Source organism: Miniopterus schreibersii (assembly GCF_964146895.1).
Source record: "Miniopterus schreibersii genome assembly, chromosome: 13".
NCBI lineage: Eukaryota > Metazoa > Chordata > Mammalia > Chiroptera > Miniopteridae > Miniopterus > Miniopterus schreibersii.
This window is the reverse complement of record NC_138113.1, coordinates 24741613-24885791: the sequence shown is the minus strand read 5'-3', so window position 1 is coordinate 24885791 and position 144179 is coordinate 24741613. Positions and strand designations below refer to the sequence as shown.

Genomic DNA, 144179 nt, shown 5'->3' with positions numbered 1-144179 from the left:
CACAACCGGAAAACAGGCACAATACTGTCTAGTGTACACCCTTCAAAAACATACCTTTGTTTTATGCCTTCTTTCTTCTTCCAACAAGATAAGTGATTTTTTTCTCAGTAAGGATAAAGTTGGAGTAAGGATTAAAAAACGTATTTTGGAAAGGGAAAGACTAGGGAAGAAACAGTTGGCAGGGAGGTGTAGCCTGGCAAGGGACACACACAGGGTCCCTCGAGTCTGAGAAGCCCTCTTGGACCGCCTCTGCAGAGAGCCAAAGGCTCCCAAAGGCAGTGTTAAGGCCCCACCCTGACCCAGCCGCTCAGCTGTTCAGCTCTTCCTGGGCCCTGTCAACTCTTTGTCTTCCAATCGAGGCAAAGGCACGACCCATACCACTTCCACCCCTGTGAAAGGAGTTTTCATACATCTCTGACTGCCTCTCATCTTCTATGAAACAATTGATCTGCTATAATTCTTATTTCTTTCCTGGAAAACCAATACTACAAGAATATTTATAAACAAGGATAAAGGTGTTTCGTTAATCATATCTTAAATAAGAGGAAAATACATTTGATTTTCTCCTGAAATCAAATAAATATTAACTAAGAAACATTTCAAGGTTCTGTTTTTGAAACACTGAAGTCATAATTTTTTAAAAGCTGAATTATGGACACAAAGTCAGTACAGCTTTGTATGCAGGTTTAAGAACTCTTTGAGCCCATATAAAATATCAGGGTGAACACAATGTTTTGTGCATAGTAGGTATTCAGTCAGCATCGATCAATTAATTACATTTATCGACTCCACTCCCTCTTACCCTGCTGCATGTTTCCGAAGTAAAGTGAGACTATTCCCAAGAGCTGGGCTACCCTCTCAGCTTTCTCAGAGACACAAATTCCAACAAGAGTCAAATCCAACTAAAGAAGAAGAAAAAGGAACACGTGACCTCTTGTGTTTGGGGTTTGACCTCTATTATTTTGTGACCACTGCCTGATTTCCTCTGGGCTCAGCCTGATTTATGTGAGGGCTTGGAATTATGTCCACTCTTTAAAGAAATGGGGCTGCAATTAATTAACTTTTTTTCAAAATACTAGGATGCCTAAAGCACTTATTAGTTCTAAAGAAGTAAAATCAAAACTAAGGCTCAAATAATTTTTTGAAAGACCCAAGGGCTGTGAATAGTAAATCTGACCCAGAGCCCCAATCAAGTGGGCAAAGAAAACATCTTCTCCCTCCACCTTCCTTGGAAACACTGCTCTGTCCCCTGCTCAATCCAGCATTGCAAGGTAAGGGCTGACACAAGGATAGACTACTAGAGAGCAAGGGAAGAGCAGAAAGTGGACACACTAGTGCACCTCACCGTATACCTGAATGTCACAGCTCAGTATGTGGTTTTTCATTTCTGGAAATTGGATTTCAGAATTCATTGGGGACCCTCATCCTCAACGCCCTCATCTTGAGATTGGGAGAGAAGTTCCTTCGCTCCAAGTGGATCCCTAGCAACTTGTCCTGAGACGATTGGCAAAGCACAACTCCTTTCTTAATGATAGGAAACTACTTGAAAATGTGAATATCTTGGTACAATCAGAGCTGTTTAGACCACATTTCAATAAAGCTGAAGTAGGGTTCTATCTCCATGAAGGCCAGGAGTTACCAAACTTCTCCTAACAAGGGCGAGTCCGTCTCCACTAATGAATTCTGCCTTTGTAGTGTGAAAACAACCATAGTAGACAACATATAAATGAATGGGCATGGTTGCGTTCCAGCAAAAATTTATTTACAAAGATCATAAAGATGGTGGGACCTAGGTTTGGTCAGCAGACCATAGTTTGCTGACCCTAAATTTAGACAAAATAACATCGATAATTATAATAACAATAAATATAATAATTAACAACTGATATGGCTAAACAATCAGAACAGACAAAGCATAGGTGTATACTGGTTAAAAACAACTGGCACTCACCCTTACATTACAGATTTGGGAACTGGCTTAAGATAGGGTAGTAAGTTGTCCTAGATTATATAAACAGTTCACATAGTAGGGCTGTGGTTTTCATACCTGTGATCTGACCCCAGAGTCCACACTTGATGTATGCTTCTGCAGGCCAGAGGGACTTTGTTTCCATCACAAGCTTGAACCCCTAGCAATTGCTTAGTCACAAGATGTTTGGGCAAGAGTAAGGCCCACTTTCAAAAATATTCAAAACACAGGTGAGCCATATTTACTTAGAAATATTTCAATATGTTGATAGTTAAATTGAAAATAACTTAAATTGGCTTCCCTCTAACTTGGAATTCTTTCTCCTTTCCTAGCTCTGTGGCTTATTCCCACACTTCCTTCTCTGTGTTCAAGTGTTGCCTTACTGTGGGGCCTTCCTGACCACAAACAAATTAATAAAATAGCAGCTCCTGCCCTGCATTTTCTCTCTCTCTTGCCTTGCTTTATTTTCTCCGTAACACTGAACACCACCTGACATACTATGTTTTGAATTTATTTATTTTTTCTCTCCCAGTTAGACTGTGAGATCCACAAAGTTAGGGGCTTTTTCTTCTTGGCTGTATCCTCAGCACCTAGAAGAGCACATCTTGAATGAATGAATGAACACTGTGTACAGTAGAGAGGCCACATGGTACAATAAGTGAAAGCGTTGTATTTAGAACAAGAGGTGAGTTGGAATCCCAGTTCTGCCCACTTGTTGTGTGACCTTGGACAAGCTAACCACTCAAAGCCTCAGAGGCTTCAGGAAGAGCAAAAGCCCTGAGATAGGAGCATGCTAGTCAGGGCAGGGTGGCCAGAGGACCCGTAGCACAGAGAGCAGGCTGAATATGGTAAGAGATGAGAAAGATTGAGGGGCAGGTTTTAAGGACTTTGGGTTTTGCTCTGAGTGAGAAGAGAAGGAAAGTAAAGGATGTGACACAGAAGAATAATGTTCTGTTCTAAGTTTTACAAAGACTGTTTAAGGGTGAAGACAGAGGCAGAGAGACCAATTAGGAAGCTACTGCAGGAATCCAGGTGGGAGATGATGGTGGCCTGGGCCAGGTTAGTAGTGGAGAGGGGAAAGATTGTCATATTCTGGATATATTTTGAAGACATAACCAACAAGATTTGTTGATGGTTTCGGTGTGAAATGTGAGAGGAAGAGAAGAGTCAATGATGATTCCAAGGATTTGGGGGAGGACTATGGGAGAAGCAGGTGTGGGATGGGGGAATCAGAAATTTGTTTTATGTCCATCTAAGTTTGAGAAGCTTGTTAGACATCCAAGTAGAGATATCAGGCTGTCCATTGGATAGATGATTCTTGCATTCATGGGAGAGGTATAAGGATATAAATTTGAATAATGTCAACAGATAAGTCAAAAGTTTCTATCTTGGCTACTACTAAAAATCACCTAAGGAACTTAAAAAAACCTTTTTTTTTTAAATTGTGGTAAAATGCACATAACAAAATTTATCATCTTAACCATCTTTTAAATATATATGTATCTGAGCTCCAACCAAATGGAATGAGAATTTTGGGGGCTGGGGACTAGGCACCAGTACTTTTAACAAATATACCAAGTGTCTAGACTTGGGAAGGTGAGGAGAAACCATAAAGGAAATAGAAAAGGAACAGACTATACCCTAAGAGGAAACCAGACAAGTGGAATATCCCCAAAGTTGAGTACAAAAAGTATTTCAAGAAGATGGTAATAATAAACTGTGTCAGGTCAAGTAAGATGAGCACTGCAGAAAAATCATCAAACTTAGCAAAATGTGGATCATCATTTTCCTTGACAACTCTTCTTGTGGTGGATTAAAGAGATTTTATATCAATAGGCACTATCATGCTTATTTATATTAAAAATAATGTCTAGTAGTTTAAAATAACACCTTTCGACATCAGAGCCCATCTGAAGTTTTCAGTCCTGCCGAATCTTACTCATGCATTACCCATGACTCAATAGTCAGCACAAGGTCCGTTGGTGATTTGGGCCCAGCCTTAGTCTCCAGCAGATGATATGCACCTGCATATTCTTCTCTGAGCTAGAATGAAAATGGAATCTTTCAACCTAATTACCAAGGAGATGAGACAATAAACACGTCCAGCCACTCCTAGGAGCCACGCCAAAGTAAGGCAGAAGAGGACAACATATAAATAGGACAAACCAATGCAGTCACTAAGAAAACAGAGCTCTTCCTCTTTTTTGTTGAGAAAATGCCTTCATCTCTTCCCTGTAACAACACAAAAGAAATGCTTAACTTATGCTTTAAAGGTTAAGAAATTTGAGCTTTGCCAGACCCCCAAACAGAGGGAATTCAAAGACTTCAGCTGTCCATTGAGAAAGATCTGCTGCTCAAGTTCAAGTCCATGCTTTCCAGATGTTTCCTCTTGTCCTCCAAAGTCATTTCCTACTTGCTGACCCTGAATCTGTGCTCAATTTATTCATGAATCTTGTTGGAGGCACCCACTGTTTAGTAAGAGCCTTTCTCCAACCCACAATAAGGAACTAATACTTTCCCCCACTTCACTCCACTCCCAAAGGACAGAAACTATGGAGAGGAGCAAGGATGAAATTGAGGATAAATGTAGAAAATAATGTGGGGAACATATCAGAGGGTGATGTCAAAACTCTCATCTTTCTTGTTATTTACTCACTTCTTCCTCTTTACACCATCTGGATGGTGTATCTCAAACATGCACCAAGGGGTGCCTCCTGCTCCTAGAGCAGGATTCAGAGGACATATAGGCTTCTCTAGAGAGTCAAGAGGTCTTTAAAGGCTATGTTGTCCCACCCAGTTCATCAGAACAGGCAACAAGATAGGACACTGAGGCTGAAACCCTAGTGGGTAATAAGGGGAATTTTCCACGTAGATGCTCAATGTGGAGGCTATCTCTGTGGTGTGAACTAAATGCTTATATCCCTCCAAAATTCATACGTTGTAGCCTTAATCCTTAGTGTGATGATATTTGGAGGTGAAGCCTTTGGTAGGTAATTAGAATTAGATTAGAGTGGAGCCCTCATGATGGGATTAGTGCCCTTATAAGAAGAAATGCAAAAGAGCTCTCTTCCCCCAATGTAAGGACACAGAAATATGGTGGCCATCTTCAAAATAGGAAGAAAGTTCTCACCAAGCACCAAATACATTGGCACCTTGATCTTCGACTTTCCAGCCTCCATCCAGACCTGTGAAAATTAAATATGCTCTTTGTTTAAGCCACCCAGTCTATGTTCTTTTGTGATAGCAGCCCAAGCTAAGACAGTGTGGATACCTTGGATGGTTCAAGGGATTTAGATACCCTTAGAAGTTATAACTAACATTTTTTCAGAAGAATCCATAGTTCTCATCAGAGATTTAAAGGACTAAATATGTGACACCCCCCCCCCAAAAAAAAATTAAGGACTACTGACTTGGAGTGACCCTTGTATACTTATGCTGTAGGAATACAGTAAACTTCAGGATTGGAGATCTCAGTCTTGGCATTTATTCTTACTTAGAGACATGACCAATATCTAGGGGTACTAACAAATATGATGAAGTAAGAAAGACTCACGAGGATACACACATTAACTTTAACCAATATTATTCATGTCCACCTGAGAAAGTTTATTATCCCCAATAAAATATAGAGTCAAATCTGTTTACAATTAGCGTGTACTGGGGCTACTTTCCCCATAAGCTTTTAATAATATCAACTTTAGATTCCAAGGAAACTAAATCATTAGGCCTAACCTTATCCCTGCTTTTTCTCCCACTTTACTCCCATATTATAATGTATTCCAAAGCCAAATATAATTTGTTGGTGGTTAATTATGATTAACTTTATATTCTCCCAAGCCTATAGAACAGGTAATGCACCTTTGGAGCAAAAGGTAGTCTGACTTTTTTGCATTGTATGGACTGTACAGCAAATTGAGGGACCAGTATAAGCTTTATTACAGCAGTGAGGAAAAAGCTTTCAGAGAGAAAATAGAGAAAAATATGACTCATTATGAATGAACCTTGAAAACCTGAAAGTGGACAAAACCAAACACAAAAGGTCACATTTTGTATGATTCTATTTACATGAACATGAAGAATAGGCAGATCTATTGCAACAGAAAGTAGGTTAATGGTCGCCAGTGGCTGAGGGAAGGGGATGGGGAGTGACTGCAGGTGGGGACGGGGTGATGGAAATGTTTTGGAATTAGACAGTGGTGATAGTTGTACAACTTTGTAAATATACTAAAAACCACTGAGTTGCACACTTTAAAAGGCTGGATTTATGATATATGAATTAGATCTCAATCAACAAAAGAAGAAAAAAGAAAAAATGTGACTCAGAAAGTATTCACCACAATTATGGGTAAATAACTTATTTGGCAATTAATTTGAGGGCATAGTCTTGAGACATTTTTTTATATGTAAGTTCTATGCTGTTTAAACTGTCCCCCACTCCAACAGAAATCTTTTTATTGTCTTTTCCAATTACAAAAATAATACATATGCTTTTTAAAAAAATTCTGAAAATACAAGACTACATAAAGAATAGAATAACTTGAAAAACCACCACCCAAAGTGGGTCACTATTAACATTTTGGTGTGTATTTTTCCAGATTATTTTTCTATGTATCTACCGCAGGAAAAAATACTTTAAAATGATATCAATGTGTTTTCCTCTTTTGCACTTCTTGTATGTCACCTCCCTCCCTCTGTGTGAAGCATCCTTTTTTCCTAAACCATTAGCATTCTTACAGCAGTTCTACAAAGAGCGAAAAGAGCCAATATTCAGTTTTTACTTCTAAAATAAGGTTTTCGATCAGACATTAAGAGTTTAGAAAGCCCAACTTTGAGAACAGAGAGAAATATTTTTCAGTGATTTTATTTCTCATTAATACAAGAAGAGAGAGGGCCAGTCAACTAAATCTCAGAGTTTTTCTAAAAGCCAGGAGTAGAGAAATCAAAGGATAAGGAGAGCCCTGGCCTGGGGCAGGAGAGGAACTTCCACTCAGAGGGTTATGGGGAAAAAGAAAAAAATAGGGGGGAGGGATGCAGACAGCCAGACAGGTGTATTCTGAACCACTGCTCTCTGGACTGAATTCCCCAGGGGCAAAGCATGTTGAACAGTTGGAGGGGTAAGCTGAAGGCAAGGGAGACGTTGACCTGCCTCCCAAAAGAAACCTCGGAGGAGACTGCTGCTCAGGGAGATCCCACACTAGGGTGTGTTGGACATTGAGCAATAGCAGAATAACAGTGGGTTGTGACTAGATAAACAAGGCAGGACAGCAATCCCAAACTGGTCTTGGCTGCCCTGTGACACAGAAGGAACCCCTCCAGGGTAAATCCAAAAATTAGATGAGCATTAGTTGGGGAGCAACTAGTATACATCGATCAGACCAGCTGCCTCGCAGTGGAAACCGGCCCCCACCCAAGGCCATGAGGACAGGTGAGTACCACCACGCATAAGATGCCACCTTGGGAAGGAGGAGGGAGAGGGGAGAAACAGCCTTGGTAGGGAATTGAACCTTGAATTGATTGATATTTACCTGTGAGAGACCATTTTAAATCAAAATAGACTGTTAAACCAATAGAGAGTATTTGTTCTGAAGGAGACTGAGATAACTTTAGTTGGAAGGGTGGGAATGTGTGAAAAGATTAGATCAGTTAAGAAAGTAAAGAATCCACATGCTCTTGCTTCTCAGTAGAGCAGTGTCCTTATTATCCTATGCTGTTAACAAAATAAAATAAATAAAAATGTATAGATATATTCAGCATACACTTTTGTAACCTGATGTTTTTCACTTTACAGTGTTGCTTATTTTTTAGTTTGTTTACATTTTCTTCTCCCCAACTAGGCTATAAAGTTCTCAAGGACAAGACAGTATTTTCTATTTCTTTGTATCTACTTCAGTGCTGAGCACAAAGCAGGCATTCCATGTCACTGCCACCTAAAACATTTTAGTTCTCTCCTTATACATTTGCAATTTTTTAAAAAAATCTTGAACCAAGGAGATAGTTAGGAAGAAAGGGCCAGTGGGAAGGTTCCTGAGTTCTTGTCCTGATCAGTCACTGACTTTACGCAAGTCACTTCTCCTTACTCTCACTTTCTCCACCTGTAAATTGTAAATCAGAGATAATGCCCTCACTATCTTACATGCATAGGTGAGACTCAAAAGGAAATTGACAAGAAAAAAGTTCTGAGATGTTCTCAATTAAATTACAACGGCAGGAGAGTAAGAGAGAGACTGGACAGTTAGCCTGTTAGTAGCTGTGGACCAGCTCTGACAAAAGACTGCTCACATTCTTATATATCTGTTGGAATTTAGGATTAACTTCCAGATGGATATTTTCAAAAGAAAGACTAGCCTTGAACCCCAGGGGCCACCGACATCCTGACACCAGGAGCCTCCACTTCTTATTTACACATTAATTTTCCAACCTGCTGCCCACAGTTAATCCACAGAAGTGGACACTTTCTTTCAGACTCTGCACCTATCCCAGAGCTGGCCCCACGGCAGCTTGTCCCACCTCCTTTGTCCATGGCTAATGTTAAATTCTTTCAGAATCGCTTACATCTCTCCCCTGCTCCCTGCCTCTACTTGATGCATAAAAATGCTCAACAAATCCAGGATGTGAATACGTTGTCTTTCTATCTAGCCATGCTGCTGGTGGTTCAGACTTCATGCCCCAGGACCTGGTCTTTTCATACTACCAATGGCTTCATAAACCCTTTCTTTTAAAAAAGAGCCAGTGTGGCTCAGCGGTTGCACATCAACCTATGATCCAAGAGATTCTGGTTCGATTTCCAATCAGGGGACATGCCCCGGGTTGGGGGCTCTATCCCTCAGTGTGGGGGGCGTGCAGGAGGCAGCCAGTCAATGACTCTCTCATCATTGATGTTTCTATCTCTCTCTCTTCCTCTTGCCCTTCCTCTCTGAAATCAATAAAGACATGTGTGTGTTTTTTAAAAAAAGGGACTTTCAGCCCTGGTTGGTGTGCCTCAGTTCGCTGGGCATCATTCAACCAATGGGACATTCACCAAAAGGTTGCCAGTTCGATTCCGGTCCTCGCACACGCCTGGGTTGTGGCTCAGTCTCCAGTGGGGGGCGAGCAGGAGGCAGCCGATGGATGTTTCTCTCTCCCTCCCTCTTCCTTCCTCTTTCTCTAAAGAACCAATAAAAAATGTTTTTTAAAAAAGAGACTTTCAGCAGTGGAAGTTGAAAATTTTTTTTAATAAAATGTACATGAAGTCACTAGGAAGAGAATGCAAAATGATCACTGTTTAATCCCAATCTAATTTAACAAGTGATTCAGACCAGAAATCTCAGGATGAGGTCAGGCTTTCTGTGCAGCCTTCCCTACTTACACAACCATCTTCCAAATCCACTGGTACAGCATCACCCCCATCCTCACCCAAACCCCACCATCAGTTCCTTCTGCAGCAGCCAAACTGAAGTCAATGATCTCCCAGTAAATACTTGTTTTTAAAGAACAGCTGAAAGATTTGTACTTAGCTGACTTGTGGCTGTTCCCTGGACACAGATGGGAAAAGGTTATTTAGAGGCAGGAAAACAATTAGGGCATTTTTCATCCTAACAGTAATTAAAGATCATTAATCCTTTCTACTTCACCAATTAGTAGGTCTTACAGGTCTTGATTGAAACAAACAAAAGTAAGGATTTTCTCCGCACACCAATAGTCTTACTTTCGCATAAGCAAGCTGTGTAGCCAGGACATCATCAGGCACACACTGCACCTTGATTTCTCACCAGGAGGCTTAGGTAACATGCTCTGTGGTATGTGTAATATGGCTAGAGCCTCAATAAAACGCACAGCTTGCCTCTAGTGGTTCAGAATCTAAAGCAAGAATGATCTTAAATAATTCTGTAATTTTTTAATCCAATTTAAGTATCATTCACTATTTAAACAGATCTCTGAGAAATATCTTCTTTAAAAGTAAAGAATATTTTTTAATGTTGAACAAGTGTTCATTCACTTAAGAAACATTAAATGAGTATTTGTTATGTGCCAGGAGCTGGGCTAGGCACTGGGATACAAAAATGAATCCACTTCAGTTTAGTAGAGAAAATATATATGTCAAACAAGTCCTTGTTCCACACCATAGTAAGTGCAATCATAGATGCTCACAGGCTTAGAGGAAGGAGGACCCAGAGAACCCAGGTGAAGTGCTGCAGGAAAGGTTTCGTGGAAGAGGCCCCCGAGCTGAATGTTTTCATTCAAACACTCATGCCACAAGAACTTACTGCATTGTCTAGGCGTTGTTCTAGGTACTGGGAATACAGCAGTGAACAAAACAGATGAAAATCCCTCTCCTCATTACCTTATATTCTGGTATCGACAATAACAAAGATAAGTAAATACATGGCTTATTTCTCTAACTAGTGAAAACTGCTGTGCAGATTTGAAATTGTAGAGGAGAAGGCCATGGAAAGCCTCACAGAGAAGGTGACTATTATTTATTTATTTGTTTATTTATTTATTTTTAACCCCCACCCGAGGATATTTTTTCTACTGCTTTTTCAGAGAGAGTGGAAGGGAGAGAGAAAAAGAGAGAGAGAAACATCCATGTGAGAGAGACACATCGATTGTGCCCTGACTGCATGTGCCTCCCGCATGTGCCCTGACCGGGGCCAGGGATGGAGCCTGCAACTGAGGTACGTGCACTTGGCTGGAATCGAACCTGAGACCCTTCAGGGGCTGACGCTCTAACCACTGAGAAACCAGCTAGAGCAAAGGTGACTTTTAATATCTACAGAAAGTGTGAGAACAGTGCCTGGGGATAGGACAGGGCAATAAGGCAGAGGGAACAGCAAGCACAAAGGCCCTGACGTAGACATGGAAACCAGAAAAAAGTATTTTTGTCTTTGTATAACTATTATTATATTATAAATTTCCAAACTTTTTACTGCCACAAAATTTCAACTCTCAGCCTGCCATAAAAATAACCTGAAAACACTAGAATACATTAATATTACGTAACAGAAATTCTTCTTCACTACACAAGACGAAACTTCATAGTCCACCAACAATATATGATTAAGACTCCTGAGGATGTGCTTCAGGACTGTTTGCTGAATACTTAAAAATAAAAATCTACGTTCCATTTTTAAAGAACAGCTGGCTGTGACTCCTCTGCAGTTTTGGATTTATGGCCCCTTCTGATTCTTAGCTGTAATTAACTTACTGGAAAGATTTTATGAGACTGAATTAACAATGCAAACACACAGTTGTATGATAAAAGTCTGTTTTATTATTCTTCATGTCTCTATATTTTTAAAAATTGTAACTATTTTTCAAAGAGACTGTTAGATACAGATCAAATTATATTACATGGCAACTATAAAGCTCCTTTTAAGCCATAATAAAAACATTCTCAAGAATCATCTTACAGCCTACAAATGAACTTTAAGGAATATTTGACATGATAAAAATTCCAGTCTAACAAGGAATTGTCCCTTAAAAATTGTTTAGAAAGGAACTCGAGCGATGATAATAAATTAACACATGGCCATGGAGCACTTCCTGGCTGTTGCTTCAGTTCTCATGTTTCTGTCTTGCCCTTCACAATATTGTTGTTGTGGTGGGGGAAAGGCACGGGCTGTTAATGATTTCTGCGCCTGTTGTTTTGCCCACACCCTCCAGAAAGCTCTTTCAAGACGGTTCTCTGGACTCAGGCTTTGTCTGCCGCTCCAAGCGAAAGCTGGGCGTCTGCCAGTGAACTCAGCGCCGGTGTCAGCCGTCAGGTCCAGGGACCATTCTGTGGAAGGCGGTTTGGTACAGCAGAGAGAGCACTGGACTGCGGTCCCAGTTCTGCCCCTATCCCTCAGCAGTTCCGTGTGCCTCGGCCTTTCACTTAGGCCACATGAGCTTCCATTCTCCTGTCTGTAAATGAGGAATAAGTGCCCTGCCTGTCTCTCAGGGTGATTGTGAGGAACAAAGAAAATACTGCAAGTGGAAGTGCTTTTTAAAACGTACTAAATAAATGTTGATTTTTTTAAAAATTTATGGTAAAATATGCATATAGAATTTACCTTTTAACCATTTTAGGTGTGCAGTGCAGTGGCATTAGGTACATTTACAGTGTTGTGCAACCATCTTCACCATCCACCTCCAGATCTTTTCATCTTCCCAAACTGAAACTCTCACCATTAAACAATCCCCATGCCTCCCTCTCCCCAAACTTGGCAACCACCATTCCCTTTTCTGTCTTCACGAATTTGACTATTCTAAGTACCTCATATAAGTGAATCATACAATATTTGTAACCTTTTGTGTCTGGCTTATTTCACTTAACATAACATTTTCAAGGATCACCCATATTGTAGCATGTATCAGGAACTCCTTTCTCTTTAAGACTGAAGAATATTCCATTGTATATATAAACCATATTTTGTTATACCATATCTGTTAGAGGACATTGGGATTATTTCCCCTTTTTGGTTCTTGTGAATAATACTGGCATGAAACTTTGGTGTACAAATATCTGTTTGAGTCCCTGCCTTCAACTCTTTTAGATAGACACCAAGTAGTGGAACTCCTGGATCATATGATAATTTTATGTTTAATTTTTTTAGGAACTTCCAAACTATTTTCCACAAAGTCTGCATCATTTTATATTCCTATCAAAAGTACACAAGGGTTCTAATTTCTCCCACATCCTCACCAATACTTGTTACTTTATGTGTGTGTGTATGTGTGTGTGCGCGCACGAGTGCTCTCCTAATGGTTGTGACGTGGTATCTCCTTGTAGTTCTGATTTGCATTTTCCTGACAATTAGTGATGCTGAGCATCTTTCATGTGCCTATTGGACTTCTGTTTTCTTCTTTGGAGAAATGTTTATTCAAGTCCTTTGCCCATTTTTTATTTGGGTTGTGTGGGTTTTGTTGTTGAGTTGTAGGTGTTCTTTATATATTGTGGATATTAATCCCTTGTCAGCTATGCAAATACTTCCGCCTGCTCCCAGAGTTGCCAAATATTTTTATTTTTATTCATGTACCAGATCCTATAAAAAATATGCTCAATTTTTCATCATGGTGCTTTAGGAACTGAGAACACTCTCCCAAAAAAGTCTTCCTCTATATTAACATGGTACCATAAAGACCAGATTTTAATGGGCAGTTTTTTCTTTCCAATTTAAGTACTAAAAAAAAAGTATTTAAAACTTCCCCTACTCACAGCCTGTCTCAGTAATATACTTAATTTAGTAGCAAGTTGAGAAATTATTTTCTTTACCTACTTACACAGTACTTCGGTAGATTAACAGATTTGACAACAGAAAGCCTAAAGCTCTATATGCCTATGGGGAGAATATAGAGACATTTTTGAAAAATAGCACTTCCTACTTGTGTCTTGTCATTCACCATCCACAAAGAAAGGACGAACAAGCCATATCCTAGCAGAAAATAACTACCCTCTCCAGAGGCAAACTGTTAAACGGCATAGGTGGAAATAACATTCAAAAAAATATTGAACAGTCATTTACTTTACAAACTTGATGGACTCCGCTCCGTGTTGGGTGCTGGAGACACAAAATGAATGGGCACACTTCTTGCCCTCAAGGAGCTCTCCCACTGATGGAAAAAAATAACCAAGTAAACAGACAATTACAAAACAATACGGTGAGTACCAGGGAGCTCTAGGAGTGTTTCCATTATGGATAATTCACGAGCAACCGCTGTGAGGAACATCTCAGAAGTACCAGGCCTATTGCTAGCATACAGGGGCTTATGAAATACATTAGGAATGTAAAACCTTATGAAATGTTAATTATTATTACATTCTTGGTATTTTTTAGTACTAAAAAATAAAGTGTATAACCACATAAGATTTTGTATCTAAAAAATTTTACACTTGCCCTAGCTGGCTTGCTCAGTGGTTAGAGCCTCAGCCTGCGGACTGAAGAGTCCTGGGTTCCATTTGGGCCGAGGGCACATAGCTCGGTGGCAGCTCGAGCCCATGTGTCTCTCCCACATCGATGTTTCTCTCTCTCTCTCTCTCTCTCTCTCTCTCTCTCTCTCTCTCCCTTCCGCTCTCTCTGAAAAGCAGTGGAAAAGATATCCTCAGGTGAGGATTGAAAAACAATGTTTTTAAACTTGTTTTCATTATAAAAATAATTCATTATTATTGTAGAGAGTGCAAGCAATACCAAACCCACTAACGTTTCACTATGTTCTGTTTCGTCTAAGATGCCGTTGACTGTAGGACGCAGCCTAAATACGAAGGCGCTGAAAAGTGGAGAGGAAAGGCTCTAGCAAGCAGGGGGCCCCTTGGTCTATAAAGCAGAGGGCAGGGGCACTGGAGCAGCCTGAGCGAACTGTCCAGGACAATCAGCAAGAGTCTGGCCTGCGTGATTGCAAAAGGATTATACTCATTTTGGTACTAATGTTTTGTACTTCCAGATGCTGTATATCGCACTAAGATGTGAGCATTCCAAAAATCGCTGGCTCTCGGAAGGCGCTCCCAAAGTTTATGTCCCCAGAGTTATACTGAGTACCTTTCGCATAGGTTAAGGAACATGGTCCTCACCCTTTGGAAGATTTATTCTGTTTTACTCAAGTGAAACTTTGCCTGGAAGAAGATAAATCTCCAGTTTCTGAAACATTGGTCAATAAATATATATTGGTCCCACATGGACTTAACAGATATGAAAGAGCATATGGCTTTTTAAAAAATTCATTGTCCCATATTTATTTCCTCTTCTAAAATCCAAAGCCTTTTAGCCCTGGCCTGTGTGGCTCAGGAGGTTGGGCATTGTCGCATGCACAGAAAGGTCGCCAGTTCAAGTCCCGGTCAGGGCATATGCCCAAACTGCAGGCTGGATCCCCAGTAGGGGGCATGCAGGAGGCGGCCAATCAAAGTTTTGCTCCCTCCCTCTCTTTTCCTCTTTCTCTAAGAATCAATTAAAAAAAAAAAAATCTTTAAAAAAATAAAATAAAATCGAAAGTATTTTAAGGAATGAAAAATGTTGGGATGCAATCTGTCCAACTGTCAGGTTTCCTTGTTCTAGAAACATTAAGGAGACAGCATGGTATGAGTACAAGAAGACCTGTGTGTGGAGACCTAGGTGCTACTCTTAGGTCTACCATTAATTAGACGTGTAATTTTAGATAAATCACTTAACCTCTCTAGACCTCTCTCATCTCTAATTGCTCTATCTAATCCATAGGTTATTGTGAAGATCAAAAGAAATCATAAATGTAGAAGCTCTTCAAAAAATGTAGCACATGCATGTTATAAGGTATTACTAATACATTCGTTTATTATTGGTCTGCAATGCCACTCTTAGATTCAGGCAAGAGGAGCCCTTGCCCTGAGTCCTATACTTCAGAGAGCCCTGCATATCATAAACATAAATGCACACAAATTTATTAAATAGCTACCAACATGTACCTAAAAAACATCCCCTCAATTCTGACAATAGCAATGACATTCTTTGGAGTGGTTCAAAGATTATACACAATATTTTCTGGATCTGACTCAGATTGAACACATCAAATTTGACCTCACAGACACTCTGGGTTAACAATGGAGATGCCATTTAAATAATGTTAGAGCAGTTAGATTTAAATTAGACATGAGAGTGAGATGTTCTAGGATAGTTAAATGAAAGAAGATTCTCAAATAAGGAATTGCGGTCTATGATAGAAAAAAAAAAATTTATTTGGTGCTACAAACCTTTTAGAGAAACATTGCATAATTTTGCTGGACATCACATATGGGCCTCAGACATAGCTGAACATTTTACCCAAGGCAGAAATCACGTGTATTCATGATAGTGTTGACTCTCTGCCCCTGCCCACAGACCAGTAACCAAAAAAGCCATCATCTCTTTAGCAAGAATAGATCAGATCAAGTTACAGTCCTTTCAAGGAAGACCTTAGGAGTGGTTTGAGATAACTGGTCATCCAGATCAACAATGTTCTGTAGAGAATTGTTAGCAACTGCAGCCTCTTATTCAATACAAATATTAGACTTTAAGACAGTTTGCGTAGAGAGAGAGTTTAAGCCCTGGCCAGCATGGCACAGCGCTGCTCAGTGGTTAGAGAGTCGGCCTGCGACTGGAAGGTCGCGGGTTTGATTCCCGGTCAAGGGCACATACCTGGGTTTCAGGTTCGATCCCCAGCCCCTGTCAGGGTGCATGCAGGAGGCAACCAATCTATGTGTCTCTCTCACATCGATGTTCCTCTCTCTCCTTGCTCTGTGTCTCCACCCCGCCCTTCCATTCTCTCTAAAAATCAATGGAAAAAATATGTTCCAGTGAGGATTAACAAAAAAACAAAGAAAAAAAAAGAGAGAAAGAGAGAAAGTTTAAGTTCCCCTATCTTCTATATGATGGAGACATATAGCTTCATATTTCCTTTGCATCCAATCCCCAAACTAGAAAATGTAAAGGGGTAAAGGGATTAAGATAAGTATCTAGACAACAATTAGTCCAGATAACCAACTAACAATCATTTTTTATTTACATTTTTTACTGCTCACACTATTGCAGATGTCCCCCATTTTCTCCCCCTTTGCCCACCTCCACCCAGCCCCTGCCCCCCAACAATTATTATGTTATGTCTACACTATTCATATAGTCCTACCCCAAAGTCCTCTGTCCGCTTGAATTAACTATGTGATAGCTCAGGTCTCCACATGCAGCAATATTTTCTGACTCATGAAAAAAACTTATCTCCAGGAAAGTATGTTCTTGCCACATTCTTCAGTTCTAAGACACTGTTGACTGTAGGATTCACTAAAAATGTAGTAACCACTTTTTGAGAAAAAAAATAATGACTTTAAAATTAATTCCAATATCAGAAAAATTGAAGTGTGTGTGGGGGGTGTATGCTTTAGAATTGAGAAAACACTAAAATAGCATTTTAAAAGTGTACTTCAGAATTAAGTTATTGTAATTCTTATGGGAGGCTGAGGGGATGAAGAAGTGGAAAAAAAAGTCGTACATGTGGGTAATTCCGTAGGAACAGCATGTGGCCCTCGGTTCTGGTCATGGAGACATAGCAGGAGAGATGAGGCCTAGCAGGGAGGACACCAAGAGTGGGGAGAGGGGGCCTTAAAAGCAGTCAGGGGCCATGCAGCAGTGGAGCATAAGGACACATTACACCAGGGAACTTGCCTATAGCTGGCTCCGCCTCCAAATAATCCTAAATAACCAGAAACCTAAGAAGTTATTAAGGTGAGCCCTCACTTCTACAACTGCTTCCCTTAGTTTATTGTCAAAACCTACCAACCAGGCAAAGCACAAGGCTTTCAGCTAGCCTTCCAGAAATAGGGCTGAGCGAGTGTTGTGCCTCCTGGAACAGTTAAAATTATATTTAACCGCATTTCAGTGTAATGTTAAAATATTTTTAATTTAATTGTGAAGAAGTGCAAAATGTTTTGAGACTAAATACCAGAGGGTAGAGTAATTAGGTGCTACTGTGTTTACCCAATAATTGGCTCCTTTCCTATAATGGATGAATGTCTGTTTCAGAATGGAAAAATAAATGAAACAGAAAACAAATTCCCTTCGTAAAGGTCATATGAGCTCTTTGTAACTAGGAATGAGGTATTACAGTAACTTTACTGAGCATCTGGTATTTAATGCAGGTGATTTGCCTCACTCTGTAAATGCCAATAACTAGTATCTGTAAGTCTGAACTATCATAATGGTCACTTGCAAGTAATAATCGCATCCTGATTCTCTGGCTGGAAAAAACAACATAAAAACTGTAAAAACTATGTGGCTCAATAGGGAAAATATAAATATCCTTTAACAGTCTGGGACTAGGAACAGTGTTTGAAGACAGAGAACAGAAAAGAAAAAGAGGCAGTCAGGGACTTCTGGGCAGTTTTTAGTATGTCTTCAGCACTCCCAGAGTCCACATGGGTACAGACTGCTGCAAAGCATCTTGGACGTGTCTCCAGTCTTCACTCCCAACCCCTGAGCTCCTATTATGTGCCAGCGCTGCACTGGGCATCTTGGAACCAAAGACGACTAAGGCGGAGCCCCTGTTCTTCAGAAGCTTTAATGAGGCGGTGCGGGTGGGGGGCACCAGGGGTGGGGACCAGACAAGTAAACAGAGCACTGGCTACTGCGTATGGATTTCGGGTAGGGAGCACCAAGCAGGATCACTTAAGTCAGCCTGCGGTGTGCGTCCAGGGCGGTGGTGTCCTGGAAGGCCTCCCTGGAGAGAAAACACAGGACTCGAAGTCTAAGCAATGAGTGGGAATGAGCCTGTTGAAGGGCAGCAAAGGAGTGCGGGGGCAGGGCGGGGGGGCTTTTTGGCAAAAGGGGCAGAAATCAAATTGGCATTAGATGGGCTGGGTCGAGAAGAGAAAGAGGAATGTCATAGATGAACAGGTAGAAGCTACGCAGCAGCGGGCAGAGCGCTCAGGATGAGGCGTTAATCAGACCTTTCTCTGTCAGCTCTGCTTTGGGGCAGGCCCCTCCTCTTGTTCATGGTCCCTCCATCCTGGCTTCTAACTTGGCCCAGTGAAGGACAGGCCAATAGCTAACCTCGCCCCTGGGTCTGGCGCTTTAGCAGCTCCCTCTCTTTCTAGCTGCCTCCCCACTCTCCATCCCTGACACTCATTCCCACGAAACCTCTTTGTTCCGTGCACTTGGCTGCTAGTTTGGCTGTTGTTCCAGATGCCTAACACGCAGTTAAATTAAACTTGCCTTTATACTTATTGATCTTCCTTTGCCAGAAAGAATACACTTACTCAAAATAAGAACTTGATTTTTTTTTTTTAAATGATTTCCAAAGAAATAGCTAAGAGCCAAGGGCTAAGAGCCAAGAAAGCCTATAATAATGATAATAGCTTCGAAAATAGACTTTGGTTGGTTGCCGCCCGATTGTCGTGGCCCTGCCTTCTTCCCTCCACGGTGCCTTCCTTTCCTTTGAGGAACCCACCGGCCAGCGCAGCCCGTGGCCCCAGAGCAGCTGCCCCCTGGGGAGCTCCAGCCCAGCTTCACTCCATCTTCCATGCACCGCCTGGCTTCCAGGGCAGGCGGGTGACTCAAGCAAATAAATACAAGGGCACTTGCTGGACTGCTGGGACCAAGCAAGTCATTCTCTCTCGGTGTGGATGAAGGAACATGTACTTTTTGGGGCTGTTGGCAGCCATTTCGTAATCATGAGATTTGCCAGCGCTTTACGATAAAGCTGGCATTGCAGGCGGCAAAGCAGGAAGAAACAGCCCTTAGTGACTAAAGATTTAGAGAAACAATCCTTAAATATGTAAACTAACCCAAAAGTCTGCCCTACCTTAGGCTTGGACTTGTAAATGTCATGAACCAATACATTCTCTTTTGTTACTTGCAACATAAAATATTTTATGGCATATAGCTACTATTTATTGAGAGCCTACTGTGTGCCAGGAATTATAATGGATGTCTTACAAAGACTGATTCTCACAACCATATTTTTTCTTTCTTAATTTTGGTAAAATATACATAACATAAAATTTCCCATTTTAACATATTAAGGGTACAATTCAGTGGCACAATGTTGTGCAACCATTACCACTATCTATTTCCAATCACAACCATATTTTGAGATGGGTATTAATATCTTCATTTTACCAAAAAGGATCTTCAGAGAGGTACATTACCTAAATCAGACCACCAATTAGTGGGATAGCCAGGATTAAACCCAAGTCTACCTGACTGCAAAGCCCATGTCTTTTTCTACTTCATTATAGTGCCAAATTAAATTATCAAGCAAGGAAACAGGAAATATTGGTTAAATCACCAGCCCAGGGTCCACAACATAGAGATTAGGATCTTGGGAGGTGCAGATCCAGCAAACAGGAAACCAGGCAAGGAACAAAAAGTGATCAGAATCCAAGTCATCAAAGGTAAGACACTAGAAGTGGGGGTCAAGAGGGATAGGGGAAACCATTTAGGTTCAAGAAGTAGGACTTGAAAAGGGCTCATCAGTGGAGATGGCAAGAATATCTGGCTGTATTTGTACACCCTACCCTGGATTGTAAGTGAACAGTCCTTGCCCTGCCCACTTACTTCTCCAAGGATTCTGGCCTGAAGACTAATAGCAAACTGTATTTTAAAACAAAAATACCCTTGAGATTCCAAGATGGCAGCGGATTAAGTGGATGCTACACTGACACTCTCCCAGGACCAAACTGTAATTACAACTAAAATATAGAAAAAACATCCCGAATAATCACCTGAAGACTAGCTGGAGAGCACCCTCATAACCAAGGAGGAACAGTGGAGGCCACACAGAGACTGGTAGGAAGTGCGGAGGCGCGAGAGAGCTGCCGGGGCAGCGGCTGGAGGCCCAGAGGGATAGCTCAGCTGTGGGGGTTCCCACTGAGAACGCTGGAGTCTAAACCCCAGGCTGGGCTTCCCAGCCCAGAGCACCAGACCTGAGAAAGGTGCCCATCTGGTTGTGAAAAACAGCAGGGTTTCTGTCTGCCAGGGAGAGAAGGCTGGAAATGCAGGCCCCTCTTACAGAGCCAACACACACAGTGTCCTGTGCAGCAGCTCACCTTCGGCTCTGGCAGAGGCAGGGCAGAGTGGACTAGAGCTGTAAGAAACCAGAAACAGCAATCAGAAAGAATATATGCACCCCCATGTTCATAACAACGCAGTTTACAAGAGCTAAGATCTGGATCAGCCCAAGAGCCCATCAGCAGACAAGTGGATAAAAAGCTGTGGGACATTCACACCATGGAATACTACGCAGCTGTAAAGAAGAAGGATCTCGTACCCTTCGAGACAGCATGGATGGACCTGGAGAGTATCATGCTAAGTGAAATAAGCCGGGCAGAGAAAGACAAGTACCACATGATATCATTCATATGTGGAATCTAAAGAACAAAATTAACTGATGAATAAAATAAATCCAGAGACAGAAGCATGGAACAGACTGACCATTCTCAGGGGAAAGGAGGGGGTGGGTGAGAAGGGATTAACCAAAGAACTTATATGCATGACCCATGGACACAGACAATAGTGTGGTGAAGGCTGGGGATGGGTGCAGGGTAGAAGAAATGGGGGGGGGAGAGGACATCTGAAATACTTTCAACAATAAAGATAATTTTTTTTTAATCATGAAAAATAATAATAACACAGGAATTTGTTGAAAAGAATACTTAAGTGAACCCACACAGTTTAAAGTCACCTGTCTATATATGTATGTATGTACATATAGTGGAATATTATTCAGCCTTAAAAAAGAAGGAAATCCTGTCATTTGCAACAACATGGATGAATCTGGAGGACATTGTGTTGTTAAGTGAAACAAGCCAGACACAGAAAGACAAATACTGCATGACTCCACTTATTTGTAGAATCTAAAAAAGAAAGCTGAATTCACTGTAACAGTAGAATATTGGTTACCAGAGGCTGAGGGCTGGGGGACTGATCAAATGGCACAAAGTTTCAATTACAAGATAAGTAAGTTCGGGAGACCTAATGTACAAAATGGTAACTTTGATTGATAATAACATATCCTATTTTTGAAATTTGCCAAGTAGATCTCAAATGTTGTCATCACACAAAAAACAGTAACTCAGTTGATGGATGTGTTAATTAGTTCCCTCTCGGTTCTCATTTCACATAATATACATTGTTCCAGTTGGAAAGATAAATCTAGACAGGGAAACTGGACGTGCTGGAAATGGCTGGACAGTGTTGCAGGTGGCAGCTGCTGTCTTGACGGGCAGCTACTATCCCGACAGGCAGCTACCTGACCGGGCATTATGGCGACAGGCACCCCACCATCGTGACATGCTCCCCCACTGTCATGACAGGGACCCACTATTGTGACAGGTCACCCACTATTTCAACAGGCAGCCAGTACTGAGAGAGGCAGACACACAAAAATGGGTCTCCCTAAACTCTGGAGGCGTTGGAAGCAGAGGCAGAGGCATCTAATCCAACTAGGGGAGGCCCAGGAGAACCCTGCCCAGCGCGTCCCTGACGGGTGTGCCCTGAGCCTGGATGGGAGCTGCTGCAGGGACGGGAGCCTGCTGCTCACCGGGGCCTCCCCTCACGGGCCCAGCACACTCCAGGTGTAGACAGCCCTGTTATTAGAAGGATCTTTATTTTATTGAGACCAAAACATCATTCCTTATCATTATGACTTTTGGTTCATGATTTGCCTTAACATACATGTATAGGAAATGGGAACATGGGCCCCTTCCCATGCTCCAACCCTCTCTCCCACCTGTGGGAAGACAATGAAGGCCACCAGTGAACAGACTGTGGGACCTGGGGAGCCCAGCCAGCTCCTCAGTCCAGAAAGCAGCTAGCAGTTTCCATCTCACACAGCTTACGTGAAAACACCCCTCCCACCCTCTACATGCTCTGGTTTTCTCTGAGGATATATTTATTGATTTTTAAAATTTTTTTTTAGAGAGAGAGAGAGAAATATTGATGTGAGAGAGAAACATCGACATCGGATCCAAAACCTAGGTATGTGCCCTGACAGGGAATCAAACCTGAAACCTTTTGGCGTAAAGGATGAAGCTCCAATCAGCTGAACCACCCGGCCAGTGTTAGTCCATTTATTTTTCATGCAATATTTTCCCATGTTAGGTTTAATTCTACCATCATTTTACAATTTGTTCTTACTGGTTCACTCATTTTCTTTTTTTTCTCACGTAGTTGCCTGTCGGATGGTGGCTGCCTCTTGAGATAGTGGCTGCCACTCGTGGTGGTGCCCAGCCATTTCTGGTACTTTTGGTTTCTTTGTCTAGATTTAACTGGAATAATTTTCATTCAGCCTGAATAAGTTTCTTTAGCATTATGCAGGGCAGACCTACTATGAAAAAAGTTCTCATTTTTGGCTTTTTTTTTTCTTCCTCTCTTTTCCTTCTGGGTTTTATAAATATATTAGACCTTTAGATAGATGGCTTTCTCATAAAGATTGCTTGGGGGGTGGAGACAGACTTTTTTTTTTTTTTTTAATCTCTGTGCCATAGTTTGGATAGTTACTATTTCCTTGTCTTCAAATTCAAAAATCTGTTTTTCCTACAATACTTCATTTACTGTTGAGCCTATCAGCAGACATTAGGCTTTAGATTTTTAATTTTTTATTTATATAGTATCCATGTGTGTATTTTTAAATAGATATATGTTCTTCTGTTTCTCTTATTTTTGTTTATTTTTATGTTTGTTATAAATATTTGAATATTTGAATATTTATAACATTCAACTATGTTATAAATAGTTGAATATACTTTTAAATTTTGGGGTAGTTTATCTTCAACCCTGTCATTTCTGTGCTGGTTTCTACTGACTATTTTCTCTGGATTATCAGTCACATAATTGTTTCTTTGCGTCCTGTATTTTGTTCAGGTACCAGACAGCATGGCTGTTCATTATTAGGCATCCAGGTTCTGATAGTTTTTTTTTTTATTATATTTTGTGTTTTGTTTGGCAACAATTTATTAAATTTCAGTATTGAAAAAAAATACCCTTAATATTATGTTAAGCATTCATTAAAATAAGTCACATACTAAAGTTGATCTACATCAAGAGGGAGACACATCCTGTGGTGGGGCCTGGTCCTTTAAATGAGGTCTTTTATGACTGGAAAGCTCTATTACCTTCTTGTTAGGACAAGATGGATTCCAAGTAGTGTTCCCTAAAAAAAATTACAAGCTTCTATGCTAAAAGCTATCCACCTTTGATGAGTATCTCTTGTTTACTTTTTAACTAAGGGTTTTTAACTAGGGCTATTAGAACTCTGGAGGGTGTTTAATCTGTTGATCTGTTTGTTTTAAAAAGTCTGAGTCCTTTCATTTGTGATCCTAGGTAAGTAGTAGCTTGGAGGGTTTTACTTACACAGAAAGATCGGTTCCCTAATTTTCAATTTCCGTAAGTGAATTTCCACAGTGTCAGAGGCTGTCTTGAAGTGCAGGATGGGAAGTTATGAGAATGAATGGGTAAGACTCCCCATTGTTTTCACACCCCAAATTCTGGACCTCCACACCAAGGCCCCTCTCCAGCTGTGTAGTGAACAAAAATACTAATATTTTCTCAACAATTTTTTAATACATAAATCTAAGTGCTGACCTTAATGATTCATTACACACTGAATAGAAATAAGTCAGGGCAGGAGCTCCATAAGAATCAATGCCATTTGACATGGTTGACACATGTATGAGGCTTATCACCCTTCTCTCTCTAGAGCAGCATTTGGGGAGTGAATGTCCATCAAATGTGTGGACAATCTGTTTGGCAATATAGTTTTTTGGAAAATAAAATATAGAAAATTAAAAAAATTTTCTTCCTTTTAAAAATAAAATGTTTGCTTCGTATGTGTGTGTTTCAATAGACTTTATTTCTTTAGAGCAGTTTTAGGTTCACAGCAGAACTGAGCACAAAGTACAGATATTCCGCATGTACCCCCTGCCTCCACATGCCTAGCCTTCCCCATTATCAACATCCCCCACCAGAGTGGTCCATTTGTTACAACCGATCACCCTACATTGACACATCTTCTCTACCCAAAGTCCACATTTTACATCTGAGTTCACTCTTGGGGTTGTGCCTTCTGTGGGTTTGGACAAACGTATAATGACATGAATCCACCACTGCGTTATCCTACAGAGTAGTTTCACTCCCCTAAATTCCTCAGTACTCTGCCACTGATCCTTTTACTGGTGTCACAGTTCTGCTCTTTCCAGAATGTCACATAGTTGGATTCATACACTACTGCAGCCTTTTCAGATTGGCTTCCACTTAGTAATATGCATTTAAAGTCCCTCTGTATCTTTTTGTGGCTTGATAGCTCAATCCTTTTTACTGCTGAATGATATTCCATTGTTATTTATTTTACCACACTTTATTTATTCATTCACCTTAGGACATCTTGGTTGCTTCCAGATTTTGGCAATTATGAATAAAGCTGTTGTAAACATCTGTGTGCCGTCTTCTGCATGAACGTAAGTTTTCAACTCTTGGTAAATACCAAGTTTTGTGATTGCTGGATTATACCGTAAGAGTATACTTAGTTTTGTAAGAAATCTTCAAGCTGTCTTCCAGAATGGCTGTACGATTTTACAGGCCCATCAGCCATGAATGGGAGTTCCTGTCGCTCCACATCCTCGCCAGCATCTGGTGTTGTCGGTGGTCTGGATTTGGGCCATTCTGATGGATGTTAGTGGGGCGCCTTGTCTTTTCAGATTTTACTCTTGCCCTCCTCTCTACCCCACCAGTTCTTGCAATAGCTTATCTTTTCAGACAGAGCCATGGAATTTGAGGGCTGTGCGGTAAGTGGCACAAATAAAGCAACATTAGATAAATAATAGAGTGAAAGACTGAGAAAGGATTGGCTGAAGCCATGTGGGAGCCCTGGGAAAAGTAGTAATCTGGCATCCCTTCAAACCAATATTCTTTAAGTAGCTGAGAGCAGAGAGAAATTCATTTTCTATTAATATAAAATGTATAGCTCTTTACAGTTAAAATAAAGAATTTATTACATGCATTGAATATAACAATATTTACACTTATTTGGAACTGTCTTTCATCTCACATTTTTCACATCACTTATAACTTGAACAGCAATCGTTAGTCACCAAACATAAGAGAGGTGAATTAACAGCTACGAAATCATACTCAAAATATATTTACAAGATGTGTGTGTTTTTAAAATATATCTTTATTGTTTTCAGAGAGAGGAAGGGAGAGGGAGAGAGAGAGAAACAGCAAGGATGAGAGGGTCATCCTTGATCGGCTGCCTCCTGCCCTGACCAGGAATCCAGCTGTGACCTCCAGTGATCCTAGGTCGATGCTCAGCTGCTGAGCCACACCCGGCCGGGCCATGGTGTGGGGTTTTTTTCTAGTTTATATGGGACAAAAAACAGCTCTAACTTTTTTCTCAAGTTCTTGTTCTTCATTTTTCTTTTGGGAATATCTGAGCTAGACAACCTCTTTTATGACATGTTCATGGGTTTAAAATGTAGAAAGTAAGCATATGTCCCTGAAAAACGGAGTTAGAAACTGGGAGTAAAATTCCAAATCAAATCCTACCCTCATGTCTTCTCTTGACTGGTTCATCTGGGGGAACAAGCACACCTGTGTCTGTGCCCCAGCGAAACCCCAGTACCATCTTATCAGTGAGCAAGCAAATGTCCAAACTTAAAGTGGCGCTTGTGCCAAGACTAGGTGGAGGCCAGGAGGTCTGAGTGAGGCCTCTTGCTTTCCAACCCCAAACCTGAATCCCGTGGCCCTCTCAAGTGTGCCAGAAGAGAGAAGGGTGGGAGTGAAGATAAGAGCAAGACTCATGTGGAGGGGGACTGGCAGCTGAGCATAAGCCCACCTACCCGACCAGGTGCCGGGGTGAGGCTGGCCTCCCAGATCCAGGGAGTTGGGAACGGAGTGGGGGAGAGGAGGAAGACTGAGCCTTCTCACCAGAGGTAGCCCTCCTCCATTCCCCCACCCCGCCTCCCATTTGCTTATCTCATGGGGAGAATGTGCTCCAAACAGCCTGCTGCCCCTAAGGCTAGGAAATGAAAAGGCGGGCATTAGGCAGGTAAGAAATGAAAACTGAGTGTCTTTCAATGTCATGATCTCTTTCCGGTGAAGTGTCCTGGAGTCTCTGACCAGACTAGTCACCTCTATGAAGAGGATATAACAAGAGGGTAAATACAGGCAGAAGCTTCGGAGGATGCTTCCTCCTTCATGGGCTCTGGCAGAAATGCAGGGAGAGAGGCTGAACCATCCCCCACATACCCCATTACTTAGTTTCTCTTCAACAATTGGGCTTGATCATCGAAGCTTTGCTCAGCCAAGGTTGTCCAACTAGGAGAGATTAGCAAGTCCCTCAGTTACTGTCTTCGCTCCTCACTGGGACCACTGGTAGGCAGTTAAGCTGGTCCTCTAAGGCTTTCTGTAATGGGTCAGAGCAGGTTGTTAATAAATTTAACTTCAAGGCCATAGTGAAACCTAGGCCAAATAGTCACTCCCTAGTTTAATTCCCATCTGAAATCATGCCTAGTCATATTGTCCAAAATTGGTCAACAGAGAAGATTACTTTTTAAAAAGTCCAAATAAAACAATAAAGAATGGCTGAAAATGGAACAATGTGAAACCCCTCCCATTGTTAAAGCCCTTCCCAAGTCCAAAATTAACTTCTCTTCCTTCTATAAATTGAACTCCGAAGACCTTAAAGTCCCATTACTACACTCCCCAGTTTCCTGATCTCGTCAGTGCCTGTCGGAGGGTTCTCCCTCAGACGCCTTGGGGTTTGGGCTCCGTCAGCAGCCACAGCACCCTGAGCCTTCGTCCATTACACTGGATGCAGCACTTCAGTGCCTTCAAAATTGAAGCAATCCACCCAAATCTCTCGTTCCATAAATGTAGAAGCAAATAGGACTCCTGCAATAACAGCATTTTGCAAACAAAATGATGTTCCTAGAGCCCAGTAGATAGACCCTTGTTGCTGTTGCCTGTCAGCGAATGCAGCAGACTTGGTGTTATCTGGGAAGGGGAATGATACACAGGGAACAAAAGGCGAAGAGAGAACATCTTCGTTTGCTTGTCTCAGCCTTGCCAGGATGCCTATTATGTTTTCCAACTATGAGTTTAAATTCAGTTGGGATAAATTCCCCTCAAGAGGTTAACCACGGCATAGGACCCAATTGCTTTTAATAAGGACATAGTTGACTTCCTACAAAACATTTTCCTCCTGTCCCTCACTCAAAAGCAATTTCTTCTAGTGACCCACATTTCCTCTATCCAGCTGACCACATCTGAAGCTGCAGAGGCAATTCTGGTTGGTCTAAAAGGGATCCCCTCACTTTTGCCAGAGATTAATTCAAGAATGGGCGTAAGGCCCAATTAGGTAAGAAGAGATGTGAGGGGGTTTTCAGTGGTAGTATCTCCAGTCTAAATTACACCCAAATCTTCCTTCTTTCTCTTGGTATCTTTCCCATGTTTTGAACACTTCTATTTCCATTTCCCTTTTGAGTCTGGTGTTTCTGGCCTGGAAGCCATCCCAGTGTTAAAATGAGCCTGGTCTCTGTCAAGTCATATAGTTTCCTTTTCCATGTGTGAACACAGCGCCCCACATTTATAATAGGCAGCTCTGCAGTCCATGCTTATATTCTTGCAGCTTATCTTCTCTGGGTATGTGTCCATCTCCAGCAGGATCCCAAACCTTTTTTTTACTATCACAATAAAGTTTAATTTAAAAATGACGTGACAGATGGCAATCAGAGAGACTTTGGACAAACCAGGGCAAATACATGATCAATCTGTAAGATGATAGAGAAAATAAAAAGAGCTAGAGCTAGGAAAAAAGATACTTTATTTTTTTAAATGTTTACTGAAAGTGCTTTTTTTAAACTTTATTTTTATTGTTGACACTACTACAGATGTCCCCATTCCCCACCACCTCCATGCAGCCCCAGCCACCCCCCCACCCCTAGCCACCACCACACTGTTGTCTGTGTCCATACATGTTCTTCGACTAATCCCTTCACCTTCTTTCTTCCAGTCCCGCCTCCTCCCTCCCCTCTGACCGCTGTCAGTCTGTTCCATGTATCCATGCCTCACTTTCTATTTTGTCAGTGTATTTTGTTCTTTAGATTCACACAGCTGCTCTCTTTCCTCTAAAACTCCTTAGGTCTATTAACCTTGCTTCCAAGATCCTCTTTCCTGAAATGTATCTTAGCTGAATTATCACTCTCAACAGATTCCTGAATCTGAAGCTTCTATTGAGGCTTCAAAAAGCCATAATCTCAGAATCATAGAGGGGTCTAATATGTCCTCCTCCCCTAAATCCCCACTTCCTTTAGCTTTCAGATTCTTCAGTCCTTGAGTTACTTGTGTTACTCTGTATATTACTTTCTGCCATTTCTTTCTCCGTTCTCGTTCTACTTTTATTCCTATTCCTTTCAAGGAGGCCCAAGTGAGTTTTTAAATTTTAACCTGCTACTTAAATGCATCTAATTCTTCCACTAACACAGATAAACCTCCAATGACTGTCTTTTTAATCTTTCCCTCCCTCCCTCCCTCCCCTCTCTTTCTTTTTCTTTCTCAGCTTGTGTATTTGTTTCCTGACCTAATCCTTAGACTCTCCCTTGAGAGGCTCCCATAGTGAAAAAATATCAGTGTATTCTGGATTGGCCACAAGATCCTCAGTTCAAATACAGGGGTGGGAAAAAGTAGGTTTTGTGTAAGTATCCACTTTAATTGGTTGTTGGTTAAATGACCAGCCATCATTACCTAAAAGATAAATTATAAGTAAGGATACGAAATAAAAATATAAGAAAAAATAATGCTAGTAAATAATACAATAATTAATAAATAATAATACAAGAATAAACCATGTTTTGTGTACTCACAACTGTAAGCCTACTTTTGCCCACCCCTGTATTGCTTAAGTGGAGAAATCCCACACAGGAGGCCTTCTTCCATCAGTTTCAGCCCATTCCTGATTTCTTCCTGTTGTTCTGCCTCTTTTCTTTGAGGTTGTCTTCCCTGCACCCTTTCAAAATTTTTCTATTACCTTTCATTTCCTAGGCATATTTCCTTACGACAAAAGCCATACCTGCTTCCATACATACAAAGCCTGTGTAATCTTTATAATCATCAAGTAAGGCCTGAAATAACACCCACAGCAATAACAACAATGGCTAACAGTTCACTGAGTGCCTACTATGCACCAAGCACTGTTCTAAGCATTTTATAGGTATTAATTTACTTAATCGTCACAAAATCCCATTAAATTAGAACTATTATTACTCTCATTTTATAGATGCAGGAACTGAGGCACAGAGAGATATATATAATTTGCCCAAAGTCAGACAGCCAGTAAGTGGCAGAGCTCCCTCTTGGTCTTCCGCTCTGACATCTGCCCATACTTCTGTTTACCTACCAGTTTTTCCACAATATAACACACTGTTTTTGGTCTGGCCTAGTCTCCTCGAAACGTTTGGAAATTGGGTTCTGCTTTTAGAAAGCAAAAATAAAGATTTACAGCTAACATATAGCCCATCCTATATCTTGAACATAATTAATTTAATAGTGCTATATCTCTATTATTCCACAGGAATGGTATTAAAGTTCGGTTCTATAATTCTTTAAAGATAACCTCAATTATGAGTATCACTGAATTGTGTGGCTACCAGGTTTTGCCACATATAAATTTAAATCCTTAGTTCGAAGTTAATTTTCACTGCCTAACTGATAAATTATTATCTGAGCATGTACTAAAGAATGAATTTTTGCAGCTTAGTGAGATAAGTCATTCATACTCTAACAAGGATATTTTAAACAGAGCTGGTTATTCCTTCAGGAAAACCATATTCAGATCAAACTAATTTCCTAAATGACATAAAAGGAGTGAGCAGCTTTGAGGTGTCTTATGTAACTGAGTGCTGACATCTTGGGACTAGGTGATGGAATGACAGAGGAAAGGGAAGCTGAATCTTTGAAACAGTAAAAATTATCATTTAAAAAATCACAGTAAATATCACTTGCCAGGTATTAAAATGATTAAAGGGCTTATTTTTTCCACACTCCTATTGTGATAGGTTTTATAAACAAATAATTTTAAGTACACTAACCTGTTAAGCACCAGTAATTAGTTGAGAAAAACAAACACAAATGTTCTTGAAGAGAGAGCAAACCCTAAGGGAATTTAGTCCTCTGAAATTATGCAAAGTGTATACTGAAATCATTCTGGGAGACTCCTACCCCAAAGAAAAACCCCCTTTGTTTTCTCCTGTTTTCTTTCACACATAAATTCTATGACAGCTAATTGACAGGAGTATTTGCTAACACAGGTGGACCTGGCAATGGATAAAACCATCTGGAATATTTTGGGTTTTCACTAGAAGAATTAAGAGTCTATAACACTTGTGCATAGAAGGGGCACTGGACTGGCAGGCAGTAACTTTGCTACTAAGTAGTTATGGGATTTGGCTTTGTCACCTCAGCTCTTTGAATTTTAGTTTCCCAGTCTGTCAAATACAGAAATGATCTACAAGGCCTGTTCTAAGAACTCCTAAGTTCCACAATTTTAAATTTAGATGGTTTTGAACACTTTTGCACAAAGAAGACTGTAACATTTAATTTCATGAGATAAACTAAGAATATGTAGAAACCAGTTATACAGAGATAGGATATTTTTTAATCTCTCTCAATAGATATTCCATTATTGATAACCCAGTCTCTCAAACAACCCATCAAGCCATCGTGGCTCCAAGAAAGGGAGCAGAGCATATGCCACCACAAGAATGAAGAGGAAATGGTACATAAGGAATGCTCCTTATATAGTACAGGAGGAAAATCCATCTCTTGTAGCCCTGAGCAATGATGGAAAGAAGAAAAGGTATGAGACCCAGTGTTTACCTTCCATCCTTTCGCGGGGTAAAAACTAAAATTGGTGTTACATAGTTGAAGTATTCACACAGATATAGGGAATTACAAGACCACTGGGGAGAGGGGTTTGCTTTTGAAGTATTCACACAGATATAGGGAATTACAAGACCACTGGGGAGAGGGGTTTGCTTCCCTGGGCATGCCTGCGAGGGGATGAGTCCTCTGTGACCTCTTTCAGCTTGGACAGCATGCTCAATATGATGTAGGGAGAATGACGCAACATTGGGGGAAGAAGGTGGCTCAATGGAAGAGTCCAAAGCAAGGCTGCTGGCTCCTCAAGGACTCCACGTGGTGTTCAGGGAATCCAGATATCTCATTGGAAGAGTGAGTGGTGCATGAGAATCAATGGACCTGCAGAGGCCTGTGGTCAGTACAGAGGTTGCAGTGTACAGGGCAAAAGGACTTCAGCAAAAGAACCAGTGAGACATCTGTAAAGGACAGAAATTCCTAGTTTTACATCTGGGGCTAGGAGTCCTGCTTTCAGACCGTACCAGCCACTCCATACCACTGGACAACACAGGGGCTGGCATGCATGGCTCAGGCCCTTCCCTGATGCCATGTAAGCTTTTCCCTCTCTCAGGGCTGCTACCAACCCACTAGTAATTGTGTGAATTAGAAAAAGCTCTCCCTTTCTCAAGACATTTTATTTCCATCAGGAAATTGTCTTAATATACATACTGGTTTTGTTGGAACAAGGCATCTTACTGCTGCATGCCAAAGAAGTGTCATAATAACTTAGAAATCTAAGGTGCCAAAGATGTGGAAGACACTCCATGTACACCTCAGATACAACCTTTGACCCCACACACATCTTGGAATGAGAGGGAGGTAGGAAAATACAATCTAAAAGATTCAACATTTATGTTAAAAAAAAAAAAAAGAGAGAGAGAGAGAGAAAGAGATAATGTGGGGACTCGAGGTTAAAAATTACAGAAAATAAACAGTGTTTTCTTTGTACATCTGAATTAATAAAAATCTCTCATACCAAAATACAAAATCTTTATGACAGATTTTTGCTTTTCATTTTTTTGGTATTTCCCGTTGCATCTTACATAATAATACAAAGAAGGAAATAATAAACGCTTGTTGAATAAAATAAATTTTATAAGTCCATTTCTATGTATAATGTTCCTTTTCTCCCCTATATTTATTTGAACCAAATCTAAAATCGTACCTATTTGCACCTAGCTAACAACCATAAAAATCCAGTTTTTCAGTTGTTTTCTAAAGCCCTCCTCCTCAAATATATTTTTTAAGAAGGAAACTTAGATCTAAGTGGTCTCTATCTTCAGGACCAAAGAGAGGTCATCTGAAAATTACAGAATTTTAAAACACTGGAAACAGGATTATACAGTCCCAAATATGTCCTTATTAAAGGTATTAAAGGTGGGGGCCCCCTGATATCCATAAAGATAAAGTAATTCAGAGTTACATATCCAATCAGGGACGCAAACATCCTACACAATACTGTTCACATATCCTTGCCCCTCTCCTTCCTCCGAAACTACACTTTCTCCCTCTCGGCCTTGTTTTACCATACTTCGTAACCGCTTAATTCTCTCAAACCTGGACAACAGTGGATCAAATTCAAATGAGAGCGAAATCACCCAAAGACCTGAAAACCACAGAGCCAGGTACACTGCCAGTTCGACACATCCATAAAATGATAAACAAGAGAGAGCAGATAATTGAGAAAGGGTACTTTTTCAGTCACCGCAACAGCAGCTAGGGAATAAAAATGCATTTTCCTTGGGGAGAGATTATCCTGAGGGGATGAGATAAAAAGTATAATTCCTCTTGCGTTTTTCATTTTCCTTTGAGTTTGTGGGCTCAAAAAATATTTTAAAATCACATGAACAATCGTAACCTAAACATATTTACTTCTCACCTTCTCTCACATATTCTCCCGAACACTACATAGACCACGTATCCACAACAAGTAAACTTACCAAAGGTCTACTGCCTATTAATCAAAACCTTCTCAGGACACACACGACTCCCCTTAAGGCTGCGATTCGGAGCCGCCCGCAAACTTCGGCCACCAGGCTCAGGCCGGGGCTCCGAGGTTTGCAAATCCCCTCAGCTCGGCCGCACGGAGGGCGCAGACTCTCTAGCGCTCCCTACAGCTCAGACTTTGAACCTACCTACCACAGAAAACCCAAGTTACCGAAGATCAGCTCCTTTGCTCCACTTTTTTTTTTTTTTCCGCTTAAAAAATCGGGTGGAGGGGGCTGGGGGGGAAAACTGAAACGGCGAACCCGAGGATTAATCACTTCTCCCCATTACATCAGCTGCCCCCGCCCTTTCCTCCGAGAACCTCCTCTCCTAGAATCGTAGCTACGCACTAGCGCTCCCTTCGCCCACCCCCTGCTCTATTATATGCCCCGATACCTCCCCATTATCGCCCGCCCCACCGCACTCCTCCTTCCCTCCTTCCCCCTCCTCGGCGGGGGAGGGAGGAAACCCAAGAGAGGAAACAGGGCGTTGAAGGAAGAGACTTCGCGATAAGAGCGGGGGCCCCATTGGCCCGGAGGTTGTATGGGCCTCTCCCATTGGCTCCTCGGCCAGAATCCCCACCCCCTCCCGTCCCCGCCCACCCGCCCCTCCCCCCGCCGCCCCGTGGCCCTCCCCCGCGGTCCTGGCCAGCCCCGCGACGGGGAGGGACCGACTGGGCGAGTGGAGGCTCCGGCGGTGTCAATGGCTCCTCCTGCCACGGAGCAGCAGCAGAAGCCGCGGCGACAGGGCTGAGGAGGAGGAGGAAAGGCTCCTTTAAGGAGGAGGAACGACGACGCCTCTTTTTCCCCCTATCTCCTCCTTTCACACTCATTTCCCCTTCGCAGAGGAGAGAAGGGGGGGAGGAGAAAGAAGAGGCCGAAGAAAGAGAGAAAAAATTCCTCTCAGAAATCTCTTTCAGGGGGTGTGGGGGGGAGGAAGAGAAAGGGAAAAAAAAAAACCGGGCGCCCCCTGCTCCCTCCCTCCCTCCCTCCTCTCCCTCTCCTTCTCCCTTCCTCACCCGCCCGCCCACTGCCCCCGCCGCCGGAGACGCCGCTCGGGAGTCGGCCGGCCCGGGGTCTGTCTCCTCAGCCGCCGACGCCGCGCTTCGCCTCGGGATCCCCAGGCGGGCGGACGCCCTTTCTTTCTTTCTCTCGCTCTGCTCGTCTTTCCGTCTCAGTCCCTCGCGGCCGCCCCGCCCGGCGGCCTCGGCCTTCCCCGTGCGTCAGGCCCGCCCGCCCGGCCTCGCCTGCTCTCGCCTGCCCTCCGTCTCCGCGGGCCTTTCTCTGGCGTCGGGGGCTCGCTCGGGCCCTCCGCCCTCACCGTCTCCCCTTCCCCTCGCTCCCTTTCCTTCCTCCCCTTCTCCCCACCCCCTTCTCCGGCCCGGGAGCTCGCTGTGCGTGTGCGTGTGTGTGTCCCTCCGCCAACGCCGCCACCTCAGCCCGGCAAATGAACTCCGTCCGAGCCGCCAACCGGAGACCCAGGCGAGTGTCGCGGCCGCGCCCGGTGCAGCAACAGCAGCAGCAGCCCCCGCAGCAGCCGCCGCCGCAGCCGCCCCAGCAGCAGCCGCCGCAGCAGCAGCAGCCTCCGCCGCCGCCGCAGCAGCAGCAGCCTCCGCCGCCGCCACCGCCGCCGCCACCGCCGCCCCAGGAGCGGAACAACGCCGGCGAGAGGGGTAAGGCCGCGCTCCCTCCCCGCCGCCCGCCGGCTCGGGCGCCCGGCCGTTGGGGACCCGCGGGAAGGGAGGCCGGGGCGAGCGGGGGCGGCCGGAGCGCCCCGGGGGTGGGCGACGGAGGCTGAGCGGAGGCGGGTCCCCCGGTGCCGCAGTGTCAGCCCGACCCAGGCCCCGGCCGGCAGGAAAAGCCGCGGCTTCCCCACTTGCCCTGGCTCTCGCTCAGGCCGCGCTTTGTTTGGTTTCGGGGCTCGGCACCCTCTACCCCCACCCATCCCTTTGGCTTCCTGACTAGCTCACGGACCCCCAGGAGTCTGTTGATGGCGGGGGGGAGGGGGACGGGGACGCGGGGGAGGCGAAGGTTGAGATCTCCCCCTTTTCAGCTACCTTCCTTGGTTTAGTCTCCCCCTTTCTTGAGGGTAGGTGGGGGAAACAACTGGGAGTGATCAGGCAGTGGGGCTGGCTGGGGAACTTGTTTTCCCCCTTTTCTCTGTTAGCCTCCCCCTTCCTGTGGAGGAGGGGAGAGGGGGAATCGGAGTGGTCCGTAGCGTTGGCCCGGGAACTTGTTTCCCCCGCCCCCCCTCCCTAGTCACGGGGTAGGGGGAGCAGCGACTCCTCTCCCAACCCCATAATGTTTGCTGCGCAGTTTGGCTTTAGTTACAGAACCCCTGGCAGGACCCGTTAAATGAAGACCTTTAAATAAATAAATATAGAATCCATCGGCCATTTCCAGCCCCCTCCCTCGCGTGCGGTGCAGTTACCCTTAACGTTCTATCAACAGCCCTCGCCCGCTCTCCCGGCGAGCCCCCGCGCCGCCGTGCCGCCCTCCGTCTGCTAGTGGGGTTTGAACGCCCGTTCCTTAGAACTGACCCGTTGGTGTGTGTGGTGTGTGTGTGTGTGTGTTGTGTCCAAGGCCTAGTGAAATGTGTCATTTGGACCCAACTGTGCTTCTCTGTCTGGTAACCACCATTGTCTAAGGGCTGAGGCTCCCGGGGGTTGGATTCTTGCTTTAGCAAAAATAATGTTCAGTCCTACTTTGACGATGTGGTTATTTTGGGAGGTTTATGAGGTTGGGTGTTGCACCTTGGTCTCCAAACGTAACTATTCTCTTTATTAATTAGCTGCTCTCAGTGGGGTGGAGGTCAGTACCGTATTTATGTGTGCGGTTGTTGTTTTTAGGAGGAGGGGAATTGTTAGGAGACATTTTGCGTGTTTTCGTTACCGGATTAAGGTTAATTTTACATGCGTTGGTTGTCATACCTCTTTTGATTAAGGGAATTGAGATTAGCTGCCTTTTAAAAATTATACATTCTTTCCTTAAAAACTGTTTCATTGTTGTACTTGATCAGAATACTTAACAAATGAAAGAGGGAGATGATAATCTGAAAAATAGTTTTTAAGGGTTTTCACTAGTCACTGTTGCAGATAGTCCTTGAGAAAGCAGTTTGCTATATGTTACTTGAAAGAATGTGATGTTTCAAGCCCGGTACAGGTCATGTGCAACATTATTGGTAAATGTGTTTTAATGATTCTTTGATACATTTACCAATTTTTTGTAAATTAAAAATATTTGTAGTTTCATCATTTCCTTTCACATTTGCATATTAGGATTCTCTCTTCCATTCAAATAATATTCAGGTCTCCTTCCAGAATTGGCACTATATGTCATAGAATTGCCTTTTTTTTTTTTTTTTTTTGAGAAAACAATGCCACTGGGTTGAAATCCTAGCATGATAATCTATTGCTAGATGTAAAGCTTTTTCACGATGTACTGATTTGTTAATACCATTAGCACTGAATCACATTCTTTCAGCCAAACTTAATTTAGTCCCATTGTGTGTTTTTAAATATTTGTTCTGAATCTCCTTTTCACAATTTGTAATTTCAAACTTTGTTGAGGTACTTTTGTCTTGGACACTTAATTTGTTTGAAATTATTAGCTACTAAAGAGTCTGTTTCCTTTTGAAGTAAGTTGACTTGGTTGTTGGTAGTCACATGCCAGAGTGTCAGTTTTCTTTTCATTGATGTCCATAAGCTGACTAAGTTATTCATGGATCAAAATTTTAGTATGTATGTAACCAAATGGTAAATCAAATTCACTGTAGAATTGTTGCTTTGCTTCAGCTGTAGAAGTTGTTCTGGAGATTCTATGTTGGCACAGAGGGAAAAGAACTTGCTGATTAGTCTTCAGGGAAAATGCTATGTATCTTTTAGAGGGCAAATAAATGGCCTCAAAATGAAGAAAATGAAGATGAATTAAAAGGCTAAAAATTATATTTTGCTAACTTTATGTAAAAATGTCATTCTTTGAAAATTGGCGTTTTGTTTACATTTTTAAAATGTACAGTTCAAATAATGATCAGAAGTTAGACAAGAAGAGTACTTTTTATTTTAAGAGTTTTATGGAGCATACAAAGTGTGACTATTTCTGGTTTGGATAGGAGGTTTTGTTTAAGAATATGCTGGGTTTCATAATTTTGGCAAGGCAATTAAGGAACTACGTGCATGTGCATGCATGTGTGTGTGGGGGGGGCTTTACTAAGTCTTAATGGATATGTAACTCTCGCATTAGGAGTCTTGGATAGAGTTACATAATTGTGGATCAGACAACTTTCCAGGTAGGGAATTGAAATAAGACACTGTTTTAAGACAAGTTAATTCAGTCTCTATTAAAATCACTTATTTATTTTACATAAAGGATGGGCTTTTGGCTTTTTACTGGAAATAAAATAGTTACAAGATACAGTATATTTTTCAAGCAAAAATTCTGTCAGAACTGGTTTTTAGTTGTTTCTTCGCCCACAGGTTAATTGGTCTGAAAACTTTCTTGACATATCCTCAAACACACAACACACACACACACACACACACACACACACACACACACACACACACACAATGGCCAATGTTTGAAGAAGAAAGAAACAGCTTCATAGAGTGAAAGCTTATGAGGACTTTTCAAAGCCTTCCATGGGAGAGAATGTCTTATACTAATAGTCCACGAATCATTAGTTTTTTTCTTTTAATTTAAATTCCTGAGTTTAGGATTTCATGTAACATTTTAAGGTAATAGAAAATAATTTGTGTTGCACATAGGGACACTTTGATAATATATTCCAGAGTCAATGAAACTGAAAGTAGTATGAGGTTGAATATTTTATATTTTTCTTTTTAAATGCTGAAAGTATTTTAGCTTTTGCAACTTGTCCTCCTGAATTTCTCTTGATGCCTATTTGGTTGGTAGTGATTTTCTAGAAGTATAAGGAAAGCTTACAAGTCTGCAGAAGTGCTATGTATTCTGAGCGCTTTCAGTTTTTAGTTGTTAGAATTGATTACTTTGAATAAGTAATAAATTCATATACCTCCCCTCTGCTACCAAATTCTCCTACCTGGAATCAATACTGTTAGTTTCTCATTTATTATGTTTTAATAAAAGATGAAATTTGATATCTGAAAATAATCTGATATGAAAGTTTCTGAAAACAGGTGTGATTTTTCTAATTATTGGAAAATTCATAAGATTATTTTGAAGTGCTGAAATTTTAACTGTGATCATTTATAGTTCAAGAAACAATGAATACATTGTATAAATGGATTTTGCTATTAATTTCTAGTATGAAATGTAGAGTAAAAACTTAGTCTCTCAACCCCATACGTATTTGTGAGATAAAAATATCACCTATGACTCTGAAATTAGTTTTTTTAAACTGAATTTTTGGCAATGATTCAGTAGTATAGTATTACATGAAATATTCCTCATGGAGCTGCGTATTTATAATATGCAGCAGTCAAGAAACTCCTTAGTGTTCTAGTCATGCATGCTAATTATACTTTCTGTGGTATTGTTCTGGCCCATGATAATTTACCTTCAGGTTTTCCTACTACTTGTAGAATAAGGAACTTCTGCAACCTTTCTAGATAGATTTCTGAACAAGGAACATGATTTTTCCTGTTTAGGAATTAAGTACTGTGGGTTACTGTTCTCCCATCTGATGGCTTAAACCTTGAAAACATTTACATCCCTTGAGAGAAAGGATGCTTCCCAACTGTGTGGTGTGGTGTGTGTGTGTGTATGTGTGATAGAGCCTGTTTTCTCAAAACTTAGAAGTTATTTCAGGAATAGAAATGGGATAATGACAATGCTGATGTCAAAAGTTATGCTGGTTAGTCCTAAGGGTTGTCCCTGTACTACTTTTCTCTTTCTTTACTGGAAATTCTGGCAAACCCAAGGAAAGGCCAGCAACCTTGGAGACACCAGGTAAGGCAAGCACCACCAATAGATCCTGACTTGTTAGTGAGGACCCTTGGACTTAGATTGGGCAGAATTCAAGGCTAGTGAGTATTTTCTTAGTTTTTTTTCCTATTTGTTTTAACTTTGAAAATAATCTAAACTAATGAGTTATTTCAACTTGAGTTCTCTTATTGTTCCCTATTTATCACTAAAAATTACTCTTTATGTTGTGTCTATCTTGTCCCACTGGTCTCTGAAGGATTATTCTGATTTAGACTTTTCATTTCACTAATTTATCAGCCCTTTGAATTGCATTCTTGTCTTCCAGAGAACTCTGGTTAATATCTGAGATTGCTAGCAAGTTACCCCCAAATTGCAGTTGTTACTTTCTGAAAATAAAATTATAAAGAAGTAAAATATAAGGGATGAGACTTTTGAATGATATAACGGAAAGAGCTTAGAGTTAGATCTATCTAGACCTGGGTTCTAATCCTGGCTGCACTGCTAAGGAGCTGTTTGACATAGAGCAAGCAATAACCTCTTGGATCCTTACTTCATTATCTTTTAAATGAGGGTGATAACACTTGCTTTATGGAAAACTTGTGAGGATAAGAGATAGTAAAGTACCCAGCACATGGTAGATGCTCAATAATCAGCAGTTCTTTTAAATATTAATAGTAAGGAATGGAGTTGGCTAAATCCAAGAGATAAAGTGTGCATGAGTCATTAAAGAGATTCTGGCATCCCCCAAAATGCAATCTAGGTGATTTGTAAATCACTGATCTTACTCTAATGAACTGAAATATTCTTGGAAGAAAGAATAAGGAAACAGAAGAGAGGGAGTAATGATAAACATTGTTTCTGCTTAGGTACTGGAGTCTGTGCCAGACACTTTCCTATGAACTACCTCATTTAACCCTTAACAGTTCCATAAGGTGGACATTACACAACAGTGAATATGCTTAGTAAGTAGCAGAGAAGAATTTCAAAACTAATTGATGTCACCTGGTTTTTCCATAAACAAGGGTAGATAAGGAAATACATTTGGCATAAAGTCTCCATTATTTTCAGGGAAGGGAATAACGTAGCCCTTGCAGCACATCTGTCCCCTATCCTATCCCATCTATCCTATTGGAGACTGATCTGTAGTCTGATGCCCTTGTTGTTAAATCATCTGGTTTCACATTTTCTAAGTTAACGTTCTGATCATAATTTCACCTCTCATGAAAATCTGTCTCCAGAGGAGATTGCACTGATTGGCCAGCATGTTTTTCCAGCTTGTTGATGAGATCACTAAGCACTCATTGTACAAAGAAGGGTGGATTTCCCTTCAATTACTCATAAGTTATGAATAAAGGGTGTTGGGTCATTTTAGCTCATAGTTATAGACGACTGTTTCAGAAAGGAAAAAATGTGAGTTAAATTAGACTTCAGCAGTAATTCTGACAGGTTTGTAGACTGATAATCCTTTTCTCACCACAGTTTGGTGCCTTTACATGCATAGGTTGGGGTTTTGTATATGTTTGTTTAATACAAGATATGTGCTTAAACATAATCCTTAGAAAATAGGGAAATGAAACCAGCTAACTTCCTTTACCTAATTTATTTTAGTTGAAGTCAAATATCAAAAATATTTACTTCACTTTGAAAAGTAATGCATTGTGTGTGTTTTTTATTTTAAAACACCTAAAATAAGGTAGCATGTTAAAGCAAATATAAGTTCTGTATGTATTTGCTTACTCTCCCAATTTCTAAAAATATAATTGTCAAATGTTCTGCCCTTCTAACAAATGGAAAATTGTGTGACTGTTTAAAAAAGGAAAAAAAATATGCTCTCTCAATTGGTGGCTAAACCTTAAAAAACATTAAGGAATACTTCCACATCTCATGAGAGAAGATGTGTCATTCATCTACTTTGTGAAGAGAGCCTACTTTCCTATTTCCTCAAAGCTCGGAAATTATTTAGTGATAAAAATGGAATTACAGTCCATATTTAAAAATTATTTTTCTGGTAACAGTGATAGTCTTAGTTTTACTGTTTTCCCCTAGTGTACCACAAAGTTCATTTTCCAGATGGTCGAATGGGTTGTGCCAAAATCTTTGACTGTTGAAACTTTTTTATTAGTGTGAAATGAACTGGCTACTAAATGAGTTCAACCTCTGTGGCATTGGTTTCTTTAGTACCATGTATTGATAACTGACTTGAATCAGCTTAGCCTTTGCTGGCTTGCCAACTCTGTTTGGGTTTAGATCAGAGAATTATTTTTTACTCTCAAGTATGACTGCACCCATGGTCTATAACATAGTATATAACATATGTAAGATGTGGCTTTATGAGAATCTAACACTTCAGAGGAAGAGAGTGGGGAAGAGGAAGAGCATATAACTTTTTTATTCACCTGTTATATTTTGAGATGGGCAGGGTTGGTATAGAGTATGGTATATAATAATGTCACTAGTAATTGTTTCTTAACACATTATTGATAGTATCTTTTTGAAAAAATAAGATAAACAGGCTTTAAGGAAAATTAGAAGTTAGTAAAATTTAACAAAGGAAAAGTAGGAGTCTTTCAGGTTTGTATCATGGTAGAGAAGAAAGATGAAATGGAGGATGGGTAAAGACAATATCTTTTGAAATCTAATATTTTTGGCATAGTGATCATATGGTAGAAGAAATTGTGGAATCATTCATTTTTCTTTACCTGGGAAGTTAAGTGTTAAAAATAGTCCAGAACTAATTCACTGTTGTGTACAAATGACTGATATCTTCATAATCCTTTTAAATTCATTTCCATTTTTAAGAAACTGATTACTTAGTCAAGTTTTGATATTTTTGGGCTCAGTAAAAGATAAGAGAGACTAGTGATTTGGACAAAGACTTTGGGAGGAGTACTTCCTCAGAGGCAAAATAAGCATGTCAGGGGAAGGGGAATGTAGAAGATTCTTGCAAGAATCACTTACCTTACACATTTATTGTTTTTCCTAATCTACTAATGAACCTAAAATTTTTCTTCAAGTTTCACTTTTTTCCCCAAAAGACTACTTTTGAGTAAGGGTTGGGATGGAGAGAAGAGAAAGAATTAGAGCAGGTAGGAGTGCCAGTATTATCGGTCATTTAAATTAGTACTGGTCATCTGAATTAGAAACAGTCTGTATATAATTATTTTTATATCTATATGTATATGTACTATATAAAAATAATTATTTAAATTGTGGAAATAAATGTGATCTTTTTTAACTAAGGTTGTAATGAAAGTATACAAGTACACAAATTATTGGTATACACAGCTTTATGACTTTTCCACAAAGTGAACACATCCTTGTGACCAGTAATACCTAGATCAAGAAATAAAACACTACGAGCATACCCTCCACCCTTCTCAGTCACTACCCCCAGCCCTGTCTTTCTAACAGCTTGGATTGGTTTTACCTGGTTTTGACCTTTATGTAAATGTAATCACCCAGCATGTATTCCTATGTGTCTGACTTCTTCAGTTGAATATTTGTGAGTTCCATCCATGTTGTTGCTTGTAGCAATAGTTTGTTCATTCTTGTTGCCCTATAATATTACATTGTATGAATGTACTACAATTTATCCATTCGACAATTGGCAGATGTAGAGTTGTTTTCCTGTTTGGCTGTCAGGAATAGTGCTACTATGAGCATTTTATACTTAGCTTTTGGCGAACACATGCACACATTCCCTACCATTGCTTATCTTTTCCCAAAGGTAAAACTTTCATTTATTTTACAAGAAATGGAAGATGCAACAGCTCTAAGACAGATAAAAATTGACTTGTCACGATTATGTTGCTAAAACAATTGATTTTTTTTCAAATATTAGTGTTTTCTTGAGTCTTTTGGTTGTTTCCACCCTTGCATCCTTTAACAGTTCAGTGTTTCTCAGGAAGTTTGCCCATCATCTTAACATACTTTAATTTTCCTCAAAGATCATAGGTTGGGTTATTTTGAGGAGGGGCAAAATCTCTTTTCTATTTTTAAAAAACACTGTGGCTTTTAATACATGATTCTGAGCCTTCATTTTAAAAAAAAAACAAAACAAAAAACAAAAAACCTGGTTGGGCTTTTTTTTGCCACTGCCATAAATATTTTCATTCCTTCATTTCAGTTCGGAACCGTTTCTTACTACTTTTTTTTTTTTTTAATATATCTTTATTGATTTCAGAGAGAGGAAGGGAGAGAGAGAGATAGAAACATCAATGATGAGAGAGTCATTGATTAGCTCCCTCGAGCCCACAACCCGGGCATGTGCTCTGACCGGTAATCGAACCTTGATCTGGATCCTAGGTCAGTGCTCAACCGCTGAGCCACTCAGCCGGGCTCTTACTACATTTAAGCTGACCCTTTTAACGCCTATGAAAATACTTTGTGTGTTTGGTTGGTTCATTTTATTTCTCTTTTTCTGCATATCTTGATTTTTTTATTATCTTATTCAGTTTATTTTAAAATTATAAAACTTTCACAGAAAAATTGGAGTACTTTTTCTCTCAAAGTTGTTTCTCTAGTCCTTGACCAGATACATCAGTTACCGGTGTATTGTGAAAGTGCATCTGGCAGCATCCTAAGTTCTTCAAGTGAAAGCTTGTGCTCAGGTGCTAGTGGCTTATAAACTTGTACCCCCTATGATACAGGTATCCCCTGAGAATGACAGCTGGGCTCTGTTCTTAAGGAACTACTTGCTTCATACTGATGATATAGTAGCTTTAGATACCAAAAGAGTAAGATTTCAGTATTTCATGTGTGCTTTTTCAGCACTGAGCAGTCCAGTGTTAGTGCTAACAGTGGTTCCTTCTTGTCCCTAACAAGCAGTGTGGAAGAGACGGCCACCTTCTTTTCTGTCTTCCTTTTTCTTTCTTTTTTTAAAACACATAGCCACATTCAGTAAGTGTTACTGCTGTAAAGTTTGAGCATAAGGAGCCAAAGCTTTTTCAGAGTTGGATTTTCTTTTTTCTAGAGTGGTATCCTAAACGCATTTCTAAATTAGGGGATTTCGAGTAAGGTGATGACTCCGATGCACTAAAAGGCTTTCTGTATCATTTGAGTTGCCAGTACAAATCATTGAGATCTGAACTTGTTAGCTATTACTGTATAGACATAGTTTTTGCCTTCTGGAACTTATAGTTGAGATAGAGACTGAGGTTTTTTTTAAAATGTTTTTATTGATTTCAGAGAGAGGAAGGGTGAGGGAAGGAGAGCTAGAAACATCAGTGATGAGAGAGTCATTAATTGGATGCCTCCTGCATGCCCCCTACTAGGGATTGAGCCCCGCAACCCCAGGACGTGCCATGACCGGGAATCGAACCATGACCTCCTGATTCATAGGTTGACGCTCACCACTGAGCCACTCCGGCTGGGCAAATAGAGACTGAATTTAAATCACTTTTAAGATCAAGATGAATTGTAATAAGTGTGTTGATACTGTTTTCATTGTCTTCTGATGAGAGAGATTGAGATTCATTTGTTACCTTGTCCTTAGACTGTTTGTAAAGCCAGTCTGTTGGAGAGTTTTCTGTGAAACGCTATTAAGATGGTTTGTTAAAACCTCCTGCTGTCTGGTATATGTTCTACCCTTTAACCATTCATTGAATTACCTTTGTGTCACACTTAGAAATTAATTGCAGCCCAAAGATTAAGCTAGGTTATAGCATGCTTAAAATAAGTGATTAAGAAAGAAACATGTGCCTAGTGAAGGAAGTTACCTGCAGAGTTGGGGCCATTCATTTTGTTTTCATAATATCATCCTTCATTATATTCATTGTTTTGCCCTTATACCCAAAAACAAAGTAGGACAGATTTAAGTTAGATTATATGTTGCTAGAATATAAACTCCTCAATTGCAGAGATAAAACAACACTTTAAAGGTTCTTCATAGCATCTGTAATCCCACATACCAAGTAATTGTAACTCTCAGGGTACCTTTATTAATTTTCTAATGATGTCTTAGTATCTCTATTACTACATCTAACAGGGAACCTGTTCTCTATTTCTGAGTCATTTGATTTGTGAACCTCTTGGCTGGAACCTTGAAAGCTGAAAAATAGCTGGGAGATCTGGATGTAGTGAGTTTGTACAGGGTCTGTAAAGTTGTATGATTTTAGAGGTCTTAGAAAAATGTCAAATACCAATTCTAGACATGCATTGATCGCGCGCTCGCTCTCTCTCTCTCTCTCTCTCTCTCTCTCTCTCTCTCTCTCTCTCTCTCTCTCACACACACACACACATACACGCAGTGAAACGGAATTTGCACTCTTGATTTTGTGAAGTGTCTAAAAATTTTTGGTGAAATGTTAGCAGTAGTGCCTTGGGATGGTGGAGGTGAGGTGATTTTTGTTACTATGTCTACATTTCTTCATTTTTCAAATACTGTATGGTATCTAGAAGGAGGGAGGTTTGTATTTTTTAAAATAATAGTTCTGATTGTGATATGAACTCATATTGCTTGGTGTGATGATAGAGTCTTCACATAGGTCATTTTAAATTTGAATAAAAGCTCAAAACTTTCCTTTTTTAGTGCTATTGTGTTTTAAGTGCTTATTAATGTATGAAAAATTTTAGTTTTGTGTTCACAGTAACTATTTTTTTAAATATATCTTTATTGATTTCAGAGAGAGGAAAGGAGAGGGGAGAGAGAGATAGAAACATCAATGAAGTCATTGATCTAGCCCACAACCCCGGGCATGTGCCTTGACGGGAATCAAACCCCAATCGCCCACAGTAACTTTAAATAATAATTGATGGTATCATTTAAAAGTAATGAGGATAATTAATGATCAAAAAGTCAGAATTCAGAATTAAAACACAATTTGAACTTTGAGCCAATGATTCTGTCTTTCTAGGATAAGTTTGTGACTATAGACTGTGGTAGTAAGTATGAATAGTATTTTAATGACATGCCTGGTTGAATGATGGAAGATGGAAATTTAGTGTGCAAACAACTGGATAATTAGAAAAGAGAAATTTATTTGTTCACAACAGGTGGCTTTTTCTTCTGTACCTTGGTATGGTTATGGACTTAGGTCTATTTGATAATATTATGTGGGAATATTTTATTTTCATAAAACTGAAGTTAGCTCTAAAGAAATTAATGACAGATGTATTTAAAGTATTTTTCTGAAACAGTAAACTTCTGGTAGCTGAATAGGGGACAAGAGCAACATATGCCAGATGTAAATAGAGCTCTTAATTATTTTTTGAAGCAGTCATATCGTTGTTTTGGCAGTTGGTGGAAAATTTTTAAAGTTGTGTTATATGGAAGCTACAACTTAGAAAAACAGTGCTAACCAGTTGCAATAGACATTTAGTAAATAGTTGTTTCTGTTTCCCTTCAACTTCCCTGGACCCAGATTTGTTCATATAATTACTAATTTAAGTTACTAAACATATTGACTTCATAGATTTTAAAAAATGGTAAGAGGTTAAGTACCAGAAAACCAAGAATGAAAATCAAATTACTTTGAATAGTCGTTTTAAAAAAAAGGAAATTTGCTTTAATCTTTGTAGAAATAACAAAAATGAGTAGTCACTTAGAAATGTTTAGCCAGAACTAAGTAAAGCAGCAAGCTATATGGACTACAGTTAAATTAGTCATCCTAAAGTGTGCATGCACCTATAAACATGTGATACTGTATCGAAACAATAAGACTTGTAAAATGTTAAAATGGTTGGGAAACTATGCCTGTTAGGGAAATTTAAGTGTTACTCTAAAGAGGGACAAGTTGGCCCTGGCCGGTGGCTCAGTTGGTTGGATCATCATCCCATACACCAGAAGGTTGAGGGTTCAATTCTTGGTTGGGGCACATAACCCAGGTTGCAGGTTTGATTCCCGGTTGGGTGAGGATTAAAAAAAAAAGAAAAAAGATAATTGTGATGCAGCCTTCAATTATTCATTTGCAAAAACATTCAGTTTCCTACTTTGTTCAGTACCAAGAAATAAATTCCAAGGGAATAAAGAGCTCAACATTTAAAATTTTTTAAAAAAATTTTTTATTGTGGTAAGAACATTTAGCATCTCTTTTAACAAATTTTTTTAAGAGTACAGTATAGTATTGTTAACTGTAGGTGAGATGTTGTATATCAGATCTTGAGAACTTATTCATCTTGTGTAACTGAATCTCTCTGCCCCTTGATTAAGAACCCCCCCATTCCCCCTTCTCCCCAGCCCTGGGCAACCACCATTCTCCTCCACCTCTATAAATTTCACTATTTTGGATACCTCATATAAGTAGAATCATATGGTATTTATTTGACTTTTTGTAACTGGCTAATTTTACTTAGCATAATGTTCTCCAAGTAAGACAGGTTTTGTTTTTTTTGTAATCATAAAAGAATTAGAAGAAAGTACTTTTTCTTAAGCAAGGCCAAAAGGAAGTTAAAAATCAAAAAATAAAGTTAAAAATCATTAAAGAATAATCAAGAAGTTGACTTGTTAGGTGCTAATAAACGAAGTTAAGGCAAATGACAGACTGGTAGAAAAAAACTGCACTTCATCTAACATAAAAATGATTAATATAATGCATGAGTTTTCATGAAAAACATTTTAGAGAGAAATATTAATTATTGAGCTAAAACTTACTCTTTTTTAAAATTACCTTTCATCTCATTCCCCTCCTCACTTGTACCATTCTCAGAAGCTTCCACTATCGTGAATTAGATATGAACTTCTTCATTATTTTTTAAAAATACACTTACATGTACATATGCACCTGTAAACATTTTGTTCTAAGGTGTTATGGTGGTTCCTGTGGAAAAGTAAGAACTTCCTTCAAGGTATTTATGGTTCAGTGGGGTTAAACAGGAATATATAATATTCTCTCAGAAGATACTTAATGTGTAAGTGCCAAGTGAGTGATATAAATCGTGAGTACCTTACACTCTAGAAATTTCTAAATGACTGATAAGTGAATTAATAAATACAGAAGTATATAAAACTGAAAGGAAGAGTCAGTTCTTTCCCTCTTCCCCATCCTACTCCCCAAATGTAACTCTACACTGTGTGTGTGTTTACTTTTGAACTTATTAATGCATGTGTATATAAATACACATACCTTTTTTCACTCAGAAGAAACCATACTGTATGTAAACCATACTTAATTTGTAAATTAAGTTTTTTACTTAAATATATTCTGGGCATTTTTCTATATCAGTATAAATATAAAATTACCCCATTCATTTTTACAGTTGCAGAATAGTCCATTATATGAATGTACCACAATTTATATTAAATGTATCTCTATTGATTAATATTTAGGTTTTGGGGTTTTTTTGCTATTATGGGACTGTAGTGAACATCTTTGTACAAATATGTTTATGTCACAGTTTCAGTGAATAGTTTCCGAAAAGTGAGTTATTAAGCCAAAGGGATATTTGCATTTTAGTTTGATAAATGTTGCCAAATTTGTTGGTTATTTTTTTTTTAATCCCACTATTAATCTATGAGATTAAATGTTATTGAATGAATGAATATGTGAAATGCTTAAGAGTAGAGGGGAAACTAGTTTGAAGGCTGAAAGATTTGGAAAGACTTCCCAGAGAAAATGGATACTTAAACTAGATCTTGAAGAATGAGTATGTCACAGATGAGGGGGAGAGGGGTAGATATTCTTAGTAAAAGGAAATGGGCCAGACAAAGGGCATTGGAAGAGTTACCAGGACAGAATTTTTACTCTGTCGTCATACTCTGTTCATCTCTCAATTAATTTTATGTTGATGTTTCTTTTCCAAAAAGGAAATTAAAGTTGAATTTAGGCACTCTTCTATCTGCAAGGCTTTACTCTTACCAATTACTCTTACCAGTTGTGAAGTAATCTAAATTCTTTAGCCCAGAATTCAGTCTTCTATACTTTGGCTGCCTGTTTTTCTTTTATGTGATTTTTCTTTTGACAGACTAATCTATATATTGTTCTTGAATGAACCACAAACATTGCTATTGCATACATGTGTGCATGTGTGTATATATATATATATTTATTTTTTTTGACACTCATGTAAAGTTTTCCACTTAGTTGTTGCTTGACTTCAGTATTTTGTGCCCCAATGTCGTCTTGATAGCCACCCATATCCCAACCTCAGGTGCTTGCTATCATTTACAGTTGTTGGTAGGTTCATTTATGCTTAACGTGTGAAATATTATCAGTAAATATTCAATAATATTTTATGGACTAAGCTCTTGTTCTGTATCCCAAATGTTTTGTTTATAATACTATTTGGCAATGAAGTTTCTGAAAATGCACCAGAATATGTTTTTCTTACTAATAGCTATCTACTACAGTGTATGGACTTGTACTATACAATAGAAATGATGTATAATTTATATATTAAGCATTAACAAGAAGAAAATATTTTTGTAAGCACTTAAGTACCAATTAAGCTATCTAGATATCCATGGGAAAGCAACACGAGGAATTTCTGTAATAATTACAATTACTATAATTACTGTGTAGTTAGTTATAAAATTTATAGCCATATTTATTGATTACTCTGTTCTACATAGACACTAAGTGCTCATTTTATTCTTTAAAAAGCTCCCATATGTAGATAATATATACCCATTTCATATATGAGGAAACAGAAGTTTAGGGAATTTAAATAACTCACAAGTGCTGGTAAATGGCAACTGTAGGGTTAGAATCCATGTCTTTCTGATTAAAAACAACCTGAATAAAGTTTGAATTATGTATTATGTTGTATCAGTATCATTGCCTCCCATATATAAGTTTTTAAAAATACATATTTTTTAGGAAATATTTGTTGCATGAAAATCATCACCAGTTGCACTGCAGTTACCCGCTTTTGGAAGGCAGGAGTAATCAATAATCAATTATATGTTTCCCAAGAAAATTTAGAAAAGCATAAAAAGACATTGAAAATGAGCAAAAACCAAACTAGAGAAAATATGCATTTCTTTTGCTGTAAATATAACATGTAGAAACATATATAAAGTTACATATATTTTCATTGGAATCGTGCTATGTATAATTTTATATTTTCCATTAGTTGTAAGATACCAGTTTTCCCACTAGAAATACATATGCATAGATGTATATATTCTTTGAAAGTGATTCCCAGTGACTACGTAATATATTTTATGTACATATTTCAGTTCATTTTATCATTCCCCAGTTGACTGACAAGGAGCTTACCTCTGACTTTTCTGTTATACATTACGCTCTAAGGAGAAGTCATTAGGATGGGTGCTGTGAGTTCCAGTATTGAGGTTCCCCACCTCTCCAAAACAACAATAGATTAAACAAGCACACACAATTGATAATCAGACTTTCAGCATGCATAAGTCTGTATCTTTCCTCTCTTAGAAGTCATTAAAAAAGTAAGAAGGAAAAGAAAAATGTTTCAACTTCCCATTTTCAGTGAACTAAAAGACATAATATGTCACCTCTAAATTTTATTTAAGGACTATCAAAAGCATCTGAGAAGGGGCAGAAGCTGTGAGCTTAAATATACTTACTGAAGGTGAGGTGTTCACCTTGAAGTTCAAAAGCTAAGTCACTTGTTTATAATGGCAGGATTGGTGACAGAAATACCTGGTTTGAAAATGTAGAGCTACCTGCACACAGAGCCGTATGTATAGGAACCAGTTTTTCTTTGCATTCTCTGTATACCATCAAAGGAGGAATCTTTGGACCATGAAGCCTATCCTTCCTTTCCTCCACACCAGTAAATAGCTGGTTCAGGAAAATCCAACTTATTTTATGATTAAAAATACAAAAGAAAATGACATAACAGCAAAACTTCCAAAGGACACTTGTTAGGAAAATGTCACTATAGAGCAGATGAAAATTGTGACCCAACATTTTACCACTCACTGACTTATAGTTGAGAAAAACTTTAAAAAGTTCTCTATAAAAGGAGAACATGAAGCAGAAATTCTGGAAAGAGGTGACAAGGTAACAGGAAAAATGGAATATGAGATGAGATAATTTTAAAAAGAAATTGAAGAGCAAACACTAGCAAATGCAGATGAAATTGCAAGGAGCCCAAGGAGCAGACCTGAGGAAAGTACAGTAAAGGACATGAGGATAAAATTAAGAAAAATGGACAAAATGAATGGAAATAAAGATTTTTTTAAGTTGTAGAAAATAATACAAAAGGCAATAGATCCAACACACTTAAAAGTGAAACCCCTGTCGTAGAAATTCAGTGCAGCAACAAATTGTTATAAGTACAATTAAAATATCATGGAACTGAAATTTATATATTGAAAGGGCACCTGTGCCAGGGAATACTGACCAGAATGGTCATAAAGATAAACAAAGATTCCTTTAGGCAGCCAACCACCCTCCTCATGCCCTGCACAAAGTCCTCTATAAGGGTTAATAGCAGGCTGGCCTCAGATTTCTCCACAACATTCAGTACCAGAAATCAGTGGAGCAATGTTTACAAGATAAAGAATTAAAGTGGGAGCCAGATATTTCATATCCAGTCATGCCATTCTTCAAGTATAAAAGATAACAAACAGAACTCAGGGAATATTGTTTACATGAGCACTTCTGGAGGAAGTTACTTAAGTAAAAACTTCAGCCAACTGAGAGATCTGAGGAAAGGATTGGTGGTAGTAAGCATTGAAAACATGCTCACGCACACACAAACACACACACACTCCTAAAGACTAAAATAAATGTGGAGATAATGATGACAAATCAATGTTATAGACCCTGGTGATATGGACGTGAAAAAACCCAATAAAATTTGAGAGAAGGAAGTTTATAAATTATACCTCAATGTAATTCCTGGTAGTCAAAAAGATATGTAAAGATCACAAATCAAGTAATAGAAGTATAAACGTACTTAATACTTCAAAGGAAGCCCTAAAGATAACAACACTATTGATTAAATCAGGTAGGGGGTGGAGGAAGAGGAGGAAACATGTTAATTTTGACATTGTTCATAATACAGAACTAATAGTTATCTAAAGAGATGGAAATCTAGGGGAATTCTGCTAAATTATAATTATAAGGGTAACCACTAAAACAAAAGTATAAACCTTACTAAATATAAAAAGTATAAACCAATCAAAAAGAAAACATCATGTAGTAAAAGAATACTGATAGCCATACACATAACAAAACATGACAGTACTGAGACCAAACATATCTTTCATATAAAAAGATATAAATAGGCTTAACTCACCTTTAAAAGAAAAAGATCTTCAGATAAGATTCAAGGCTTATGCAGGATATACACCTACAACAAAATGATTGTGAAAGGTTAACATTTTAAAAGATGGGCAAAGTGAACAGAATTTAGGGTATCATGATCTTAATGTACAAGGTGGAGTTCACACTAAAAAGCAATAGGTAAAGAAGCTTACTTATTTCTTAAAAGAGTATGATGAAAGTTCAACAGCTGAATCTGTATATCAATAAGGAGCAACCTAGGCTTAGCAGAAATTTACAGAAAGTACGAGGAAAAATGGAAACATCAATAGTAGGAAATAATTTAAGTGCAAGAAACAAAACAAGCCTTGAACAAATGAAAAGACATACCAGGATTTCTGCATATGAATAATAACACTATAATAGTTCTTATTGAGGTAATTTACAAATTAATTTTAAAACTAGACATATTCCAAAGTTAATTAGGAAAAGCAAGAATAGCCAAGAAAATTGAAAAATGAAGAGAACTGACCCTGGTAATATAGAAGTGATAAAACCTAATAAAATTTAGAGAATTAGTCTTACCAGATATTCAGATATAAAGATAAAATACATAAAACAATATGAATCCAGCCAATAAATACATGAGTCAGTGGAACAGAAACTCCATAAATAGTTTAAAATACATGTAAGAATTTAATAAAGGTGGCACCCTTAAATCAGTGGAGACAAGATCAACTGTTCTATTAACTCTGGGTACAGCTGGATAGCCATATGAAAGAAGTTGGATCTGTATATACCAAATGGATCAATGAAAAATAAAGCTATAAAAGTAGTAGAAGAAAACATTAAAGAATTTTTTTAAAAAAATTTTGGTGTGGAAAGGACCTTTTAAACTGACTCCAGAATTTATAAATGAATGGATAAATTTTACTACATTAAAACAATTTCTGAATAGATAAAGAACATGTGACATATACTTACAGTGGAATACTATTCAGTCTTTTTAAAAGAAAAGAAAAATCCCATCATATGTACAACATGGATGAACCTTAAGGACATTATGCTAGATGAAATAAGCCAGTCACAAAAAGACAAATACTGCATATTCTGCTTAGATGAGGTATCAAAAATAGTCTTGGTAGAATGGTAGGTGCCAGGGGCTAGGAGAAGAAGGAAAAGGGGAGTTGTTGTTTAGTAGGTACAGAGTGTTTTTTGCAGGATGAAGTTCTAGAGATCTATTGCACAACGATTTGCTTATAGTTAATACTATATTGTATGCTTCAAAATTATTAACGTGGGCTGTGCCTAAGTGGCTCAGTTGGTTGAGCGTCTACCTGTGCACTGAAAGGTTGCCGGTTCTATTCCTGGTCAGGGCACATACCTGGGTTGCAGGTTTGATCCCTGGTTGGGGCACATACAGAGGGCAGCTGATCAATGTTTCTCTCTCATGTCGATGTCTGTCTGTCTCTCTTTCTCTTTCTTCTCCCTTCCCCTTTCTAAGCATGTCCTCAGGTGAGGATTAAGAAATATATAATATGTATTAAAAATTATTAAGGTGGTAAGTTCTATGTGTGCTTTACCACAATTTTTAAAAAGCGTTCAATGCCAAAAACCGTATCAGTAAAGTCAAAATGCATATTAAAATTTATAACACAAAGGATATCCTGGAAACTCAATTTTAAAAGATTCTGCAAGCATATGAGAAGTCACTGACCTCATTCATGGTAAGAGAAATTTAAATCAAACTAAAATGATATGGTTTACCTATTAGACAAAAACATAAAAGTTGGATAACATACTCTTGGGGGTAAAGGCTTTCTCATACATTGCTGTTGAGAATGCAACTGAGATAACCCCTGTGGGAGGCAATTGGGTACTATCTCCCCAAATAAAAATGTATTTACTCTTAAAAAGAAAACAAAGATAAGCATCTTTGGACTAAAAGAACAAAAACTGTGTTAAGTGGGGACTAACTACATGGATCTACCTGCATCTGGTTTAGAAGCAGGCAGTTGCCCTGAAAGTTCATTTCCTTCAGGATAGAAACCAGAACTACCTTTTATTTGTGGACAGATTGGAAAAGGGAGGTCCGGAACCTGTTTGTTTACAACTCAAGAAACTAGGGGGCTGAGTCAGGAAGGAGCTAAAAAGGGTTGTGTGATCACTGGAAGGATTTTGCTTATATAAATTGCATGTTCACAGTGGTCGAAGGAAGCAGTGAAAGGCTCCTGGATAAGATATAGGCCAGCCTACCCATGACTGGATCTCTAGGAAGAGCCACCTGTAGCAATTATAAGCCTCTTTCTAGGTTGGGAGGCTTGGGTAAGAGGTGGTAGAAAATGAAAACTATTAGAGTGAGGTAAGCACATAAACATACCCAGCAGTCTCCCGCCCCCTGCACACATGCACACAACTTCAACTTATGATGAGCCAGGAAACAAAAATTCAGGAACACACAATAAAATCTAATCCTAAAAAAAAAAAAAACTGGACACCATTAAAAAGTAAAGAAAATGCTCTGTGTACTGATAAGAAAAAATATTGCCAAGATTTCTTGCTTAGTAGAGAAAAAAGGAGATCATAGTACAGTGTTTATAGTATGTTTCTTCTTGGGTGGGAATGGGGGGATCATTGATATTCTCATTCAAGTGAATTCTTAGTCTATGAAGAGCTATCTTAAAATAACTAAGTATATTTAAGATCCTCAAGGAGATAAAGGAAGAAATAATAGCCATAAAAGAAACCAAAAGTGCCCCATCCAGTGTGGCTCAGTTGATTGAAGCATTGTCCTGGATGCTGAAAGTTTGCGGGCTTGATTTCCAGTCAGGGCACATACGTAGGTTGTGGGTTCGGTCCCCAGTTGGAACGCGTACAGGAGGCAACCGATCAATATTTCTCTTTCACATAGATGTTTCTCTCTCTGTCTCTTTCTCTCTCAAAAAAAAAAAAAAATCAATAAAAAATCCTTGGGTAAGGATTAATAAAAGAAAAAAACCAAAATTTAGTAGATGTTAATTAACAGATTTCAAAAGAGAACACAGAAATCACTTAATTGAACTCAGTAGATGAGAGGTACTAGACTGAACACAGTCAATGAAAGAATTTTAGTGATTTGGAACATAATATTGAGTTCACACAGAACGTAGCAAGAGAGAAGTGAAAAATATGAAAATAAATATTGAAGATAGATTGAGAAATGCAAATGTATGTCCAAAAGAAATTTTAGGATAGATTAGAGTAATACAGAAATAATATTTAATGAGACAGTGATTAAGTTTTTCAGAATTGAAGTAAAACCTATCTTTCCCTATTGAAATTATGCATTACTGAACAATTGCTTAGCAGGATAAGTACAAAAAAAAAAAAATCTTCTAAATTCTCAGTAACAAAATTGTGGAACATAAAAAATACAGTTCATAAAAGTGATAAAAAGGCAGAGTACCTACACCAAAACATCAATTATACTAACAGTATACTTACCAGAACAATAATTTCCAGAAGATAATGGGATACTTTTCCCCCAAAATGTAGAAGGAATATAACTTTTCCCTGAATTCTGTACCCATTTAAACTTTAAGCTGTCAACAAGAATAAGGCTCAAAGTAAAGATAGACACAAAAACAAAGAGTTCATCCCCTATAAAAACTTAATGTAAGAATCAAAGATGTACTTGAGCAGGAAGAACAGTAAAACCAGAGAAATAAATGGGTTTAAAATAATACATCATGAGCAAATAATTGGTTTTTTAAATGTTATTAAATCAGGTTTACTCCTGATTGCAAATATGTATATTTTTAAAAGTAGAACTAAAATTCTAAAGAATAACAAGAAAGGGAATGATTACATTGTCAAGAATTCTGTTATCTTGTTCATGAGAAGTGAGTACAGAGAGAGATACTAACTTTAGGGCATATTACAAAAATAAATACTATTTGGCTCTGTAGTCAGACTACCTAGATGGAATCCTTAGTTTAACCCTTACTAGCTGTGTAACATTACAGTTAGTTCACCTTCTTGTACCTAAATTTCCTTATCTATAAATGGGGGCGACAGTAATACCACCTCATAATGTTGTGAGGATTAAGTGAAATACATACAAAGCCATTAGAACACTACTCAGTACATGTAAGCACTCAATACATGTTTGCTGGCGCTGAACCATGAAAAGAATAGAAAAAAAATCAATGGCTTCCAGGCGAGCAGAACTAAAATTAAAAATTTTTAAAGCTTAACCCTCAGTATATAATCAGGATCAGTTAGACTAATTTTAGCTTTTTATTTTCCTTTTTGAGCAGTTCTAACTACTTATAAAGGTTGTTATTTTTAAGACTTATTTTTTCTTAGAGATTGTCCAAAAACAGGAAAATTTTACTTTTTTTTCTTCTTCTAATTATTCTATCTTGCAATTACCATATGAGTCCATCGGACCCTTTCTATAAATATAAAGTACATTATAGGACCTTAGTGATCTTATTTTTTCTATATCTTCAAGTATTTTGCTATTTAATTTTAGGAATTTTGTCATTACCACCAATTAGTTCCTACTAGGCTAAAATAAAATAAAAAACTAAAATAATATAACAAGAATGGTGGAATCTCCTAGAAGGAAGATGCAGTAGTGAAATTGTCATTTTTCAGTTTTTAAATTGCTTTTCTCAACGATTGCATCCTCCTTTGAAATGCTGTAAAAGAGGATGAGAGACATACAGATCAGAAAATAAATGCAAAAAGAGAATTAGCACTGTAGACCTGCACTGTCCAGTATGGTAGGCCACTTGCCACATGTGACTATTTATATTTAAATAAAATAAATGGAATTTAAGATTTAGTTCCTCAGTCACACTAACCATGAAGTGGCTATATAGAGGAAATATAACTGTTAGCCTCATTTCCACTATGGCTTCTATACAGAACATTTTCATTATTGCAGAAAATAGTATTGGGTATCACTCTAAATATGAGAATGAAATTGATCATACAAGAGATAGCAAAATTGATCATGTGCATTAACTCTCAGATTATAAGACTTGAAAAAAGCAGATCCTGTGTGAATTTTCATAAACTCAAGAATTGGTAAGCACTATATTTCTGATGAATACACAATGTATTTCTAAAGAGAGAAGGAACTATGGTATCCTGACCGGTGTGGCTCAGTTGATTGGAGCATTGTCCCCTACACCACAAGGTGGCCAGTTTGATTTCTGGTCAGGGTACATACCCAGGTTGTGGGTTTGATAACCAGTTCCCAGTTGGGAGGCATAGATCGATGTTTCTCTCTCTTCATCTCTCTCTAAAAAAACAAAACAAAACCTATGGTGTTCTCCAGTTAGTCATTCAACAGGAATATTTCGCATCACAAACCTGGGCCATCCCCTTTGCTGGAAAAAAGCCCTGAGACAGTGTTTTTTCATCTTTCATGATGTTTGTAAAAAAAATACTTGGAACAAAGAGATTTGCTATGTTTACATTCTTTTTTTTTTTTTTTTTTTAATATATCTTTATTGATTTCAGAGAGAGGAAAGGAGAGGGAGAGAGAGAGATAGAAACATCAGTGATAAGAGAGTCATTGATCGGCTGCTTTCTGCACGCCCCCGACTGGGGATTGAGCCCGCAGCCGGGGCATGTGCCCTGACCAGGAATCGAACCCCAATCGCCTAGATCCTAGGTCATTGTTCAACCGCTGAGCCACGCCCGGCCGGGCATACGTTTAAATTCTTACTAAAATTTCTGATAAAGTTGTCTTTCACTATACCTTTAATCTTCTATAAATAATTTGTAATTTTTTTTAAAGGAGTGGTCCAATGGAATCAGTTGGTAAATGGTACATTGAGGGATTAATTATGAGAAAGGGGCAGGAAAGGACAGAGTGGGAAATAAAGAAAAAGCAGAATAAATGTAATAACAAAACAAAAAGGTATAAATATAATTAATTACAATTAATGGATAAAATATGGGTGTTTAACAATTATAATAGGTTTTTAAAAAACAACAGTTAACTGCTATGTACAGGAGGGCAAAGGAACACAAAGCTGAAGGAATGGAAATGTGGTGAACTGAACTCATGTTTATCTTTGTTTCCTCTGAAACACCATAATGTTACAGTAAATAATTTTTTAAAGGCATAAACCTACAAAATCAGAGAAAGGGAGTAAGAGACAAAAGAAGTTTTTGGCAACTGAAAAAAATAAATGGGTGGTAGCCAACTTAGCATACCCAAGAAACAAGCCCTTGCACCAAAGGGTCTTGGGTTTGATTCCTAGTCAGGGGCACTTACCTGGGTTGTAGGTTCGATCCCTGGCCTCAGTCAGAGCATGTGCAAGAGGCAACCAATTGATATGTCTCTCTCACATCGATGTTTTCCTCCTTCCATCTTTCCCTCTCTCTTACCCTTCCCCACCCCTTCCACTCTCTCTAAAAATCAACGGAAAAATATCCTTGGGTGAGTATTAACAACAACAACAAAATAATGAGTTCTGTGCATTGAAGGGACATCATGAGAGAATGGGAGGAGATATTTGTAAATGTAAAAAATAAGGGATTTAACATCTAGAAAATGGAAAGAACTCCTAAAAATGAAAAGGAAAAAGACAGCTAACCCAATAAAAAAGATACAGAAAAGTTCTAAAGAGGCATCTGTGAAGAGATGCTCAAAATCATTAGTTGTCAGAAAAATGTAAATTAAAACAATGAGATATCACTTTATACATATTAATTTGAACAAAATGAGAAAACTGAATACATTATCTATTTCTTCATAACAAATTACCCCCAAAATTTTTTCAGAAAATCAGGAATCTGGTAGCAATTTAGCTTGGTGGTTCTACCTCAAGGTCTCTAATGATGTGGCGGTCAAGCTGTCAGCCAGGACTGCAGTCATTTGAAGGTTTGACTGGGGTTGGAATATCTGCTTCTAAGATTGTTTACTCAGATAGCTTTTGGTAGCAGGACTGTTCCTTGCTGGTTGTTGGAAGAAGGTCTTAGTTTTCTATTTTATGAGCCTGTCCACAGGGCTGCTTGAGTGGATTCATAAGACTCCTCCTCCCCATAGTTTATATGTTGAAAGTATATTGTTGAATTTATAATCCCCAATGTGATGGTATTTGGAAGTGGGGCCTTTGGGAGATGATTAGGTCACAAGAGTGGAGCCCTCATAAATGGGATTAATGCCCTTAAAAGAAGAGGCTAGAGAATTAGCTCTTCCTTTTTTCCTTGTAAGAATACAAGTCAGTGATCTGCAACCCTTGAGAGGGCCCTCAACCAGAACCCAACAATGCTAGCATGCTAGCATTATGATCTTGGACTTCCAGCCTACAGAACTGTGAGAAACAAGTTTCTGTTGTTGATAAGCCACTCAGTTTATAGTATTTTGTTATAGCAGTCAGAGCAAGTGATCCAAGAGGGGACAAACAGGAAACCATTGTGTGTTTTATGACCTACTCTCCCAAACTGTATACTGTCACTTTCTGTTCATTGGAGACAAGTCACTTAAGTCCAGTCAAAGTTAAGGGGAGGGGAATAGGCTTCACTTATGAAGGGAGAAATAGTAAAGAATTTGTAGACTTTGTAAAACTACTATACTGAATAATTCCAAGTGTTAATAGGAGTGTACACTCTGCAGTCATTCTGAAGCTCAGTCTAGCAGTACTTAGGTTAAGAATATGAATGCCCTATGACCCAGTAATTTTGTTTCTAGATATATATATCAAGGTATTTGTAAGTTTCATGCAGGATGTTCATTGCAGTGTATTATTTGTAGAAGCAGGAAGATAGAGGCAATCTAGGTGTTCCAGCCTGAGTGTAGATAGGTAAAATTTGTGAATGTACGATTGTATTAGTTTCCTAGGGCTGTCATAACCAAGTACTATAAACTGGGTGGTTTAAAACAAATTTATTCACAGTTCTGTTCAAAATCAGTGCGTGAACAGGGCCATGCTCCCTTTGAGACCCTGGATCGAATCCTTTCTTTCCTATTCCTAGATTATGGTAGTGGCTATAAATCCTTGACACCCTTTGGCTTGCATCTATATCACACCAATCTTTGTCTCCATTGTCACATGGCATTCTCTTTGTGTGTCTTCACATGGTGTTTTATTCTTACAAAGACACCAGTCATATTGGATTAGGACCTACCCTAATAACCTCATCTTATTACAAAGACTATTTCCAAATAAGGTTGTATTTATAGATACCAGGGGTTAGGACTTCAACATATCTTTGAGGGACACAATTCAGCCCATACACACATGGACTATCATGAAGCAATCAAAAGCACCCAATTAGATAGACACATGCACATAGTACATAGTGAAAATGTAAGAGACAGGACGAGGAGATAGTAACAGCATTTATGTAAATGAAGAATCTAATCTCCAGAGAAACAAAACCATTAAGATGGAGACCTATATCTATCTGTCTACCTGCCTGTCTAGAGAGAGACTGAGAGAATATAAGGAATTGACTTACATGATTATGGAATCTTTGAAGTCCAAATCTGCCCTGTGTGCTGGCAGGGTGGAGACTCAGGAGAGCTGATGGTACAGATGAAGTTCACCCTTTGTCAAACTGACACCATAATCATCACCTTAAATCATACTTAGTCTCCAAATAAAGATACTAACAAGGTCATATGTCCACCTAATATGATGCAGCTATTCTTTGTACAACCAAACACACAAATCCTGTCCCCAGAGGAGAATGAGAGGTCCTTATATGACGTTTACTCTTCTTGATATCCCAGTAGCTTAAATATTGTGATTTTATTTTTATATATAGTTTATATGCTATGGTATAAAGTTAGTATATCTTATGTTAAATGATAAGAGTTTAAGAGAGGGAAGAAAAACAAAGATACTTTATGCAATACAGACATATTCATAACAAAATATGACAGTTATAGTTCTGATTTCTGTAACTGGTCACATTGTCATTCCTGGTATTCATAACTACTTTCATCCACTACCCGTTCTTTTTTTTTTTTAATCCTCACCAGAGGACATTTGCATTGATTTTTTTGGGGGGGAGGCTGGGAAAGGGAGGGAGAGAGAAATGTTGATTGGTTGCCTCTTGTACATATCCTTACTGGGGAATTGAACCTTCGACCTTTCAGTGTATTGGGATTATGCTCCAACCAGCTGAGCCACACAGGCCATGGCCATCCACTACCCATTCTGCATTACCTTTGCCTTTAGCAAGCAACTCAGCTGATCATGGTTCTTTACTTGGTACGGTGACCAAAACTTTGATTCCTGCCCTGCCGGGTGTGGCTCAGTGGTTAAGCGTCGACCTAGGATCCAGGCGATCGGGGTTCGATTCCCGGTCAGGGCACATGCCCGGGTTGCGGGCTCGATCAATGACTCTCTCATCATTGATGTTCCTCTCTCTCTCTCTCCCTCTCCTTTCCTCTCTGAAATCAATAAAGATATATTTTTAAAAAAAACTTTGATTCCTGAAGGGTCTGGTCCATTAAGTAGTCCTGCATGAATTGGGTTGTTGCGGTTTTTTAATAATTTTCATACTAGGGCATGGTAATACTAAGAGATACCCTTGGGGGTTCTCTATATTTTAGATATACTCTTTTTTACCTTCATTGTGAAGTAACAATCCAACTTCCCCTTGGTTCAGTCATGCCAGCAGCGCAGTAACTCCCTTCTTTACCTGTTTATTCAGAGGCATGAAGAGTCTAAAATGAACAGCTAGCAGTTTTAACTTCAGTTTAATGGAATCATTGTTATGTCTCCTGATAGAAGCATTCCTTCTTTGGGAACTAAGACCTCTAGACCAATAGAGCATAAGATCATGCGGACAGGAAACAAAAATTTTGCTAGTGGATCACTTAGGGGGATGATAGGGCTGCCACTTTTATTTTCACCCCTTGATTCCTGGATTTTTGAATCTAGGCTATGGGAGAAACGGCACCATATATTGGATGCTGATTCAGAGCATGTATAGTCTCCTGGAAAACCTTATCCTGGACCTGTAAGGTATTGCCACCTAGCTGGTGCTGTAACTGAGTCTTCAAAAGGCCATTCTACCATTCTGTCAAGCAAGCTGCTTCAGAGCAGTAGGGCATGTGGTACAAGTGAATTCCATGAGCATGGGCCCATTGCTGCACTTCATTTGAGTGAAATGAAATCATTTGATCAAAAGTAATACTGTGTGAACACCATGAGGGTGGATAAGGCGTAATGGATGGCAGTTTTGGCAGAAGCATTGCATGCAGGGAAAGCAAACCCCTACCCAGAGTAAATATATTCCAGTAAAAAGAAATGCTGCCTCTGCTATGATGAAAGCAGGTCCAATGGAATCAACCTGCTACCAGGCTGATCACCCTGGGGAATTGTGTCATATAGGGGACTTGGTGTTGGTCTCTGCTACTAGCAGACTGGGCAGTTAACAATGGCTGTAGCCAAGCTGGCCTTGGTGAGTGTAAGTCCATATTGCTGAACCCAGGTATAACCTCCATCCTTCCCACCATGACCACATTGTTTATGAGCGCATTGGGCTGGCAGAGGTGGCGGGGAAAAGAGGCTGACTGATACCTATCCACTTGATTGCTCAGATCTTCCTTTTCTGAGATCACCCTCTGGTGGGCATTGAGACAGGACACAAATACCTTAATGTTTTTCACGCATTCAAAGAGGCCTGTCTGCATACCTGTTTCTCAGGCTCCCTCATCACTGATTTTCCTGTCATGTTCCTCCCAAGTCCCTGACCATCTAGCCCAGCAATATTCAACCTTTTTCATCCCATGGCATACATAAACTAATTAGTAAAATTCTTCAGCACACCAAAAGAATGTTTTGTTTTTGGCCAGTTTTACAAAAAAATAGGCATAGTTTTGATTTATTCACACTGACAGCCATTGTTGTGTTGGCTGTTGTCTTTTTTTTTTTTTACAGTCTACAGGTGAAGAAGTCAGTGTCCCAACTTAAATAGTCAGGTATTGCATGTTATAAAAATTCTTGCACATGGGTTGAAAATCACTGATCAGTCTAGTCAAACTATTGACCACAGCCGATGTATTAGTATATAATTGCATGTCTGGCAATTTCTCCTTCCAAGCAGAATTAACAGTGTGGTGCACAGCTTGAAGTTCTGCCCACAGAAAAGATTTTTCTTCACCACTGTTCTTCAGGGATGTCCCAGAAAGAGGCTGTAGTGCCACAGCTGTCCTCTTTCAGGTGGTACCTTCATATCATGCAGAACCATCTGTAAGCCAGGCCTGAGTTTTCTCTTCCTCTGTCAGCTGATTGTAGCAACACCGCCCCCCCTTCCCCCTATTCCCCATGAGGCTCTCAGTGCAGGCTCGGGGAGAGAGGTAATGTGGCAGGGATAGGGACCATGGACATTTGGGACACATCTTCATGTAACTTACTTGTGTCTTCAGGACCTGCTCGGGACCAGTCTCATGTATACCACTTCCATTTGATGATGGAATGCTGCAATATACACCTGACATTATTATGGCTTGGTGGGTCAGATAACACCCAGTTCATGATGAGCAGCTCAGGTGCCATGGTAACTTGATGACCCATGGTTAAACATTCAGTCTCTACTAAGGCCCAGTAGCAGGCCAAGAGCTGTTTCTCAAAAGGAGAGTAGTTATCTGCAAAAGAAGTCAGGGTTTCATGCCAAATGGCGAAAGGCTGTGCTGCAATTCTTCTATAGGGGCCTGCCACAGGTTCCAAACAGCATCCCTGCCTGCCACTTCAAGCACCATTGGATTTGCTAGATGATATGACCCATGTCAGAGCAGATTGGACCTATTGCAGAGCCTTCTCTTGTTCAGGGTTCCCTTCTAAACTAGCAGCTTTCAGGGTTATTCAGTAAATGCACCAGAGTAACTTACCCAAATGAGAAATATGTTGCCTCCAAAATCCAAAGAAGCCCTAGCCAGTTTGGCTCAGTGGTGAGCGTCAGCCCACAGACTGGGTTCAATTCTAACCAAGGACATGAACTTCAGTTGCAGGCTCAGTCCCTAGCCCCAGTTGGGGCGTGTGCGAGAGGCAACCAATCAATGTTTCTCTCTCACATTGATGTTTTTTTTTCTCTCCCCCCACCCCCCTCCACTGTCTCTGAAAAGCATTGGAAAGAATATCCTTAGGCAAGGATTTAAAAAAAAAAAATCCAAAGAGGCCAGGAGGTGTTGTGTCTCTAGGCATTGTGTGTATGTTTGTTTTTATTTCGTTATAGGAGGGGCCAGATGCAAAAACTTATCTTTTACCTTAAAGGGGATATCTCAACATCCTCACACCACTGAGCCCACACAAATTTCACTAAAGTTTAACACCCCTGAATTTTTGTCGCATTTACTTCCTACCGCCTGGCACATACGTATTTTACCAGTAAGTCTAGAGTAGTCAATATTACTTGCTCACTAGGTCCAGTCAGTATAATGGACTAGGTGATATCTTGTGGAAGGGAAAGGCAATCAAGATCCTTCATCAAACCATATTTACAGATTAATGGCTTGTTTTGTGATAAACAAAGATTCATGATTTTTATAATAGTTGTCTTTGTATAAGGACAATGAAAATGGAAAATAATTACAATAAGAATTTATACAGATAGAAAAGTTGAGGACATTTACAAGAAACTAGAATTAAAAAGACCAACAATATGGAATATGGGTAAGAAAAGTAGAGAATTGTCACTCTGGGAGGTCCAGCTCTCAAATACAAGGAGTTCCAGAAAAATAAAATGTAGAGAAAGTAATATAACAAGTATTTCAAGAAAATTTCTCAAAACTAAAGGAATTTGCAAATTAGAAAAGCCCAGGAAGCATTCATGACAGTGAATAATAAAGATTTATGTTGTGGCCTGGCTGGGCATGGCTCAGCAGTTGAGCATTGACCTAGCATCCAGGAGAATGCGGTTCGATTCCCAGTCAAAGCACAGGCCCTGGTTGAGGGCTCGATTCCTAGTTGGGGGCGTGCAGGAGGCAGCTGATCAGTGATGACTCTCTCATCGGTCATGTTTCAACTCTCTCTCACCCTTCCTCTCTCTGAAATCAATAAAGACATATTTTTTAAAGAGGAAGGGAAGGAAGGGAAAAGAAGGAAAAGAAAACCTGCAACCTGGGTATGTGCTCAGTTGTGCCCTGACCGGGAATTGAACCTGTGACCCTTAATGTGCATTGGAAGACACACTAACCAGTGAGCCACATACGCCAGGGCTGCAACAGTGGATTTTAAAATTACATTTGAAAACTATGTAGATAACTTACGAGATAAAAGGAAATCACTTTAGAAATTACAAAGTATTTAGAATCCTTTGACACAGTCAGAACTTACAAGTTGTAACTATTGTGGTGAACAGACAGTTGATGCCTTAAAAATACTGATTTTTAATAGATTGAATATAAAGTGCTTAAGTCTTCAACTCTTGGAGCTAGAAAAAAAAAAAAGCTAAAGGCAAAGAAGCAATAATAAAAGTAAATATAAAGTAGAAATTAATGAAATAAAAAAAATAATTAGATCCATGTATAGACTAATAGACAAATTTCTAACAAGGATGAAGGAAAAGATATATAAATAAGCAATATTTCTTAGACAAAAAGAAATATAGCCACAGATAGAGTAAGAATTTTAAGAATCCTAAGATAATTCTATGAATACTTTATGCCAATAAATTATATAACATGAACGATTTTTTAAAAAAATGTAATTTACCAAAATTAACCTTAGAAATAGATAATACTAATAAGTTAATCACCAGTAAATGCTAAGTTGAAAACAAAAAAAATTTCCCTGTACCACCTCCCCCTCCAAAAGTACACCAAATCCCAAAATTTTACAGTTACAGAAAAGAGAGTTGTCTATTTTAAAAGACTAATCATTCAACAAGTATTTGTAGAGCATTTATACTTTATATGTTAGTGAGATAATACAAAAATACTTGATATTCAAAGCAACCAATGACAGTATAGGAAAAGAATCTTATAAACAGGGATGCCAAAATCTTAAAATATTAGCAACTTAAACCCAGTTTATGTTAATGAAAGAACACATCACAAATGGTGTTAATTCCAGAAATACAAAGTTGGTTTAATACCAGAAAGTCTCTTAATGTAACCTGTCACTTCCAACAAATTAAAAGAGAAGAAAGCATTTAACATTTTCATTGAGCAGATATTGACCATCCACCATCTACCAGGAGCTAGACATTAATGATATAGCAGTATTATAAACCAGAGTCCTGTTTTCATGAAGTTTACAGTCTAGTGTAAAATGAATGATTATGATAAAGAAGACAGAGTAATAATTACTAATAATTATTCATACATTAAATATATAAACCTTCAGTCTCCTCTTCCTTTCCATCTCTGTTCTACGTCAGTCTCTTTGGCATTTACATTTCCCTAAGCACAATTGGAAGAACTCTACTATGAAATAATCTGATAATTAAATACTCCTGTACAGAAAATATTATGACAGCTGCTAAAATTGACTTACTGGCCAGCAAGATCTTGTAATAATTCAGTCTTTATCAGTTGAATTTTAAAAGTTTGCAATTTGTGTCTGGGGGTGATAATATAAATGTATGGAATATAAATATATTTATAATACATATATAATCTAATATCACATATAATTTAGGTAAAGGTATAGAATAAATATAAATGTATGGAAGTTGTGTTTCTTAGTAAAGCATGAAATTCAAAGACTGCCCATATATGATTTTTAATTAAGTTTTATAGCACAGTATCTTTAGTATAGCTCTAAAGTTATGATGAATATATGTCTGGGAGTTTTTTATTTGAACACAGTGCTAAATGAAGCAAAAGTCATGTAAATTAATTTCATATAGAAAGACCTGTTCTTAATTCCAGGAAAGCAAGCTCGCAGATTCATCCCTGTCAGTCATTATTAAGTTGAACTGTAGAATATCTATAGCTTTACCAAAAAAAGAAAATGTATGTACTCCAATAAAAGCCCTAAGCCATGTCTATGAGAGTTCCATAGTGTAGCGCTATTTGAACACTTACTTCAGAAAAACCTGAACTCTTTAATTGGATTTTGGAAGATCTATTTGGATATAAATTACTTTTGTTAATTCCTGCAAAAGAACTAAACGCTCATGCTTTAACATCATTTAAAATAGTACTTTAACTAGGAGCTTCTGCTAAAAAATTTTTCTTATAGTAATTCTTATATTAATGTATTTTAAATAACTTTAAAAGCAGAATTGTATAAAATCAGTGAGTTCTGTCAGACTCCTAGTTTACCTCAACATTCTTCCCCTCCACCCCCGGCCTAAAAATGTAAGGGTTTATTTTTCTAAGATGCCTCTTAGACAACAGTCAGAATTGGGCACCTTCCCAAAAGATATGTATACAAAAAGTCTTTGACTTTGCCTAGCCCAAGGTTTCAGATTTGCATCCAGCAGACTGATCTGGTCCATAGAATGTTTTATTTGTTCTTCATAGTGTTTGTAAAATATAAATTCAGTTGGTTCCCAACATTTTAAATGTGAAATTTCACATAATCTTGGTTCCTAGGTTCCTTTAGCATTTCAGATCACCTGATATGACTGGCTTGACTTCCAACATGGCAACCCTCAGCAAGGATTTAACATTGTGTAAGGGTTGTATGAGCCATAAACACTCCAGTTCTCTGCATTCTCCACTGTTTCTTACTGTTTCACTTCTCTTACTTTCTTTACCTTTGACCTTTCTTTACCTTCACATTCATTAAGTATGTGAATGATCCTTGCAAACTTATTGACTCATATGCAAAGCCTTTTAAAATATTTTGTTGTTTCTAACTGATTGTGGCATGGGAAAATATCAAACACTAATTAGACTAAACTAAATGGTTTATATAAAATAAACCATTGGGACATTTCCATCTTTCTTTCCCTGAGCTATACTGTGTCTTTAGGAGAATATGTTTGTGTGTGTGTCTATATCTGCCTGTATAAATAGAGAGATATAGATATGTATATCAATTCTTTACTGACTTACTCAAAGCATTTTTTTTTTTTTTAGATTTTTTATTGATTTTTAGGAAGAGAGAGAGAAACATCAACGTGAAAGTGAAACATCCATCGGCTGCCTCCTGCACAGAGGGTGTCCTCTACCAGGGATCAAGCTGCAACTGGGCATGTTCCCTGACTGGAAATCAAACTGGCAAACTTTCAGTGCACAAAACAACGCCTAACCAACTGAGCCACACCTACCAGGGCTCAAAGCATTTAATAAGATTCCCCTGGAGTCTAGTAGTTTCCACAAGAAGAATGTGGATGAATTCAGTGAACTTTTTTTTGTTTTGTTTTGTTTTTTTTAATCCTCGCCTGAGGATATTTTTTTTCAGTTGCTTTTCAGAGTGTGTGGAAGAGGGAAGGAGAGAAACATTGATGTGAGAGAAACACATTGATTGGTTGCCTTCCACATGCAGCCCAACCAGGGCTGGATATTAAGCCTGCAGCCAAGGTACGTGCCCTTGATCAGGATCAAACCCAAGACCCTTCAGTCCGCAGGTTGACACTCTAACCACTGAGCAAAACCATCTAGGGCCAGTGAAGTTTTTTAAGGTCCTCATTTTGTTAAGTGATGATATGACTATAAGAATGACTTCTCAAATTTATACCATTAAAAAACGCTTATTTAACATCTTTATGTATCATTAGGATGGACACTTAGGGTATTCGTTTATACTTACTAAATATGTTTGACTCCCTTCCATCTGTTTTCCTGACCTGGCTGTCACTGGGCTGTGTGAACAGTTCTGGCTAAATAGTTGTAAATGGAAATGAATGTGTCACTTCCAGGCCAGTCATTTAATTGCCAGTATGAGACCTTCCAGAGCCCTCTTTTCTTCTGCTGCCACTAACAGTATTTCAGAGAGTAGTAGTTTCTTAAGTCTGAATTCCAGAAAACAATTTTACAGAGCAGAGCTCTTCACCAACCAGTAATAGGTAAAGTGAGCAAGAAGTAAATCTTTGTTGTTTTCAGGCAGAGATTTTTATTTTTTTTTAAATATATCTTTATTGATTTCAGAGAGAGGAAAGGAGAGGGGGAGAGAGAGAGATAGAAACATCAATGATGAGAGAGTCATTGATCAAGCCCACAACTGGGCATGTGCCCTGACCGGGAATCAAACCCTGATCGCCTAGATCCTAGGTCGATGCTCAACTGCTGAGCCACGCCCGGCCGGGCGGCAGAGATTTTTGAATTGTTCATTACTGCAGCTTAACCTAACCTGACTGATGCTACAATGTACCAATAAAGTGAAGAAAGAATGATGTAATTAACCAATTAATTAAAGCAATTAATTAAAGGCAACTATATTAAACAAAATGTGTACCCTGCAAGCTATTAGAAGATTGTTATAAAAGTCTTTAGAGTGACTCTTATTTATAAGTTGTGTCATCAAAGGCCTTAATTCTTAGAAATTGCTACTCTAAGAATACACAAAAGATATACCAGATCATGGAACATTTTGCAGAGTCAGCATAGTGTTATGTACATAAAAAAAGTCAGAAGAGCCCTGGTCAGGAGGCTTAGTTGGTTTGAGCATTGTCCTATACATCAAAAGGTTGTGGGTTCAATTCCCAGTCAGAGCACATACCTGGGTTGCAGGATCAGTCCCCTGTTGGGGCAAGTATGGGAGGCAACCAGTTGATGTTTCTCGCCCCCCTCCCAAAAATCAATAAAACCATATATCCTCGAGTAAGGATTTTTTTAAAAATAGAAGTTAACCAAGGCTTATCATAGAGAATTCTGCTTGTTATCAAAGGGGTGTGTGTATGTGTATGTTTTTCTCAAGTGGCTTGGAGGTGAAAATTTTTAGGCAGCCTTGCTAGATAGATAATAGATATTTGTGACATAACGCAATTTTGTGAAAGAATTATGTAATTAATCAAATATGGAAGATTCCTTATATATCGTAATACAGTACCCTTATTTTACAGATGTTATGTTATAAAACATGAAATAAAGAATGTGTTTGAATTACCTACTGTGTTTAAATTACCTACTATGCACATTACTTTTAGGTTTTAAAATACTTTTTTGATTTCCCTTTCACAGGTAATACTTTTCTTAGCTCTCTTTGCTGACGTCTATTTTCTTTTTGCTTTCTTTTTTTAACCCTTTGTGGTCATATTAAATTTGGACATGGGTGTCGTACTGGTCGGAATTAATTTTCATTGAAAGAGCAGTGATACATAACATGCAAGATTATGAAGGATAAACAAGAGAAATTATGAACTGATACATGAATGAATAGAGTTAAGATTCGTACGGTTCCTTGCTGTGGTGGCTGAGAGCAGACATACAACCGGAACGGTAAAAAAGCTTTGGTGGCTGAGAGTAGACAAACGACCGCAAAGGGTTAAAATATATCTTTATTGATTTCAGACAGAGGAAGGGAGAAAGAGAGAAACATTAATGATGAGAGAGTCGTCTTTGATCGGCTGCTTCCTGCAGGCCCCCAACAGGGGATCGAGCCTGCAACCCAGGTGTGTGCCCTGACCAGGAATCGAACTGCAATCTTCTAGACCCTAGGTTGCTGCTCAACTGCTGAGCCATGTGCCACTGGGCTCCTTTTGCTTCTTCATTATATTTAATCCTCATAATCCAAGAAGGAGATGTTTTTCTACCATTTTACAGCTGTGGAGAATGAGGCAAAGTAATGTGCCCAAGGTCATATAGCTAAGTAAGAAGAGCTGGGATTTGAACAAGTTCTGTTGACTTTAATAGCCCATGTTGTTTCCATTAATGTCTTAAAGGCATTTTCTTACACGAATGCAGAGTGTTTTTGCTTTGTGTGATTACAAATGAAAGTTAGATTTTGGTCATAGTGACAGGAAACTCAGAGCAACAGTTGTTTAAAAAGGTAGAAGTTTATTCGTCTGTTGTGATAAAGTCTAGAGGTAAGCATATAAGGTTGATTTGAAAGCTCTACCATGCATGACGTTGGGGACCTAAGCTCCTTTTTTATTACTCCACTATCTTGAAACATGTGACTTTGATTTTATGATTCAAAATATGTGCTCCTTTTGCAACATTCTACCTAGCAGAAAGCAGGTTCCCTTCAGAACCTACCCAGAAGTAACACCAGGACATTTCTGGTTATGTCTCACTGGCCAAAACCTAGTTAGATGGCCAACTCAGTAAGGGAGGCTGAGAAATGTGGGCTGTATTCTGGATGGTCATCTGCTCAACTGAAAGTCTAGGGTCTGTCAACAGAAGAAGTGAGTAGATTTGGGGTAATAACAGTTTCTGTCGCAGCGATGTAATTTTTGTTTCAAATTGTTCATTCATAGGTGTTTGTTGAAATACCTATGAAAGTGTGTGGTTAATATTTTACTTTAAAATATTGTTAGAAAATAAGTGAGAAAAGAGTATTCCTGTCTCACATAGCAAATAGAGTATGACTAATAATAATACATGCGGATTAATTTGGGAATCTAAAAAGTAAAATTAAATTTCAAGCCTTTGCCTCTTTTATTTTTTTATTTCCACCACTTGTGGATCAGAATACCTAATTGATATGCATGTCATTTCCCTAGTGCATATGAGTTAATGATTTGCCTAACCTCTATAAGGACTTTCATCTTGACAAAAGACCCTATTGCTTATATATTACACAAATTTATTAAATCTAGGTACTTAATATTTATACTGTTACTGTCTTTAATTATGAGTTAATCAAAGGTAGTTTCTATCTCTGTTTCACTATCTTTACATGGCTTCTCATGAAATATCAGTACTTGCCTGGCCGGGTGTGGCTCAGCAGTTGAGTGTCGACCTAGGATCCAGGCGATCGGGGTTCGATTCCCAGTCAGGGCACATGCCCGGGTTGCGGGCTCGATCAGTGACTCTCTCATCATTGATGTTTCTATCTCTCTCTCTCCCTCTCCTTTCCTCTCTCTGAAATCAATAAAGATCTAATATATATATATATATCTCAGTACTTAATTTCTTTTATATGTAATGAATAGGATCATGTATTTACAATGGATTCTGTTTATCTTAGTTATGGTAGTAATCTTAAAAACTGAAAATCAGCACGTCACATACATACCTTTGTAAACATGACCAAATTACCAACTTTTAATTTAAATAAATGTAAAATATAGCAAATATAGCAGTTTGCAAAAATTGCAGAATAAAACCATAAATTCAGCTTTAGGTTTATCTTTATGCTCTAGTAGAAGATGCTGTATTTCTTCAAAGTCAGCCACTACCTTTGAAAAGTTTTGTGCCACAACCCCAAAATAGGTGTAATGAAAAAAATGTGTGAAACTTTTGAAATAAAGTTATAACCTAAGGTAATTCATGATTTAGGAGCTGTTTGTAGACCCTTTGTTTTGAACAATTAAACTAATGCCCTTATTTGGTTGTAGGTTTCACTTAACTTTTCCATAACTTGAAAATAATGAATGAGCTTTTTAAGAACACTTGTGGAAATTAAAGTATTCTTTATTAGCCTTAAAGCAGAACACCTATAAAATTAGTGATTATTCCTGACAAAAATGTTTAAGAATTATTATTTAATAATTAGATCATTAGCTTTCTTATGGTACCAACAGATAGGCAGCATTTTAAACTTGAGACAATTTCATATTGATTTAACAGCAGTGTTTTGGTTTTTTTTTCTATATTGAAACAGGTTTGAAGGCAAGGGTGAAACCATTGTATTTAAAGCTAATAGCCTGGCTGGGCGTGGCTCAGCTGTTGAGCCTTGACCTAGGACCCAGGCATTTGGGGTTCGATTCCTGGTCAGGGCACATGCCTGGGTTGCGGGCTCAATCAATGACTCTCTCATCATTGGTGTTTCTCTCTCTCTCTCCCCCTCTCCTTTCCTCTCTCTGAAATCAATAAAGATATATTTTTAAAAATAAATAAATAAAATAAAGCTAATATAAGTCTTTCGAGCACATAGTTTTAGATTTGTTATAGTTGTTAAACAGCATTGGTATTCTTGGTGCAGTGATAATCACTGTTGAAGGAGGAATCCAAAGAAAGAATATATGTATATTTTGAGATTTGCGGTTATATTTTTATGATTAAGAGTTTGCCCATAGATTAGGTTTGGGTTTTTATTTTTCCCTTTTCTCCGTTTTTCACATCAATGTTGTATTTAATTCCTTTTGAGTTTTAGTTTATTACTTATCTAGTCCAGTGGCTTTCAGCTCTGGTTGTGTATTGTTAACAGTGGAGCTTTTTCAGGATTCAAGATGCTTTTGGTTGTTGAGTAGCTTAAATCTGACTCAAACTGGCTTCAACAGTAAGAAAACTTATCTCACATGACAAGAAGTTTTGTCTCAAGTTAATTCCCCTCAAGAGCCTAGGATGGCTGCCTACCATAAATAATGCAACATTTATCCTTGTTTGTATCTACTAGGAGAAAAGAGAAAATGACCTCCCTGTCTTACCCAGAAGCCAAAAAAGCAAGCTGCCTCTTATGTCTTCTTGGGCCAAATTGGTTTAGGCCTGCACATCCTTGAGGGGTATGGAATTAACATAAATAGCCTGACTATTCATATGGTAGTGGGTGGATATTATGAAGTCATTCACAATGTCCACTTCATAGGAAGTAAAGTGTGTGTATATATGTGTGTGTTTTTACTAAGTCTACAGGTGACTTGGTGCACAGTTAGGTTGGAACACTGCTATACTTCCCAGTTCAAAAATAATAGAAAAAGGCCCTGGCCGATAGCTCAGTTGGTTAGAGTGTCATCCCAATATGCCACAGCTGCAGGTTCGATCCTTGGTCGGGGCACATGCAAGAATCAGCCAGTGAATGCATAAATACATGGAACAACAAATCAGTGTTTCTCTCTCTTCCTTCCTCTCTCTAAAATAAATAATAGAGAAAGGAGAAAAACTTCTTTTGGTTTATCTTCTTGATTTCTACTTAAGAAGCTGCAGTTTTGCTTAACCTTGCTTAAGGCTCCACGGTAAAATAAATGTTAATTACGGGTAAGGATTGAAAACTTATATTCATAATTGTCATTAAAATTTATTAACCAATCATGTGAAATATAGCCAATTTCTAATGCTGTGGCTGCTGTCAGAGATCCTTTAGTTGTATGCTGTTTCGCAAATAAGTTAACCACTCGGCACAATGTAAAAAAGAAGTATTTTAACTATTTGGGAATAAAGCTGTCTAGCATTCTCATTTATCTTAATGCTAAGAAGCAGAAGCAATAAAGATTTCTGAGCAGCATTAGTTCTAAAACCTTTATTCTTGGGAAAGTCTCCTAAGCTCCTGTTTGGTGCCTGTTTACCCTTACTTTTAAAACAGACATACCTGGTTTGCTATTTCTTTGGTTTATCAGAGAAAAGAGGAGTCTGTAGTTAGGCCCATGGACAGCTGGAAGTGACGGCTAACAACATGACAGCTAGAGGGGAGGGGAAAAAAATCCATAAACTGCAGGAGTAACACAGGAAGCCCAGAAGTTTAGGACAGCTTATTCCAGAAAATAGCTTTGTACTGATAAAGGAATCCTCAGGGTCTCATCCTGTTGCAAAACAAGAGATTAATTTCATGATCCTAATGATCATCTTATAATTGAGAAAGAGTTATGTTATTTTAAGGATATTCTTTTAAAAGCTAAATGTACTTTAGAAATGTTTCAATTAGAATGATTAATATTCAAATTCTGTTTTGGTGCTTAGGAAGGATACAAAATCCTCAGCTATTCTGAAAAAGTAGCTATGAAAACACTTTGTTTAAGGCTTAAGACACAGTAAAGTTCTACCTATTTGTACAGAAGGGATTGGATCAGAATCTTTCTTGAGGTCTCATTTGTTGATGAATTCATAAAAATACACTGTTCTTTTTTCTCTGTAAACCATCTAGTACCTATCACTTTTAAATATTGCCAACTTTTCTCCCTCTCTCCCCACCTCAATCAGTGCAAATTAGTTTGATCTTGACCTAATCCAGACTGATTCAAAAGAATATATGCATCCCCATGTTCACTGCAGTGTTATTTACAATAGCCAAGATTTGGAAGCAGCCCAAGTGTCCATCAGTAGATGAGTAGATAAAAAGGCTGTGGTACATTTACACAATGGAATACTACTTAGCCATAAAAAAGAGAAGGAAATCACTCTGGCTGGTGTGTCTTAAGTGGTTAGAGCATCAGCCCAAGCACCAAAGGGTCGGGAGTTTGGTTCCCAGTCAAGGGCATGTACTTGGGTTGTAGGTTTGATCCCCAGCCCTGGTTGGGGCATGGGTGGGAGGCAACCAATTGATATATGTCTCTCATGTTGATGTTTCTCTCTCTCCCTCTCTCTCTCTCTCTCCCTCCTTCTCTCTGAAAAGCAATGGAAAAAATATTCTTGGGTGAGGATTAACCAAAAGAAAAAAAAAGGAGAGAGCAAGAAGGAAATCTTACCCTTTGCAACAGCAAGGGTGGATAGCATTTTGCTAAGTGAAATGAGCCAGTCAGGGAAAGACAAGTACCATATGATTTCACTCATATATGGAATCTAATGAACAAAATAAACAAACAAAATAGAAACAGACTGACAGCTGTCAGAGGTGAGAGGGATTGTGGGACTAGGTGAAAAAGGTGAAGGGATTAAGCAAAAAAATCTCACAGACACAAACAACAGTATGTTGATTACCAGAAAGGGGGTGGGGGGGAGGTAGAAGAGGGTATAAGGGGGATAAATGGTGATGGAAGGAGACTTGACTTGGGGTGGTGAACACATAATACAATATACAGATGATGTATTATAGAATTGTACACCTGAAACCTATATAATTTTATTCATGTCACCACAGTAAATTCAGTTAAAAAAAAAAAGCCAGTTATTTTTTAAAATGTGATCCATTGACGTTGACAGAAGGTGTTCCCCAAATCCCCAATTTTTTAAAATTTTACATTTTAATATTTTGAACTCTGGATGATGTTGAGATCAGTGGGTGTATTTTATTGTGGTATTGTTCCCCCTTAAACATCTTAGAATCAAGAAGGGAAATACATATCTGTGGAGGGTAGTTTTAATTACCCATATTGCTGATCAATTTCATTAGTGCTATTAAGAGTTTATTGTGTAAATATTGATATAAGTCCATTTAATTTTGTAGATATTAATACTTTTTCTCGACTAGTAACTCTTTTATAAGAAGTATAGTTACATTTTTAGTAAAGCAAAAGTACTTCCAATAGTTGTTTTTTGTATTTGATGCAACCATGTATTTTTCAGTAAGTATTCATGCTCTAGATCGTTATTATTGACATCAGTAATTTTTTTTATATTCTTCAGTTCCAATATGAAGGTTTTCCTTTGGTTTCAGTTAATGGTGACCCAAGGCAATGGTGGGGGAAATATTTTGGTGCCATCTGCTGTTCTTTAATGTGATATTTTATTTATTTCAGTAAAGCTTGCAGATAGATTCAACTATATATATTTTTTTCTCTTCATCCATATAAAGCACAAAAATAATGGGACTTTTTTTTAAGTCTGCTAGAGCTGCCTTATATTTCTTGTATTTGTAACTGCCAAGGCTATCTCCTTGCAATTTGGTGGTAAGAAAGACTTGTCTAAAAAATATTTTCACTCATTGCCTCTCAGCTCCTGAAGACTTCCTTCTCTAGTTTCCAGTGTCTCCCCGTGAAAACTCCTGAATAAGGCAGATTCACTGAACTCCTTGCTTAGCTTTTCTTGTGCTTTTTATGTCCCTTCTGATTTCTGAACACCTAGTTTTTCATGTCTGCTCATATATTATCCTCAAGCCCCATTTCTCTCCATTCCATGAAATCCCCTATGATTCCAAACTACATGTACTTCTATTTTTATTGCTTTTCTATAATTCCTTTTATATAAGTTATTTGCACTACAGAGGCAACATCTTATTTTAATAAAATTACTATGGGTGTGAACTATTCATAGTCTCTGTCTCACAGATGTGGTACTGTAGCATAGCGATATACATGATAGATGATAGGTAGGTAGGTAGGTAGGTAGGTAGGTAGGTAGGTAGATAGATAGATAGATAGATAGATAGATAGATAGATAGATAGATAGATAGATAGATAGATGATAGACTGTTTTGCTCAATTGTCTTGTATGTATTTTCTCTCCAAACAAATGGCATGTTCTTTGTTGACGGGCAATTTATATACTGATTTTATAATGTTTAGATAATAAATTTGCGTGCACAATTAGGTATGAAGACTTGGAAATGCAATGCCCTGATTAAAAGAATTGTGTGCAGAATAAAGATCAATGAATACTGAGCAGCGAACTTGGAGTGAAGTGGATGAATTGCTGTGCATAAATATCGTGATGTCTGTTTGGCTGCCCAAAGCTTATCCTGCTATTTCTCTTATCAGATTTAAGCATTGCTGATTTCTTGATTTCTGCTGTGGTGGTTTACTTACAGTATTCCCTCCACCCACCTCATCCCAATATAATTTTAAACCACATACTTAAAGTTTAATTTTATATTTCCTCAACTATGAATAGTAAGTATAGACTCAGTCCTTTGTAAGATGAGGATACCATGGTTCTTCCTTTCACCACTAAGCTAATTCAATACTACATTTTCATTATCAAGGTTAATAACATTTATATTGTTAATGAAGTATTTTTGAGTGATTTGCATGTAGGTTGATTGTAGATGTTGAAAAAATAACAGTGTTTGTGTTATGAATATGGAGATATTTTCTCTGTAGAGCCAAGTATGTGCTAGATTTACTATTTCTTTCTCTACTACTTAAAATTATTCCTAGGTCACTAAAAAGAGATTATTCCTAATTGTTGTGATGGATTATTTTATACATTTAATGTATTGCCTTTATCATGTCCTCAAGTTTTTCTAAGCTCCCTGCTATATATATAACCTATTGATTTCCCTTTTTTCCAGGACATTTTATTCCTACTGCCCTCTGGAGCCTGATTCCAATCTACAGGCCCTTTATCTTGGAATTTCTTCCCTTTGTTGTTTTTCTGTGATGATTTCATTAATTACATCCCAAGTGTTCCACTTTCTGTATTTAGTCCCTAGTTTTGTTGAAATAATGTCCTCGAGTAACTTTCTAAGATAGGTTATATAGGAGATAACTTTGTAAGTCTGCGTGTCTGGAAACTTCTTTATTCTACCTTTACTCTTGTTTCATGGTTTGATAAGGAGACTGCTTTTATTGATTTACAATGAATGCCATTGTTTTCAGAACCACATATTACTGTTATCCTTTATCGTGCTTATATTTTCAGAGTTCAAAGCTTCTTTGAGGTTTTGAGGAAACTTGATGGCTCCCTTTTCTGTTGTACACTCTAACATGTTTTACTAGGCAGTACCTTCTTCTACTCTGCTTCTTTTCATATCCTTAGTTTCCAAATATTATTGATATTTACAATACAAAAATATCTAAGAAGATAACCATTATGAAAATACAAAGGGTCTGTTGTTTATGTTGTTGTGGTTTCATATAAAATGTTAACTCACTGACACTTTGAATAAAATAAGACATGAAAACGTATGATTTAATTTTTTTTAATTATTTAAACATCTCCAAAAGTCGTATATGTTCCATTTCATGGTATTCTTTTATACACTAATATACTTCTAATAATAAGTATATCCAGTAGTATTTAGCATGACTAATTTGTATTTAGATAGCACAGTGGTTAGTAATGTGGTGCTCTGAAACTAGACTGTCTCTACTACTTAATATCATGTGACCTTGGGCAAGATGCTTAACCTCTCTGTCTAGTTTCCTCATCTATAAAAAAGGAATAATATGTTCCTCACAGAGTTAATACAAGAACTCGGTGAGTTAATACATATATAAAACACTTGAAACATGAGTGTGTTTTCAGTCTTTAGGTACTACTACTACTACTAGTACTACTGTTATTCCAATTACTATCATTATTATCATCATTTGTATTGCTTATATAATAAACTTTGGGACATCCAAATTACTTTATGTTAAAAAATAAATAAAAACATTGACCTAAAAATTGTTTTGCTACCACTTGCTAGCTTTCTGATCTTCAGCATTTCACTGAACTTTAATGGACCTCAGACAGGCTAATAATATTTTTCTTGTCAAGCGATCTCTTGATCTGTAAAATATTACTAGAAATCATACAGTCCCAGAAATTATGATCTAACTGTGGAACTAGGAAAGAAAGAGAACTGACGATGCTCAGCCTCTCCCCTCCTCTCCTTCCTCCCTATCTCTGTCCATTTTTTTCCTTCAAAACAGTTTCTGGGATGAATTAACATCAAAGGTTAAGCATTTAATGTTTGTAAGAGTATAATAGCCTCATTCTCATTTTGATCTTTGTGCTCTACCCTCTTAGTCTTGGCTATTCCTTCCCCATAAAACTAAACTAATAAATGATATTTCTAAAAATTTCTAAATTTCATGTGAAATTAAAATTAGGGACGGGCTAAATTGTTTTCTCTTAAGCCCTGTGCATATGTTCATTTGTGTGCCCTGTTTTATACTTTCCTAACACCTTATATGTGTCTTTAGTATGGCACATACTGTATTGCTTAATTTATTTGTTTACATGTCTAGCTTCCCTGCTAGATCAAGCCCCTCAGTGGCAGATGTTTATATTTATAGTGACTAGCAAATGACCTCTATGAATCTTGGGTTAGCCTAGAATTAGGTTTGTCTTAATTGTTGATTTGGGGCCATGGTTATTCTGATCTTGAATTAATGATGCATTTGATACTCTGGTCATAGTAGCTTCGACTTTGGATGCTACTTTTGAGTTATAGTGTTGTTCAGTTGAACTTAAAAATACTTAAAATTTATGAAAGTTACTAACTTTTAAAATTTTTTTTCTTGTTTGAATTTTCTCATTTTAGGGAATACTAGACATGAAAAACTGGAGGTAAAAATATGAGACTAGAAGAAAGAATTTTAAAATGTTCCATTTGGGGGTGATATTATTTTATACTCTTCCTCTCCCTGAAAGCAAAGGGAGAGAGGAATGTCTTAGGAGAACAGAATGTGATATGTAGCAGGAAAGAATGAAAATAAAACTAAACTTATTCCCAAATAATGTTAATCTTTGAATTAGTAGTTGTCAGTTTATTTCTCATCAAGCTGGAGTTATAAATTCTTGTCATTCTGGGACCTACAGACATTTTTATATACAGTATTGATAATTTTGACATCGATAGATAACAATTATCTTTATATGGCTGTTTCTCAAGAATTGGATGGCACCTCTGCCGTGAAACATCAATATTTTTTTATTGATTTCAGAGAGAGGATGGGAGAGAGATAGAAACATCAGTGATGAGTGTCGTTGATCAGCTGCCTCCTGCACACCCCCTGCTGGAGATCGAGCCCGAAACCTGGGCATGTGCCCTGACCGGGAACCAAACCGCAATCTCCTGGATCCTAGATTGATGCTCAACAGCTGAGCAACTCCTGCTGAGCGAAACATCAATATTGTACCATATGTAAATGATGATAGCTAATCTACACTTTCTGACTCTACTCCTAATACAATATATTTTCACAGTCACAAAATTCTCTAGTTCTTTATCTTCAACCCAAATCTCCACTTGAATGTCCCCACGGGTACCACAAAACTCAAAATCCAAACCGGAACTCATTTTTTTTCTCTTCATCCCTGTCTTGCCCACAAAGGACCCTGCCTTAGTACATGGCAACACCATCCTTTGGATTGCCTAAATTAATGTTATTCCTGGCTCCATCCTGTTCTCTACCCTCACCCATATATATTCAATTCAGTCACTAAGTTTAGTAAATTTATCTTGTGACTATAGCCTCAAATCTACTCCATTCTTCCATTTTTATTACCATAGTTCAAACCATGTTTATCTCTCAGTTATATAACTACCATAGCCTCCTAAGTGGTCTCCCGCCACCAGTGCCATCCACTTCCAGTTGTTTTTACACTATTCAGGTAATCTTCCTAAAACACAAATCAAAACTTGTCACTGTTCTAGGCTATCTTTGGCCTTCAAGATAAACTCTATAAATTCTTTAAAGTGTTTATAGTACCCTTCATGATCTGGCCCCTGCTACATGATTCAGCCATACAGAACAACTTGCAGTTTCTTGAGACCTGTGCTGGAGACGAGCACCTTCAAATCTTCACACACAGTACTGCTCCTTCTTGACTGACTCCCAGTTGTCATTCATCTCAGCTTAGGCTTTCTTCAGGAAACCTTTACTCATACACCAGTATCATCTAAGACTGAATTAGATGCTCTCATGTGTTCCCATAGTATCTTCTGCTTATCCCTATTAGAACATGTGACATACTGTTTTACTATTATTGACTGTCGGTGTCTCTCCTAACCTCTTGGAGGGCAAATACATACAACCTTCTGTTTGGTGGTTCTGTTTCACCAGTACCTCATATAGTGCATGGCACATTCATTCATTTATTCTTTACTCGTTGAGCAAATAATTGTTAAATACACTTTAAGGCTATTTAGAATGAATTTGTTTAAATTTCTTCTGTTGAACTGAAGCCTTGTTTGAGTTTTCAGTGTAATTCTTACTAATATCAGCAATTTAGCTTCTGAAGATTATTCAGTGGCCGAAGTGTAAATATATTTTCTTTAACCAGTCTTAGATAATCTCTACAGTTCATGTTATGGTGAAGATTGAGCAGAGGAGTGTGTGCATTAGTGCCTGTGTGTGTGTATAAGTGGATAAATAATAACAATGCAGTAATGGAAGTATAGAACCGTCTCCTCAATAATTAAATTTTTGATGTAAAATATTTAACCCTTAAGTAAAAGATTTAAAAAGCATTTAAAATGAACTTTTGTCTTGATTTCAGTTTATTTGTGGATTTTTTAGTAGTCAGAAAAAAGTTGTGGTAGTTCCCAGCTGTGTTAGAAACAGTTGCCAAGTGTGGTTCTTTACACCGTGAGACTGGAGCTGTTTCTAAGCACAGTTACTAGCACAGATTTGCCTAAGTTTCCAATCTGATCTGTGGCTATGGGTAAGTAATGTGGAATATGTACAATATTTGTAGGGAGGAAAGCTTCTGTAAATTAAATTCCATAAACTACCCTCTAACTTTAGATTAGTCTATACCCTAAAGTGTATGACTTTAAACCCTAGTCAATAGTAGTCTTTTGTAAATCTCTAAGATAGTTATAAAGATATGTAAAAATTAAAGTATTCTACTAGCTTCCGAATGTATAGAATTAAGTCACTTCTTTTGTTAAAATAAATCCTAATGTAAGTTTTCAATGTTATTTAATATCAGGGATTTCAAAAATTATTTTTTAGTTAAGGAAACATGCTTATTCTCCAGAAGCCTTTGCTTTCCCGCTGTAGTTCTTCCTAGTAATAGTGAAGACTCTAGTATATTTTTACAGGATTTATAGTCAAATCTAAAAAATCTAAAATAAATTTTTGTGTGTGTGTGTGTAATATCCATTTAAATTGCATCGTACTTTTTATTATTTAAGAGGACCGATAAGAATTTAACAAAGGTAGGGGTGTGTGTGGGTGTGTGTACATGTGTACGTGTGTACTATCCATTTAAGGTAGCCACTAGCCACATGTGGCTTTAGAGCACTTGAAATACGGCTTGTCTGAATTTGAGGCATGTTCTATTAAAGTACATAGTGACTTCAAAGATTTAGTAGGAAAATAAAAGAATATAGAATATTATATGTTGAAATGATAAATTTTATATATAGTGAGTTATGTAAATTAAAATTTACTTAGCCACTAGAAAATTTAAAATTATAAAATATGGATCACATTCTGTTTCTATTAGAGATAGCTGGTCAAGAACATTTTTTCTAACTGAAAATTAAATTTTCCATGTTATGGTTGAAATTGAATGTTGAGAGTTATTTTTGTTAGTTTTATATTACAGCTATAAAATTTTAAAAATTTTAACAAAATATTATGTTGAGGACTTGTTTTTAGACATTGTTGTTGGAACAAACCATAACTAATCCTTCATGATTTCTTGGTTCTTGGTTTGAAGACAGATAAGCTACCATGGATTATTTAACAGACATTTCCTGTTTCATATGTGCCAAATCAATCTTGGGGAATACTTCTCTATAATTTTAGAAAGGAACAAAAAAATAATGGATGTACATGTAAATGAATTCGTGGAGTTGGAGGTAGAAAGAAGTGAAAGCAGTACTTGTCGGGTTTTTATTTTCTATAAAGTAGTATATAAGGCATTGTAGCTCACCAGTAGTCATGGTTTCTTGGAAAAATTCCTTGAATTGAGTAGAAGTAAAGGGTCTCCATAGATGAGAACCAACATTTATTGAATACTTCTTAGGCACAGGGCTAAACACCAAGGAAGAATATAAAAGAGAGAAGGGCCTTGCCCTAAGAGCTTATAATTTTGTTAGGAAAATAAGGCATATATACCAAGAAAAAGTAAACAATACAAGGCAGCTATGATATGGAAAGAATATATGGTATATAAACAGTACTACAGGAATTTAAACGATAAGGACCTTAATGACTAGAGATTTTTTAATAACATTCTCCTTTGCTTCTTACAATAGTGGCCAAGTGATCTTCTCGGAATGACCCCTACCCTCCCTGGGTAGCTCAGTTGGTTAAAGCATGCTCTAGTTTCACCAAGGTTTCAGGTTTGATTCCCAGTCAGAGCACATACAAGAATCAACCAATGAATGCATAAATAAGTGGAACAACAAATCAGTAGTTTTTTTCTCTCTTTCTCCCTTCCTCTCTCTCTCTCTCTAAAATCAGTCAATTTAAAAAAGAAAAATTTTTTTTAAACATAGAGTGACCCCTTTGTAAATACCTTCTGGCACTGTATCTTATAGTCAGTGGTAATTTATTTATTTATTTTTAATGTTTTTATTGATTTTAGAAAGGAATGGAGAGGGAAAAAGAGAAACATCAGTGAAAGAGAGAAACATCAATCATTTGCTTCCCATACACACCTCGACCAAGGGTAAAATCCAAAACCTGGGTATGTGCCCTGACCGGGAATCAAACCAGCGACCATTCAGTGCCAGGGTCAACGCTCAACCAACCGAGCCACACCAGCCAGAGCTCAGTGGTAATTTATTATGAGAATTGTATAGAAATTTAGCACAGATTTATTTGGAGGAACTTTAGGTTGCAGCTGAGTTAACCAACACCTCTTTCTTGTTGCTACCTCTGAATTCCTTACTTTTTGGTCTTTAGTATGTATTTGTTGTGTTGATGGTGAGAAGAAGAGAATTCCAGGGTGGGTAGATATCTAATAATAATATATACCAATTTGTGTGTGTGTTTGTAGAAATTTTTTTAAATTAAAAATTAAAAAACAACCTGGCCAGTGTGGCTAAGCGGTTGAGCATCGACCTATGATCCAGGAGATCAAGGTTCGATTCCCCGTCAGGGCACATGCCTGGGTTGTGGGCTTGATCCCCCGGCGGGGGCGTGCAGGAAGCAGCCAATCATTGACTCTCTCTCATCATTGATGTTTCTTTTTCTCTCTCTCCCTCTCCCTTCCTCTCTCTGAAATCAATAAAAATATATTTAAAAATAAAAAACATGAAGTGCTACTCTTGACACAATTTATAGTTGAAACATGTCTTTTCTTCCCATGTGGCAATCTGTTTTCCCTGGAAGTAGGCACAAGAGGGCTCTTCTATAATGTATACCAATTTTAAACAGGAGTTGGAGTGGAATGAGAGGGTTGTATGGGATGAAAAGTTTGAGAATGAAACTTACTGGCTCAGTGACTGACTGACTACTCACAGCGTGATAAACCAAGCTGATAGAGATATCACCCTCACATACATACACACTACAAACATAGAAACCTAACATAAAACGAGCAAAAGTGTGACTGCATAAATCCTAAGGAAGGAAAGAAGTGAAGGAAATTCTCAGGTGCAGAAATGAGAGAAAGCAAATCAAAGCACTAAGAGGGAGGTGATGCTGCTAGATAAAATAGCTCAAGGGCCTTTTGGTTCTGGATATATGTCCTAATGGGTCTGGGGTGGAATTTTAGTGCACATATGGAGATAAGAAATGTGGCCTTGGGCCTTTTCAGAATACAGCTAGCACTAAGACCAAGGCATGCAGCCTACAACCTGAAATAACTTCTCTAATTGTGCTTAGATTTTAAAAAGTGTCCAACGATAAAACAATCCAAAAGAGAATGAAAATAAGTGTGTAAAATGATTAAGGGAATAAAAAAAGAAAATGAAGTATGGTGAAGTAACAGACCAGTATGAAAAAGAAACAATAAGCCTCAAAAAGGAAAACCAAAGCAACTTTTGAAATTAAAAATATAATCATAGAAATTGGCATTAGATAGATTAAATAGCAGATTAGACAGATATTCTTGCTTTGGCTGAAAAGGAAATCTAGCAATAAGTGGTTAAAAAGAACTAAATTTAAAATGTAATGACCCAGAAGTAAAAGTTGAAAATACAGGGTTAAAAAAGTACTAGGCTAATATAAAACAAAATAAAAAGCTGTTAGGAAAATACCAGCCAAAAATAGATTTCTAAGGCAAAAAGCATTATTAAACATGATGAAAGAAGTAATACTCTGCAAAGAAATAATTATCTTGAAGCTCTATTTCCAAATAACATATCAAAGTATATAAAACAAAATTTACATACTAAAAATAAATGGACTACCTACAGAAAGAGAAGAAAGTTTTATAGGAAATTTCCTTCAAAAGACAATAGACAGGCCGGCCGGGCGTGGCTCTGCCGTTCCCGGTCAGGGCACATGCCTGGGTTGTGGGCTCAATCAGTGACTCTCTCATCATTGATGTTTCTATCTCTCTCTCTCTCTCCCTCTCCTTTCCTCTCTCTGAAATCAATAAAGATATATTTTAAAAAAAAAAAAAAAAGACAAAAATGAAACCACCACTGCCAACAAAAGTAAAGGTATAGAATATTTGAACACACAGACTTGATATTTTAACATACTTGATATTTTAGATATATTTAAATTTTACTCTAAAAAGTAGAATGTAGATGTTGCTTTCAAGCAGACATGAAACATTTATAGAAACTAACCACATATTAAACTACAAAGGGATGACTACACAAATACCCAGTCATGTCACACTGGCTATATTTTCTGACTACATTGCAGTACATAGAAAACTTACTTGATTTTCCAAGTTTTGTTTAAAAGTTATGTTAATGGAATATTTAAATGAAATAATAGCTAAAACATTTATTGGATATTTTATGTGAACCAGACATACTGCTTGAGTGTTTTGTATATGTTATTCTATTTACATCCTTTCAATAGTCCTGGGAATTACAAGATACTGTTATCTTTAATAGTTGATAAAATTTAGGCTTAAAAGTGTTAATTTGCCCAAGCTCTGCTGTTGGAAAAACCTCTGTTTTTTAATATTACACTGTTACACCACCTCATCTTTTAAACACCTCAAAAGAAATATAACTTATTGAATTATTAAAGTTTAGAATTATTACTAAGATTGGTATTCTAATACCAACAGGTCAAGAAATAGAACTTTGCCAGCCACTGCAGAAGCCTTTTATGTGCCCCATTCCAATCATAACTCCATCTTCCCCACAAAAAGTATTTATATGATAATCATTTTCTGGATTTTAAAAAAAGTGATTTTAATACCAAAGGATACATTCTTAAACAGTGTGCTTTAGTTTCGCTTATCTTTTTCCCCATTGATTTCCCATGCAATTTATTTGTAGATGAAACTGGTACTGTATAGTTTGACCTTACAGTGTTTCTTACAGATTCAGATTTGATGTTATTGTCAAAGCTTCGTAGGTGATGGTATGTTCTTTCATCAGGAAATATATAATGTCTGATTGTTTTTCTTTTTGTGATATTATGGATCTATTGATACTCAGTAGTTAAATCCACTAACTCTTAGAGATTGCAAATTTTTATTATTTCTCATTTTCTTATTCTTTATTTATTGCTAAAATGTTTCTATAGAGAAGCTTTCTCTGATTTCATACTTGGTTACCTGGTGGTTCAGTTTATATAAGAAAGGAAGAAGAAATATTCTATTATTTCCTGTTGTTTTCCAATTTTCAAAATGATAAGTTCGTTTTCAGAAGCATCTTTGAAAGTAGCCTTTTTTTTTTTTTTTTTAAGTATCATTATAAACCCGTGGTTTTAAATATATCTCTTTTAGTTCATTCCATTAATTCTTACTCTAGCTCACATTGTCCTGTCTTTGGCCAGTAGGTGGCTCCCTACTATCATGGAGTTTATATTTTAGTTAAATATATACACATGTAAGAATGTGTATGTATAGCCTTAAATCTCACACACACACACAAAACACTGTATATTGTGGCTTTTAAACGTATTATATATTAAAGATAGTTCCTTATCAGTCTATATAGAACTGCTTTATATTTTGTAATGACCACATAATATTCTATTGTATAGCTAGATCATAGTTTATTTAATAGACCCTTATTGATGAGCATTTGATTCTTACCTTTTAGTACTAGGAACAGTATGCAGTAAAAATCTTGATCCATACTACTTTGCCCACATGTGTGAATATAGCTGCAGAATCAGTTCCTAGAAGTGGAATCGCTAAGTAATAATAGCTATTGCCAAATTGCTCTTAGAGCAATTAAGAACTGTTTTTCCTTTATTTTATCCTTTTGTAATACTAATATGTGATTAGACTTTTGATCTTTGGTAATTTGCTATGTGAAAAATATCTCATTGTCGCTTCTGTTAGCATTTCATTTCTAGTTTCTTTTTTTTTTTTTTTTTAATTGATTTCAGAAAGAGGGAGAGAGAAAAGCATCGATGAGAGTCATTGATTGACTACCTCGTGCTCGTGCATGCCCCCTACTGGGGACAGAGCCCGAAACCTGGGCATATGCCCTGACCAGGAATTGAACCGTGACCTCCTGGTTCATGGGTGAATGCTCAACCACTGAGCCACACCTGCCGGGCCATTTTTAGTTTCTTAATTCTAAATTGTCTGTTCGTGTCCTTGCCTTGGCCCAGTTTTCTACTGAATTATTGGCCTTTTCCCTATTGATTTGTAGACACTCAGATATAGTCAAGGAAATTATTACCCTTTTGTGTGATATGTGTTACAAATTTTTTTCCTGATTGTGTTGCTTCTTTTGACTGTTTATGGTATTTATTTTCCAAGCAGAATTTTTAAATGTTTTACATATTACTCAAAATTATTAGTTCTTTTTAATACAGTCTAAACAAAGAAGAGTTAGTGGTACAGAACAGTTGTTTTCCCTGATCCCTTCCAGAGTATGTGCCAGTCTGTTGTCCTTTCACCTCCTAATTCCTTTAGTCTGTATTTCCTATGAACAAGGATATTCTTCTAAATAAACATACTACAGCTATAAAAATCAGAAAGTTATCATTGACACACATTACTGTCTTCTAATCTTTAGACCCCCATTTAAGTTTCACTATTGGTCCTAATAGCAACCTTTTAGCAAAAGGATCTAGTTCAGAACCACACATTCCATTTAGTTGGCATATCTTTTCAGTATTCTTCAGTCTGGAACAATTCCTCAGATTTTCCTTAACTTTCATGGTTTGATTACAGTTTTAAAGATGATTCAAAACAGATTTGGTTTGTCTGATGTTTCCTTGCGATTAGATTTAGGTTATGCATCTTTGTCAGGAATATTATACATGTGATGCTGTGATCTTATATGCTATCGGGTGGCACCCTGTTTTAAGTTGTCCTATTAATGATGATGTTCACTTTGATCACTTGATTAAGGGACTGTCTGATTGGCATCTCTTCTATAGAGTTACTGTTTTTCCCTTTCTACTTAATAAGTTTGTGTGGGGGGGTAGGAGGGTGTTTCAAACATCCCATTCCTTATTAAACTTTCAATTTATTCATTTATTTATAGCACTATAAATTTATGGGTTGCTATTCATTCATTGGATTATAAGTCTTTTACTATCATGAATTTTGATGCTCCCAACATAATTTCGTGAGTGGGTGACCATTCGGGCTGACTTGTGTCCTTTTGACATATCCTCATCATTCTTTTAATACTTTCTTGTTTCTACCACAAGATATTTCAGGCTCATTTTGTATTTCCCCCACCCTGGAATCAGCCATTTCTGTAAGGAGCCTTTATTTCTTTTATAGATTCAGAAGCCAAACTCCAAATGCTACTCATGCTTGTTGGTATTGGAGTGTCACTGCTTCTAGGCTCTCTGTCAGTGGACAGAGCTATGGAATATATATATACATACGCACATTCAAACATTTACGTCTATAATTTCTATATCTATTAAATCATGAGTTTTATGTTGATACATTGAATTCTAGTCTAACAACATAGAGTTTATGCTAGTTTTCTCTCTTTTTATATTTTAACTTTCTTCTCTAACAGAAGGTATCTAGCTTCCATTTTCCTGTTTAATTATTTGATCAGTTCCTCTGTTGCATGTTACCAGTCTTCCAGATTTACCATCCCCTCTGCTATGTGATGCCCTCCATGCAGACTTCCGTCTTTCCCCTCTTGAATGCCCTATGCCAGACCACACTCTGTGTGGATGCTCTTTTCATCCTACTTGGTATGTGATACCTTATACCAGGCTGTCCTTCCCATCCCTCTTGGGCTCTAACCATGTAGTACTCAGTCCCTCTCAAGCCCTTCATCAAGTGAACATCCTCCTCACCTGTTTTTTTTAATGCCTTCCTTCCAAGTTTTTTTGTCGTAACCTTGAAAGAACTTCTCTACTTCAACTTTATGAAAAATATTTTTTTCTATTTTCTTCTAGTGATTTTGTTTCCTTTTTGTATTTATGTATGTGGTGTATTTTGGAATTTATTTTGAAGTAAGAAATAAAGTAGAAAGCCAACATTTCTTTCAGATGGTTATCATCCAGTTAGCTGGAATTTTATATAAAAGTTGTATTCCCAAAAAAAAATTTTTTTAGGAAGCTTTTAAAAGTTTACCGCATCCATAGAGCTCTTACTATTTTTTTTAATGGATGTCATTTTTCATATTGCTTTTGTTTATAACAGATGATGATGTACCTGCAGATATGGTTGCAGAAGAATCAGGTCCTGGTGCACAAAATAGTCCTTACCAACTTCGCAGAAAAACTCTTTTGCCGAAAAGAACAGCGTGTCCTACGAAGAGCAGTATGGAGGTAAATTAAATATAATTTGCTTTCCTTTTTGTAATGAAAGAATTGTTAGGAAACAAACAAAAAAGGGAATGTCATTTTAGAAGTAATGAATTATGTATGGTAAAAATATTTGCTTAATTAGTTTTCGTTTTGTTTTTGAAGGGTGCCTCAACTTCAACTACAGAAAACTTTGGTCATCGTGCAAAACGTGCAAGAGTATCTGGAAAATCACAAGATCTGGCAGGTATTTCCTATAGGAAAACTAAGGGATGGGTTCAAATAATTTTTTTAATTTTGTTTGATACCAAAATATTAAAATTAAATGTACTTTAATATTACATTTGGGATTGGAAAGGTGATTATTATAGAATAAACATGACAACTTGGATCTCTCCCTTTTTGACTTTGTTATATAAAAGTACCTTTTGCCCTGGATGGTGTTGCTCAGTGGTTAGAGCATCAGCCTGCACACTTATGGGTAGAGGGTTTGATTCCCAGTCAAGGGCATGTACCTATGTTGCAGGTTCGATCCCCACCTCTAGTTGGGGTGCATGCCAGAGGCAGCCAGTGAATGTCTCTCTCTCACACTGATGTTTCTCTCTTTCTCCCTCCCTCCCTCCCTTCCACACTCTCAAAAAAAAAAGAAAAAAATCAATGGACAAAAACATCCTCGGGTGAGGATTAACAAAAAATAATACTTTTTATGTATTTATTTTCACCAGTTGCTGAAATGGTGTATAATAGCTAAAGCAAATACTTAAGGTAAAAGAAACAAAATATGTCATCTATGAAAGAAAAATGTTTATAAAGTGATTGTCTTCACAAAATAAAAGCTATTCTTTAGATAAAATGAAAATTATGCTTTTTATTTACTTTATTTATTTATTTTAGTTTTAATCCTCACCTGAGGATATGTTTTTACTGGTTTTAGAAGAAGAGGAAGGGACAGAGAGAGAGACAGAGAGACAGTGATCAGCTACCTCCCGTATGTGCCCTGACCAGGAATCGAGCCCATGACCCTTCAGTGCATGGGACCATGCTCCAAGCAACTGAGCCACACCCGCCAGGATGAAAATTATGCTTTTTAAATAATGAGGAAGTCACTACTGACACGATAAATAGGTTGTTTATGTTTTATTTGTTAATCTCTCTATAGCAGCACCTGCTGAACAGTATCTTCAGGAGAAACTGCCAGATGAAGTGGTTCTAAAAATCTTCTCTTACTTGCTGGAACAGGATCTTTGTAGAGCAGCTTGTGTGTGTAAACGCTTCAGTGAGCTTGCTAATGATCCAATTTTGTGGTAAGTGAAAATTTATTTCTTATTATCTTAAGATGTATTATTTGCTGCCCAAAATACTGAAGATGGTAGGGAAGTTGAAGTGTGAGTTGGTGATTATAATTAAAAAGAACAAAAATTAGATTGCTTGTAAATTCTAAGTTACCTGTTTATCACAAATGTGAGTTGTTAATTTAGGTAGTATATAAAACAATAAATGAAGTATTTTCTCTGATATTTATCAATAAATAGCAACTGTGTGAAATGTTTTTCATTTAATTGCTTTTTAAAAACAGAACTGAGTCTAATATAAACAGCTAATTAATTAAATTTGGTAGTTTAGTGAGAATGTGTGTTTTATCCATCACTTTTGGAAACTACTTGGATAGTTACATTTATGAGCTTAAAATATGCATTCCCTTTGACCCAGTAATTCCACTTCTGAAAATATACCTTATGTACAAATTTTTCATAATGGTAATGGCATACATAGTTAATAGTGGGGGGAAATTAAAAATTATGTCTAATAATGAAATGGACTAAGTGAAGACAATGTAATGTCTGTTTGGAGGGTTGAGGTATAGTCATAAACAGTGACTTACACAGTTTTTAATAGCATGAGAAAATGCTATGTTGAAAAGAGCCCTGGCCAGGTAGTTCAGTTGGTTAGTGTTAGTCCAATGTGCCAAGGGTTTCAGGTTTAATCCCCAGTCAGGGCACATCCAAGAAACAAGCAATGAATGCATTAATGGGTGGAGCAGTATATCGATGTTTCTTTCTCTTTCTCTCTGTTTTTTCTTCCCCTCCCCCTTTTCTCTCTCTAAAATCAATAAATAAAAATTGAAAAAAGTGAAAAGAGCAGAATACAAAATTTTGGTTTTTTATGTTCTATAAACTGTAACAGATGAAACTAACTGTAGATAAAATGACGAAGGAAATGTAGTAAACTTAATAATTATTAAAAATACAGGTTATCTCTAAATAATTTCTTGTAATTATTTAAAAGACTTTTTATGAAGAACTCTTTAATTCCTTTCCCACCTTCAGGAAACGATTATATATGGAAGTATTTGAATATACCCGCCCTATGATGCATCCTGAACCTGGCAAATTCTACCAGATTAATCCAGAAGAATATGAACATCCAAATCCCTGGAAAGAGAGTTTCCAGCAGTTGGTATGACGTATAAATAGAAAAAATATTGGTTTATGTATATTACATATCTGTAGATAAAATTTCCTCTTTTAAAAATTTAAACTCATGCAGGGAGGTATTTATATTATCATACAAACCTATCTTATGAACCTTGTGAAAAGGGGAAATGTTCCAGGTATTCCATGACTTACTGAGAGAGGCATTTTGCCGCACTCATAATGACAGGTGTTATGACTCTGATGAAGTAATAGATACTACAAAGGAATATGTATCACTGGACAAAGACATTTAACCTGACAATAAAATAATTAAGTTGGGTTTTTTTAAATTAATCTCAAGAATAGGTATCAAGGCAGTGAACATTTATCAACCAACAAAATATTCAACAATTTCACTATTGATGTTACTAATTTAAACAGTGACAGTAAACATCAGTAGTCTGGGAGCAGTTATACTTTCTATGGGTCTGTTTAAACTTTTGTTTAAATTATTAGTGTTCATTAGTTGTTTTAAAGTTTCATGTTTAGCTTAATTTTCATATAGTCCTTTACAAATGGTTCTCAACTAGAGTGATTGTGCTCCACAGGGGACATTTGGCAACTTCTGGAGACATTTTTAGTTGTCACAGTTGGAGAACAGAGTGCTACTGGTAGCTAGTGGGCAGAGACCAAGAATGCTGCTAAGCATTCTACAATACACAGGACAGCCCCCATGACAAAGGAACTGTCTGTCCAAAAATATCAGAGTGCTGAGATGAGAAACCATGTCCTTTCTTACTGGATATTAGTGAGTCATAAGCTGTTCCAGATTTTACATTGCACTATGCAACAGAAAATTAGTTGGAATAATTGGTCTTTTTTTATATATTTAATTTAAAATATTCATACAGTACTAAATTAATTTAGAAGGTAATTTTTTCTTCTTTTTTTTTTTTGACATTAAGTATAAAGGTGCACATGTAAAGCCAGGATTTGCTGAACATTTCTACAGTAACCCTGCAAGATATAAAGGAAGAGAAAATATGTTGGTATGTTTGATCTGTGTTTTTATAGGACTTAAAATGGTAATCTTTCAGTTCTATATTGACACTTTTATTTTTTTCTAGTATTATGATACAATTGAAGATGCCCTTGGTGGGGTACAAGAAGCTCATTTTGATGGACTTATCTTTGTTCATTCTGGAATATATACTGATGAATGGATATATATTGAATCTCCAATTACCATGATTGGTGCAGGTATTTTGAAATGCATTGTTATTAGAATTTTACCAGTTTTACTTACATAGTGGGTTTATAAAATGCTAGTGACTTAAAATTTAGGTAACTTTGATAATACCTTAATGGTAGGAAAGACTAAGAATTAAATATTATGCATATTTTATATGATAGAAATGAAAACAGAGTTCAGAAATTGTAGCTGTATCAGTTTTTTAAGATATATATATTTCTTAGTCACTGCTTTGTCCAACTGCCTTAGTTATTTATTCATTAAGAAAAGAAAAATGTTTGTTAGTCTTAAGTATTTTTACACTATGTAAAATCTGTTTTTATGCTCAAGTTTCTAAGAATAAATGTAATAAAGTACTGAGCACTGATCAGTCATTTGAAGATTTATGCTATCTCTAATTTTTTAAGGACACAGTGCATAGACTATTTTAAGATGGCTAGTTATTATTACTTGTTAATAAAATTTGCATTTACTGCCCTTCTGCTTTCCTCCCCCATGTCCACCATAAAGAAAAGTGGGGGAGAGTGTAGAAAATTTCTGCCTAGTGATTTTTATTACTTTACAAATCAAGGCCAGTTTTGGAAATATGTTTAAATAAAGAGGCCTTTTTCGATATTAAATACTATTTGTAGTTAAATCTTACTAGAAGTATATTATACATGGATTTCTGTATGATACTCAGACAATATACTGCCTGTAGTAAAGGCCAGTGAAAGAGTTATCAATAAAATGAGTACTAGTCCTCTCCACTCAGTATTAATGACTTTTAAAAGTTCTCCCTCCAAAAATTACTCAACTTCAGAACAGTGAAAAAAGTTCTCTACTGTATTACTAGTTTTATAGCAAAGTATTTTTAAAGTGTATTTTAAAAAGTAATTTTTAAATTTCCATTTCATCTGTCTGATAAAGGTAATATGCTTTAAATATCTTCTCCACAGCACCTGGAAAAGTAGCAGACAAAGTTATAATTGAAAACACTAGAGATTCAACCTTTGTTTTTATGGAAGGTTCTGAGGATGCTTATGTTGGATATATGACAATAAGGGTAAGAAATTTTAAGATTTAAAATAATTTGTTGAAATCATTAAAGCAGTGGTTGTTTATTTAACAAATTTTCTACTTTTCAGTTTAACCCTGATGACAAATCTGCTCAACACCACAATGCACATCACTGCTTAGAGATTACAGTAAATTGTAGTCCTATTATTGATCACTGTATCATCAGAAGTACATGTACAGGTTAGTGTTTCCTTTATGTTTTATTATAAAATGAGTCTGTTGTTGCCCAGCAGATTTTTAAATAAATTTTTTTTTTACAGTTGGCTCTGCAGTATGTGTTAGTGGTCAAGGAGCATGTCCCACTATCAAGCACTGTAATATCAGCGACTGTGAAAATGTTGGACTTTATATAACAGATCATGCACAGGTATTTTTTTAATTTTGTGGTTTTATTTTTTTTTAATATTTTTTCAAGTTTTACTAATGTTTATTTCTGATTATTTGTTGTAGGGAATATATGAGGATAATGAAATTTCCAATAATGCTTTAGCTGGGATTTGGGTTAAAAATCATGGAAACCCAATTATTAGACGGAATCATATTCATCATGGACGTGATGTTGGTGTGTTCACATTTGATCATGGCATGGTAAGAATATTTATTCTTTTTTTTTCTTTTTAAAAGTTTTTCTTGATTTCAGAGAGAGAAAGAGAGAGGGGAGAGAGAGAGAGAGAGAGAGAGAGAAAAAAACATCAATGATGAGAAAGTCGTCATTGATTGGCTGCCTCCTGCACATCCCCAACTGGGGATCGAGCCCACAACCCAGGCATGCGCCCTGACCGAGAATTGAACTGTGATCTCCTGGATCCTAGGTCAATGCTCATCCGCTGAGTCATGCCCGGCCGGGCCGTATGTTCCTTTTTTTATTTATTTAAAATATTACAGCCCGGCCGGGCGTGGCTCAGCGGTTGAGCGTCGACCTAGGATCCAGGCGATCACAGTTCAGTTCTCGGTCAGGGCACATGCCTGGGTTGTGGGCTCGTTCCCCAGTCGGGGGCATGCAGGAGGCAACCTATCAATGACTCTCTCATCATTGATGTTTCTATCTCTCTCCCTCAACTTTCCTCTCTCTGAAATCAATAAAGACATATTAAAATATGTATATATATTACAAATGTCCCTTTATCTCCCCAATGACCCATTCCACCCCATCCCACCACCCCCTTCTCCAGTTCACCTCCCCACCATTGTCCATGTCCTTGGGTTGTGCATATATGCATATAAATTCTTTGGTTACTCTCTTAAGAAACTTGGCTGTCTTCTCTATTATATGCTGTGTACTTTAAGTTTTATGTGACTTCTTCAAATCTGTGTTCTTGACTGTCTCCATAGTTTTGTCTCTTTTTCTGTTTTGTTTTCCATTGGTTTTTATCTCTAATTTTTAAAATGTATTTTTGTTTTATGGAATCTTTCTAATGTACATAAAACTAGAGAGAATAGTACAGTGAATCCCCATATACCCACCTCCACCTTCAACAACTATCAATTCATGGCCAACTTTGTTTCATCTATACCTTCTTGCTCACTCCTTACTCTCTTCTTTATTCTCTGGATTATTTTGAAGCAATCCTGACATTATACCACCTGTAAATATTTCAGCATGTATCTTTAAAAAATGGGGGTTCTTTCTTCTATCTTTCACATAACCACAATGCCAATCTCTCTGCTAAAAATAATGTTCACAGTTCCCTAATTACCTTTGTTTAATATTAAATCCATTGCAGAGTGTTATTTTTGTTCAATAAATTAAAATGCCGTAACGATGCCAAATTGATAAAAAATTTTCGATAACATTTGTTCTAAATTTATTAATTTTAACTCAAGACAGATTGACAGATGACAGATTCTCTGTGTTGAAATCTGGTCAACCTCTTTCTTCTCCTCTAACTTTACTTTGGATATTCTTCCTTAGATAGGAAACTTTATATGACAGAAATTACACATAATATAGTATGTTTTCTTCAGATTTATTTCTTGTGCCTGAGTTATTTCTATGAAAATATTACTCCGTCTCCTCTTCTCCTGTGTTCTATTCATGCCACTAGATCTCATCACTCTAGTGGATCATTGGGTAGACTTATTAGAACCTCCGTTACTTAGGAGAAGCTACCTTGCTGAAGGTTTAAGGTAACATCTGTGCTCCCAGCACCTTGCTCTTCCTTATCCACATTTCACAGTATTTGGCAGGAACTTTATAGATTATAGTTTGGAGTTATAGAAGTTTATTTCAATGAAGTTGGCATATTTTTTCTCCCTACTTTTTGTTCTGTTGGGGGTGGGTTTGGAGAGTTTTAAGAGAAACACTTGAATGCCTTTTACTTTATATTTAATAAAAAATACTTCATTTCAAAAAATTTTAAGTGTTTAGTCTTACCTTTTATTTTTATATCAGTGTTTTTAACTTGATAGAATGATAATTTGCAGTAATGTGTATGGCAGAAATTTAGAAATGTTTGTGCCAATAAGTTTATGAGCTTTTATTTTAAATATAGAAGAAGCTATTAGCAATCTGGTATCTTCTGGTAGGGCATTAAATCACATTATAATATGGGGTAAAATGTTCGTGCCTTTAGAGTTTTGTATAAAAGATGGAGCCTTTGTGGTTTGCATTTAAAAGGCAAAGTAGAATTCTGTCTAAATTCTACCTTCAGTTCTGTATTATTAGACCATTTTGCACTGGCAGCATCTTTTAACAAAACAGATGCATTTCATTAAGATGTATTTTAGCCCTGGCCGGTTTTGCTCAGTGGTTAGAGCGCCAGCCCTCAGACTGAAGGGTTCCGGGTTCGATTCTGATAAAGGGCACGTACCTCGGTTGCGAGCTTGATTCCTGGCCCCGGTGGGGGCACATTTGAGAGGCAACCAATCGATGTGTCTCTCTCACATCGATGTTTCTCTCTCTCTGTCCCTCTCTGCCCCCTTCCACTCTCTAAAAGATAAATGGAAAAAATATCTTCAGATGAGGATTAATCAAAAAAAAAAAAAAAAAGTATTTTAAAACAAAATTACATTAACTGAGCCCTTTAACCCAGAATATTAATGAGATATAGGTACTCTTGTAAAATTATAAAACTGTAAGCCAGTCAGTGATTCTTTCTGAGTGTGATAAAACCAGTTGTAGCATTGTAGAGGCTTCTGGTTTTAAGACATGAAGAAAAAAAATTTTTTGCTGCTTTCTTTTCTTGAAAGTTACCATAAAACAAAAGATAGTGATTACAAACTCCATCACTGATAGAGTAGGGAACATTTTTTAACCATAATCTGAATTAAATATGGTCAGTGACCTTGTGCCTCCTATGACCAGGGCAACCAGTCCAGATTAGAGGGGGTTATAAAACCTGCTTATATTTAGGAAGATAAATTAGTAAACCTAATGGGAATGTAAACATATTAAGAGGTAATTTAAACAACCAATATCAAGTTTAGGATCGATTATCACTAGAGATCTAAGCAAAGGAGAATAACAAAATAATTACTAACTTCAGGGAAAATAAAAAGTTGTGCAGCGCTCAGCCAGCGTGGCTCAGCGGTTGAATGTCAACTTGTGATCCAGGAGATCTCCATTCAGTCCTTGTCGGGGCACATGCCAGGGATTTAGGCTCGATACCCAGCAGGGGGCGTGCAAGAGGCAGCCTATCAATGACTGTCATCATTGATGTTTCTAGCTCTCTTTCCCTCTCCCTTTCTCTCTCTGAAATCAATAAAAATATATAAAAAAAAAAAAAGTTGTGCAGCAAAGAATATGTAGTTATACACTATGGCTCAGTTCTAAATAGCACACTGATCTAGCCAAAATTATGAAGTAGAGAGTGGTCTATTTGCCTAAATAAACTTGTGGATCTAGTTGACGCTCTCATTGTACAAAAGTAAAACCTAAAAAAAACAGAAAGAGCATTCCTGTATTTAAATAATTTTTAGTCAATATATAGCAAAGTACTTGCAGTACTACTGTATGTTTAACGAGGATAGCCAGTATATGACAGTGGCTTGCTATTGGAATCCTCATGGAAGCCCAATAAATAGCACACCTTTCCCTGCCACATTCTGAACAAATTAAGAAATAAAGCCATGAAGTAGCATGAGGAGGGTGAAATAATATCTTTATTACTCTTAAAGGTTAAGTTAGAAGATACAGCTTAAAATGAGAACCAAATTGGGTCTGTTTAACTGAACCCCCAAATTAAATAGGCTTACCCACTTAATCATGGGCAGTGTTTGTGAGTAGTAGCAGAAGACATTTTACCTTAAGGATAGCTCACTTCCATAAGGAAAAGGGTGAAGCTGAATTGAAGCACACCCGGTTTATTCTTTCCCAGGTGTACCAGTCAGATAAGTCATTTAACTCGAGGCAGAGAGAAACTTGAGACTAATTGAGCTCCCTTCTCAATGATAAAAACATCAGAAAAAAGTTTGTTTCAATAGAACATTAAATTCTTTTAGCTTAGCCTCTTTTTAAATTTGTTTTTGTTTCTTTGATGCTCAGTTTTGCAATAATGGCCTGTATGTTCACCCAATGTACATTATTTGGTATAAAATCAAAAAAGAAAAAACTTTTATATTTAAAGAAGCTGTTTTTTATGTAACCCCCAACTTAAAAAAAAAAAAAAAAGATTGTAACCCAAATGTAAAGTGGTAAATTATAGATAATTTACACTTTTATCTCTGGAAAGTGAAACCTGAAAACTACTTCTGAATGTTATGCTTAAAGATCCATGTTTTTAAAAGAGTTAAATATGTAGTATACTAGAATATTCAGAATTACATCCTATTTTAAACTCTTCTAGATTTCTATGGCAAAAAGTTTGTCAAAGCTTACTTGAGTGCTTGCTGTGTATAAAGTTTTGTATAGTTGGATATTCCTTTCTCTCCAAAAGCTTACGATCAGGTACAAATGCATATGAGAAATATAGAAATAGTACAGATCAGTACATGGAAGTAGCATAAGAAAATACTTACTGCTAAAGGGAATTTAACAAGGGGAGAGCATGTTGTGTGTGTGTGTGTGTGCGCACGCTCGCACACATGCATATACGTGTGCGTAGCGAAAAGTCGCAATTTTGCTGTTGAGTGCCACACGTTGTGCTTTGACTCCTATTGTTTCTTCCAAGCTAATCAAAGGGTGTGAGGACATTGGGGCACTACACAAAATATGGAACACTTAACAAATTTTTTATGTGTAATCCTTGTGCAGTAGCCATGCTAATGTCCGTCCGTATAGTTCCAACTTTAGTATGCGTATTGCGAAAACAAGCATGAGCACATTTCAATTTTTGAAGAGATAGACAAGGGGAATAAAGTGGTTTTTAGAAGTACCACCTTGTTAATATCTCATTTTTTTCTCTTAATATTCAATCTTGATTCAATATAGGACTTAAGATATCAGTATTAAAGTACTTTTATTCTCATTATATAATAAATAATACATGTCCACTATAGAAAATTTAAGAAATTCAGAGAAGTTATGAAGGATACAAAAATCATCCATAATATCACATCACACCTTCATGTTTTTGTTTAATCCTTCAAGTTGTTTTTCTTTAAGTAAAATTGAGATCATATGTAATGTATACTACCTTGAAGTACATACTGTTCTTTTCATTTTAACATGATAGTATATATACCATGAGCATAAGTCTTCAAAAACATTTTATTTAGCCAGTTTACTATTATTAGGCTAGTATGAAAATTATTTTGTATGTCTTTTTCTGTGGGCTCTGATTGTATCCTTAGGTCAGCTTATCCTTAGGTCAGCTTATTAGAAGTTGATTTCTTGGGACATTTTTAAGGCTACAAGGTTTTATTTTCTTTAATATTTATAAATCTTTTGTTGAAGGATATGCATACTTATTGGGAAATGGTATTTATTTGCATTTGTTGAATAAATCCCTATTTCTTTTTCCTGGCATTGAATATATTCAGACTAATTAGAGGATTAATATTTCTATTGTACAAAAATGAAAACATTTTCTTCCATGTTTATCATTTGAAATTTAGTGTGTATCTGTCTAGGTTTTATTCTTACTCTTGAACATCTCTGTAATTTTGAAGTGTACATTTAAAAGTCTGTGGGGTTTTTTTTTAATGTTTCTCTTTTGGAAACTAACCTTATCTACAGGTTTAAAATCTGTGTTTTTTTCAGGGTTACTTTGAAAGTTGCAACATACACAGAAACAGAATAGCAGGCTTTGAAGTAAAAGCCTATGCTAACCCCACAGTGGTTCGATGTGAAATTCATCATGGACAGACCGGAGGAATATATGTCCATGAAAAAGGAAGAGGACAGTTCATAGAGAATAAAATCTATGCAAACAACTTTGCAGGTGTATGGATTACCTCAAATAGTGACCCAACAATAAGGTATTTATATATATTATGAATGGCAATTACTTTTTTACTTTGTTTTATGTTATAAGAAAAGTCAAGATACTTAGCTTTAACTCTTAATGTTTTTCCTAGACACCTGACTACTATAAAGTAGCTTTTCCCAGTAAAAGTCTGTGCATCTGAATGCGCATAGCTATTGCATTTATTTTTTAGTGTGTTCTGTTCATTTTTTTATTAGTGATCTAAGCCATTCACAATATTACTTTATGAACAATTCCGAATGCTCTGATTTTAACTTTAAATTCATCAAAATGCACTGTAGATGAGTAAAAAGGACTGTGACCTTCTCTTGGAACTAGAATGACCTGTCTCTCTCTCTCTTTCTCTTTTTTTTTTTTTAAAGAATAGTTTATTGATTTTTAGATAGAGAGGAAGCAGGGGTGAGGGGGGTGGAAAGAAGCATCAATGTGAGAGCACAGTGCCCCCTACCAGGAATTGATCCAGCAACCCTGAGCATGTGCCCTTGACAGGGAATCAAATAGGCAACCTCCTGATACATGGGATGACGCCCAACCAACCGAGCCACTCTGCTGGTCAGGGCTCTTTCTTTTTTTTTTTCCCCCCCTGAGAGTCAGCCAATAGAGTAACTCAGGAAACTAATTATCTCAAAGATTTTGAACAGAGAGACCAAGAATAACAAAAAGTCAAAACTTCAAGCAGTCACTTTTTTTTAATAGTTTCTACTACTCGCTCTGGTCACAGGAACGAAACAAATAGATCCAGGCTTTAAAGGCATTGGTTAAGACTATTGAACTATTATAATTTAATTAAAAACCATGATGTATTTTTGTCATTTTATTTTCCACTGGTTTTATGAGAGTATGGGGTTTCTATCTTGTTAATATTCAGCAAATGTGTCTAGATCAGCTTTATAAAAGTTATTTTGAATGTGTTAGCTGTTTTGAGGGGAGTTTTTAAGAATGCTATTTTGTCTCAGATATTAGATAGCTTTTCCAGAGCTTTAGGTCTTAGAACTAGAAGGGAATTTAAAAGTCGTCTAGTCTGAGTCCCTCATTTGATGGATTAGGAAACTGAGGATTATAGAAGTTAAATAATTTTCTAAGGTCACTTGACCATGAGTGGCCTTATAATTTGTATAAAACAAGTAAGCTTTGCTGAATAGATGCTTATTTTTATTATTTCATGTAATTATAGGGGAAATTCTATATTTAATGGAAATCAAGGGGGAGTTTACATCTTTGGTGATGGACGAGGCCTTATTGAAGGAAATGACATTTATGGTAAGCATGTGGTTTTGTTCTATAAAATGGACCAGTTTGACACTATCCAAGTAGAAGTGATCCAGTTTTTTTTTAATTTTTCATTAAAGATTATTCTGTGATATTTATTCACTTAATAAACATTTACTAAATACCTACTTTCTACCTGGCAGTATGCCAGGTACCAGGGATGAAATATGAATAAGGTAGATAAATAGTTTCAACGGAGTATTTACAGTTTCCTTAAATTCATTCCAGTGTTTAATAATTAATAAAGTATTGCTATGGTATTTGGTACTTTGGTACTAACTAGAATGGGAAAATACTTAATCCTCATTAAAACTTTTGAGCTCTTGCCCTAGCCAGTTGCTCAGTGGTTAGAGCATCAGCTCACAGACTGAAGGTTCCCTGGTTTGATTCCGGCCAAGGGCATGTACCTTACTTGCAGGTGTACCTCGGGTGCAGGCTCTGTCCCCGGTGCCCGGTCGTGTGGGAGGCAACCGATCCATGTGTCTCCCTTCCCCTCTCCCCCCCGGCACTCCCCCTTCCACTCTCTCCAAAAAGAATTGGAAAAATATCCTTGGGTGAGGATTAAAAAAAAAAAAACAACTTTTGAGGTATTTATTCAGCAAACCACTGGATGTCTATGTGCTAATGTTCCTGGACTCCCCTTTGCTAACACCTGATAATACATAGAGCTTACTCAGCTCCAGGTACTATTCTGAGTACCTTATCCAAATTAAGTCATATAATATTCACATCAGCCCTATGAAATAGATACTATTAAATGTCCCCATTTAGTGAACAAGGAACAAAGGCACGGAGAAGTGAAATCACTTATTCAAAGTCACACATGAAGTAGATAGAATTCCTGGAATTTAAAACTATGCATCTTGCCTAATAGTCTTTTCCCTTAACCACTATACCTTTACTGCCTACAATCCTTTGCATCTTTTTACACTTAGTTCCCCTAGTTTTGTCTTGTAATACTCATGGGCCAGGCCATAAGTACTTTTCCGAGTATTGCATATTTCACAGAATTGTGCTGTTCCTAAAATTCTAGTAAGAATTTTAACTGCATAATGCAAAGCTTACTATGTTTCACTAGGCGTTATATGTTGACATTGTAACTTTTACTTTTAAATAGGAAATGCATTAGCAGGAATTCAAATTAGGACAAACAGTTGTCCAATTGTTCGACATAACAAAATTCATGATGGCCAGCATGGTGGGATTTATGTGGTAAGTTAATGAATACAATTCTAGAATCTCATGCATCAAAACCAGTGGAGAAAAGGGGAGGGGACACAGTAGAATATGAATCTGTGACTTTAATATTTAGACAATGAATAAGACTTTTATTCTCCCTGCCAGTATATATAAATGACTCTTAATTGTGTAGTGTCTGTAGTGTTCTATAAAACTCAGTTAACTGACTAAGTTTAGGCATAGGAGATATACCTAGATATTAAAGTTATTAATTATACTTGGCAATATGGGCTAAACTCATAGCAACAACTGACTGTCAGTCTAAGTTATATTTCTTGCACTAGAATTTTGCCAGTATAACTACTGTATTAATCTCTGAAGTTTTCCGAAAGCATCACAGTATCACTGAAAATACTAATAACACTAGACTTGAATATTTTTATCTTCTGAAAAAGCCAGTTTTCACTTTAATTTATGTTGAAACATAATTTGGCATCTTCCAAAATTTTAAAACCCTGTGAATGTCTTCTGTCACCATAGTGTATGAAACTGTTAAAACTGATTCAAGTAAGAAAATAATAAGATCCTAGTTTTTTAAAGATCTTTGTGAAAGTCTTTGTGAGTCTAATTTTTATTTACAGTTCTAGAAATACTCATGTGTTAAATCTTCTGCTAAAAATAAAAATTTTAGCAACCTAAGACCTTACCAGTTTGAAGTGACTTTACCAGTGATAGGTTTGAAATAACTATTAACTTATTAAATGAGAGATCTTCAGTTTGCTATATATCTTAGAATGAAATAAATTGTTTTGCTAAAAAAAAATTATATGCTATTACTTTTACTGTAGTAGATTTAAAAGTTCAAAACCACATAAGGAACAGTGTAAAAACTTTGGGGGCCTAAACTTAGAGGCTACATAAAAATGTTATCATTGGCAGGGCACGTGCCTGGGTTTCGGGCTCGATCCCTGGTCGGGGGCGTGCAGGAGGCAGCCGATCAATGACAACTCTCTCATCATTGATGTTTCTCTCTCTCCTCCCCCCCATCCTCTCTGAAATCAATATATTTTTTTTAATGTTATCATTGCCTCATCTAGATAAAGAACAAGAATTTAAAAAATTTTTGTTAAAATTGTCTTTAAAGGGGAATACACTATAAACTATGTTTTGCTGGTAAAAGATAGATACTGTAATCAGTTTATCTTTTATTTAGCATGAGAAAGGACAAGGTGTAATAGAAGAGAATGAAGTTTATAGTAATACTCTGGCTGGGGTCTGGGTGACAACTGGCAGCACTCCAGTACTGAGAAGAAACAGGATACACAGTGGCAAGCAGGTAAGATTTTCTTGGACTCCTTTATGGGAAATAATTGTTTTGTAAACATTTGTCATTTGAAAATAATTTTTTTTAATTTTAGGTTGGTGTTTATTTTTACGACAATGGACATGGAGTGCTAGAGGACAATGATATCTATAATCATATGTATTCAGGGGTTCAGATAAGGTAATTGTTTTCACATTTGGCTTTCTTTGGGGCAGGAATGGGGACTACGTGGGGTATGTAGAGAAATTTTCTTGTTATTCAGTGCTTAGCCTCTATTCCTTTGTGTGTATATTCACACTGTCGTACTCTTGGCTTAAATTGTCAGACTAGAACTTTTCTTGGACTAGCTGAGGACAGCATTCAGTGTACTCCATCCTACTTGGATAGTAGAAGGGTATATAAAAATACTTGTGAGCTATGCCTGGCATGTTGTAGGCACCTATAAATGGGAGCTTTTGATTTTATGCTATTTCTGTAAAATTAATAGTTTTTCACATCCCTTTCCTGTATTTTAACAGTTTTTGGAACTATAGTAGTCCTAATCATATAATTCAACCCTTTTACATGGGGAGTACATACTAATAATATTTAATCTTACCCTGTCTGAAGAGTTTATATGTTAAGAAACTCTGTAGTAGATTAGTGAAAGAACTTATATGCATATATGCATAATCCATGGACACAGACAATAGTGTGGTGAAGGCCTTCAGGGCAGGGGGGACACAGATGCTAGGTGGAGTAGATCCTTGGGGTGAAAAGGGAGATATCTGTAATACTTTCAACAATAAAGATAAGTTAAAATTTAAAAAAAAAACTCTATAGTAATAATATAAAGTATAGCTAAGTGTGTTCTGTGGGAAATAGAATTAAGCTAAATTAAATCAGTTTTTTTATTGACAGACTTTCAGAGCATTTTGAAGGACTCCATTGTATAGTTAATTCCTACTATGATTAATGTGTGTTTTTCCAGTGTTACCTCATCTAACATGGGTTAAGGGAGTAGAAGCAATTAAACTGGCATTGTTTTCTATTCTATCCATAGGACTGGAAGCAACCCCAAAATTAGGCGCAACAAAATCTGGGGAGGACAGAATGGAGGGATTCTAGTGTATAATTCTGGTATGTGTAATCTTTCATCTTTTTCTCGGTGCTGATAGTCTTTAGGAATATTCTTTCTAAATAATATAACCTGAATTTTTGCATTTATAGGTCTAGGCTGTATAGAAGACAATGAAATATTTGACAATGCAATGGCTGGAGTCTGGATTAAGACAGATAGTAACCCTACACTAAGAAGAAATAAAATCCATGATGGAAGAGATGGTGGCATCTGTATATTTAATGGGGGTCGAGGTATTGTTGTTAATTTTGCATTAGTAAAAACTCCAATTTTCCATTATTCTTCTTCCATATCTTTAACAATCAATGACATTGCCAATTAACATGTTGAGATGTGAATCTCAATTTTTTCCTTATCAAGTCTTGATATGGTTTAGAAGATTAGTGCCTAGAATTACAGGAAACAAATGTTTACAGAATTTTTCTTCTCTTTCTATAACCACCTTGAGTGTGCCAGTTGTTAGTAAGGCTTTTTTAAGGTAGCAGAATTTCTCCACAGCCTCTCTGGACTTTTTATTATTTAGAAGAGTGATATAATAAACTTCAAAGTCAAGTTATAGAACTAGGCGTGAGAAATTAATTGGTCTATAAATATGTGAAAATGTCTGTAATAAGTATTGCTTTGTACCTGTTTACAACTATGTTTGTTGGAGAATGGAATTAATGAAGCTAAGGTGTGCCGGGTTTGGTATCCATAAAGGTCAGCTCACTTTGTATTGAGGCAAAAGTTCCACAGTCCCTGCCCTTTGCAAATTCATGTTCATGAAGAAAATGTCTAATGCAAATGTACCACCATTCCCGAAACATCAGTGACCCAACATTGTGTACTTACCTTATGTGGAAGAATAGTTATTACTCTGACATACCAAGACTTAATCAACAAAATTTACTGCTGCAACCAAGCAATGATGATTGACATAGATTATCCAGGAGTTTATAGTCTAATAATTCAATAAAGTAACATATCTGTGATAGGAGTGTTTACAAGATATAATGAGGAAACAATACAGAATGGTTGTCTTATTTGCAAGGTGCTGAGAAAAGATGCATGGAGTAGTTTCATTCTTGAACTGTGTCTTGAAAAATGAGTATTCACAGGAAATGGGGGTGGGAGGGCATGTGGGAAGCAGGCCATTCCAAGTGTAGAAAGCACAATTCTTTCACTCTTTCATTTGTCATTCCTAATCGAACACCTCTGTACCAGCCACTGATGCTAAAGATATAATGGTGAATAAAAGAGTACTACATCCAGAAGGTTTACAGTCTAATAGAGTGGCACATTGTAAACAAAACTCTAAATGAAACTGAAAGTGGTTTATTTAGTACAAGAGGTACTCGAAGTTAAGGCTGGAGAGGGGGCAGGGCCCAAAATCATGAGGCTTTGAATATGCCATATGAAGTTTGGACTAGGTCTTAGCAATAGCACTTGAGGTTAGTGGATGTGTGCAACAGTAGAGGCAGGGACCTGGAATAGTCTTTTCCAGGGGAAAAGGAATTTTGAGGTCAATACTATAAAATAGCAGATGGGTGAAGTATCTACAAAAATAAAACCATGTTTCACATCTTTAGGGAACAGAGAAACACTAGTTCACAACTAACTATAATTCACTGTACATAAGTAGATTTTATAGGAGTAATACTAGCTAATACTTATTTAGTGCTATGTACTTTTACATGTATTAATCCTTATAATAACCATATGCGGTAGGTGATATATTGTACCTTTTTTAAAAATAAGGAAACTGAGACAGAAGGTAAGTTATTTTCCCACTCAGAGCTAGTAAGTGGTGGAGTCAGTATTCGAAGGCCTGAAGTCTGATTTCTTGGCTGACCCTTAGTAATTGTTAAACTGCCAGAAGAGAGAATTCATAATAAACTTGGTGGAAGGAAACTAAAAACCTTCCAGAGGAAGTGACATTAAGAAGAAAGAGTACAGAAAAGGAAATAATATAAACCAGAGGCATTAAGGATAAAAATATTCAGAGCATAGGTAAATGTAGTAAGACAAGTAGCTTGGGGGTTATATTTTCAAAGGCTTTAAACAGCAAGTTAATTTAATACTTTAGTATGAAAGCTTTTTAAGCAGAGAAAGGGACATGGTGGAAGAGTTGTAGGAACCTGGGAAAAATACAGTAGCAGCAGAGACTGGAGTAAAGGAAATTGATCAAGGAACCATAGTAATAATGGCCAGAAATAATCAGGACTTGAACTGAAACTTGAGGGTACAAAGGTTCTAAAAATATTTCAAAGGAATTAATTTTAATTCAGCAGTGTTCAGTGAGAGTCAACTATGTGCCAGGCACAGGGGATTTAATGGTGAGTAAACTAGACATGGTCCCTGCAACCATGGAACTTGAAATTTATTGGTTAGAATGGTTACCTACAATATTTTGCAATTTTTGGCGAAACCCTACCTTAAATACTGAATTACTAAGAACTTTCTTTAAAAAGAAACCTAAAGACCACCAAAAAGACTAGTAAAATTGGTTATATGCATTAGCCTTAATCTGAGGAAATATTTTATTATAGGTCTCCTTGAAGAAAATGATATTTTCAGGAATGCTCAAGCAGGTGTTCTCATCAGCACTAATAGTCATCCAGTCTTAAGGAAAAACAGAATATTTGATGGATTTGCTGCAGGTTTGTAGTCCTTTGTTACCTATAACTTGTTTTCTATACATTAAAATGGTTGGTTTTTAGTATACTCTCCTCTGCTTAATAACTAAAGGTGTGCAAAGTATGCTACAAAAGTGGCTGAATGCCTGTCTGTTAACGAGAGTATCTATTCCAAGTTCTGGATTCTTCCACTCTAAGAAAAACTTATAAAGAAATATTGCTCTTGCTGCTCAGTAGTAATTATGAAACATTAATTGGTATAGAATAAATGCAGGCTTTGTACCACTACCATTAGAAATACAGATAAAGTCAAGTTTTCTAGCCTTACACATTTTTTAAATCTTGGTAAGTGAAATCCAAGTATCATGCATGTATATTTCAACTTTTTGCTAGTGCAGTTATTTTTAATATTCCAAATAACCATCAAAGCTCCTTTTCTCTTTAGTATATAAACCAGCTGCATATTTCTAGGCACTATCCTCTTCTTAGTTTGCAAAGAAATTTTAAAATGTCATGATTAGTAGTAGTAGTAAGTTATGAACCATTTTATATTGTGCCATTATAGTTGATTTTATTTTTTAAGTATGTTTTTATTGATTTCAGAGAGGGAAAGTGAGAGATTGAAACATCAGTGATGAGTGTCATTGATTGGCTGCCTCCTGCACGCCCCCTACTGGGGATCAAGCCCACAGCTTGGGCATGTGCCCTGACAGAAGTCAAACTGTGATCTCCTGGTTCATGGGTCCACGCTCAACCACTGAGCCAAGCCAGCAGGGCTATATAGTTGATTGTTAACAGTAGAAAGTGAATGTTACTTTCAGTGATTCAAATAAACATTTGCATTTTATCCCCTAGTTAAGTTTATATTTGATTTCGGGTTTCTTTTAAGAAACTATATAAAGTGATGCATCTGCTATTTAAATTTTTACTTCAGGTATTGAAATTACAAATCACGCAACTGCGACACTAGAAGGCAATCAGATTTTTAACAACCGGTTTGGAGGCTTATTTTTAGCATCTGGTGTTAACGTAACAATGAAAGGTATGTTGGAGTCTACATTCTGCTTATAAATACATGAAATATGTCATGAAAAGTTAATCAAAAGCCACTGTTCGATAACTTGATTCCTTTGATCACTACAAAGTTAACAACTCAAGAGAACTATTTTCAAAGGAAAAAGTTTTGGTTTGGCTTGTTCTAGTTGGAATATCTTGCACAAGGAAAATCTGTTTCTATTCTTAGCTTGACTTCATTGGTTAACGTCTTTTGACTCTATTAAAATAATCCTATAGTCTATATTTTTATCTTAAGTCTCTGACCTCTAGAATTTTGTTCTCTTTTTATTACAGATAACAAAATAATGAACAATCAAGATGCCATAGAAAAGGCTGTTAGTAGAGGCCAGTGTTTATATAAAATATCAAGTTATACCAGCTATCCCATGCATGATTTCTACAGGTATATTTCTAAATTATTTGAGTCCAGAAAATGGGGAAGATGGTGTTTTTCCCCCCTATACTGGCAAGAGCCAGCATTTTTAGATTTTTTCCCCCCTTACATGTGTGAGTAAAGGCAAATTAAATTGGGTATTTGGCAGGGTTAAGACAATACAGCTTATTGTCCACATTGAGTTCTGTGATCAGTCCATTTGAGGGTCCTGTGTTGGGACCACAAATATGGGGAAAAGTACAAGTCACTAAGTGGGTGTTGACTCCTCTCCCCAGAATTGTTTCAGTAGTGCTTGGTAGAAGTTTCAGCTGCCTTTCTGCAACTTACAAATTGTTTTCCTCAGAAGATAGAGCAGGCAATCCACTTACTCCATTTTAGTCTTTACAGAACTGTGGGCTAGAGCCAAAAATTTTGGTTTTGATCTTCTTTTGTAAGCCAAACCTTGTAGGGTAATACAAACAAAATGCAGTTATTTTGAATAGCATGTTTAAGAAAAATAATGTAAGTTTTTACTTCCTAGATGTCACACTTGTAACACCACAGATCGAAATGCCATATGTGTGAACTGCATTAAGAAGTGCCATCAGGGACATGATGTAGAATTTATTAGACATGATAGGTATGTAGCATATTTGCCTGCTCTATTACACATTTATGCCCTAACCCCCTTCCTACTTGCCTGTTCTGTTACCCAATTATCACCACCCCCTCTAATTTTTGGGTTTTCATTTTGCTTTAGGTTTTTCTGTGACTGTGGTGCTGGAACACTGTCTAATCCTTGTACATTAGCCGGTGAGCCTACACATGATACAGATACACTATATGACTCTGCTCCACCTATAGAATCTAATACATTGCAGCACAACTGAATTCCTTCCCTAAAGAAAAGGTTCTGCCATTCTAACATCATAACTTAAAACATTTTTGGAAGAAGATTTAATACTTGCCCATGCTACAGGAAGAGACTGTATTAAAAATGGATACACGAGGTCAGTTGACACTATGAAGCTCAAGCTACCAAAAAGAAAGTGGCAATATATTGACTCAGGATCTCAAAGCTGGGTGTTTTAGCATTACTGTGTAAAGACTTTTGAAGGGACAGAAGTGAAGAAAATAAGCTGCAATTTTGTACAGATACCAACTTCTGAAAAAAAGCTGGTGTTTTTACAACTAGCATTGAATGCAGTCCAATTTGCAGTAGTACTCTTCAATAGACAAGCAGCTTTGTTGCTGCCGTTATGGACATGGGTACCAATTGCTTTTTGTAATATGGTAAAAAATGTGAGCTAGCACTTCTGCGTTTCTTTTTGATTTTTTTAAACATGTATTCAGATTGAGAAATATGATTTTAATGCTTTAATCTCATGTAGTTTGTTTTTTAATTTCAAGCAAAATCTTATTGTACTTGAATGTGCCCTGTTTTGTTAGCACACCTAGACTTGCTGTAACTGTACTCATGTCCCAGTATGTACGTTCTTTCTATGAAAGAGAAAACACTAATCTTAAATTATATCCAGCAATGTTTCTGGTATCCTTTAAGAAAAGTTAAGACTATTATTTCCTTCCCTTCCCTGTGCAGCATTCAGAATCACCCCTAGAAAAGTGAGTGTTTTAATGAGACTTCCTAGGAAGGGATGCACTGTAAAACAAAAGTATTCTTGTAACTCAGTTTTGTGAAAGGTAAAAACTACTATGTTTTAAAGTACACTTTAGAAAGTCTCTTCAAAACAGTCCTGTATTTGAACTCTGTTCATAGTTTTTTTTTGAACAGTTTAGACAAACTGCTGGAAATTAAGACAATTTCCTGCATTAAGCTGAGACAAGTATATATACGCCCTATACAGTTTCATAGCTTCCCTCCCCATTTATGTGTATTGGTGACAGTGGGTATAAACAGCCTGAAAGTGTATGCATGTACCATAACATCTAGACTTAATATATTGTGAAGTATTCAATAACCATTATGTAGAAGGTAGGTAAGAATTAAAAGGGTTTAATTTCCTAGAAAGAAAATGGAAAAATGGTCATTTTTAAAAAATAAAGTTTATTAGATCATAATGTTGTCTGAATTTACCACCTTTGTCAAAAAAGTTAACTCAAAGCTTCTGATGTCTATAATTCCTCAATCAAAGTCAGCAACTTATGGACAGCTTCAGCATCTATAGTCGACCTTTCACTAGCCAGGCAAACTTCCCTTAAAATTAAAAAAAAAAAGTTTTAGTTCATTTTTCACAGTGCATCATCCATCCCTCTTTACTGTTTTAATAAGGTCAGCTGCATGGCAAAATTATACCCGATTATAATTACCGAAATAATCGTAGTGAATGAGTCATCTTCTCAAATTCTCTTGCTTTTCTGTGTCCCTTCTGAATAACCTCCTCTGGAAGATTGGCAAGCCTTGCTGCATTAAAGCCATAGCTTTTAGGACAAGCTCCCTTAATGAATTTATAAAGGAAGGTAATAGTCTCTTGACTGGGATCTTCACATTCATTTTCTACCATACATGCCTAAAAATGAGAAATATTATATTCATATGCTGGCAATGGAAGTATCCAATCTGATTCTCTCAAAACTTCTGAATAAGCAATCTGCACATACCATGTGTCCTAAACGCACTGCAACATTTTGAGAATAATCTTCAACTAATGAATGGTAGTGGGTAGAAAACAATGTACGACACTTTATATTCTCAGCAAGTTCTTTAACAACTGCACTTGCTATTGCTGTCCCATCAAATGTTGCAGTACCTCTTCCTGTGAAAGTAAAACATGCATAAATTGCATATATCCCAAAAAAGGGTGTACCTCACAAAGGAAAGCAAAAAAAACCTACCACCACCACAAAAACAGGAAACAACAGTAACATCAGTTAAAAGTATTCTGTGTTTAGGACCTGTTTAGCCCTAAACAGATGGCTTAACCCTTGGAGTGGGGTGCATTTTTTTTTTTTTTTTTTTTTTCCCAGAGAGGAAGGGAGAGGGGGAGAGAGAGAAACATCAGTGATGAGTCAGTGATCCGCTGCCTCCTGCATGCCGCTGGGGCCCGAAACCTGGGCATGTGCCCTGACCGGGAATCGAGCCATCATATCCTGGATCCTAGGCCGATGCTTAACCGCTGAGCCACGCCAAGCCGGGCGCATTTCTTTTTTTAAGAGTACTGCTAAAGCCCGGCCGGGCATGGCTCAGCGGTTGAGCGTCGACCTGGGATCCAGGCGATCGGGGTTCGATTCCCGGTCAGGGCACATGCCTGGGTTGCGGGCTCAATCAATGACTCTCTCATCATTGATGTTTCTGTCTCTCTCTCTCCCTCTCCTTTCCTCTCTCTGAAATCAATAAAGATATATTTAAAAAAAGAAAAAAAAAAAGAGTACTGCTAAAGTACCACTGATCTTCAGAAACTTCCTGTTCTCCTTCAACAGTCTCATTATCCCCATATTACAGCAACTAAATTTAAATAGGATTAAGAAATTTAATAAAGACTTTCACGTTATCTCCAACTGTGGGTCTATGACACAAGGTGAGTCCATTCATATTCTTCTTTAAGATGTTTTAAAGATAGCCTTCCACTGGAAATTTTAATGTCTTACCTAATTCATCCACAAGCACCAGAGAATGTGCTGTTGCATGTGTAAGTATACTGGCAGTTTCACTCAATTCAACAAAAAATGTACTTTCACCTTAAAAAGAAAAAAAAAAATCACAAATGGGTGATCATTTTAAGAATCCTATTGCAACAGTAAATTCATCTTTTAGATGCGTGTTACTTGAATTTATCATGAGCTGCTCAGTGGTACTAAAGGTTAAATCTCATTAAGAGATTACTTACAGTATTCTAATAAATGAATAATGTTTTCAAATGCCTGAAAGCTTTCTGCTTCACATACAACACGTACACACACACACAAAAATCAAACATCAAATAAAGCCTTATACAGGGAAAAAAAAAAACCTCACCTGACATTATTCTGTCTGAGGCACCAAGTCTAGTAAATATTCTATCAATTGGTGTGAGCCTACACACCTCAGCAGGTACATAACAACCCATCTGGGCCATTACAGCTAATAGGCCGGCCTGTGAATGAGGGAGGAAAAGGTCTTTTATGACTGGTACTCAAGAATATCATATAAATGTTGAAAGACACATTTAGACATATCTATATATACACAGAAGACAGACAATACGACAAGCTAAACATTAATCTTTCCTAAAAACCATTATGTAGGAAGAGTCAGACACTGTAAAAGAAAAACCTTCACAATCCTAAGTAAGAAAAGTGAGGCTTAGAAGGCAAGAGGCTTAGGGCCTTAACTGGCTTTAACATCTCAGAGCAGGACACTAGTCAAATCACTTGGGAGTTCTTTTAAACATGCTAGAACCAATTCTAAACCAAATGGATTCCTTTCGGAGGATGGAGTCCTCCCTGTACATTTTTTAAAAAAATATCTTAATACTGATTTCAGAGAGAGGGAGGGGGAGTGGGGGGGAGAGGGAGAGGGAGAGAGAGAGAGATCAATGATGAGAGTCATTGATCGGCTGCAGCCCGCAACCCGGGCATGTGCCCTGACCGGGAATCAAACCCTGATCTCCTGGATCCCAGGTCGATGCTCAACCACTGAGCTACACCCAGCCCCCAGCCAGGCACTCCCTGTACATTTTTGTTGAGCTCCCTAAGTGATTTGACTTTGACTAAAAATAAAGTGCTTGCTTCAGCAAGATACTAAAATTGGAACAATACAGAGATTAGCATGGTCCTTGCACAAAGATAACATGCAAATTCATGAAGCTTTCCAAATTTTTTTAAGGTTGAAAACCACTATACACTATACTGCCTCTAGTGAGCAAATCTGGTGAACAAAAGTATAATACAGTACAGGAGAACAGGAAGGTCAACAAACATTTCTGTCGTGGGCTCAATGTCTTTGTCATATACTATTTTTTTTCTACAACCCTTTAAAAATATGTCAATATGTAGGTCAATCTCTGGTGTAAGGACAAACATACACTGTCTTCCCTAAAAGTTCACAACAGTTACTAGAGGTCACAAATTTTATTTGCTTTTCTGTGTGAATAAGCCTGCCATGGTTCTTTTGTAAGTAAAGCTTCCTACAAATGAGTCTAATTAACTGTCTAACAAGGACAAACCTGCAACATTCGTATAATTTTCATTCATCTACCTTCAGAGGAAATTAATTCAAGTCAAAAAACTTATAAAGAAATCATAATCTCCCTCTTCTTTTTAATATATTCTTTCCTTAACATCAGTTACTTGATAAGAATACAATTCTCGCCCGTGTGGGCGTGGCTCAGCGGTTGAGCATCGGCCTAGGATCCAGGAGATTGACGTTCGATTCCTAGTCAGAGCACATGCCCCGGCTGCGGGCTCGATCCCCAATGACTCATTGATGTTTCTGTCTCTCTCCCTCTCCTTTCCTCTCTCTGAAATCAATAAAGATATATTAAAAATATATATACAATTCTCAATTTTGTAACACAAGGAGTTCCCTTCGGTCCCTTAAGTCACTGATTGAATTCTATGTAATGCTATTTGAAAACAGCCTAAATATGTACTACATTCATTCTTACAGAAAGTCATTTGTAAGTTTAACAAAACCTTAACAGTCAGTTTACCTGTCTCATGAGTGTAGACTTGCCCCCCATATTAGGTCCAGTAACAAGCACACAATAGGCTTTGCCATTTTCCTCCTCTTCCTCCTCACAGCCTATTAGAATGTCATTAGGAATAAAGTCATCTCCAAAAAAAGTCTTCGTAATGCAGGGATGGCGTGACCCTTTAAGGTCTAAGAAGACGGCAGTGTCGTCTTTTGGTAATAGAATTACTGGACGACACATCGGACCATCGCCCCCTCGACTATAGTTAGCCAGGCACAATAAGACATCTGTTAAAGAGAGAGTCAAAGTAAGGTTCATCGTTTTTGAGGGTTTTTGATAATCAGAAACCCAACTTCTATAAAATGTTTTCCAAAACTGCTTTTTCAGTGGAGGTGGTATGTTCTACTTCCTGCTTAAACAGAAACAATAGGCATTCTAGTTAGTGACACTATCACTAACTGCACAATACAGTGTTTTCATTAACTGTAATTGAGTCATTAATGTGGCTTCATTATAAACTTTACAATTCTAAAGCTGAATATCACTTTTGGGAGAAGCAGAACATTCTCACAATAGGTACAATCGTTAAAAGGAAAAATAATTCACCAATTTGAAGACCTGTACTGAGGATTATTTTTAATTGATTTTAGAACAAGGGAGAAAGACATCAACTGGCTGCCTCCCACACATGCACTGACCAGGGATCAAACCCACAATCTGGGTACATTGCCCTGACCAGGAAGAAAACCCTTGATTCTTCAGTGCATAGGATGACACTGCAACCGAGTGTCATACTGGCCAGGGCAAGGGAGGATTTTAATATACCCACCAAACTGTTTGAAACTGTACTGGCTTAAAGAAAAACCTGGCGCACACAATACAAAAAGATACTGGCCCAGCCAGCATGGCTCAGTGGTTGAGCATCGACCTAGGAACCCGGAGGTCACGGTTGAATTCCTGGTCAGGGCACATGCCCAGATTGAGGCTCGTTCCCCAGTAGGGGGCGTGCAGGAAGCAGCCTATAAATGTTTCTCTGTCTCTGTCTGTCTCTCTCTCTCTCTTCCTCTCCCTCTTGCTCTCAAAATCAATTTCAAAAATAAAAACAAAAAGATACTATTCTATTCCTGAGACAGTTGGGTTCAGATCACAATTATGTTACAAATTTGGGTAAACTGTGGTAGCTATATTTTTAAAACACAAAAAACCTAAACTGTAAAACAGCAAAGGCTCCAAATAAGTTGGCCATGAAATATAAAAGAAAAATTTATGAAGCTGAAAAGGTTATAAAATAATACAAAACCCAGGGATCTTAGAAATCAATTTTAGGAAAGAAAGTGACAATTTGGGCTAAGAGAAAAAGGGAAGATTAAAATCTTTTGGAATAGATTCACTGAAATACAAAGAAGTTACGAAAAAACTAAAATTAAGTGATGAGTAAAGGGATAGTTTTAAATTAGTGTAACAAAAATAGGAACAGTATTCATCAAAAACTAAAAATTGATTGAAAACTGCCTCAGCCTCAGTCAGTGTGGCTCATTTGGTTGGGTGTCATCCTGTGCACCGAGGCCCCTGGTTTAGGGACACATGCCCAGGTTGCAGGCTTGATCCTCAGTAGGGGCCATGAAGGAGGCAGCTGTTTCTCTCTCTCCCTCTCTCTAAAATCCGTAAAAACGTATTTTTAAAAAGTTTTAGAAAGGAAATTGTCTCATTAAAAGTACTTTTATCTTTTATACAATTATTTAATAAGTTTCCAATGAACAACATAACTAGGGGCAACCTAAGTCATTTTGCCTAGTGAGAAGGCAAGTACATTTTATACTTGTCAAATATATGACCTTGTTACTTGTGTTTTAGGGGCACTCTCCAATGGACTTAAATTTCAATGCACAACTGGGACTCAAGACATTACTAACCAAAGCCTTAGAAGCAAGCTTGTTGAAAGTCTTACCTAACACTGCGATGCACTCTACAGCAGCCTGCCAGTTCTTGTAATTTTTATCGAAGTTATAGAATAGTCGCCGCATGCAGTCCTTCAAGGATACATCTCTCCGTTCTTCCGCATTTATCAGATTAGCCAGCTTCTTCTCAATAGTTTTGGTCCAGTATCGTTTACAGCCCTTCTTAGTGGATTTCAACTCATATTCTTCTGGCAAATTATGGGTGATGAAATTCTCTGGAATTTCCAACTGGTAACGGTTCCTACCAATCCCCCAATAGACTATGGTTCTACAGCCAATTCGACTGCGCTGTTTCTCTAAATATTCCAAGAGGCTTTGCTCATTTTCTTTTATGTCAGCAAGAGCCTGGTCATAATCAGAGTCAAATCCTGCTTTGGGAGTAATCACTCCAGTCTTTCGAGCCTTTTCATGGTCAAAGGCTGTATCCCATCGGTTCAGTTCTATAGTTAAATCAGGAAAATGACCTTCAGAATTTTTAGTCTGCAGAGTAATGACCTGCTTAAGAATTTTAGACTTAAAGTCATCGATGACTTCTTCCATAATCCCTATAATTTTACATATTGCTTTAAATCCTTCCAGAGCAGAAAGAAAATCAATAATCTTTTTTTTGCTGTATGTAGTTTCTTCATACATTATAGCCCTGCTATCTGGATGTTTCTGGCTCCTCAAGGGAGACCCAACATTATGAATTTTACTCAGTAGTCTCTCAAGGTCTGGGAGCTTCTTTAGAAGATCTACAACCTCAGTGATTTTGTCAGGCACAACCATTAGATCTTCGATAGCATCTAGACGATCATTGATAGCAAAAGGGTTACACAGTGGGGCACATAGCCACTGCTTAAGGAGCCGCTTCCCAAAAGGAGTATGGCAAGTATCAATCTTCTCTAGTAGGGTACCTTCGGTAGAACCATTTGTTCCATTCAGAAAAATCTCCAAGTTGTTCAGTGTCACAGAATCTAGCACCATTCGTTGATTGGCTTTAGAAAAAACAGCACCAGGTCTTGTAGCACTGACCATGTCAGAATCCAAGGGAATATATTCTTCAAAATTAGCCATTGATAAAAGCTCCTGATCAATAAGGCATTTTTTGAGGTAGAAGACACAACCACCTAGAGCAGAGAGGGCCAATTCACTCTTCTCTCCTGGTGTCAACCCAATAGAATCAGCCTCTGAAGTCATACCTTTAAGCACTTGGGGTAACATCACCCCATTGTTCTCATTTAACTTTTCTGTAAAATATCCTTCTTCAAGCAGAGTTCTCAAAGTTTTGGCTGCATCCCAAAACTGGGAGCCTGGTATCAGACCTTCCTGAAGAGAAGAGGATAATGAGCCCTTCAGAATCATCTTAGTTTCTGTTGAGAGATTTCCTTTCTCAAACAAGACTTGGACTGGAGGGTAATGTGCCACCAGAGTCCTAAACCTGGAACAATGGCGATCATCTGAAAACTGACCTATGAAAAACTTTCCCAGTGAGGCATCAACAAAGCATACACCATACACTCGAGTGTGGCCAGAAGTCTCTTCCTCTTTTTCTTTGAGGCTAAGAAGATATTTACTGTAGTTCTCAGAGGGGTCACCTTCCAACACGCTGTACGTCTGTGTGCCCTTGGTAATGACCCTACAAATCTCCCTCCTCACCACTCTATCATGCTTAGATATATGTGCCATCTTTCGGCATCTTGCCTCCATCATTTCTGGGGTCTCAGTCTGTTCCACTCGTGCTACTTTATAGCCCTTCTGGACCAGAGAATCTGAGTATCTGCCAAATGCAATTTCAGGGAAACCAGAATGGGCCCAGTTGCCTTTCATGAATACCAGCCCTAGTTCACTGACTCCAATAAGAGCATCCATGTGGTACAGCTCATAAAACTTCCCCACCTTATAAAATATGACAAGATCAAAGTTCTGAGATTTAATCTGCCACCACTTCCTCATCCCAGGAGTACAGGAATTAAGGAAATCCTCAGGGACATACAGTGTAGATGCATCAAAATCGGGATGATCGGGTCGCCTCCTGTGCACATCTCGTCTTTTTTCCTCCTTAAGCCATTCTAAAGTTTCGTGATACCAGACAGTGGGGCGACTGCTATCATCACATCCTCCACTAATGTGGGCTTGGGATTCGTAACTTTGCGGGGCAGAGAAAGCACACAAAGTACTCCTGGTTTCTGATGAAATGCCAGTTGCTCGTTTTTTGACTGGGGGCATTTCCTTCCTTGAACTTTTCCTTTTGAGAGAGCCATTGCCAGTCACCATTCTCTTCCTCTTCGGAGCAACTTTGACAGAGCTGTGAAGGCCTTCACTGTCACTATCCCCCACTCCACTACTTATTTCATCACTGCTTCCTTCCTCCTTAGCGTCTGGCTTGAATTCTACATCAGAGCCACCAATGTCGCTCTCAGAGTCTGATATGACTCTCCGTTTTTTAATTTGGCGGCTACTTCTCCGAGATCCTTGCACCTTAGGCCGAACTTCCTCTTCACTCTCAATTTCATTATCTTCTTCACTCTTATCTGATGCGTAAGTTGCACCTACCTGGCAGGCAAGGAAAGAGCACTTAAAAACAAAGCAAAATTTGGAAAAGTGCAATACTGCTATGGAGAACCTCTCAGTACATTGCAACTTCATATACCAAGAGAAAAACCAACCTTCAAAAATGAAAACAATTTCCTTTCTCAAGGAGTATCAATTTCAGTTTCACCTAACATTAAAACAAATATCACACTATAAGATTAAGTGATTCTGTCATGACAGTTCTATCTTATACAACAGTGACGTAGCATGACCATATGTATCACAAATACCCATAAGTGATATAAGTCATAGCTGTAGAAATAAAATCTTTAAATCTCCTTCTGTTATCTTCCAGGGTTACCTCTCTTCTACAGATAAATGTATTATGAAGGTTATTTACCATTATATATATATTTTTTCTTTTTCAATTCTCACCCAAGGATATGTTCAGAGAGAGGAAAGGGGAGAGAGAGAAAGACATCGATTGGTTACCTACACACCCAGACCAGGAATCAAACCCACAACCCTTTTGGTGTATGGGACAAATCTCCAACCACTGGGCCCGTTTTATATATTTTTTAGTATAATAAAGCAACAAGTAATCTATACCGATTCTAGTCCTTAATCTTCCACAAACCAACTGTATCTTCTTAGGCAAGGCACATCTACTTACCATGGATCTCTATCACATGTGTACGGCTAAATGATATCTGTAGTTACCATCCAGTTCTAAATCTGGTTAATGTTATGACCCCCCTGGACTCAACTTCAAAATTAAAAACTTTTCTTTCATTTCTCCTAAAATACTCATTATGTTAATTCACATATTCCCCCATCTATAAGACAATAGAATAAAAAGTAAAAATAAAACTTATAGATGCATCTTTTCTTTTTAGCACATATCTCATTAACTAAATTAGAAAATGTTTTGCCCAGCCGGGCGTGGCTCAGCCGTTGAGCGTTGACCTAGGATCCAGGCGATCGGGGTTCGATTCCTGGTGAGGGCACATGCCCAGGCTGCAGGCTCGATCAATGACTCTCTCATCATTGATGTTTCTCTCTCTCTCTCTCCCTCTGCTTTCCTCTCTCGGAAATCAAGATATAATAAATAAAATTTAAAAATGTTTTAAATGAACAAATTGTTTTACATGAACAAACTATTTGTTCATTTTAACAGGATTTAATTCACTCAAATAGTGACCATTGACATTTGAAAGCAAGGTTGTATTTCAAGGTTATTCAACCTCTATACTTTTTAATCCAAAATAGAACAAAAAGTATTAGAGGAGCCCAGCTGGTGTGGCTCAGTGATTGAGGGTCAACCCATGAACCAGGAGGTCATGGTTTGATTCCCAGTAAGGGCACATGCCCAGGCTTTGGGCTCAATCCCCAGGAGGGGGTGTGCAGGAGGCAGCCAATCAATGATTCTCTCATCATTGATGTTTCTCTTGCTCTCCTTTCCTCTCTGAAATCAATTTTAAAAAAGTACTAGAACATATAAATGGATAATTAATTTCCTAAGCTTACTATCAGACACCATGACCAATTTTAACACTATGGCCTTACCATCTCTACTTGTTACCACCATAGCATGTGTCTTCCAGCAGGCTTGAGAACTTAAAGAAAACAGGGTGCTAGGCCGCAGGACTCTATGTAAATCTAACTTAACCTACAATTCAGGGAAGTACAGAAGTATATATGCATAAGTACTAAAGTATATACAGATGTAAAACGAGAGAGTATCATTTTAATATGCCCTCCACCCCCCTTTTCCATCACTCTCCTAGCAGAAATAACTGTTTGCAATGTCTCACCTCCACTTCTTCCTCCTCTGGTTCTGAGGGCTCATCACACACTGCCAATTCAAGCCTCTTAATCTTGTCTTTATTCAAGGCTTCATCTGCACGTTGCATTGCTCTGAGTATTTCAGGTTTTCCACTGTAAAAATGACCTCCTTTCTGGGCTTCCTTTGATTTTGAACCTAAAAATATATATTTATAAATAAGAACTGTTGGCTGGATAGTTGGTTCAACCAACACTTGCCCAAATGAACAAGAATGACAACAATCAAGTATAATTTTTAATATACCGTTATTTTTCATTAATATAGATAGATCAATAAAGCCCACAAGGAAGGAATCTTCAGGATAAAACTACTATGAAACTGAAATTACCTATTTTACTTCCTTGAACTTGTATCACCCAGGACCACTTATAGTCTCTCTTCTGATGACCCGGAACTGTAGCCTAACCAAACAGGTAAGGCATACCTCTTCAGGTGAGGCATGAGACGTCAAGAGGTTTGTCTTGAGACTCTTTTTTAAAAAAATATTACTTTGGAAAGGCAAAGACTACACACAATCAATTAAGTGAAGCTATAATATTAAAAATAAGTTTGTCACCCAGCCAGGCGTGGCTCAGTGGTTGAGCATCGACCTATGATCCAGGAGATTGAGGTTTGATTCCCGGTCAGGGCACATGCCTGGGTTGCGGGCTCGATTCCCAGTAGGGAGCATGCGTAAGGCAGCCAATCAATGACTCTCTCATCATTGGTGTTTCTATCTCTCTCCCTCCTCCTCCTTTCCTCTCTCTGAAATCAATAAAATATATATTAAAAAAATAATAAAAAATTTAAATGAATAAAAACAAGTTTGTCTCCAAGGCAGTAAGGATATATTTTAAAATAACCATAATGTAAGGGACCCTAACATTTTGGGAAGGCAACCCAGTTCAGATTTTAAATGTTCAGATTTTAAATGTGTTAATTTTTTTCAAAACAGTAGCTCTGCTTTAAAGTAAAATTCTTCATGTTTCATTTTAAAAAGCTGTAATATTATATGACACTTCTATCCACTGAGCAAGGTTAGATGCAGAATATCACTAATCTAATGGTACAAAATTATTTAGTTCTTTCCCAGGAGTCATAACTAGGAATGTCTGTTTCCTTCTGCTCAAATATAACTGCAATTGGAAAACAAACCTGAGTCTAAATTTAAGAGAGCCAAACTTCACATTATTTCCTTTTCTGTATACTAAAACTAATAGGACATCCTAAATTTCCATGGATTTAGCAACTTTTATGAGCTGCCTAAAATAAAGCTATAATTTCCCATTTCTCTAAAAAGCACCAAAGCTACAAAATGCAATAATCAAATTCACTTGGAAAGGGGATCTGAACTTTTCCCAAAGTGCCTACTGCAGTTGTACTTACCCTAAACCTATCTAATGACATCACTGCAAACCTCTACTATATAATTCTAAGGACTGCCTCCAGCCCCCAAAAGGCCTTTTTTTAATCCACAATTCTCTGCTGATTTATTCAGGTTTTACAACAATTTGGAAATTTAAAAGGCAAAGAGCTTTGTGCACAGGGGTAACTTTAGCAAATAATGACAACATAAATGGAAACTTTTATCTCTCTTTAAAGTCATATGCCAAAGCTGTGTTTAGAATCTCAAAATTACTCCTGGAAAAAGACCTCATTCATCACTGGGTCCAACTCATTTTATGAGTAAACAGTATCAGAAGTAAATTACTTTGGCCCTGGCCACTATGGCTCAGTTGGTTGTACATCAAAGGTAGTGGGTCCGATTCCCAGTTGGGGCACATACCCAGGTTGCAAGTTCAATCCCCAGTTGGGGCGTATGCAAGAGGCGACCAATCGATCTCTCACATCTGTTTTTCTCTCTCCCTTCCTCTCTCTAAAAATCAATTGAAAAAAAGAAAAAGTCCTAGCTTGGAAAGTCTGAGGATAAGGGATAAGGGCTTGTTGATGCTTGAGTGTATAGTCACTGTATTATGCAATCATACTGTGCATGCACTATAGATTTCAAGAGACTGACAAGGTGCATGAAATTAACCCAAGTGAAGCTACACACATTACTGTAGTCTGCTAGTATCTGTGATAAATACGGCTGGACCTGGGAAGAGAAAGTTAAAGTTCCAGAATTTTGATACAAAAATGAACTCAAATGTGCTCATAGGTGAGGATTTTTTTAAAACTTTTTCTTTAATTGAAACGGGGGGGGGCGAGGGGGGAGAGATAGAGAAATATGATTTGTTGTTCCACTTATATGAAACAACCAATGAATGCATATATATGTGCCCTGATCAGGGATTGAACCAGCAACCTTGGTACACTGGGATGATGCCCTAACCAACTGAGCTACCCGGTCAGGGCATAGGTGAGGATTTTGAAGGCCAGGTAAGCATACATCTCCAATTGTCCTAGAAAATGCCATTGATCTATATGCTATGTATCCTGATTAAATTGCATTTCTTTTTGATCCTTTAAAAAGATGGGCACAGTTTAATTTACCCTTTTCATGTCTAAATTTGATATTTTGGTCCAAATCATGAGATCCAATTATGAAATCGTCTTTCCTTTAAGGGCATGATATTGCTGTAAGTTACTCAAAAGACACAAAAATTCCACTCCACACAAACTAGCTGAAGACCAGATGCATCTGGTCCTCCTTACCCATTATCCTTTTCCCATGCTAAAGCTTTCACCCCACCAGTCCTGCAATTTATTGAAGTAAAATACACTTAATTTCACTGTATGGGAGACGCTGATACTTCACGTGCGCGGGCTCTGTCATTCTCATACACACATACACACATACACACACTTGCAAAGTGACTCTCTTACCTGTATATGGCTTTAATAGCCTTCTGCTAACCCAGCCCCTTGTTGGGCTGTCATCAAAAAACTGTACGTGAACTCGGGCAGACTTCCCTTTCTCACGGATGAATGTTCCATCGAAAGGGTGGTTGTAAACCAGGCAAGGCCACCAGGGGTAACCCTCCAACTTGGCCCAAACCAAATCACCTGGTGAGAAGTCACAAGAGCTGTTGCCAAAAGGAAATAAATAAATTGGTTAATATATCTGGTAAAATTTCATTAAAGGTAATTACCTACAAATAAATAGTTCCAAGGAAGGTATTGTTGCAACTCCTCTGAAGTCTTCTGGCATTAATATTCAAGCATAGAAATTCTAGACTTAATGATTTTTTAAAATCACCTTTTCAAGCTATTTTTTTAAACAATAAGCAAATATCACAATACATAAGGCATAAGAAAAACACAAATATAATAAATTCTGGTATTAGGGTGAGAAATTTTCTCAGAAACTTTCAAAGTTTAAAAACTATGGCAAAATTCTGCTAGAAAACTGATGGCAGGAAAAAGGTATAGATTCAATATACATTGCTCTTCAAATTACAAATCATACCTATACTACTATATGGTATATATCAGGAAGTGAATCTAACCCACAGTATTAATAAAATACCAAGCATGTCCACTATGTAACTTGCTAATCATATTAAATATTACCTCATTAGACTTTGCTTGTACTCTCCAATTAAGTTCCTCTATATTCCAAACACTACAAAAGCTATCTAGGTACACTACTACCCACCTGCTACTAAAAATCTAGTTTTATGGGAAAATTCAAGTCAACAGATAAGTGCCCAAAATAACGGGGTGTATGCCTACAGACTCAAAACAGATTCAATCTTCACAAAAACTGATTTAGCCCTGAAAGCTTCCTGAGAGAGAGGAGAAAAGGGGAAGGGGAGGAAGAATCTAGGTAACAGACTAGAGAATCAGTGAGAGAGAGGCCACAAAGCTGAGTAAACCCTGCTCAAGTACTATATATACCAGACTTTCTAAGCCTACTTAAAGGTTTTCACTGAATACTAAAAAATAAGTATATTACAAACAATATTTTAGACATTTTAGAATAGTGATTATTAGTCAACTGAGGCCAACTTATTCAGACCCAATCATGCAATTAAAGTATTCCTTTCTTCAAAATATGTGAGCACAGAAACCAGAGCATGACTTCGGCTGGTGCTTGTCTCAAGGGCTTTTATAGTACATAAAGTCTTCTCTCAGTTTATAGAAATCTATAGCAACCTGTACAAGTTTATAAATACTGCCGTCAAGCTCACCACATAGGTCATCTTCAAACAGGAAGCTGTCTGCACAATTCAAAGTTCTTACCACAGCTTCTTCCTTACTAACATACCCATTAATTGCAGGAGACCGAGACCCTTATCACTGTGCATCACTGTAGGGACTGATTTGTTTACAAACATCCCTACTGTGAAGCAGGCTTTCCCTTAACTCAGGCAGATAGCCACTGAACCACAAAGCCTATCACACTGGTATCAGAAAATCACACGCTGCCCCAGCCAGATAGCTCAGTTGCTTCGAGCTACACCAAGGCTGTCAGTTTGATCCCCAGTCAGGGCACAGACAAGAACCAACCAAATGCCCGGACGGCATGGTTTAGCAGTTGAGCATCGACCTATGATCCACCTATAATCCAGGAGATCCCGGTTCAATTCCCAGTCAGGGAACATGCCCGGGTAGCCAGGAGGCAGCTGATCAATGACTCTCATCATTGATGTTTCTCTTTCTCTCTCTCTCTCTGGAATCAATAAACTATATTTAAAAAAAGAACCAATGAATGCATAAATAAGTGCAACAACAAATCAATGCTTCTCTCCTTCTCTCTAAAATCAGTATTTTTTAAAAAAATTTTTAAAGCCTAGTATCAAATGCCCATCTTTCTTGAATACCCTGGAAATGGTCCCCATAGTAAGAGGTCAAATGTAAGTAAGGCTATGTTTTCACATTGTTTATGCTTTCCCAGGTCTCCGGAGGTCAGACCTCAAAAAACAAATAGCAGGCTTGCTCTCTCACTATTCTTCCTTTCCCTTCCTCCTCTCCTTCCCCCTAAGTGCATTACCTTTGCCTTTCTCATAAGCTCCAAGGGTCCTTCTTCTGCTTCTGTAACTTGTTTCCTGAGCTTATAAAGCCCAGCTGGCTCACTTCTACCTCTGTAACTTTCTAAATAAACTTTCTTATAATTTGCAACAAAAAAAAAGCATATGCTCCCTACTCAATATGTAAAGCACAACCTTACAATAAATGTCTGTTTAACATGGATGCAGGAGGAATCACTTCATGTTCAAGTAAACATTACTAACACCATGTACTTCTCACCATAAAAATAGTCTGTTATGGAGGATGCATACGTAGAGGAGGAAAAATATGTTTCCCTCTACCTTTCTGAGTTCTTGACTGAAACCTGTAATAAAAGATTAACAAGAGAAAAGCAAACAAAAGTCTAAGGAAGTAAGGCTTTTAAGATACTAAGGAAAACTCAGTAACTCCCAGAGACAGCCCATCACCACCTTAATTATCACCTGCAGTTAAAGACAAAAGAAAGATGGAGGGGCAGTTAAGGAAGGTTACCAAGAACAGAACAGTTAACAAGGGTAAGGCTGTTACGCAGATTTAAGGCAGTGCCTTCCCCATTAAGAGATTTGTAAATTTCCTGTACAGAAGAATAACTTCTACAGTTTCTCTTATGCCTAATATTCCTCAAAAATAATCAGCTCAAAATAATTTTTATGCCAAAGAGTCATATTCTGAGGAGGCACATCCTGCTACTCTTCACACAACTATATAAACTGCCTAAAAGGGTTGCTTAAATGAGGGTAACACTATAATTACACTTGGACTTTGAAAAATCTGTAGGACACCTAAAACTCAGGACATTTCAAGTCAACTACTCAGGACCACTAATGAACTCTCTGATCTTGGGAGTTCTTTGGTGGAAGAAAAGGGGCCACATAATAACCTGACAAGCTCAGGGAAAGCCTGCATGGCAGGCAACCTTACAAACTCAGAGACCTAACTCAGTAGCTACAAAGGATGGGCTGAAATTAAAACTTATTAACTAAAAGCAGTTTTTGGTGGGTAGTCATATCCTAGGCCAGCATCTTCCCTGACAAAGGTGAATCTTGAGCTTAACCGACCCTGTCTATTGTCTTTTTGTATATACAAGAATATATCTTAGGAATGTCAAAGTACTTTTCCTTTTTCCCGGCCCCTCAAAGCACAGGAACCTCTCTGTGGAAACCACAAATCCCCTCATTGTTACCGAGTTCATTGTTGACTGTTAACTATCCTATAACCACCTATGTAAAGAAGTATGTGTCTATCATTTTACTTTTTATCCAATCCCAGAAATTTCCCCTTTGCTTTCTTCCACCTTCCTGTCTATCACCAATGGATTTCACGTAACTCGCTTCTTCTGATTGTACAAAATAAAGTGCAAACCTGCCCTTCTCTGGAGCATTATCTCAATCTGTTGAGATTTTGTTTCTCCGCAATTGTTGACAGTTTGGCTCAAAAAAAAAAAAAGTCACAAAACTTCTCTATAGGTTTGAATGTTTCTTACATTGACATGGTATCTTCTGAACCTCTATTTCTTCATCCTTTCAAATGGCTACCATTACACTTTATGCCTAATACAATACCTGGAATACAATAAATGTGAGCTTTTCAAAAGTCACCCTTTATCTGACAAAGAGCAGCCAAGCCCTGGATTAACACTGAACTGCCCAGAAAACAGTCCACTTCCAGGCAGGCTTCACCACAATCTCGTTGGTACATCGCTGCCCAGGGCCAGATCAAGTATTTAGAGACTCACTCTCAACTCCAAAAAAATTATGGTGCCCCATAAATGACATTTTCTTCAACTCCACACAGACTTCCACGAGTGTCAAAATTAATAGATTCTAGGGTGGGTGGAGGGGTAAATGGTGATGGAAAAAAATAAGATACAGAAAAAAATTAATAGATTTTCAACTTTTCACTTGTTTTGGTGTACATGCTATCTACCCACGGGATGACCGAGGTGGATCCCAGCACTTTCTGCTCCCCCCAACCCTGCCCCGCCCCTACACTCGCAATCCTCACGGGGACCAATCAGACCCCCGGTTCTGCCGTGAGACACACCTACGGCGCCCTCAGCTAGGGGGCCACCCACTCCGAATTCTCACAACGCAAAAACCCAGGCCCGGGCCTGTTACCTTAGCGCCTTGGCACCGGAGCCTCACGTCCAAACATCCAGTGAGTTCTCCGGACGTCTCCTGGAGCCCTGATTCACTGCCCCAGCTTTGAAGGGCGAACCTTCTCTTGGCACCCACTCGCTGGACGCCGCGCACCCATGCCCTCCAGGATGCCAGGGTGCATCCTCCCGCAGGCATTCCTTTTTCCCCGCCACCCCTCCCCCGCTCCGGGCAGGCACCACCCTCTCCCCGTCCCGGCTATGCACCCCGAAAAGGAGCGTGCAAAGCTTTCTTTCCAACCCATGCCCAGTGCTTCCATCTCCCCATTCTCCCCCGTAACCCGAGCAGCTTGCGCTTCCTCTCCTCCACCCAGCCCCCCAACCTAGCGGAATGCCTCCTCTTTCTTCCAACTCTGCGTCTCCCCTCCCCCTCCCTCCTGCAGCCTATTTCCTCCCACCTTGTTTACAATCTACACCAATGCCACAAACTCAGCCCCGACATTCTTTCAAGCCAAGTGTGCAGCTCCACGTCCCCCGAGCCCGGGGCCTGGCCGCAGCCCCCGCCTCCAGGCGAGCTCCCTTCTCCGGGCTCCGCGCGTCCCGCCGCCCTGCCCCAGCCTTCGAGCCCCCCCACACCCCGCTACCTGGAGGAGACTGCAGGAGCTGTCGACCTCCGCAGCCCTCCGTTGAGGTTCCTCGGCTGAGGCGGGGACGCGGAGCTCGCCAAGGGCCCAGGCCCAGGCCCAGGCTCGTCCTCGCTCCAGGCCACATCCCCGCTGGGGAAGGGGGAGGCCGCGGTGGCAGCGGCAGCGCCGCCTTCACCTGAGGCCTTGCCCGGGGCCTTGCTGGCATTACTCAGCCCCGCTGGAGACTTGGGGAAGAAGCTGTACAGCGTGCTTTGTCGCGACATAGCGACGGACAGCGAGGCCCAACCGCTCTCCCGGACACAGCGACTACCCGCACAGCGCCGACCGCGCGGCGCCTGCTGGCGGGAAACCTGGGGGGAGGCGCGCCGCGCCGGAGGAACTCTGGCCGCGGCCACCAATCCGCGGGCGCCTCGGCGTGCGCGGGCGGCGGGGCGGCGACGTGCGCCCGGCCCGCCCCGCCCCCTCGGAGCGCCGGGCGACGTGGGGAGGGGAGGGGCCGGCGCGCCGCGCGTGCCGCCGCCGTCTGTGCAGCCCCCCGCCCCAGCCCGGAGGCGGGAACGGCTGGGGTCTGGCGCGCAGACGCGGGGGGCCGGCCAGAACCGGAACACCTGGGCCGGAAGCGGGGCGGGGCGGGGCGCGGCTGGGGGGCCGCGGGCGGCGGAAAGCCTGCCCTCTGGACCGGAGCGGGGGTCCCGCGGCTGCGAGCGCGGGCCCTGTCTTCGCACCGCCGGAGGCCGGAAAGGCTGAGGCCCTGGGGGCGAGCCCGAGGGCCGCGGAGACAGACCCTGGCCGGGAAATGCCCTCCAGCCGGCGCCTGCTTGAAAGATCCTCCGCTTGGAGCCCGTTTGCCGAGGGACCGGACAGTGAAAGACGCAGATTTGTGTCGGCAGTAGGTCAGACCTCTAGCTCGCGCTGCAGTCTCAGAGCGCCGCGCGCTCGGCGCCTGGGACATACTTTCTGGTGACTGCTGGTGGCAGGTCCTTCACGCGCGTGAGAGAAACCCGCTGGCTGGCTTTCCTCGCCCGCAGTAACCCAGTCGTCTCACATAGATAAATGAAAGGCTCTCCGCCTACGAGGTAAATACTTAGGTCCACAGCCCTTTATCTGAACCTTTTGGGCCATGTGTGTCTCAGATGCAGGAATTTTTCAGATTTTAGAACAGTAACGGGGTGTGAATAAAAAGGCCCCACAGCCCCGGACTGAAGGGTCCCTGCTGGGTTCTGGCTCCATCCCCGCCCCAGGAGCTTCCACTCTATGAAAAGCAATGGGAAAAAATATCCTCCGGTGAGGATTAAAAAAAAAAAAAAAAAGTTGCTATAGTCCAAATTCAACAAAGAAACCAGAAGACTGACAATAATTTGACCCTAATTCCAAATTATAAGTAAATAACTGTGGAACCCAGAATTCAGGAAACCAGACCAGCAACAGCTGTATTTTGGCAAAAACCTGTGTAAAATCAGCTCTTTGCTTTGTTAGGGGAAGCTGTGTTGTGCCACATTTTATTTTTGTTTGGTTGGTTGGGTTTTTTGCTAGTCAGGTTTGGTTCAGATACATTTGAGAGGTACCCTCCCCTCCATGGATAGATATGTGACACCCCCAGAGAGTCTGGGCAACGCTCAGAAATCAAACGTTTCTGCAGCAAAACATGTTTATTCACACTAAGTGAGATAAATATTGTTAACAAAAATTCAACAAGTAGTGTGGTGATTTGAGGGGGTGGGAAAGGGTATGGGGGGATAAATGGTGATGGGAAAAAAATTAAAAAATTCAACCAAGTAAATTTTGTTTAAAATATATATTTATTGATTTCAGAGAAAGGGAGAGGGGGAGAGAGAGAGAGGAGAGAGAGAGAAACATCAATGATGAGAGTCATTCATCAGTTCCCTCCTGCACACGCCCTTTTGGTGATCAAGCTTGCAACCTCAGGCATGTGCCCTGACCGGGAAGCGAACCGTGATCTCCTGGATCATAGGTCGATGCTCAACTGCTGAGCCACGCAGGCTGGGCATTGACCAAGTAAATTTTAAAAATTTCATTGGCTTTATGGAATGATTCCTAAGTTGGGCAGCATCCCATCTAGCAAGTAGAACGTTCCAGAGGGCTACAGAAAGGGAAAGGTTTTTAACAGCAGAGAGGGAATGGGAAAGGAAGTCATAAATGAGAAAGAGGATTATTCAACTTCTTTAGGGGACGATAGAGTTTATTAGGAGGATCACATTATTCTACTGACCAGGAAACTCCAGACTAGCTTGTTAAGATTACATTCCTGGGAAGACTGAAATTGCAATTAGATTGTTAAGTATTAAGCCTTGGTTTGCTGAAGTGGAATTTAACACAAGTGCTTGCACTTTGGGCCTGTTGTTTCTTTTTAACATTATAGATTATAAATAGCCTCAGGTGAACTCAGGTCAAAATTTGCTACCAAATGAGTTTGCCACAAAACTTTTGGTTTTCAGAGGTTTTTGGGTTTCTGAATTACAGGTAAGGGATTGTTGGCCTGTATTATATCTCCACCGTATGACTGAAGAAACTGAGACACAGATGGCTTAAGTAATTTGCCCAAGATCAGCTAGAAAGTGATGGAGTAGGGATTTAAATCCTGTGAAGCTATTCCTGAAGTCCTGTGTTATTAACAAATGTTATACTTCCTTTAACATCATTTTAAGATTTTTTTAGCTGATTTTTAGAGAGGAGGAGAGAGAGAGAAACATCAATGTGAGAGCAAAGCATTGACTGGCTGCCTCCCTACCAGGAATCAAGCTGGCAACTTTTCCGTGCACAGGATGACACCCAACCCACTGAGCACACCTGCCAGGGCTTAATATCATTTTATTTAAGCCTCACAACAACCTTGAATTAAGTTGAACTGTGTGAAATTGCCATTGTTTAACCTTTTTTGAAGTACAAAAATTCTATTTCATTTGGCTCAACTTTATATGATACTCCTGTTTTACAAAAAGGAAATGAGGCCATAACTGGCGTATATGGGCCAGGGGTTGACAACCAGTGCTTTGGGGTGATCAGGACCAGGGCCCTGATCTCAGCCTACCTGCTGGGTAACCAAGTAATTTTTCTTGTCTGACCTTTTCCCTCATCATTCATGAGAACAATACTAACCTTGGTACAAATTTTGGAGGCTGTTAGATGTGTGGACAAAAACAGGGCCACACACTAAACCTGACAACTTTTGGGGAGGTCTGCATAAAGGCCTTACAAACTCAAAGATCGAAAGTAACCACATAGGATGGTCTGAAATTAAAGCTTTCTAATTAAAAGCAGGTCATGGCAGGTAGTCATGTCCTGGGCCAGTACTGATAAATGTCAATCTTTACCTTCACTGAGCCTGTCTATTGTCTTTTTGCATCTAGATAAGCACCTTTGGAAGGTCAAGATAATTTCCTTTTTCCAGACCCCTCAGGGCACAATATCCCACCAGAGCAGGAGATCAGAGAGCCCCTCAATGTTGTTATTCTTGTGTCAATTGTCTGTTAACTGTCCTATACCCATCTATGTAAAAGAAGTATGTGTTTATATTTTTTACTTTCATGTTGTTGTTTTTAATTGTCAACCAAGGAAAATCTTTTTAAAAATATATCTTTATTGATTTCAGAGAGAGGAAGGGAGAGGTAGAGAGAGAGAGATAGAACGTCAATGATGAGAGTGTTGTCATTGAGCCCGCAACCCAGGTATGTTCCCTGATTGGGAATGGAACGGTGATCTCCGGGTCCTAGGTTGATGTTCAACCGCTGAGCCACACCCGGCCAGGCCAATAATTTTTTTTAGAAAGAGTGGAAGGGAGGAGGAGAGAGAGAGAAACAAGGATGTGAGAGAGACACATTGATTGGTTGCCTTCCAAGGGCCTGGGATGGAGCCCACAACCAAAGTACGTGCCCTTGACCAGGAATCAAACCCAAGACCCTTCAGTCCAAGGGCTGACACTAACCACTGGGCAAACTGACTAGGGCTATTTGTTTTGCTTCTTATCCAATTCCAGAGATTTCCCCAGCTTTGCTTTCTGCCACCTCCCTAATCTATCACCAGTGAATTTCAAGTAACCCCCTTAGGCCTGCCTCTTCCTTTGACTGTAATGTATGAGATAAAGTGCAAGACTGCCATTCTCTGGAGCATTTTCTCAATCCATTGAGATTTTGCTTCCTGGCAGTTGTCGTCAGTTTGGCTCAAATAAACTCATAAAAATTCTTAAAGATTTGGACATTTCTTTTTTTGTTTGTTTTTTGTTTTGGACATTTCTTAAGTTGACAGATGCCTCCCACAAATTTTATTAAAGAGTTAGACAAGTAAAGAAGTTACACATCTTAGAATGATCTGATAATGCAGAAAATAGATTAAACATTGCTGAGAGAGTCACTTAAAGGCCTCAGCCAGTGTAGCTCGTTGGTTGGAGCTTTGTCCTGTACACCAAGAGGTGGCTGATTCAATACCCGGTTAGAGCACATACTCAGGTTTTGGGTCCCTGGTAGGGGCATGTGTGGTAGGCAACCCATAGATGTTTCTCTCTCCCTCTCTCTCTGCCTCTCTCCCTCCCTCTAAAATCAATTATTTTTTTAAATCCTCACTGAGGATTTTTTTCCATTGCTTTTCAGAGAGTGGAATGGAGAGAGAGAGAAAGAGACATTGATGTTAGAGAGACACATCAACTGGTTGCCTCCCACACACACCCCGCTGGGTCTGGGGATTCAGCCTGCAACCCAGGTATGTGCCCTTAGCCCGGAATTGAACCCAGGACCCTTCAGTCTTCAGGCTGGTGCTCCAACCACTGAGCCAAACCGGCCAGAGCTGAGATCAGTTTTTTTTAAAATCTTTAAGAGAGTGACTTAAAGTAGGCTGTTAGAGAAGTGGGACCTATGCACACCTTGTGCCTCAGTTCTCTGAGCTGCTATTAAGTTGCTATTCCTGTTGCTAAACTCCACTCAAGACAATAAACATCCTGGATCCATAAACATCCTGTAACAACAACTGTTCATGGAACAACTGTTTATGGAACAACTGTCCATGGACATATGTGGGCTTTACTTTCTTCCTTGTAGTTGCAGCCGCCTTCCATTTGCATATTGGAGCTAACTAAATCCTGCAATCCTTCATTTGTGTGGAAGAATTACATTTTGTGGTTTTTGGCTTTATAAACCCTGCCTTTTTTTTTTTTTCTTAAATCCTCACCTGAGGATTTCTATTGATTTTTTTCTTAGAGAGAGTGGAGGGGAGATAGGAGCAGGGGGAGAGAGAGAGAAAAAACATATATGTGAGAGAGACACATTGATTGGTTGTCTCCTGAATGTGCCCCAACCGGAGCCGGGGATCATGCCTGCAACCGAGGTACGTGCCCTTGACCAGCATTGAACCTGAGACCCTTCCGTCTGTGAGCCAACACTCTAACCGCTGAGCCAGATCGGCCAGGGCAACCCTGCCTTTCTGTGTCCTCTCCAGAATTCAGTTTAGGTTGCTACCTTAGTCTGCATCTCTCAGGTTGTAATCTTTTTGCTTAAATAAATGCTTTTTGTTCTTTATTACAGCCTGAACCTCTTCTTTGATTAACACATCAAACACATTCCCTTAGTAGGTGAGATCACCCAGCCATCTCCAGAGGTATATACTCTGTATAGATAGAAACAAAGAACACCCAAATAAGAATGAACAGAACAAGATACTTACTCAGAGCTTGCTGCAGCAAGGGAGTCAGCTAACATCACTTGCATTTGGCAAAAACTCAAAAGGCATGCAGAGAAGCAGAAAATCTTCATAGTGAACAATGGAAAGGCTTCAAGTGTGTCCTAATTGGAGGTGGTTGGCATGGAAAAGCTGGTGGTGAGCTAACTAGAAGGGGAGCATATTTAGCTTTCTCTGACTAGTCCTGAATTTGAAGTGGGAACAAAAAATAGAGAAGCTGACCAGTCCTTGACCCATAATCCTGGACTGGTTGCTGCAGAGGTGGTTTGGTTTCAGTCCACAGCAACTAGCTCAGAAAGTAAGCCATTTCTGTAGCAACCAGTCCAGGGAACAAAATGACAACCGCAGTAGCAATGCCTTTGAGTCATTGCCAGACACTAATGTGGCTGACTCCCTTGCTGTAGCATGCTCTGAATAAGTAGCCTTTGCTTATTTCAATTTGGGTGGTCTTAACTATTTCCACATACATCTGAGTGAAGAGCCTTCCAGGCAGAGGAAACAGCTCCTAAGTGAAGAGCAAACATCCTGAGTTTGGAAACTGCAAGAAGGCCCAGATAGCTGAAAGACAATGAGATGAGGGGAGCAGCAGGACACGAGCTCAGGGAAGAAAGTCAAGGGCAGATTGGTCATCCAAGCTCTTGTGGGACTTTTAGCTTTGACTGCAAGTAAGCTGTTGCCAGTTTTGAGCAGGCATGTGACCTAATCTGACGCAGACTGCTGTGTTGAGAATAAACTGTAATGTAATAAACAGTAACCTAATTCAGCGGTCTTGTTCTGTACACAAAAGAGTGTGGAAATAGGGAAAATATGGTCTCCATAAAGTCTGGAGGGAAAAGGAGCCAGGAGAGCAGGAATTAGTAGTACTTATATCAAAAAGTCTGGACACACTTACTCTGGGCTGACTCATGAGTGGGAAGGGTGAAATATCCCTCAAGAGTTAACGGTGTGTGATCAGTACCTGTGCTCCCTAAGCTCATGTGACACCTCCTTCAATTTGAGTTTTAGTTGTGCCAGGTACTGATGTTGGCACAGGGGATGCAGCCATGAACCAGACAGAGACACCCAGAGAAGATAGAGACTGCTGAGAAAACAAGCAGTTACAATATGCCAGTCCCATCAAGCTCATAGATTATGTTAGGTCACTTTGAGAAGGATTTAGGCCAGTACATGGTTCCCAAACTGAGCACTAAGGCAACCCACTGAACAAGAGTAAATTCACAGGGACACCATCGAGTATATTTAAATTTCAAGGGAAACTCGTTGACATCTGTGGGGCACTGCAGAAAACTACTAACCAGGTAGTTCACAATTTTAATATTAAATCATGTTACATTGCTTTTGATGACACTGGTGGTGCGGAAAAAACATTTCTTCTACCCTCTTATATTCTGTTTGGGGGGTCTGCAAATAAACTGACAAAGGACAGATTAACAAGAGAAAAAAAGTTCATTTTTAAATGCAACACCAATACATGCAGGAGTGCTCAGTGATGCGTATCTCAAAGGGGGAGTTAGAACTTGGGGCTTATATATCTAACTTAGAGCAGGAAAGGGGGGGACGGAAAGGCTTCTTTAAGAAAGACAAATGGGTTTTAAGGAGAACAAACAGGAGATAAGAAAGTTTGTGATTGTTTTTTATGCAGGTATGAGTGGTCTCTGTCTTCTTTGTGGCCATGAAACTCCTCTGGAGAGATTTATGGCATCCTCACTTCTCAGAAGTTGCTGCTTTTACTCAGATAAAGGAAGCTCTGTTGAATCTCAAGTTTCTTCAGATTAAAAGAATCTTTATGCAAACTCTAGGGTTCTGAATGGGTCCCCATAACATATTTGTGAAGCTGAGCTTTTGGTGTTTTCTGTGATAAAAAGCAAGCACTATGAAAAAATTAATGTAGAATGAGGGTTGTGGTCCAAGTCTGATTGCAAAGTTTGAGAAGTTATGAGGTACCCAACCACTCACACATGCTGTTACTATTATGGATGCTGAGAAAGAAAATACCAAGGTTTCCTGCTGGCTAACGGCTTAAAGTTAAAAAGGTGCTTAGCAGCCCAGCCAATGTGGCTCAGCAGTTGAGCATCAACCTATGATCCAGGAGATCATGGTTCAATTACCAGTAGGAGCACATGCCCAGACTGCAGACTTGATCCCCAGGAGAGGGCGTGCAGGTGGCAGCCGATCAATGACTTATCATTAATGTTTCTCTCTCCCTCTCCCTTCCTTTCTCTCTGAAATCAACAAAAATATAATGAATAAATAAGTAGCTGGGGACAGTAGAACAAGGAAGGGCTCAGCACAGAAGAAGCAACAGGAGAGCCTAGGCTGGACTACCCTCACTGCCCTCACTCTCTGGGAAGTAGAGAAAAGGGGGCCTTGGGACAGGTTCAGGGGATTAGACAAGCTGCCTCTGCCCATTGCCGCCCTGGTCGCAAGTCTCGTCAGGTCCCTTAGGGTTTAGGAGATGCACGCCTGTGCGGGAAGAAGAGGGGAAAGTTAATGGTGGCGTGGGGTGGGGGGTGCTCCCCAAAGGGAGAGCCTGCTGTGTTCTTTGTCCTGAGGCTTTTATTTTTCTCTCTCTTTGAAAAATATATTTTTATTGATTTCAGAAAGAGGAAGGGATAGCAAGAGAGAAATAGAAACATCAGTGATGAGAGTCATTGATCGACTGCCTCCTGCATGCCCTCCACTGGGGATCGAGCCCGCAATCTGGACATGTGCCCTGACTGGGAATCAAACCATGCTCTCCTGGATCATAGGGCGATGCTCAACCACTGAACCACACCGGCCAGGCTTGAAGGTGGGAATCTTAAGGGAGGTCTCAGAGGAGGGTCTCAATAGAATATTTATCTGCTTTCCAGGTGCGCTTTTTCAGGGTCGTGGTCTCCACTAATTGGTTGGTGCCAGGGCAGGAGGTCATTAGTCAATGTATCTGGTCTGGAGCTGAAATACAACTGAGGCCTATAGATGTTATCTTTAGGGAGGAAGGCTCAGGGGGTCTAAACCAAACCTCAAGACCAAAGATACACTAAGGGAGGACAGATTACCAGTTTCACCCCTTGCTAGGCATCCTGAGCTTCCTGCCCTGAGGAGTTTCTGTACCTGGCCCATCTAACAAACCATTTACTCTCAAGTGTCCTTGGGTTAGGGAAGATAGGATTTACTAGGTGGCTGCAAACTGCTGTTTAACAAGCTGTCTCAGTTTCCCTATTGCACTTATCCTGGCTTACTGGCCTCTCTCAAGATGACATTATAAAGTCCTCAGAACAATGCCTGCCTCACCATGAACACTAGATAAATAGAACAGTTATATAAAGAAAACTTCGGGCTTCCAAAAGAAAGCAGTGCTCTGCATTCCTTCTCTACCTGTCCAAGGGACAGCTTGCTCAACAATGTGCCTTCTTCTTGGGCCTTGGGAGATAAAGTCAAGTCTGGAAAAAGGCGTTTTGTGAGGGCAAATCAGCCCTTAGTAACCTGGGAGAACCTATAGTCTCTGGAAATCAGTTGGGGGTTTTTTGTTGTTTTTTTGGCCAGTTGCTAAGGAGACACTGTAGCACAGTAAGGAACCATGGGGCATCTAGCCAAACAAAGGAACACCAAACAAAGGAAAACAAAAGAAAGAGATGTTATGTGCTTTGGGACAGGGTGGAGTAGGCTCAAAGCAAAGCTGTGTGCAGTCAAATGTGGATTGCAAAGTGGACCCACGGTCCCATTTCCTTAGCAACTGCAAAGTTAAGATAGATATGAAATGGAGTGTCCAAAAATCCATCATCTGATGTTGTCTACCTGGGTTGTAATTTGAAGCTGCTTCTCTGTGTCAAAATGAATTAGGGACTCTAGGCAAGAGTGGGGTGTTTCACTAATACAGTTTCAAAAAGCAACCTTTCTGTTGGACTATGATTTTAGAGAACAAGATTTCTCAGTGAGTAAAGAAAGCAGTAGGTGGTGAAAACACAAGACAATATACAGATGATGTATTATAGAATTGTACACTTGAAAGCTATGTAATCTATTAACCAATGTCACCCCAATAAATTCCATACAAATTTAAAAAGGGAGGGAGGGAGGGAGGGAGGGAGGGAGGGAGGGAGGGAGGGAGGAAGGAAGGAAGGAAGGAAGGAAGGAAGGAAGGAAGGAAGGAAGGAAGGAAGGAAGGAAGGAAGGAAGGAGAAAGGAAAGAAAGGAAAGAAAGGAAAGAGAGAAAGAGAGAAAGAGAGGAAGGAAGGAAGGAAGGAAGGAAGGAAGGAAGGAAGGAAGGAAGGAAGGAAGGAAGGAAGGGAGGAAGGAAGGAAGGAGAGAAAGAAGAAAGAAAAGAAAGAAAGAAAGAAAGAAAGAAAGAAAGAAAGAAAGAAAGAAAGAAAGAAAGAAAGAAAGAAAGAAAGAAAGAAAGAAAAAGAAAGAGAAGAAGAAAGAAAAAAAAAGAAAGAGAGAAAGAAAAAAAGAAGTCGTCCTCGTGGCACTTTGCAGCTGCAGCTTGTCCTTGGGAGAAAATAGTGTTTCCTGTTTTACATTGTGCCTGGCTTTATCTTTGTTATCCCAGCCCAAAGACTGGCAGGGCACATTTTTAACTTCTCATTCCTTGCTTTTATTTTCTCAGTCCCAAGCAGTACAGAGGGGAGGAACTTTGGCAGCCAGGTAGAAGGAGATGCCAGCTACAGCCTGCTTTTCCAGCAGCAAGGAGACAGAAATCAGAGGTTCCTGTGCACCTCCCAAGTGCCCAAGGTGTGGTGGAGGCTCTGAGCGACTGGCTGGGGATGTCAGGGCCTAGACCACCTGGAAACGAGAAAGACAGGCCAGAGGGCTTCCAAAGCCTGAAGGTACTCCCCTCCCCACTCCGAGCCTTCTCTGACATGTGGCAAGCTTTCTTGGAAATTTCCGTACTATCTCAGACCAAAATCAGCCCCAGTGTTGGGAGAGCTAGCACCGGTATTTCTCTGGCTCCCAGAGACACCCTGGGTGGAACTGCCAGGCGCTTTTCTAATTACTAGAGTGGCCCTTTCATGTTGAATATGGTATCAGCCTCTTCCCAGCCTCCCTTCTGAGCTGACTGCATTCCTGCCCTTTGCCTTCCCTCTGACTTCGCTGTTCTGGGCTCATCCCCACCTTGAAGCCATACAGACCTGGTTTCAGTCCTGACGACTGAACCTACAAATTGTGGCAACCTGGGTAAATTACTTGCACTTGTGCCTTGGTCGCCAAGTCCGATAAATGGGGATCAACTAATGACTACCTCATAGGGTTGTTAACAGAGTGAAATGCTCAGTCTCTCTCATGCCATCTTATTCTTTTTTTTTTTTTTTTTTTTACATCCCAACTGAGGATAATTTTTCCACTGATTTTTTTAGAGAGAGCGGAAAGGAGGGAGGAGAGAGAGAGAGAAACATCAACATGAGAGACACATCGACTGGTTGCTTCTAGTACTCACACTCGCCACAGTAGGAGTGGGGATCAAACCTGCTGCCGAGGTACGTGCCCTTGACCAGGAATGGAACCCTCGACCCTTCAGTCCGAGGGCTGTCGTTCTAACTACTGAACCAAAGCAGGGCCGACTCCATCTTATTCAAGCTGCATTGTTCCTGTTACTGGTGAGACGATGAGACTTTGGTTCTTGTCTTCTTGAGGGAAAGATTTCAGTCAAGCGACAAAGTATAAAAAAGAAATTAAGACTTTATTGACTGCAGCAAAAGTATACTTAGGACACTGAAACAAGGAAGGGCACAGAAAAAGAAACAGGAGAGCCTGGGCTGGGCGGCTTTGGCTCCCTGGAAAGTCAGGGAAAAGAGGGCCTTGGACACAGGTTCAGGGGGTTAGCCTGGGACAAGCTGCCACTGCCCATTCCTTCCCTGGTTGCAAGTCTCATGGGGTCCCTTAGAGGTTAGGGGACATGTGCCTGTGGGGGAACGAGAGGGGGAAGGGAATGGCATGGGTGTGCTCCCTGGTGGGGGAGCACATTGGGACCTTCATTTTCAGGGGTTTTAAAGGCTGGGCATTTAGTGGAGGTCTTAGGGGTCATCGGCTTTATGTTGACGTACCAAAATGAGATTTATTCTCTTAATTTGTCTGTCTTTGGGTGTGGTTAGCAAATGGCACTAATTGGATTTCTGTTATCTCTCTCCCTGAGTAGGATGATTTAAGCTATTGACCCTGACTGGGGAGAAGTGCAAACCATTTACTCTTTTTTTTTTTTTAATATGTTTTTATTGATTTCACAGAGTGGAAGGGAGAGGGAGAGAGAGATAGAAATATCAGTGATGAGAGGGAGTCATTGATCGAATGATCAAATGCCTCCTGCATGTTCCCTGACCGGGAATCAAACCACAATCTCCTGGATCATAGGTCAATGCTGTCTTGCTGAGCGACACCGGCCGGGCCAAACCATTTACTCTTAAGTGTCCTTGGTTTAGGTGGTTGTAAACTGCTGTTTAACTATATGTCTCAGTTTCCCTATTCTTGTCCTGGAATTTTCCTAGCTTTTACTGTGCTATAACATTCCCATGGCCTTCAGACTAATAGCTCCTTTTTTTTCTTTCTTCAATTTTTTAAAAATTGATTTTTAGAGAGAGAGGAAGGGAGAGGGAGAGAGAGAGAGAAAGAGAAGCATCTATGTGAGAGCAGAACATCAATCAGCTGCCTCCTCCATGTCCCCTACTGGGAATAGAGCCCGAAACCTGGGCTTGTGCCCTGGCTAGGAATTGAACCAGCAGCCTTTCTGTGCACACACGGGAGGACACCCAACCAACTGAGGCTCACTGGCCAGGGCAATAGCTCCTTCTTTAGACATGTTAAACATTAAAGGAGTTCTGCTTGCTGCTTGAGTTTTTACTCAAAACACAGCCCTTCCCATTTTCCCTTCCCTTGACGTAAAAGAAGCCTAAACTCCATACTTTTTAAACATGGGTTTGAGGATTAGGGATCCCATCTTCTCAAATGGTGCCTTCTCAATCAACAAACCTTCCCTCACTCTAAACTCTGACATTTTGAGTTTTGGCCTTCTGAAGTGTGGGAAGCATGGACTTTGAACCCATAACAGGATTATTGGGAGGGTGAAATGAGATGAAGTACAGATGGCTACCAAGCATATAATGTGTGCCCAATAAATACAAATCCCTTTCCTCCCTGTGCTGTTTCTGCCCCTGCAACAGCCCGGTTGGAGCATGTGCAGGAGGCCACCAGTCGATGTGTCTCTGTCACATCAATGCTTCTCTCTCTCTTCTGCTCTCTATCTTTTTTCCCCCTTGTATATATGCTTAGATGCCCACTTCCCTTTACAATCCAGAATCCAAGTGAAGTTCTTGCCTAGCCAAGCCCTCCTCTGAACACACAGCTGGTCTCATCAGTAGAGGTTCTATTTCAAAGAACAGCCTCTTCAGGTCACAGACGCCAAGCTGTGTTTTTAGAGCTGTGGCCCCAGAAGCTATGGCATGCATTTGGTCCTCTGATATATCTCAGATTGTCATTTGCCATTTCACGGTGAACCAAAGAAGGATGGGACTGGATAAGCCCTATGAGGACTCACTTGGAACTCCAGAATTGGTATAAAGATTATTTTAAACCGAAGACATTTCAGATTCAACAGAAGCATATAGAAGCCTTCTCAAAGCTTCTCTTATCTGACTAAAAGCAAAAACTTCTGAGAAGTGAGGACTGCCATAAATTTGTTCCTTGAGGTGAGTCTGCTCCCAGAGAAAGACCAAGAGCAAAAGTACCATAAATCCTCTCTCCAGGGATATTTTATGGCTCTGGAGACAGAGAGACCACATGCACCTAAGAAACAAACATTATCACAAACATTCTTATCTCCTTTTTTCTCACCAAAATCCACTTGTCTTTCCTTAAAAAACTTATTTGTTCTTCTCAAAGGAGCGTTTTCTTCCCCTCCCTTTCCCTACTAAGTTAGATGAGCCCCAAGTTCTAATCACCACTCTGAGTCACTCACTGAGCACTCCCGTGGGTAAGTGTGATCCACCTATAAATAAACTCTTTTCTCCTGCCAATTTGTCTTTCTCAGTTTAATTTGCAGGCCCCATTCTCTCTCTTTTTTACTGTAATATTTTATCTGAAGTTACACAAAAATTAATCAATTGCTTTTATTATGTGACTGTAAAGTATCGACTCTACTGTACCCAGTAAAGAACCAAAATTACTTTTATAACATTAAAATAAAGTCATCTGTAAAGACAATATCAAGACTTTCTTGCACTGACTAATCCATTATAAACAAATGCCAATCTTAAAAGCACAATTCCAGAATAAGCTCAGTTGCACTGAGTATAGATAAGAAAGTAGAAGGAGCCCTATCCAGTTTGCTCAGTGGTTAGAGTGGCGGCTGGTGGACTGAAGGGTCCTGGGTTCAATTCTGGCCAAGGGCACATACCTCAGTTGCAGGCTCGATCCCCACCCGGGTCAGAGCATGTGCAGGAGGCAACCGATAGATGTGTCTCTATCACGTCAATGCTTCTCTCTCTCTCTC

General features: G+C 38.6%; 2 protein-coding genes across 4 annotated transcripts; one reads left to right on the top strand and one right to left on the bottom strand.

Annotated features, from left to right (window-relative positions):
* Positions 1-33970: 33970 nt before the first annotated feature.
* Positions 33971-112490, top strand: FBXO11 (F-box protein 11). 3 transcript variants are annotated; one of them, XM_081155896.1, is made up of 23 exons: positions 33971-34987; positions 90282-90409; positions 90551-90632; positions 91545-91689; positions 92713-92842; positions 93765-93848; positions 93927-94059; positions 94990-95096; positions 95179-95290; positions 95371-95477; positions 95561-95698; positions 101250-101467; positions 102650-102735; positions 103862-103956; positions 105137-105259; positions 105342-105427; positions 106290-106366; positions 106457-106600; positions 108896-109006; positions 109917-110024; positions 110333-110441; positions 110953-111051; positions 111172-112490. In XM_081155896.1, exons 1-23 carry the CDS (start codon positions 34762-34764, stop codon positions 111299-111301), a joined length of 2778 nt encoding a protein of 925 aa, XP_081012022.1. In that variant the 5' UTR covers positions 33971-34761; the 3' UTR covers positions 111302-112490. The 3 variants fall into 3 exon arrangements, with proteins under 3 accessions (XP_081012022.1, XP_081012021.1, XP_081012023.1); XM_081155897.1 differs by having other exon boundaries at positions 33991-34987; positions 90300-90409; XM_081155895.1 differs by having other exon boundaries at positions 110953-112490.
* On the bottom strand, positions 112457-130396 carry MSH6 (mutS homolog 6). The gene is made up of 10 exons (XM_081155894.1): positions 130031-130396; positions 125165-125364; positions 122328-122494; positions 117990-120534; positions 116060-116328; positions 114385-114502; positions 114018-114107; positions 113031-113185; positions 112740-112939; positions 112457-112626 (listed from the first exon to the last, which is right to left on the bottom strand). Exons 1-10 carry the CDS (start codon positions 130294-130296, stop codon positions 112545-112547), a joined length of 4092 nt encoding a protein of 1363 aa, XP_081012020.1. The 5' UTR covers positions 130297-130396; the 3' UTR covers positions 112457-112544.
* Positions 130397-144179: the final 13783 nt, after the last annotated feature.

What these genes read in the sequence shown, in the direction of transcription:
- FBXO11 (XM_081155895.1), top strand. Translation starts at nt 34,762, where the DNA reads ATGAACTCCGTCCGAGCCGCCAACCGGAGACCCAGGCGAGTGTCGCGG. An exon ending in AAGAGAGTTTCCAGCAGTTG is followed by an intron (nt 92,843 to 93,764) that starts GTATGACGTATA and finishes TTTGACATTAAG; the next exon opens with TATAAAGGTGCACATGTAAA. An exon ending in GATTCTAGTGTATAATTCTG is followed by an intron (nt 106,367 to 106,456) that starts GTATGTGTAATC and finishes TTGCATTTATAG; the next exon opens with GTCTAGGCTGTATAGAAGAC.
- MSH6 (XM_081155894.1), bottom strand. Translation starts at nt 130,296, where the DNA reads ATGTCGCGACAAAGCACGCTGTACAGCTTCTTCCCCAAGTCTCCAGCG. An exon ending in GCTCCTGCAGTCTCCTCCAG is followed by an intron (nt 125,365 to 130,030) that starts GTAGCGGGGTGT and finishes TTTTGGCAACAG; the next exon opens with CTCTTGTGACTTCTCACCAG. An exon ending in CTCAGACAGAATAATGTCAG is followed by an intron (nt 114,108 to 114,384) that starts GTGAGGTTTTTT and finishes TTTCTTTTTAAG; the next exon opens with GTGAAAGTACATTTTTTGTT.